At 37.1% G+C, this 144,179-nt stretch overlaps 2 protein-coding genes across 3 annotated transcripts; both read right to left on the bottom strand.

Moving 5' to 3' along the window:
- Positions 1-15,010: 15,010 nt before the first annotated feature.
- Positions 15,011-34,232, bottom strand: POLR1F (RNA polymerase I subunit F). The gene is made up of 4 exons (XM_080818836.1): positions 33,955-34,232; positions 21,500-21,641; positions 17,862-18,070; positions 15,011-16,797 (listed from the first exon to the last, which is right to left on the bottom strand). The coding sequence occupies exons 1-4, from the start codon at positions 34,206-34,208 to the stop codon at positions 16,401-16,403; spliced, it is 1,002 nt and encodes a 333-aa protein (XP_080674962.1). The 5' UTR covers positions 34,209-34,232; the 3' UTR covers positions 15,011-16,400.
- A 15,392-nt stretch (positions 34,233-49,624) lies between these two features.
- Positions 49,625-98,419, bottom strand: TMEM196 (transmembrane protein 196; the record flags this gene model as incomplete). Of its 2 annotated transcripts, none has more annotated exons than XM_080818944.1 (4): positions 49,625-49,684; positions 53,831-54,085; positions 58,203-58,259; positions 98,273-98,419. In XM_080818944.1, the coding sequence occupies 4 exons, from the start codon at positions 98,417-98,419 to the stop codon at positions 49,625-49,627; spliced, it is 519 nt and encodes a 172-aa protein (XP_080675070.1). The 2 variants fall into 2 exon arrangements, with proteins under 2 accessions (XP_080675070.1, XP_080675069.1); XM_080818943.1 differs by having other exon boundaries at positions 98,255-98,419.
- Between the last annotated feature and the right edge of the window lie 45,760 nt (positions 98,420-144,179).

Here is a 144,179-nt window from a genome sequence, read left to right on the forward strand (position 1 = left end):
TGCTCAAAGAGCAGCAGCCGAGCTCTGCCTTGGATCATGGTTTAAGGTAACCCCAAGCTGGGAGCCCACTCCTTGGCTCTGTCTCTGCACCTGGCTTTCCCACCCTGATACCCGGGAACTCTGCCACACTCAGGCACCCCTGGTCTTTTTGTGACCCCGCAGAGACCACACTGTCCCCATGAGGGCTCCCCCACCCCCACCCTGCACTTAGCTTCTGGAGCAACGTCCCTCAGTGGAGTAGACTTCTAAATGTTCTGCTGTTGTGCTCTGTTCTTCTACCACTTGCCGGGAGCTGGCCCCTCCCGCCACAGTCTCTCTTCCTGTTTATCACCTCAGATTCATTTCTCCACAGGTCCTACTTTCCAGAAAGTCGTCAATTTTCTGTTTCTAGAATCGCTGATCATCTTCTCTTCTCTTTGAGTTTGTAGGTGTTCAGAATGCTTTGGTAACTACCTAATTGAACTCTTGGGACTTGATGATATTTAGGTCTCCTATTCCTCTGCCATCTTGCTCCTCCCCCACTCATTCTTCACAGTTCTTAATAGATGCAAGTAAATGAATGAGATTCCAAATATGTAATATACTATTTGTGACAGACAGCAGTATGCATGACATTCAGGATTTTATAACTGAAGGAAACCTTTAGATCATCTAGTTCCCAACTGAATGTTCTCCTTGTACAGTTAAAAGAACACACACTTGAGAGGTTAACAAAATTGTTCAAAGTAACAAATTGATAAGAATCAGTTAAATTCACTGTCAAGTTTGCTTTATTCTACCTGCATTGAGTTAACCCCTGTCATTTAATATGTCAAAGTTAAAAGCAATGAATAAAAAATTTGGTACCAATGTTGGAGAACACTGAGCACTGAGGACTAGTATTCTTTCAGGATTCATACGAATGAGAGCAAATAATTACACAAAGTATGTTTTTTGATGCCTATAAGAATCTTCTTTAACTGGTTATCTGTTCTATAGGCACCCAAATTAGAAAGATATTAGACTGTAACAAAATATGGTAGGATGCAGAATTTCTTTTATGTATTAGACACACTGTGTTTAGATTTCTTTCTTATCTTGTTCATAATCTCATAAATCTCTAGGTCATTTTATTTCCTAACACACTGTAATTGTAAATTCTATATCATGGTCCTTTTTCATGGATCTACTACCTTGTATTTTCAACTATTTACTAAGACAAGAGTTGGCAATGTATTTGATTTGTCCTGGTTTTCCCTTGGTCGTTATGTACCAGAGCACTTTCTATTTATGTCCAATGAACGTGGAACTGGTTACCTACAACTACACAGACTGCAGCTTGTTTGCTGTTGAAATCTTATTTGCAAACTTCTATTTGGTGATTCAGCTTCTATTCTTAATTACTCCAATTTTACAACTTACTAAATATTTGCCTTACTAAAAACTTTCAAATTCAAGACAAGTGACCAAAATCATGTAATTAATAAGTGGAAACAGGTTTACCAGCCTAATATCAGATAAAAGGGATCTGGACTTTAAGATAACCCAATGTACTAAATATTTATGTGAAGGAAGACCAAACAATAACCTGAAGTTATTTACTGCTGCCAGGTCAGAGGTTTGAGAGAGAAAACAGTTTAGACCAAATAGTTGAACATCTTTGTTTTTAGTAGGGAGAGGCAGTGACATACTGAGTTCAACGTTTATTACATTTTCCATGAATTACCCAAAGGAAATGCCAAAAAAAGTCTGATCCCATTCAGAGTTCTCCATTATATTTCAATTTTGTTCTTACTGGATTGTATATTAAAACTATTTTTAAAGTGATTTGTATTACTTTTAAAAAGATAAATTTTCGGGCGCCTGGGTGGCTCAGTGGGTTAAAGCCTCTGCCTTCGGCTCAGGTCATGATCCCAGAGTCCTGGGATCGAGCCCCGCATCGGGCTCTCTGCTCAGCAGGGAGCCTGCTTCCCTTCCTTTCTCTCTGCCTGCTTCTCTACCTACTTGTGATCTCTGTCAAATAAATAAATCAAATCTTTAAAAAAAAAAAAAAAGATAAATTTTCCTTGCAAGTGCCTAAAGAATATTTTTAAAAACTAACCATGAACTGGGATCCAAAGAAAATCTCAATTTCCAAAAGTAGAAATCACAGCTTACCTTTGAAAACCACAATCCAAAAAAAAAAAAAAAAAAAGCTAAAACTTTTTTAAAAGCTAGCAGTAAACATCGTCAACAACAGAGACTTATACATTTTAACAATACCCTTCTAAATAAATTTTAGATCAAGTAGCTCAGAAATATCTAGATGTTAAGAACAATAAGAATAGTACATAGGCATCCTCTTGGATACAAATAAGAGTAAAAATCATAAGATTTTAGGTTCAGATGCTTCCATTAAGAAATGAGAAAGCTTGAAATTAAGTGGGAACTAAGAGTCTAAGAATTTAAGACAAGAAAGTAGATCAAAATACAGGACTTAGTGAAGACAAACAGAAATTGGCAAACCTGGTAAATAAAACTATTAATAATTTAAGAAGGCAAATATCATACACATACACAATACTGGGGCACTTGAGGGTGGCTCAGTCGGTTAAATGTCTGCCTTCAGCTCAGGTCATGGTCCTGGGGTCCTGGGGTCCTGGGATCAAGTCCCCACATCGGGTTCCCTGCTCAGTGGGGAGAACCTGCTTCTCCCTCTTCCTCTGCCACTCCCCCTGCTTGTGCTCACTCACTCACTCACTTTCTGACAAATAAGTAAATTCTTTAAAAAAACACAAAATTTTGGCACATCTGGTCTCACTGAAGGTTAGCATATACAATTATTTTGTATTTTAAATCTTCCGCCAACGTTATATTTTCCTCAATGTCTGGTGAAGTTTTGGTATTGTTCGGATTTTTAAAATTGAAGTATGATTAACATACAGTGTTATACTAGAATGTATTGCTTTAACAATTCTATACATCACTCAGTGCTCATCATGCTAGGTGTATTCTTAATACCCTTTATCTATTTTACCCATCCTCTCAACTACCTCCTCTCTGACAACCACCAGTGTGTTCCCTGTATTTAACTTTTTTCTTTTTTTTTTCCTCTTTGTCATTTTGTTTGCTAAATTCCACATGTGAGCAAAATCATACGGCATTTTTCTTGCTGTCTTATTTCTTCTTTCACTTAGCATCACACCCTCTAGGTCCAACCATGTTGTTAGAAATGGCAAGATTTCATTGTTTTTTTTATGGGTGAGTAATAATCTGTTGCGTGTACATACTACTTCTTTATCCATTCATCTATCAGTGGGTACTTGGGTTGCTTCTGTATATTGGCTACTGTAAATAATGCTGCAGTAAACACAGGGGTGCATATATCTTTTCAAATTAGTGTTTTCTTTGGTTAAATACATAGTAATAGAATTACTGGATCATATGATAATTCTATTTTTAATTTTAGACATTTCCATACTGTTCCCACAGTGGCTGAGCTAGTTTGCATTCCCACAGCAGTGCTCCAGGGTTCTTTTTTTCTCCACATCCTCACCAACATTTGTTTCTTCTGTTTTTGACTGTAACCATTATGACCAGCATGATACCTCATTGTGGTTTGGATTTGCATTACCCTGATGACTAGTGATGTTGAGCATCTTTTCATGTGCCTCTTGCCCAGCCATCTTTATATCTTCTTTGGAAAAATGTTTCTTTATGTCCTCTGCCCATTTTTTAAAATTTAAATTCAATTTAGTTAACATATAGTGTATTAGCAGTTTCAGGGGTAGAATTTAGTGATTCATCAGTTGCATATAATACCCAGTGCTCATTACATCAAGTGCCCTCCTTAATGCCCATCACCCAATTAACCCAATCACCTCCCCCTCCCCTCCAGCAACCTTCAGTTTGTTCCCTATAGTTAAGATCCTCTTAAGGTTTGCCTGCCTGTTTTTATCTTATTTTCTTTTTTCCTTCCCTTCCCATTGTTCATCTGTTCTGTTTCTTAAATTCCACATATGAGTGAAATCATATATTTGTCTTTCTCTGACTGACTTACTTTGCTTAGCATAATATCCTCTAGATTGCATCCACATTGTTGTAAATGGCTAGAGTTCATTCTTTTGGATGACTGAGTAATATTCCATTATATATACACACATTCCATTTTATGCACACACACACACCACTTTATCCAGTCATCTGTTGATGGACTTCTGGGCTCTTTCCAATTTTGACTCTTGCTGCTATGAACACTGGGATACATATGCCCCTTTGAATCCCTGGGTTTTGTCTCCTTTGGGTAAATACTTAGTATTGCAATCGCTGGGTCATAGGGTAGCTCTATTTTTAACTTTTTGAGGAAACTGTTTTCCGGAGTGGCTGTACCACCTTGCATTCCCACCAACAGTGTAAGAGGGTTCCCATTCTCCCTGTCCTCACCAACATCTGCTATTTCTTGATTCGTTAATTTTAGCCATCCTGACTTGTGTGAAGTGGTATCTCATTGTGTTTTGATTGGTATTTCTGTGATGCCGAGTGATATGGAGCATTTTTTCATGTGTCTGTTGGCCATTTGTATGTCTCCTTTGGAGAAATGTCTATTTGTGTCTTCTGCCCATTTCTTGACTGGATTATTTGGGGGTTTTTTGGGGTGTTGAATCTGATAAGTTCTTTATAGATTCTGGATATGAGCCCTTTATCTGATATGTTATTTGCAAATACCTGCTCCCATTCTGTAGATTGCCTTTTTGTTTTTTTGAATGTTTCCTTCACTGTGCAGAAGTTGTTTTTGTTTATTTGTTTGTTTTATCTTACTGTAATGCCAGTGGTTCATTTTTGCTTTTGTTTTCCTTGCCCTTGAAGACCTGTCTAGCAAGAAGTTGCTGTGGCTGGGGTCAAAGAGGTTGCTGCCCATGTCCTCCTCTAGGATTTTGATGGATTCCTGTCTCACATTTAAGTCTTTCATTCATTTTGAGTTTATTTTTGTGTATGGTGTAAGAAAGTGGTCCAGTTTCATTCTTTGTGTGGCAGTCCAATTTTTCCAACACCATTTGAATAAACTTTTTTCCGTTAGATATTATTCTCTGCTTTGTCAAAGATTAGTTGACTATAGAGTTAAGGGTCCATTTCTGAGTTCTGTGCTGTGTTCTATTGATCTGTATGTCTGTTTTTGTGCCAGTACCATATTGTGTTGGCGATTATAGCTTTGTAATAGAACTTGAAGTCTGGAATTGTGATGCCACCAGCTTTGGTTTTCTTTTTTCAACGTTTCTTTCACTATTTGGGGTCTTTTATGGTTCAGTACAAAGTTTAGGATTATTTGTTCCAGTTCTGTGAAAAAAAGTTGATGGTATTTTAATAGGGACTGCATTGAATGTGTAGATTGCTCTAGGTATCATAGACATTTTCACAATTTTTGTCCTTCCGATCCATGAGCATGGGACATTTTTACATTTCTTCATGTCTTCCTCAATTTCTTTCATGAGTATTCTATAGTTTTCTGAGTAGAGATCCTTTCCCTCTTTGGTTAGATTTATTCCTTGGTATTTTATGATCTTGGGTACAATTGTAAATGGGATCAGCTCCTTAATTTCTCTTTCTACTGCTTCATTGTTAGTGAATAGAAATGCGACAGACCTCTGTGCATTGATTTTATATCCTGCAACTTTGATGAGTTCCTGTATCAGTTCTAGCAATTTCTGGGTGGAATCTTTCAGGTATTATACATAGAATATCATGTCTGTGAAGAGTGAAGTCTGACTTCTTTGGTGATTTTGTTACCTTTGACTTCTGTGGTTTGGTTGCTGATGCTAGGACTTCTAGTACTATGTTGAATAACAGTTGTGATAGTGAACATTCCTGCTGTGTTCCTGACATTGGGAGGGGAAACTCTCCGTTGGGGTTGATACTTGCTCTTTCCCGTTGAAGATGATATTTGCTGTGGGTCTTTCATATATAGCTTTTATGATGTTGAGGTGTGTTCCCTCTATCCCTACATTGTGGAGAGTTTTTATCAAGACAGGATGCTGTATTTTGTCAGATGCTTCTTCTGCATCTATTGAGAAAATCATACAGTTCTTACTTTCTTTTATTAGTATGATGTATCAAGTTGATGGATTTGTGATGTTGAACCAGCCCTGCAGCCCAGGAATACATCCCAGTTGGTCATGGTGAATAATCCTTTCAATGTACTGTTGGATCCTATCAGCTAGTATCTTGTCAAGGATTTTTGTATCCATGTTTATCAGAGATACTGGTCTGTAATTCTCCATTTTAGTGGGGTCTTTGTCTCATTTTAGGATCAAGGTAATGCTGGGTTCATAGAATGAGTTTATAGGTTTTCCTCCCATTTTTATTTTTTGGAACAGTTTCAGAACAACAGGTGTTAATTCTTCTTCAGATGTTTGGTAGAATTCCCCCTGGGAAGCCATTTGGCCCTAGATTTCTGTTTGTTGGGAGATTTTTGATTAATGATTCAATTTCTTTGCAGATTATGGGTCTGTTCAGATTTTCTATTTTTGTTTCAGTTTTGGTACTTTACATGTTTCTAGGAATTTATCCATTTCTTCTAGATTGCCTAATTTGTTGGCATATAATTGCTCATAATATGGTCTTATAATTGTATATATTTCTACAGTTTTGGTTGTGATCTCTCCTCTTTCATCCATTATCTTATTTATTTGGGTCCTTTATCTTTTCTTTTTGATAAGTCTGGCTAGGGGTTTATCAATCTTGCTAATTCTTTCAAAGAACTAACACCTAGTTTCATTGATCTGTTTTTTAAAATTTCTATATCATTGATTTGTGCTGTGATCTTTATTACTTCCCTTCTCCTGCTGGATATATAAAGTCTCTAGGCTTTATTTGCTGTTCTTTTCCCAGCTTCTTTAAGTTTAGGTTGTGTATTTGAGACTTGCTTCTTGATGAAGGCCTGTATTGCAAAATACTTCTCTCTTAGGACCACCTTTGCTGTAACCCAAAGATTTTGAACTCTCATATTTTCATTTTCCTTTGTTTCCATGTATTTTTAAAATTCTTCTTTAATTTCCTGGTTGATCCATTTATTCTTTAGTAGAATACTCTTTAACCTCCATGTATTTGTGGTCATTTCAATTTTTTTCTTATGGTTGACTTCAAGTTTCATAACATTGTGGTCTGAACATATGCAAGATATGATCTCAGCCTTGTATTGTTTGAGTTCTGTTTTGTGACCTAGTATTTTATCTATTCTGGAGAATGTTCCATGTGCACCCAAAAAGTATGTGTATTCTGCTGCATTAGAATGAAATGTTCTCAATATATTTGTTAAGTCCGTCTGGTAAAGTGTGTAATTCAAAGCCCTTCTTTCCTTGTTGATCTGCTTAGATGATGTATCCATTGCTGTGAGTTGGGGGTTAAAGTCCCCTACTGTTATTTTATTATTAGCAATGAGTTTCTTTACTCTTGTTATTGATTTATATATTTGGCTGCTCACAGGTTAGGAGCGTAAGTATTTACAGTTTTTAGATCTTGTTGGATAGACCATTTTATTATGCTATAGTGTCCTTCTTCATCTTTTATCACAGTCTTTCATTTAAAATCTAGTTTGTTTGATATAAGGATGGCTATGTAGCTTTCTTTCAATGTCCATTATTAGCATGATAAGTGGTTCTCCATCCCCTCACTTTAAGGCTGGAGGTATCTTTGGATCTAAAGTGAATCTCTTGTAACCTGGGTCTTTGTTTGTTTGTTTGTTTTTTATCCATTCTGATACCCTTTGTCTTTTGATTTAAGCATTGAGTCCATTTACATTCAGAGTAATTATTGATACGAATTTAATAAGATACGAATTTAGTGCTACTGTGTTACCTATAAAGTCACTATTCCTGTAGATTGTCTCTGTGCTTTCTGGTATTAGTTACTTTTGGTCTCCTCTTTAATATTTCTTGCAGAGCTGGCTTACTGTTCATGAATTCCTTTATTTTTTGTTTGTCTTGGAAACTCTTTGTCTCTCTTGCTATTCTGAATGACAGCCTTGGTGGATAACGTATTCTTGGCTGCATAGTTTTCCCATTTAGCATGTTGAATATATCATGCCAGGCCAGATCTCTGTGAACAGTTCTGCTGCTAGCCTTATGTGCCTACCCTTGTTAAGGACCTCTTGTCCCAAGCTGCTCTCAGGATTTTCTCTTAATTTTTATAATTTGCAGGTTACACTATAATATGTCATGGTGTTGACCTATTTTTGTTGATTTTTGAGGGGAGTTCTCTGTGCCTCTTGGACTTGAGTGCCTCTTTCCTTCCCCAGATTAAGGAAGTTCTCTGCTATAATTTATTCAAATAAACTTTCTGCCCCCCCCTTCTGGGATTCCTATAATACAGATATTATTTCTCTTTATGGAATCAGAGAGCTCCTTAAGTCTACCTTCATGATCTAATAGTTTTCTTTCCCTATTCTTTTCAGCTTCAGTATTTTCCATAATTTTATCTTATGTATCAATGATTCACTCTTCTTCATTCATCCTTATTTTTATGGCCTCCATTTAAGACTGCATCTTGATTATAGCATTTTTAATTCTAGCCCGATGAGGTTTTTAATTCTTTTGTCTCTATAGTAAGAGATCCACTAGTGTCCTCTATGCTTTTTTCAAGCCCAGCTAATATCTTTATTACTGTTGTTTTAAATTCTAGTTAAGCATCTTACTTATATCCATTTTGATTAAATCCCTGGCCATGAGTACTACCTCCTGTTCTTTTCAGGTGACTTTTTCCTTCTTGCCATTTTGTCTAGAAAAGAAAGGAAGAAAAAGAAAACAACAACAAAACTTAAGTGTTTCTGGTGTATGCTAGAACACTCTGCTCTTGGGTTTTGCTGCTCTTTCCCATGGGTCCATCCTGTACAGAGTTAGTTCCTCCTTGCTTATAGTGGGGAGTCCTTGGACCTTTAACTAGGTCTGTTTTGTTTTGTTTGTTAAGGTAAGCCTGATCCAACACAAGAAAAAAGGAAAAGGAACAAAAATGCAAACAAATAGGCAAATAAAAAACTATAAGCCTAATTCCAAAGAACAAGAAAGAAGGAAAAAAGTAAAGAAGGAGGAGAAGAAAAAAAAAAAATAAGCCTGATATGAAAAATAAGAGAAGGAAACAAATCAATACATAGACAAAAAATTAAAAGCCTGATACCAAAAAAAGATGAAGAAAAAAATATATATAAAATACCAAAAAAAATTTTAATTAAAAAATAAAAAAGTAAACCTGGTCCTCTTTCCCCCAGAAGCTGCCATTTTGGAGCATTGTTTAACCAGTAGACTTGTTACATGCAGGGGGCCTGTGTTGGTCTTCTGAAGGAGGCCTGCTGGGCTGGCTCACAGGCTGACTTGCCCTTGTAAAGATGCCCCTGCCAGGCACAGGGGGATGGGCTTTAGTATAAGGGACTGCGAGGCATTGTGTTTCTGAAATCCAGCTGTGCTGGTGGGCAGGGTGTGGAGGGCTGGTGGAGGAGGAAGACAACATCACCTGTCCTCTTCCAGGGAGGGCAATTCCAGGACACCTGTTCAGGAAGCCCTCACAGAAAAGCTAACAATCTCCTGTGTCCTGGGCTTTCATCACTTCCCTACCCTTAACCTGTCTGTGTCTGGGCTTTTGGCATGCCAAGAGCCACAGATCTCCTGTATTTTATCTCCGGCCAGTGGCTGCGATTCAAAACTCCGAGTTTTAAAGGGCCTGACAAGATGCAGACCCACTCCTCTCCCCTGAAGGAGAGACTCACAGTGTGCCCACCACCGTCTTGTCCCCACAAAGCTGTCACACAGTATGCACATGGAGGCTAGAACTTACCGCGATGCACAGTAAAAACCTGGAACCAGGTTATCTGCTCTGTATGCAACTCCGTTCTGTCCCAGAAAAGCAGTCGCACAGAGGCTTGAGTCAATTAATGAAGACCATGAAAAGCAGCAACCAGGTTATCTACGGTCTGCCCATGTCTCTCCCTTCTGCTCAGTTCTGTCCTAGAAAAGCAGCTGCTTTGTGTGCATGTGGTGGTTTAAATCTATTGTGGCTCACAGCAAATAGCTACAAGGTTATCTGCCCTCTGCGCCCACCTCTGTCCCTGCTGTTGAGTGCTGCTCAATGGCTCCCAGCTGGCCTTTTGTCCTTAGAGAGGCAAAATATGCTCTTCCACATATACTCCAGGTAGGAGAGCAGTTTCTCCTAATGCTATCCAGAGATCTCCTCACCTCGGCTGATTGTGCAATCCCTACCCACTGCTCTCTTTGCCTCTCTCCCTCTCCCTAACTTTGTTCTGCAGCTTTTCTCTCCCCCAGTTCATGGCTCCAAACCTCGCATCTGCCACATTCTCTCCCTCCAGCTGTGCAGATTGTTTTCTTAAGCCATATTGTATTCCTAGTCGTTCAAATAGATGTCGATCTAACTGTATTAGAGGAATGAGGCAAGCTCAGGGTTACCTGCTTCCCCCTGCTACTCCACCATCTTCCTCTGTTCATTTTTAAACCAGATTATTTGGTGGGTTTTCTTTGTATTGAGTTGTGGAAGTTCTTTATATATTTTGGATATTACCCCTTATTGGATATATCATTTGCAAGTATCTTTTCCCATGCAGTAGCTTGCCTTTTTGTTTTGTTGGCTTCCTTTGCTGTGCAAAAGCCTTTCATTTTCATGTAGTCCCACTAGTTTAATTTTGCTTTTGTTTTCCTTGCTTGAGGAGACATCCCTAGAAAAATATTGCTACGGTCAATGTCAAAAATTAATGATTATGTTTTCTTCCAGGAGTTTCCTGGTTTTAGCTCTTATATTTAGGTCTTTAATCCATCTTGAGTTAATTCTTGTGTATGGTGTAGGAAAGTGGTCTGGTTTCATTCTTTTGTATGTAGTTCTCCAGTTTTCCCAGCACCATTTGTTGAAGAGACTGGTTTTTCCCCCCATTGTACACTCTGGTCTCCTTTAACATAGATTATTGACTCATGTAAGCATGAGGTTACTTCTGGGTTCCCTGCTCTGTTCCGTTGGTATATATGTCTATTTTTATGCCAGTATTATACTGTTGTGATTACTACAGCTTTGTGTATCTTGAAATATGGAATTTTGAGAACTCTAAGTTCTTTCCCGGGATTTCTTTGGCTATACAGAGTCTTCTGTTGTTTGATAGAAAGTTTAGGATTATTTTTTTCTAACTATGGAAAAATGTTGGTGTTTTGGTAGGGAGTGCAATTTGCAGATTACTTTGGGTAGTATGGACATTCTAACAACGTTGGTTCTTCCAATCAGTCCATGAGCATGGAAAATCTTGTGTCATTTTCATTTCTTTTAGCAAAGTTTTAGTTTTTGAAGTAAGCTCTTTTGCCTCCTTGGTTAAGTTTATTTCTTAGATTAGATTATTAGATTATTTTTGGTGCAACTGTAAATGGGATTTTCTTAATTTCTCTTGATGCTACTTCATTGTTGGTGTATAGATCTGCAAATGATTTCTGTATATTAATTTTATATCCTGTGAGTTTACTGAATTCATTTATCAATTCTGGTAGCTTTTTGTTGGAGTATTTATATCGTTTTCTATATAAAGTTTATAGCAGTCCCTTTTAAGTTGATGCTTAAGTTTAAACCCTTTCTCACGGGTTGCATTTTTTACTCATTCCTCACATTTTATGTATATGCCATACTTGACATCCTCTTATTTTGTGAAACTCTTGACTGACTTACATAGATAAAATTTATTTTCCTGCATATGTGCTTTAACCTCCATACCAGTTTTGTTAAGAGAATAATCTACTTTTATTTGCATTTAGCTGTGAAATTTTTTAATTTCATTATTTTCTTACTCCTGATTATGGCTTTTTCTCCCCAAGAATTCTCTTTAACTTTCATTGGTCTGGGGAACCATTTCTACATATATTCTAATAGAGACCTTTGGTGAGTAGTGTGTTCTTGGTTGCATTTTTTCTTTTCAGTACTTTGAATGTATCATGGCACTCCTTTTGGTCTGTAGATTTTGTGCTGAAAACTTATCTGCTAGCTTTATGGGGTTTTGCTTATATGTAACTTTTTTCTTGTAACTTTAAAATTCTCTTTATCAGTACTTTCTGCCATTGTAATTACTATATGCTTTGGTGTAGATCTCCTTGGGTTAGGTTGGTTGGGGTTCTCCATGCCTCCTGGATCTGGATGTCTGCTACCTTCCCCAGGTTAGGAAAGTTTTCAGCTATTACTTCTTCAAATTTTACTGCCTGTCTATCTCTCTCTCTCTTCTCCTTCTGAGATCCCTATAATGCAATTATTGTTATGCTTGATGATGTTGCTGAGATTCCTTAATCAGCTTTTATTATTACTTTTCTCTTTAGCTTGGTTGATTTCCGTTATTCTCTCTTCTACATCACTGATCCATTATGCTTCCTTCAGTCTACTACTAATTCCCTCTAGTGTATTTTTAACTTCAGTTATTGAGTTCTTCATGTTTATTTTTTGTATTTTCTATCTCTTTGCTGAACATTGCACTGAGATCTTACACACTTCTCTCAAGTCCATTGAGTAGCTTTGTGACCATTACTTTAAATTCTCTCAGTTGTATTGCTTGTCTCCGTTTCATTTAGCTCTTTTGCTGTGGTTTTGTGCTGGTCTTTCATTTGGTTTATTCCTTTCATTCAGTCTGTTTGTTTCTAAGTATTAGGGAAGTCAGGTACCTCTCCTGCTCTTGAAGTGGCCTTTGGAAGAAGAGTTCCTCGGGTGCCCTATAGCACAAACCCCCTGTTCAGCAGGACCAGGTGCTTCAGAGCTGTCTCCTATGTGGGTTGTTTGTGCCCTACTGTTGTGAGTGACCCACGTTTGCTTTCAGTTGCAGTCAGTTGCAATAGGCTACTAAGCCTATTGTGGGTATACTGGTTTGGTCCCTGTGCTGTTAAGGGGCTAGTGCAGAGGCCACAATGGCCCTATAGTTGGATGCTGTCAGCAATCAGACGCATGCCTACCCCCCACCTGTCTGCCAGAGTTGTAGTCTCATGGACCTGCAAAGCATTCTGATTTCCTTGTCCCAAGGGACTTCTGCTGGTAGGCCAGGGCCTACAGTCAGGCCCAATGCCTGCTCCCAGCCTGTCTGCTGGGACTGTGGGTACGCAGGTGTGTGTGTGTGTGATCTTCCCCTCTCCTTGAGGTAGGAGTCACTTTGGAGTGGTGCCAGTTCTTGCTGCTGCTTGTAGCGTGTGTTGAGACAGAAGCTACATTGCAGACACCTGCCAAATGGGGTGAGTTGGATGGGTCAGATATGCAGAAGAACATGGGGGTGGAGCATAAAGTCTTAGGCACGATAGATGGAGTATGCTTATCCTACCAAGTGTCTACCTATCTAGCCTGTGGATGGAGGGAAATGGTATCTGTCAAATATTTTGTTCTTGGAGAACTCTTCTGTCCCTTCCCCTCTAGCACAAATAGATATTAGTCAATATTATGTATACCCCAGGCACTTTTCAAATTGCTGCTTCTATGCTATAACTCGGGCAGGTTATAGGCCTTTAAGGGCAGAGAATCAGTTTCCTCATATAGCCCTCAGCTCTCCTGAAGTTAAGTATGTGAATTTTAAGTACTCAGTGTTAGGCCCTGATGATTACAAAACTAACAAAGTTAAGCGCCTTTGGTTTTCAAAGACAAATGTTAAGGGGACTTGTCTTCCTGGTACAGGTCCCCTGTGTCTCAATGAGGGTTTAATTCCCAACCATGTCTCCACCCCCCTCCTACCCTTTTAGCTGTGGCCTCTTATCCACCATGAATTGTGGAAACTCTGTTCTGCTGGTCATTTTCTGAGCTCACTCATGTGACTTATCTCAGTGTGTTCCTTGGAAGAGGTGAGTTCAGGATCTTCCTAACTCCACCATCTTCCCCAAAGTCTTTTGCTGTTCCCCCCCACCACCCCAGAAATGTTTCCATATAGTTTCTATAGTGGCTTCACTAGTTTATATTCCCAACAGTGCAAGAAATTTCCCTTTTTGCCACATCCTCAACACTTGTTCCTTGTCTTGTTTATTCTAACCACTCTGACCTGTGTATCGTGGTATCTCATTGTGGTTTTGATTTGCATATTCCTGATCATTAGTGATGGTGACCAACTTTTCATGTCTGTTGGCCAGCCATCTGTATGTCTTCTTCGGAAAAAGTTGTCTATTCGGGTCCTCTACCCATTTTTAAAAATCAGATTATTTGGGGTTTGCTTTTGGTGTTGAGATGTGTAAGTACTTTATATATAGTGTAGATGTTAACCCTTTATTGGATATATCGTTTGCAAAAACCTCCTATGCAGTAGCTTGCCTTTTTGTTTGTTGGCTTCCTTTGCTGTGCAAAAGCCATTCATTTCCCTGGAGTCCCACTACCTTAATTTGTTTCCTTGCCTGAGAAGATACCCCTAGAAAAATGGTGTGAGAGCCAATGTCAAAAAATTAATGCCTATGTTTTCTTCCAGGAGTTTTTGGTCTTAGTTCTCACTTTTCGGTCTTCAGTTGGTCTTCTGTTTTTGTATGGTGTAAGAAAATGAGGCCCGATTCAGTGCTATGTAGAATATAAGTGGTGAAAGTGGACATCCTTGTCTTGTTCCTGATGTTAGAGGAAAAATTCAGCCTTTCAGTATTGAGTATGAGATTAGCTTTGTGTTTTTTCATAGAGTCTTTGAGTTTTTATTACAAATGGATGTTGTATTTGCCAAGTGATCTTTCTGAATCTATTGAGATCATGTGGTTTTTATCCTTTCTCTCAATGTGATACAGCCTGTGACTGATGGATTTGCAAATACTGAGCCTCAAGTGCAACCCTGGAGTAAATCCCTTGATTGTGGTGAGTGATTTTAATGTATTGCTGTATTTAACGTATTGTATGTATTGTTGGATATCGTTTGCTAATGTTTTGTTGAGGATTAATCTGATACCAAAAAACATATACAAATACTACCAAAAAAAAAACCCCCCCAAAAGCCTACAGGCCATTATCTCTGATGAACCTAAATACAGAAATCCTCAACAAAATACTAATGAGCCTCACATACCATTTTAAATCTTTTACCCACAAAAAGACAAAAACAAAAACTGAATATAAATTTTATTTAACATACTATATACCAAAAATAGAATTTCACCAATATACAAAATTGAGATATTTTACATTATTTGTACATCTTCAGAATCTTGGACTTTATACTGATAGCACATGTTAATTTGTATTAGCCATATTTTAAGGGCTCAATACCCACATTAAATTGTGGGAAAAGAAATTGGTCTGTATCTTTGCATTGTTTGGTCTTACTAATTTACTTGGGGACAAACATGTGAATACTACTCCCCAAATTCTATAGTCTATCATTACAGATTTGGATCAAGATATACTACTAGCAGAATTTAAATATTAAAATTAAACCATGTGAAGCCAGTGCAATATCGGATACTAGAAAAAGGCAACAGAATAGTTGCCATGTGAAGTTCATTTCATCTACCCACCCTCTTAGAGATATTAACACAGCTAACAGTGAGTAGACAGTCTTGTTGTTAGTACTTATCAGAATTACTAATTCTCTGTATTTACTCACGTATGTGTGCACATCTGTATCTCCTCTGACATTCCATAATGGAAGGAACTACATCTTTCCTTAGATGTGTTACACATAGCCATATGGTCAGGTACTGTTAATTCAATGAATGTGGCCATGCTTTGATTATTAGCTTGAAATAGCTTGTCATTTCATTACTCAGTGTTTTCCAGTAGTTAAAAAAAAAAAAAAAAAGTCCACATTTTCTCAATGAAATTTTGTCTTAATCACTAAAAAGTAGTTGAGAAATTCCCGCTAGGACAAATAGCATTTATCATGTCTTAATCAGACTCTACTGCTCCAAACACAGCAAAAGCAGAATAGTATAAGGAAACAGCCTTCTCTATGAGCCTCCATCTGGAAGGCAAGAATAGTCAACTGTTAATAGTGGCATGGTTCTTAAGAGCTCTGGAGACTTCAGGAACTCCTTTGGCAAACCATTCTAACTCGAGCCCAGAAACACGTAGTAGCCATGACCCCCCCACCTAAAAAATCTAAAAATCATGACTAAAGGTCAAACCCATTAAAAAGAAAAAAAACTCCAACTCATTCTTTAATGATATGAATAACACTGTATTATAAAGTCCTTTTGCCAGTCTTCAGAGTATAGAAATAATTTTATTTGAAATGTAAAAACTGGGAAAATGTTAAGACTTGAAAGAGTAACTCTTACCTTTTTATTTTGTAGACAATAAAATGGCTGTTTAGTAATATTGGTGTTTCCCACAGTAATGATCACATTAATAATTTAAGCACCAAAAACTCCTAATCAAATGTTTCCTGTTTTATAGACTACAGGAATACACCAGTATTTCATACCATTCCCACATTTATCCATCTTTTATCTAAATCTTTAAAAAGCTGAATATTTAAAATGCATTAAAGAAAATTACTTTTCCCTTTTCTTTTTAGGTGAGTGTTCCAAAAGTGGGGTAAATTCAGCTCCCTCACTGTGTTTTCTTTTCTTTTTTTTCTTTTTATGGTCACTCTGGTAACCGCTGGAGTCACTGCCTTGGAAAACAGGATCCTGGTCCTGATCTTCCTGGTGCTTTTTCTTCTTCTTCTTCTTTGGCTCATCCTTCCAGAGGTCATTATCAATCTGCAGGTCTGTCTCTTTGTTCATTGTGGCATCTGCATAATCTGCTAGCTCTCTATTACCACTTTCCACTTCATATGACTCTGGGTCTTTCTTCTTTTTCTTTTTCTTCTTGAGAGGTTTTTCAATAATTTCTTCAGGGCCAGTTTCTGTTATTTCTTCAGAAACTCCAGAGCACTTGGTCTGTAAACTGAATTAACAGTTGAAAAAATTTAAAGAGCAATAAACAAAAAGAGTAAAATGAGATCAAGAATATACCAAGTGTTTTTTTTTTTCTAAATGACAGCAGGACAAGATAAAGTATGGCATAAATTCCTAATATTCTGTTATCCCTTAGCCCATTAAAATGTCTGAGAAAGGTTGCAATTTTTTCCAAAGTACTTCTTCCAGACTGTTTTCATACACAGAAATGACAAATTTTATCAAAAGTAGCTTCTAAATTTAGGTTTGGTTTAAAAAAAAATTGGTTACAGTAAACCTCAACATACCATGTGTGGCTTAATAGCCACACATCTGACCAGTGATGAAATATAGTTCCATTATCTATGAAATTAATGGAGTTTATCTACTCTATCAATCCTCATTTCATTTTTTTCTCTTAACAGTGCTTGAAGCGATATTACTTTCAAGGTTATGAGTTAACACTAAAATAAAAACAAGGATCAATGCAGTAGCCCTATGTAGTAATATTAGCTACATATGACTAAGATACTACACAAATACACTACACATTTCTATCACAGAAAGTTCTATTGGGCAACAGTTCTAAAACGTTAACCCATACTTTTAATAATCACGGCAAAATCTAAAAAAAAAAAATTAACACCAGCAATATTCCCACAGCTGTTTTTTCTTCCTCCCTCCATTCTCAAGATGACAATAGTTCTTACAAGAATTTCAATACCAAAAAATTAAATTATCTACCTGGCATAATGACAATCAAATTTTTTGTTTCAGCTGTGTAAAAATAAAAGCCTAAGAGCTATGCAATATGATCAAGCTTTTGGTTAACAAATTAAACTAGAAAATAGTTAAGACCGAGTTAGTAAAATACGGAAGAGTTAGCTAGATGTGTAGAGCTTCAGAATATTCAGTGCTTTGCCACAGCACTTAAAATTCCTATTTACATTGATTTTATGTTTTAGAAGCATGGAAATTCTAATAAAATTTATTTTAAATGAGGGGCTTATGTTATTCAGAATTAAACAGAAATGACTAAGTATCAAAATTAAAATAATCTGATTAGGAACTGACCTAGTGATATTTAATTTTCCCCGAATGCAGAATACTCCAGCAGCATCTGAGTCCAAACGAAATACTTCAAATTCTAGTTCATCACCCACGTTTATCTCCAGGTTCTGCCACTGTTCAGCAGGCATATGCTCAGGTTTAGGGATGGAGGCATTGAAACAACCATGTACTAAACAGCCAATGTGGCTGGAGGACACTTTATTAACCGTACCCTGGGAAGAAAGGAGGAAAAAAAAAATCAAGAAATCCAAAGACTTTAAAAAGTAAGTGAAAACTTCTTAAGCTTCAAACTGATCTTCAAAGAGAAAACATCAAAATATGGTGTAATTTGATATAGGAAAAGTTTTTAAAATTTGCGTTATACTAAACCATCATTTTACAATAGTAGTTTTTAGAAAGCCCAAACTTAGTAAGTAATTGCATATCAATTGCCTAACTGGATAAACAACTACTCTTCCTATCCCTAAAGAAGCAAAAACAAAACAAACTCCTTAGCTCCCACTACAGGATTCCCTGGGGAATAGATTATAACCATACTGAAACTAAGCAGAAAATACTTTGATACAACCTAAATGTGAAAAGACCTCAAAGCAGGAAGCATATGCTTTCTATAACTGGGAGCCATATTATATTTCTATAAACAGTCTGAGTTTCAAAGCTTAAAGAGCCTTCTTTAGCTTCTTCCTTAACTTCAGCGATGTATCAGAAGACAGTTTACCCTTCCTATGTAGATCCTGAGCAAGGCTACTTTGACTGAATCACAATAACATTTTTTAGAAGCTTTAAAATACATGCTATATGATTTTAAGCTCAAAGTTTTTTAAAAAGCCTTAGTTTTCTTCCCCTAAGAATCAACATATGTAACATACATAAATGAACATCTGAAATACTTTTTTAAAATCATCTGTTTTAAACTTTGACTTTAACATGTATACAGCCTTGTTTAATGTTAGCAACATAGAAAATTCTTTGGCTGTCATTATCAAGAGTCTGGTGTTCCCAATGGCACATGCTGGATGGTATGGACAAACTGCAGTGCAGCTATACACTGGAGTACTTATTCAACAGTAAAACAAAACAAAACAAACCTATCAAGCCATGAAAAGAAATGCATACTGCTAAGTCAGAGGCAGCAAGCTGAAAAGGCTACATACAATAGGATTCCAACTATATGAAATTCCAGAGAAGGTAAACTATGGAGACAGTAAAGAAGATCAATAGTTGCCAGCTTTCAAGAGTATGGAAGGAGGGAGAGGGATAAACAGATAAAATACCCAGAATTTTTAGAGCAGTGCCCAATTATTCTATAAACTACAATAACGGGGGACACATGTCATTGTGTTGTACATTCCATGGGTTTTAGGAGGTACAACAGAGAAAACTTCTTTAAAAAGTCTAGAATTAATGTACTGATATCAGCTTAACCGTAACCAATGTATCCCACTAACGTAAGATGTCAGTGATAGGAGTAACTGCGTGCTGGAGTGGGAGAGCGAAGAGAGGTATTATTTTCAACTCACTTTTTCTGTAAAGCTAAAACCGCTGTAAAAGAATAAAGTCTAGCAATAACACAAAAGTAAACTCTTCAATATAGAGTTCTGGAACAACTAAATAACCATATGAATAAGAAAATGGATTTCAAGGGCCTACTTCACACTACACACAAAAATTAACGATGGGTCATAGATCTAAATGGAAAACCTAAAACTAACAAATCCCACAAGGCTTACAGAAACTATCTTCACAATCTAGGAGTAGGCAAGTTTCTTACATAGGATCCAGAAAGCAGTAACCATAAAAATAGGACAAATTGGACCTCATCAATATTAAAAACTTCTGTTTATGAAATGATACCATTACAAGTTAAGAGACAAGTCACAGACTGGGGGAAAATATTCACAATTTATCTGAAGAGGATTTGTAGAAAGACTATAAATAGAACTACTCAACCTCAATAATACAAAAACCCAATTAAAAATGGGCAAATTACTTGAATAGGCCCCTTACTGAAACACATGAAAAAGAGCTCAAAGGAGAAAGCAAATTAAAATCATAATGAGAAACTAGTATGTGCCCATAAGTAAAATTAAAAGACTGACAAAACCAAATGCTGTCAAGGATGCAGAACAACTAGCAGTGCTAAATGGGAAATTAGCTTGTTTTTCATAAAGGTAAAGAAACACCTACCCTCTGACTTAGGAGAAATGAAAACGTACATTCACAGCTTTATTCATAATAGCTTCATACTGGAAATAACCCAAATGTCAATAAAGACGGGCAATTAAATTACGATACAATCCTACAACCAAATACCATGAATAACAAAAAGAAATAAAGTACCAATACACCAAACAGCATGGATGAAATGCAAAAACATGTTGAGCAAAAGAGGTCAGATTTTCAAACACTGTGTAATGAAAATTCCATTAACATGAAATTCAAGAATGAGTAAAACTAATTTTATAATAAATGCATTCAGAACAATGATTGTATCTAGAAGAGAGAGGACTGACCCAGAAAGGGCATGAGGCTCTTTCCAAAATAGAATGGTATATATGCTCTTAACAGAAATGAATGAACTGCACACTCTGATCTGTGCATTTTGTTGTATGTAAATTATACCTCATATTTTAAAAAAAATGAACTGTCCAAATTTATTTAAAGACTGGAACTTATCGTAGGAAATAAACTAAAAGGACTGATTTCTTTTTATTTCATACTTTCTATAGTATTTCCATGTGTACATTTACAGTAACTTACACAAAGCAGGTACATGTGGGAATTCTTAAGTACAAATCTACTGCCAATTTTATTAGAGAAGAAAAGCTGTACTATAGCCATACTACTGTTATGGAGGCTGGTTGTAGGATCCCAGCTGGGCAGGCCCACAATACCACTTTAATTAATAATGAAAAACTTTTTAAAATTAAAAATGTCTTGTAGATTCTGACAGTAAAATTTGACTTGTATTTTAGTAGCAATAAAGGGTTAGTTAATAATTCTTAAATGATTAAGCAATTCCTGTAACATTCATAAAAAAATGAATGTATGTGTATGTAAAAGTGCAAACACACGGAAGTGCTGGTAGACGAGAAAAACAAGTGCAGAGCATAATGGGGTATAGTTCAGTCAACTTCACATCAATCTATATATATTTCCTGCTTCTCCTGAAAAACTAAAAGACCTACCCCACAGGGCCATGGCACATTATAGGTGCCCTGACCTCATCCTTCATTCACTTTTATTACCTGCCTGCTCCTACAACACTCTGAATTTTCAACTCCTCTTTGATACACTACTATATGTTTGAATCCTTTATAAAGAAACTATTTGTGTATAATTAAGAAATAATAAACTTCATTGTTATTTTTTTTTCCACTGCTTAAGATCATTCTGGTGCTATCCAAAGAAGAGAATAAATTCTGAGACACGTTCTCTGTACATTCAAGGAGTTTTAGAAGAATGGAGTTTAAAAACTTAGCAATGTTGAACTGATGGTAAATTTTTTAGGAACCAACAACAGCAATCCCTTTGCTTCCCAAGTCTCTTAAAATTTTTCATATTACACTATTATACACCTATAGAAAGAAAGCTTAGGGAGAAAAAAAAATATATATATATATATATAAATACGTACATACCATAAGCTTTTGTCCCGGTTCAGGACAGAAAATAACAAAATCTGCTTCGATGTTAAGATGAATGTGTCCTTGATCATCATAAATATCTCCCAGTTCACCCACTACTTTGATGTTGTCATATGCAATGGGGACACCTAAAAGGCTATTAAAAAAGAAAAAAAAATTTTAATCTTCTCTTAAATGAGGCCATTATCATACTGACTAAATATACTGAGTCTAAAAATTATATACCTCTTAAACATTACCTCACATGCCAAAACACAACAGCATATGATTAATCCCTAACAACTTGAGTAATTCAATTTCACCAAAGGGTTTCATATATACTGATGAAGTTAAAAATGATTATTCAAGATAGGTACCCAGAAACAAAATGTCCAATTCTACATGAGCAGTAGGTTGATCTATTAGCGATGCATTTGAATTCCAGTCATGCGAGAATGAGAGGAAAAAAAAAAAGACTTGCAAGAAAAATTTCTCTATTTCTGTGTCTAACCGAATCAAGGTAATTTTGGTATTATCTACCATAAATGAATTTCTGCACTAGATGATCCCCAGTAAGAGAAATATTAGAGTCACAAGTGAAGCCCCTGAATATTAAAGCCAATGACTTAAGGGAGAAAAATCCTCAAACTGCAACTGTTGGTATAAATAGAAATGCTAATAAATGAAATACATAGTTTTACTTATTAAGACCTGATTTTGCCACTTTAGTCTACACAGTATGACAGGATTGGGGGCAACTACTATTTCTAAATGTCATTTCCAAGTATTTAAGAAATTTTAACTACTAAGGAGGTACACATGGTGGCTTCACTACCACACCCACTACTTTGTTCAAGAAAACTTCCCAGACTCTCCAAGGCAAGGCTGAAATCACTCCTCCTGTAAAAGACACAGTGGCAGGGTGCCTGGGTGGCTCAGTCATTAGGCGTCTGCCTTCAGCTCAGGTCATGGTCCCAGGGTCCTGGGATGGAGCCTCACTTCGGGCTCCTTGCTCGGCAGGAAGCCTGCTTCTCCCTCTTCCACTCTCTGTGTTCCCTCTCTCCTTATCTCTCTCTGTCAAACAAATAAAATCTTTAAAAGACACAGTGCCACAGCATCATCACTGAACTTAATCTCATTTTATTGACTATTTGTGTATATTTGCATTCCACACACTACTCTAAGATCCTTGAGAGCACAGAACATTTTTGTCGAGCTCTACTAAACTTCTAAAACTACTCACATAGCGTAAGAGAAAGAATTTATCCCTAACAGCTGTTGCTTAAATAAAACAGTCAGAAACCACTGGAAAGGAACTTTAATAACTATCAAATCAAGACCATAAACTCAAGAGACTTACTCCAGAAAGCATTTTTTTCAACTGTTTATTTCAGCATGTGTCTTCCCAAGCAGGAACTACATCACTAGGACAGTCATCAAGGCACAAAAAACCCAGAAGTCTACATGACCTCTGGAAGAGGTAATAAATGGACTTATAAATAGGTGGACACAGAATCTTATTCTAAATACTATGTGTATCTATATATATGTGTGTGTGTATATATATATACATATACACACTTCTTTATTTATATATATACATATATATAAATGTACATGTGTGTAAATACATATATACTTTATATATTTACATAAACACACATGCACACACACATATATAACATATCAGCATCAAGTCATGTTTGCATCATTTCAGTGTACATTAAAATTTCCAGGAAAGAAGTAGCAAATTCAAGGGTAGATTAAATAGGAAACTACTGAGAACTACTCACTACTTCAGAAAAGCATTTCACCAATGGAGAGACTGTATTTGTTCTCTGAGTTGTCAACTCAAAACCCCTGCATCAATCCAATCCACCTTTGTAACAGACACATTCACAATTCCAGAGCTTTGGACACACAAATTTTTTTTTTCAAATAAAATACTGAAAATAATTGATTGCTAAACATAGGTTTGTCTACTTTTGTCTTATTAGAGAAAAAATAAGGATAAATTTGGATCTGTTCATAAACATGTTTTATGCTTATTGAAAGACTGCACCAGAGAGGGGACTGACCCTGGGAGGGAGGAACTCCTTGAGGGCAGAGAGGGGAGAGAAGACCTCACCCCAAGTTGGGGGGCTGCACTGACAAGACAAATCCCTGTAACATTTGGCTTTGAAAACCTGAGGGGCCTGGCTTCTCCATATTGTTTTTTGTTTTGTTTTTAAATAATCAACATGTTATTTTGTTTTTAAATAAATATTGATTTACAAATCAATAGCCTCAATACCTTAAGAGGTAGGAGGGGGATAGATTATTATTATTATTTATTTATTTTTATTTGACATAGAGAGAGAGATCACAAGTAGGCAGAGAGGCAGTCAGAGAGAGGGGGGAAGCAGGCTCCCTGCCAAGCAGACAGCCCGATGTGATGCGGGGCTTGATCCCAGGACCCTGAGACCATGACCTGAGCTGAAGGCTGAGGTTTAACCCACTGAACCACCCAGGCGCCCCAGGAGGGGGATAGAAAACGGAGTCCCTGCCCTTAAAGAGACAGCACAACAAACTGCCCAGCTGAGATACAGCACAGAAGCAGCAGTTTGAAAAATGCCCAGGGTACATAGGAAGGAGATTTATTTAATAATCTCAGAGCATGGGCTGGAAAGGCAGGGAACTTTGGGAGATTTCTTCAAGAACAAAAGAGCTGGTGGGCACCACTTCCCTCCCCAGTACCCACCCCAGCCTGAATACAGGGATAGCTGCAGGACCCAGCACAACATTACAACCTCCACCTAGCTTGCTTTTTAAAGCATGCCCCAGCCACACATTTGTGTGGATCCACTCCCTCCAGTCCTCTGAAGGAGTTTTCCCAGGCTGCTTCATCTCCTCTCCCACAGCAGACCAATGTAGTAGATCTTGCTCACACTGTGTGTAGCACACCCAGCTCCCCTGTTCTCCTTGTAGATCTTGTCTGAAGCCCATCCAAAGTAGTGCTGCAAGCCTTGCACTGTGCATGCAGCCCCAAGAGGGGCCAGCACCACTCTAAAGTGACACCTGCCCCTGGGAGAGGGAAAATTACAGCACACACCAGTGCAACAGCAGCCCCAGCAGTGGACTGGGGACAGACATCTGGTCTAACTGCAGACCCAGCCCACCAACAGAAACTTCAGGTGACCGCACAGGGAAAGCTCTCTTGACTTTGGTGCTAACACAGCTCTGGCAAAAGACTGCTCTGGCTCCATCCAAGCCCAAGGTGGCCCCAGACTAGCCTACTAACAACACAAGGATCAAACCCTGCTCACCCAGGCAAAGAGAGCCATTGTAGGTGACTAGCCTGAAGGAAAACATGGCTCAGCCACAAAAGCAGGGCATACACAACACACATAAAGAGACACCCCTGAAATGCCAGGTTCTGGTGAATAGAAACACTACACTGCAGGGCATTACACGACCTCTTGTTTATTAGGGCATTACTTTCAAGAGCAGATGACTTTCCTAACAAAGAATTAGACAAAATGAGAAGGAATAAGTAATATACCTAATAGAGAAAGTAGTGATCATAAAGATGATCACTGTATGGGAGAAAAGAGTGGAGGATATCAGTGAGATCCTCAGCAAAGAAATACAAAACATAAAAGAAACAATTTAGGGGCGCCTGGGTGGCTCAGTGGGTTAAAGCCTCTGCCCTCGGCTCAGGTCATGATCCCAGGGTCCTGGGATTGAGCCCCGCATAGGGCTCTCTGCTCAGCAGGGAGCCTGTTTCCTCCTCTCTCCGCCTGTCTCTCTGCCTACTTGTGATCTCTGTCTGTCCAATAAATAAATGAAATCTTAAAAAAAAAAAAAAGAAAAAGAAACAATTTAGATATGAAGAACTCAATAAGTGAAATTAAAAATATACTAGAGGGAATAAATCATAGCTGGAGGATGCAGAAGAATGGATCAGCGACCTCAAGGACAGTGTAATGGAAAGCAATCAAGATGAACAGGAGAAAGAAACAGATCGTAAAAAATGAAAATGGATTAAAGGAACTCAGGACACTATCAAGTTTATTAACATTTGCATTATGAGGATCCCAAAAGGAAAAGAGACAAATGGGAGCAGAAAATTTATTTGAAGAAATAACAACTAAAAACTTCCTAAGTCTGGAGAAGGAACTAGACATCTAGATCTAGGAAGCACGGAGGGCTCCAGACAAAAGCAACCCTAAGATGTCCACACCAAGACACACAGTAATTAAAATAGCAAAAAATAATGATAAAAAGAGAATTTTAAAAGCATCAAGAGAAAAGAAAACAGTTACATAAAGGAAACTCCTTAAGGCTTCAGTGGAGTTTTCAGTAGAAAGGAGTGGCTTGATATATTCAAAGAAAAAAAACCATAAGGATACTTTATCCAGCAAGGCTATTATTCAGAATAGGAGAGATAAAGGATTTCTCAGATGAACAAAAGTTAAAGGAACTCATCACTATTAAACATTAATAACAAACAAGGAAGTAATCAACAGTAATGTAATAGTAGAGGACTTTAATACCCCACCTCCATCAATAGAGAGATCATCCAAACAGAAAAATCAACAGTGACTCTGAATGACGCATTGGAACAGATGGATCTAACAGATATACACAGAACATACCACCCTAAAGCATAAAATACATTCTTTTCAAATGCACACAGAATATTCTCCAAATAGATCACAGATTAACAAAATTGATAAATCTTAGCCATACTCATCAAGAGAGAAAACTCAAAATCAGAATTGAAAGAGGAGAAATAACCAGAGAAATACAAAACATTTTAAGACATTATTAAAAATTATATACCAACAAATTAGACAACATAGAAGAATTGGATAATTGCCTAGAAACTTAGAACCACCCAAAACCAAATAAAAAAGAAACAGAAAATTTGAACAGACTGATTACCAGCAATGAAATTGAATAAACAACCTAAAAACGCCCAAAAAACAACAGTCCAGGGCCAAATGACTTCAGAGGTAAATTCTACCACACATTTAAATACTTAATACTTATTTTCAAAGTGTCCTAAAAAACAGAAGAGTTAAAAAAAAAAAAAAAAAAGCTTCCATATTCATTCCGAAGCCAGCATTATTCTGATACCAAAAGAGACACCACAAAAAAGAACCACAGGCCAATATTTCTGATGAACATAGATACTAAATTCCTCAACAAAATAAATCCATCAATATGTTAAATAAATTATCCCCATGAATAAGTAGGATTTCTTTCTGTGAAGCAAGAAAGGTTCAATACTTGCAAATCAATCAATGTGATATACCACCTCAAAAACAGACTAAAAACTATCATTTCAGGGCACCTGGGTGGCTCAGTTGCTTAGGCATATCTGCTTTGGCTCAGGTCATGATCTCAGGGTCCTGGGATGGAGCCCAAGTCGGGCTCCCAACACAGTGGAGTCTGCTTCTCCCTCGCCCTTTGCCCCTTGCTCTGGCTTGTGCATATGTGCATGGTCTCTCTCAATGGATAAATAAAATCTTTTTTTAAAGCAATTAATTAATTAATTTTTGAGAGAGAGAAAGAGCATAAGCAGCAGGCAGACGAAAAGGGAGAAGTAGACTCCCTGCTGAGAAGGGAGCCCCATACAGGACTCAATTCCAGGACCTGGGGTCATGACCTGAGCTGAAGGCAGATGTTTAACTGACTGAGCCACTCAGGCTCCCTGGATAAATAAAATCTTAAAAAAAAAACAAAAAACAAAATAAAAAAACTAATTTCAAATGAGGTAGAAGAGGCATTTAATAAAGTGCTACAGCCATTCAGGATGAAAACCCTCAACAATCTAGGTTAGAGGGAATACCTTAACATAATAAAGGTCATATATGAAAAACCCACAGCTAACATCATACTCGATAGTGAAAAACTGAGAGCTTTTCCCCAAAGAACAGGAACAAAAACAAAGATGTCCACTCTCACCACTTTTATTCAACAGAGTTCTGGAAGTGCCAGCCACAGCAATCATACAATGAAAAGAAACAAAAGGCATCCAAATTGGTGGATGGAAGGAAGAAACAAAAATTTCATTCACTGTACATGACATGATACTATATATAAAAAACCTGAAAGATTTGGGTAGACTGGGCGGCTCAGTTAGTTAAGCATCTGCCTTTGGTTCAGGTCATGATCCCAGGGATCTGTGATCGAGCCCCAAGTCTGGCTCCCTGCTGAGCACGGAGTATGCTTCTTCCCCTCCCACCTCTGCCCGCCCCTCCCCTCTCCTGGTGCTCTCTCTCTCAAATAAATAAAATCTTAAAAAAAAAAAAAAAAGAAAGAAAAGCTGAGAAGACTCCACCAAATAACTACTAGAACTGATACATGAATTTGGTAAGGTCACAGAATACAAAATCAACATACAGAAATCCATTGCACTTTCATACACTAATAATGTAGCAGAAAAAAATTAAGAAAACAATCCCACTTACAAATGCACCAAAAATAGTAAAATGCTAAAGAATGGACTTAACTGGGGGCGCCTGGGTGGCTCAGTTGGTTGGGTGACTGCCTTTGGCTCATGTCAGGATCTTGGAGTCCCACATCAGGCTCCCTGCTCACCAGGGAGCCTGCTTCTTCCTCTGACCTTTCCCCTTTCATGTTCTCTCTCTCATTCTCTCTCTCCCTCAAATAAACAAAATATAATCTTTAAAAAAAAAAAAAAGAATGAACTGAAGTAAGGAGGTGAAATACCCGTACTCTGAAGACTATAAAACACTGATGAAAAATTGAAGACGGGGTGCCTGGGTGGCACAGTTGGTTAAGCATCTGAGTCTTGGTTTTAGTTTAGGTTGTGATCTCAGGGTCATGAGATTGAGCCCCACATCGCACTCCACACTCAGCATGGAGTCTGCTTAAGTTTCTCTCCCCTTCTTCCTCTGGCCCCCACCACCATGTCTCTCTAAAATTTTAAAGAAACTTAAGACAATGCAAACAGATGGAACGATATTCCATGTTCATGAATTGGAAGAACCAATACTGTTAAAATACCCACAGTACACAAAGCAATCTATAAATTTAATGCAATCCCTATCAAAATCCCAACAGAATTTTTCACAGAACCTGAACAAATAATCCTAAAATTTCTAAGGAACCACAAAACACCCTGCATAGCCAAAACAATCTTGAAAAAGAACAAAACCAGAAGTATGACAATCCCAGATTTCAGGTTATACTATAAAGTTATAATAAAAACAATATGGTAGGGGCACAAAATAGACACATAAGATCAATGGAACATAACAGCCCATGAAACAAACCCATGAATACAAGCTCAATTAGTGTGCAAGAAAGGAGCCAAGAATGTCCAATGGGAAAAAGACAGTCTCTTCAACAAATGGTGTTGGGAAAACTGGACAACTACATGTGAAATAATGAAACTGGACCACTTTCTTACCATACACAAAAATAAACTCAAAATGGACTGAAGACCTAACTGTGAGACTTGAAATCATAAAAATCCTAGAAGAGAGCATAGGCAGTGATTTCTCTGACATCAACCCAACAACATTTTTTCTAGCTATGTCTCCCGAGGCAAGAGAAACTAAGAATAACTACCAGGACTACATCACAATTGAAAGCTTCTGCATAGCAAAGAAAACAATCATCAAAACTAAAAGACAACCTACCAAATGGGAGACAATATTTGCAAATGACATATCTGGTAAAGAATTCATATCCAAAAGCTATAAAGAACTTACATAAGCCAACACCAAAAAACCCCCAAATAATCCAATTAAAAAATGGGGGAAAAGCATGAACATTTTTCCAAAGACATACTGATGGCCCACAGATACATGAAAAGATGCTCATCATCACTCATCATCAGCGAAATGCAAATCAAAACCACAATGGGCTATCACCTCACACCTGTCACAATGGTCAAAATCAAAAATACAAGCAACGAGTGTTGGCAAATGTGGAGAAAAGGGAACCCTTTTGCACTTTTGTTGGAAATCAAACAAGTGCAGCAACTGTGAAAAGCAGTATGGAGGTTCTGCCAAAAATTAAAATAGAATTATCATATGATCTAGTAATTCCACTATCAGGTGTTTACCCAAAGAATACAAAAACACTAATTTAAAAAGATATATGCATCCTTATGTTTATTACAGCATTATTTACAACAGCCAGATTTTTAAAAGATTTTATTTATTTATTTGACAGACAGAGATCACAAGTAGGCAGAGAAGCAGGCAGAGAGAGAGGAGGAAGCAGGCGCCCTGCCGAGCAGAGAGCCTGATGCGGGGCTTGATCCCAGGACCCTGGGATCATGACCTGAGCTGAAGGCAGAGGCTTTAACCCACTGAGCCACCCAGGTGCCCCTACAACAGCCAAATTATGCAAGTAGCCTAAGTGTCCATTAACAGATGAAATGATAAAGAAGTGGCATGTCTACATACAATGGAATATTACTTAGCCATAAAAAGAATGAAATCTTGCCATTTACAACAACATGGATAAATGCCGGGTATAACACTAAGTGAAAAGAGCCACTCACAGAAACACAAATATCATACGATTTGGTCAGATGTGGAATTTAGGAAACACCACAAATGAACAAAGAAAAAAGACACAAGCCAAGAAACAGACTCTTAATGAAAAAGAACAAGCTGATAGTTACCAGAGGGGAAGTGGGTGAGGAGATGGGTGAAACAGGTAAAGCGGATTAAGAGTGCACTTATTATGATGAGCACTGAGTAACGTATAGAAATGTCAAATCATTATATTGTACACCTGTAAACAATATTGCTTACTACTTAGGTTTCACTAGAAAGTAAAGTTTCTAAGCATTAAGAATTCTAACAAATGTTGGGTGCCTGGGTGGCTCAGGTCAGGATCCCAGGGTCCTTGGATAGAGTCCCTCATCACTCTCCTTGCGTAGTGGGGAGCCTGCTTCTCCCTCTCCCTCTGCCACCCCCCCCACTTGTGCTCTCTGTCAAAAAGTAAAAAAATCTAAAAAAAAAAAAAACAAAAAGAATTCTAAAAATGTCATTAAGACTACTAGAGGGGCAGCTGGGTGGCTCAGTCAATTAAGCATCCAACTCATGATTTCAGCTCAGGTCGTGATCTCAGGGTCATGGGATTGAGCCCTGAGTTGGGCTCTGCACTCAGAGCTTGGGATTGCTTGGGATTCTCTCTCCCCCTCTCCCTCTGCCCCTCGTTCCAGCACAGGCCTGCTCTCTCTCTCAAAATAAAATAAATTATTTAAAAAGACTAGTGGAAATAATGAGGGAAGCAACTGTGTATGTAATGAAAATAAGATATGTGTTTTTGGTAAGAAAGTATGAGAAATGGGAATACATTTTTGTTGAGGGGGGAAATAGTAATTTGTCCTAAAGTGAGACTCATTTAAAGAGGGGAAAACAGGAGAAAATCTTAATGTAAAAAAAAAATAAATTTTTAAAAGTTGCAGGAATAATGTGAAAAAAGAATAACGTGCAAAAGAATGTGCAGTCACGACAAATATTGGAATTAACAGTCAGGGCACCACTTATGCTAAAATTAACAATTGCTTTGATGGCTGGGTTTGTGGAAAGGATCACTTTTGCTGATGCCTTCAGTTGATGACTCACCTCTGTACCAGGTCATTGAGAAACTATACTATATTTTCTTTTGCCTTATAGGTATATTAACGTCATGTTGCTGTTTATATTACTGCCACACGTATGCAGCCCAACTCCCAGTATCTGACTCTAGGGTCATCACAGAAGAATGGCACATAAACTGTACATGCCATACACACCATACAGGCCATAAAGACGTCGGAGGTAGAGTGCACGAATACTGACCCTATGTTTGGCCCTCCATTGTGTTCATTTCCAAGTGATGACCTCCCTCAGGGGTACAGGTTCCAGGTTCCCTGGAGGTTAAAGTGTCCTGACCAGAATATGGGAAGGTTCCTTCTGATCTTCCCTGAAGTTATTTAGATAACTAGTAGGGGTAACATACTTTCCTCTCCCCTCTTCTGGAGGACATGTGGCCCCATGAAGTCTGTTAAGTGTTAGACATCTGACCTCACTACAATGCCCTCTGCACATCCCTTCCCACTCTATAAATGTGAACTAGGGTCCAGCACTGTGGAGCATAGCTATGTGGCTGCCTGGATCATCACCTGCCCAATCCCCCCCCCCCAAAACTGCTGTAAATTACCCAGAATGAAACTCAGTGTCAACTGTATGGAGTCCCCCACTTTGTTTTCCAATCTCAAAGTGCCTTCTCAGTTTCAGGATACTTTATTGTCCCTCCTCCACCTCCCAACACTCCCTTTTCCTCATTTCTTAAACTGAAGTAAGTCCTCCTGATTCTACAGCATGGCCCCAAAGCTTTACAAAGTCTGTAAACCTACCTATACAGGATAAATGGTTAACTGACATTACATATCTTGATAATGTTCAATGAGTGGTCCCTAATTAGAAATGCATAGTTCGATGTGTGCTGCTTTATTTGCACTAAGTCAGTCTTTACCACACAGGGTTAGTGGGATGCCCAGTGTGGTAACAGGAGTCGGGGGAGAGGAGGGTGCAGAGTGGGCAGTCTCATCTGTTCATAGTGCAACCTGCTCCACATGGCCACACTGTCCCATTCAGTTACAGAAATTATCATTCAATCAGTTCCTTATATCTCTGGTGTAATGGCTCTGACGAGAAATTCCAAGTGGTTTCCCCCTAGCCTGTCAAGCAGAGGCACTGATTGGTTCCAAAGAGGTAAAATACTTCAAACACTGCCTCTTTCCAGATTTTACGACAATTTTTATATCCTTAAATCTCTCAAATCCATACTCTAGTCATCTTCTCTTGGACAACTGTAACAATCCTTAATTGGTCTCCACGTCCCCAGTCTCACTCTCCTTAAGCCACCAGCTAATGCTACCAAGTGTGGTTTCTTAAACTGTATATCTGATTGTTCCAGAGACCACATATGTACTCCTCTCTCCAGAGCACACCAAATTTCAGAGTTGGAGGGCACCAAGAGGATGAAGTGCTAAGCCTGCTTAAGCAAACAAAAAAGGGGGGAAAAAAAAAAAACAAAACCTGGCGGACAGGAAGGAGGAAGAAAAATGTCGACCCTGAGTTGCCACTGCCTCCACCCCTCCACCTGTTTTGCCCTCCTCTCCAACTGCATGCAGTATCTTTCCCCTAACATAAACCTTGCTCCAGTTACATAGTACTTACAATCCTCTGGCCAAAGCGGTCTATTTTATATCTGCTATCCTTTTGTTTATGCCACACTTTTTTGCCTCAAATACTACCATCTCAAAGAACCCTTCTCCTATTAAGTTGTTCTCAAAGGTCTAATATCAAATTCACTACTCTTACTCTTAATGTAATTTACCTTAGATTTCTGTCATATTTTAACACTTTATTGGATTTATCTGGCTTACATTTCTATCTTTATTAGAGCTTACAGTTTCTTGAAACAGGGATTTTGTTTGTTCTTAATCCCAAGACCCTGGTATCCAAAACAGGCACACAACCAGTGTGTTGGTGCTTGGAGTAAGCTGTACATTCTAGACCTGTTTGATTCTTAACCTTCTCAGGATCCCTTGAGAAAGTGAACACTTTGGATACTTTGCCCAAGAAAACAGACTGCAAATTTCCCAGAGGGGAGGGAAGGGGAAGTCATGAAATTCCTGAGAAGCAATAAGAAATCGCTAGAGATTCCACTCGTCCTAGTTTTAGAACCCTTGCTTTTGAGGCAAAGCAGTCTACTGCAGTATTAAAGTACACATGCTCCCTCCGACCCTCCACTTTTGTAACTCCAAGCTTTTTTCTGAATATATTAATTTAAATGGACCACAAAGTTTTTTCACCCTCAAACTCAACAGACAGGCCAGTTAGACTAATTAAACTGTTTTTTAAAACCAAAACAAAACAAAATGTGTACTTTCCTCATCCATGATCAGGTCCAAGACAAAAGAACCCAGCGGAAGTACCAGAGCCAAAATAAACAACAGAAACTCTTTCACGGCTTACAAATAAACGACCGTACTAATGCTTTATGCGCAATTTTCTACAGAATGAGAGACTATTTAAGTACTGTATCCGAAACTTCCAATGTCAAATGGGAGAACACACAGAACTGGGCCTACCGGGTCTCTAGACCCCTGGTCTGTTCTTACCCCTACACGCCAGTTCTACAAGCTTCTTTCTCCACCGGCTCCACCGACACAATCCACGTCACCTTTGCGTTTCCATTCTTGCCTGCAAAATGGACCCCGTACAGATCCCAGCTAGGGAGATATGGGCCTTTTGGGCCGGATGAAGACTCCAGAACGCCTCCAGCCTAAGCTGCAGGTGGCCGGCGCGTTCTTTCCCATTCACCCTTTTTCTGCTACGCCATCAGCACCTCTTCCCGCCACCCCCTCCTGTGCCTGAAAGAAGGGACTGCAGGCTGCTTTACGGCGTTGTCCGCTCGGCGGAGGAAAAGACTGAGACTGGTACCTCTCGGAATAGCGCAGGAGCTCCGCATCTAGCTGTTCCCGGATACCGGTGCGTTTCCGGTTAAGGTAGCGCGGCGACAGTGCGATGTGTCTTCGGTGCGGGCCAGCTACCAGGCAAGAGTAGCGGCTACTCACCAGCGCACAAGCGGCAGCGTAAGTCGGCAGCTCCAGGCAAGGCAAGACGCCGGCCTGTCCCACCACCGGCCCCTCAGAGGCCGCCTTTGGCGGCGGAGCCTCTGAACAACCCGCAGCCATGCGGCTTGTCAGGTTTCCCGCGGCGTGCACAGCTGACGCAGGTATAACTGGCTACCTCAGGACGCCGGCTTTCTACGTCATCCACCAGCTGGCACGCCCCTAGGACATTTCTCTCCTTAAGTTGCATTACGCGCATCTGACCAGCAGAGGGCAGCAACTTTTTCGCACTTGAGAGGACTGGAGGAGCTAGGAGCCTGTGCTTATGTATTGAGCATGCTGGAAGGAAGACCAGCCACCACGTCCTCTCTTTAAGGCGGGCAAGCTTTTATTTTCGCTAACGTCCTCTTTGGATTTAGTACGTGGGTTTAATAGGGGCTTACACTTTGATAATTTCCAGTAGTAAGGTGGTCTGGTAAGTTTTACAAGTGTGGAAAATACAATAATAAACTTTAAAATTTTAGGGAATATATATATTTTCTGCAGGGAATCCAATCCTAAAAAGCAGCTCAGATGCCTCAAATACAACACATCCTAAAATAAACCCTCTTTCCCGTCTGGACTCTCTGCTCATTCTGTAACAACTCATTCAGTAAATCTTAACCACCACTTCCCAAATGGCTCAGTTCAGCTGTTATCCTTGGAGCCTCTCTTGTACTCTCTTGTACCCCAAGGCTTGCGGGGTCCAAAGCGGAGATATTAGTCTATTCAGATACTTACATCTGTCCTCGCTTCCAAAACTACAGAAGTGCCTGTGGAAGTTTAACCCTGTGGTCAAGAGGATCCTCTGGAGCACCTTCTCTGAAATACAAATATAACTATGACTTGTCCACATAGGAACCCCAGTTTCCTCAGGATAGCACAAACTCCTTAATATGGCTCTTAAATTACTTACAAGACCATATTAAGGTCTGCTGCCAGCCCAGCAGTAGTTTCATTCATCACACTCCCCACTTTACATTATCTGTTAGCCCCCCCCCCCACCAACCACCATTGATTTACTTTCATCTTGCTCCCATTTTCACCAGCTCCTGCTACCTGGGAATATAGTGACTTCTCTCAAATGGAAACACTGTACTCATATGTCAAATTTTAGCTTAGATTTTTGCATTCTCTTCCTCTGCAGTGTACTACCATCCTATCCCTCTTCCCCTGTCCCCATCTAATTCAAGATAGGGGATTGTTTCCCCCACTTTTGTACATTACCACCATCAAGCACTTCTTTTTATGTTAATGTTATGTCAGTTGCCTACTTGTCTGACTGTTCCTTCCTAGACTCCAAAGCTCACTTAGGGCAGGGACCATGATAACTGACTTTTTCACCTCTGCAAACCTCTATGACTCAAAATAAAACAAAACAGCCAAATGCATAGGAATGAGTTAATGAATGAAAGAAATTGCAGGCGACAAAAAGCTCAGAGTCTAATGAGGAAATAGGATCTAAACATAAATATACAACAGGATTACACTGTGTAAGTGCCAAGAGAAATGCATAGCATTTAGTGGTGTGACTTCTAACACATCTCCACCTCCCCTAGGTACTGCAAAAGCCTCTAAACCTCTCAATTCACATTTATGCCTGTAAAATGGGGATAAAAATAATGTACCTACCCTGATCACTAAAGAAATGGTAGGAAGTTCAAATAAGATAATTGAAAAACACTCTCTCTAGTATTCTTTGATTTCAAATTCAGCATGAGATATTACTGCAATGAAATTGCTCCCAAAGCCCAGTGATAAACATAAGTCCATGAATAGGAAATTTAACAGCCTTTACTTGGATTTGATTGGAAAGTTCTGCAAGAGCCCTAGGCAGGACCCCTTTGTTTAGTGTTTTCAGCTTTGGCTACACATTAAGATCACCTGAGGAGCTTTAAAATCTGATGATGCCTTTCGTGTGGTGATTAGCACTGGGTGTTACACACAACTAATGAATCCTTGAACACTACATCAAAACCTAGTGATGTACTACTATATGCTGGCTAATTGAAGATAATAATAAAAAAATAAATAACCAACCAACCAAACAAACCAACCAGAATTTGATGCCTTAACAACATCCCCAGACCAGTTAAATCAAAACTTCTCCTTGGAGCCAAGATGCATGTAGATTCTCTGCAGGTGAATTGAATGAAAACAATTTGTCCAAAGCAATGTAGTAAAAACAATAAGCTGGGCATCAGGACAATTGAGCCAAAACAAAACTTACTTAAAATAAACTACCCCAGGGGTCCCTGGGTGGCTCAGTGGGTTAAGCCTCTGACTTCGGCTCAGGTCATGATCTCAGGGTCCTGGGATCGAGCCCCGCATCAGGCTCTCTGCTCAGCAGGGAGCCTGCTTCCGCCTCCCCCTCTGCCTGCCTCTGCCTACTTATAATCTCACTCTCTGTTAAATACATAAATAAAATCTTTTAAAAAAAATAAAAATAAACTACCCCAGCAATGATTTTGCACAAATTTTAAATAATAGGTAGTTTTATAACCCTTTGTGTGCTCTTAAGAAATTGGCTTATTTGGTTTTGAAAATTGTTTTCTACTTTTTAGTTTTTTAAAATTCTGGCTTGACTGTTAGCTGCTATCCACAATCTGCAAGATTTAAAAGAATAAAAGAATACATATAAATGTTCACCATTATGGAGTTAATTTACCAAAGTAACCTGTTTCATCTACTACCCAGAGAAGAAAAAAAAGTACAATGAGATTCCTCCCACCTATCTCCCATCCCACACAAATTCACAAGGTTTATTTGACCACGGGACTATAGTTGGACTGTACTATTTTTTTACTAAAATTTGATCAAAATGGCCCAGGAAGTCAGGCATTGCTGGTCTCTGTCTCATGAAAAGCCCTGTCAAGTCAAAGTCAAGCATGCGCGAAGATAAGCCCTTTTCTATAAGAAAGAAGATTGGATGTGACTTAGTATCCATGTCCACTGACACCCCCCCACCACCACCAAAAAAAAAATACTGATAGAGATATCAGTATTCCTGCAACTCTCTGGATTTTTTTCTCTTTTTACCATCGACCTCCCCCCAACTCCCAACATGCACACATTCACAATATATGATGTTAGTGCGTTTCTATTTCTCACAATCAGCGAATCCCTGGAGCAATGTAAATGTGCAATCATCGGTAGTTTGCTGGAATAAGTTACAAAGTAACTTCTTGCACGTGTTCTGATTTTTATGGAAAATATGCACACGTACATGATTAGAAGAGAATCTGGATGTATAAACACTATGTGTTAATATTACTTATCTCTTAAGGGTGAGTTAATGACTTTTTAAAGTGTGAATTTTCATTGTAATGAGTGTGCATTGTTTTATATTTCTTAAAGGAGAAACTTAATGAGGGAACGGATTCCTATTGCTGGCAATTTGGTTTGTTACAAGATATCGTCAATTCTTAGACAGTTTAATATAGTGTGAGGTGAGGATCCTGGGGCTAAAACTACATTGTGTGAGCCTGAATCCTGGCTCTGCCACTTACTAGGTATGTAACATTATTAGGCAAGTTCTTTCTTTTTACAGAAAAAAAAACAAAAACTGAAATTATTAGACTTTACTGAAAAAATGGAATTAGAAAGATTGATGTAGAAAGGTTTACACAAAATAGTTTTAGATGAAGGACAGTGCAGGTAAAAATGGCATTGCATCAGTTGGGTTTTGCCGCATAACAAACCATCCTCAAATCTGGTGGCTTTAAGAGCAATCACTAATTCAATTTGTGATTCTACGAATACAAATCTGGCCTGGGCCTAGCAGGACTCACTCAAGCATCTGTAGTCAGGTGTGGGCAACTCCATGGGTCTCATTCTCTAGCAGGCTAGAGTAGGTTTGCTTTCCTTACATCCGCGCATGATTTTGATCGAGACTTTTAGGAGTCCATGGTCAACACATCAGTTTTAATATGCCTGTTTTAGCCTGATGAAAGCTGTAAAGCTGAACTTGGGAGCAGGAGCTTATAACTTCCTTGAATGAAGAGCAGAGTCCTGGACCTACGAAGAACATTCATATAAAAGTTTGAATAAACGTTGGAGAATAACTTGGCCCCATCTCTGGGAATGAATTTTTTTTAAGATTTTATTTATTTGACAAACAGCAATCACAAGTAGGCAGGGGGTGGGGGGGGGGAAGCAGGCTCCCCACTGAGCAGAGAGCCCGATGTGGGGCTCGATCCCAGGACCCCAGGATCACAACTCGAGCCGAAGGCAGAGGCTTTAACCCACTGAGCCACCCAGGCGTCCCATCTGGGAATGAATTTTTTGTTTGGTTCTGATGTTACTAATATGATTAATTTCAGCTCCTCTTCAAGGTACTACCCATACAAGCAATTCATATACATAAACATTTGATTCAGCTTAAAACAAAGATTTCAATATAGTATCCTCTTAAAATATTTTATTGATAAAATTCACTCTAGCTGTGAACTGTGTTTACTGAGATAAAAATGTGCAATTTTGATAGTTTTTAAAAAAAGATTTATGTATTTATTTCAGAAAGAACAGGCTAGTGGAGGGAGGGGTAGAGGGTGAGGAAGAAGAGAATCTCAAACAGATTCCAGCTGAGTGTGGACCCCTATGGGAGGTTTGATACCACCACCCTGAGATCATGACCTGTGCCACAATCAAGAGTCTGATGCTTAACTGACTGAGCCACCCATGCACTCCTGAAATTTCATTTGTCAGTAGGGATAGTTAAAGTATCTTCAGTACAAACTAGTTGTTTGAAATAAATATGCTTAGTTTGAGAATAGTTTTGGGGGCGCAGGAAATGGTTTAAAATTTGCCTAATGAGGGGCGCCTGGGTGGCTCTGTGGGTTAAAGCCTCTGCCTTTGGCTCAGGTCATGATCTCAGGGTCCTGGAATGGAGCCCCGCATCAGGATCTCTGCTCAGCAGGGAGCCTGCTTCCTCCCCCCTCTCTCTGCCTGCCTCTCTGCCTACTTGTGATCTGTCATATAAATAAATAAAATATTTTAAAAAAATAAAATTTGCCTAATGAGTTTTGGAAATTACACCAAAAAAAAATCTGAACAGGATACTAATGTATCAAGCAGCTACTGGTTGATGCTAACTACATGTAATTCACAAATATGTCAGCAGATGGCAACTGTGAGCTTTAAGTTTCTAAAGTTTCGCTTTAGCCCAAAGTATTGCGGAGTGGCAAGAATCAAAGCACCTGTATATTGACAGTTTGTTTTTAACTTACAATCCCTCAAAAAAAGGACCTGGCATCAATTTTTAACTCTGAATGTTCTTCCTACGTGCTTATTAGATTGCTGAATTAACAGAAGTGCACCATGCTTACACTAAGGAAAAACAATGAGAGTACATTATATTTTAGCGGATATACAATGTTGCGAACATTTTGCAAACTGTAGCTGTTGCTGAAAATCCATAGAAATGAAGTCATTCAGATGTATCTGTCCGTAAGTTAAAACCCAGCTGCTTTATTTAATAAGGTAATGTTTTATTGGTAGTGAAATCATGCCCCATAGGATTAATGAGGTTGAAACTAGCAGGGGAAAGCTTGTTTTCCAGAGAACGGTTTCCTCCCATTAAGCTATTGTGTCTTTTCAGACTCCACTAACAAACTCAGTAACTGTCTCTGCAGAAGCCTGGACTCCAGGTCAACCGATAAAGCTCCAGCCTATGAACATACAGCACCCTGCATTCCTTACCAGAGATAAGGAGCCCAAGACTCCACCATTTTATACTGGCTCTCGGAGCATGCCCACAGTCCCTTCTCCTTGGCCTAACATAACTTTCTGACCTCAGGGGCTAAATTTCGCCTCACCGGTGTTAAGTCTCCAGCGCAAAGTGAATGTGGGATGTCTGTTATATATACTTTTGCTCAATGCATGTGCTCCATCTTTCTTCATGAATAGTCATCTGTTTTCCTGCCCTTTCCATCAACATGTATATAATCTCAACCCCCATAATTATAAAAACTTGTTCTCAGGGGCGCCTGGGTGGCTTAGTGGGTTAAAGCCTCTGCCTTTGGCTCAGGTCATGATCCTGGGGTCCTGGGATCCAGCCCCGAGTCGGGCTCTCTGCTCAGCAGGGAGTCTGCTCCCCCATCTCTCTGTCCTCAGCCTGCCTCTCAGCCTACTTGTGATCTCTGTCAAATAAATAAATACAATCTTAAAAAAAAAAACAACCGCAAAAAACAACTTGTTCTCTTCCCCTTCAGGCAACTGGATTTGAGATTTGTCCTCTGGTTTCCTGGTTTACTCCCTCTCAAATAGACCTTTTCCTTGCGACATACCTGATGTCCCAGTGACTGGCTTTTACCATGTGTCCATCAGGAAGTCCATCAGGATTTGGGTTTGGGTTTGGTTGCACTCATCCTTAACGTCAGGTCCCTGGTTGTCATCAGCACCACCTGAAATGTGGTTAGAAATGCAAATCCTCAGGCCCCACCCTAGGCTTACTGAATCAGAACTCTGGGAATGGAGCTCAGTAATCTGTTTACCAAACCCTCCAGGTGATTGTTAATACCTGCGAACTTTGGGAACCAGTGCCTCAAAGCAACTTGAAAAGCAGGAGAGAGGTTCTGAACTGATCATTTTTATTCAGGTATAACTGACATAAATGCAGTAGTAATGAACAATGTAGCTGATTATTTCTTCCATGTGATTTAGCAAACACGGTAGAGTTTGCAAAATAAGTAGCATAAAATAGTATACAATTTACATAGACTCAGAGAGGTAGAATGCCAGTGGTTAATTCCCACACATTTTGTAAACTGAATGAAAAACTTCAGTTTATGTACCCTTCTAGATGGTACTGAAAGGGATAACATTATGGTAAGTTGTACGTTGGAACTTAACAAAATTAAGTCAAAATATGGTTATTTCCAAGGAGTACAGAACTATCTTCAGGAAGGAAGGGAAACAATTCAGGTGGTATTCTTATTTGTATTAACATGTGTGCGTATTCCATTCTCTCTCAGGCATCGTTAAATCCTCCTTCAATTCCATTGCTGAAATAGGAGGCACAACCATTTAAATTAACAACAAATAAGCCACATTTTCTTCTGTAAATAAGAGAAGGCATGCAAAAATTCTTTATCGCTGTCATCATTTTATCTTAAACACTGCTTTGCCTCAATTGCCTTCCTACCTGAAAAATGTTTTATTAACTTTTGTTTTAGTTCAGAATTTTTCCAAGAACACATATAAAGCACTGGTTCCCATGAAGAGGCAGTGTTTGCTCAACCACTTCAGTCTAGAGGCAACCTCTTTTATTCGTAATGTATAAATAGTTTTTACAGTGTTAATTATTGTATTTGTAAATCATAGTAGGTACTTATGGGGGAAATAACAAGAGCAAAAGACCACAAATAGTCATTGTATTCTCACTCCCTAACAATGGAATTGTGTCTTTCTCACTTTTGTGGTAACAAAATACAATAATGTTTAAACACCTTGATCTGTGTGCTTGGATTTTATCTCTTGGCTATAGTTTAGATGCTCTGATTATTACCTAGAATATAAAGTCATATTAATTTTCAACTCCACTTACTTGAGGTTGCAAGTATCTATCTAGGTATCAATTATTAACAGAAAGGCAACGACAGAGACCATATACCACATCTTCTTTATCTATTCATCTATTGATGGACACTTGGGTTACTTCCCTAATTTGGCTATTGTAAATAATACTGCTGTTAACATAGGAGGGCATGGATGCCTTTGAATTCGTGCTTTTGTACTTTGGGATAAATACCCAGTAGCACACTTAGGGAAATAAGTCAGTCAGAGAAAGACAAATGCCATATCATTTCATGTGGAATCTAAGAAATAAAACGAATGAGCAAGGGAGAAAGAGAGAGAGATTTGAGAGAGAGAGAAAGAGAAAACAAGAAACAGACTCAACTATAGAGAACAAACTGATGGTTACCAGATAGGAGGTGGGTGGGGGGACGGGGGGGAGGGGAATAGGTGATGGGGTTAGAGAATGCGCTTGTGATGGTGAGCACTGGCTGATGTCTGTGATGTATGGAGTTGTTGCATCACTCGGTTGTAAACCCGAAAATACTTTAACACTGTGTCTTAACTGTACTGGAATGAAATTTTTTTTTAAAACAAAGAAAAAATAGTAAACGTGTGTGTGTGTGTATATAGTCTTGAGAACCACTGTTGGTTGGGGAGGAGTAAAGGAGGTATAAGATGGGTGGCGGGGCTCCTTTCTGAAGCTATGATATCATCTTCATATAATTTACTGTCCTTTGAGGCCTATGGCTGGTATTTCTTCTAAGGCCCTAGTTCCTTTCCAAATGGACTTTTTAAAAAAAAGGATTTTATTTATTTAATTGACACATAGAGAGAGTTAGTGAAAGAGAGAGAGCACAAGCAGGGGGCGCTGCAGACGGAGGGAGAGGGAGAAGCAGACTCTCCACTGAGCAGGGAGCCTGATGCTGGGCTCTATCCCAGAACCCTGGGATCGTGATCTGAGCTGAAGGCAGAGGCTTAACCAAATGAGCCACCCAGGTGTCCCCCAACTAGATTTTACTGCAACAAAGTTTCAACATCTTTCAAAAGGTTTTCAAATCCAAGGAATTAGCCAGTAATATTAACCATGGTGCTTTCAAGAATACCTTTGGACATTCTCATTTAGTTCCATCTGCCTTTAGCTCACTGCAGAACAAAAATAGAAAACCATTTCCTTTTTTTTTTTTTTTTTTTTTTTTTTACCATTACCTTAAAGCTGTAGTTTAATAAACCACCTGCTGCCTGCAGAGTCTGTGTGGGCATGAATTCACAGATCCTTGACACTAAATACATTCCAAAGAATGTGATATGGAAAGTTTGAGGGTGGAAAGTAGATAAAAATGAAAATTAGACACGATGTATTTTGATACACAATTTACTCCCAAGTCATTAAACAAAATGCATATTCATGGATCATATCTAGACTCCCTCTCATGGCCACAGGGGGCTCTTAATACTTCTGCGCTTTGGAAATTATTACAATGATGAATTCATCTTTATCCCGTGGCAAAGGGGACTTTCCCAGTTGTGAAAGAATGCAACACCAAGCAGAACATTACAAGGGAAGGTATTACATAAAAACCACAATTTCTCAATAAAATAAAAATCTAGACCTCCAATATTCACACTTAAAGGAGTGTTCCTAGTTGAGAAGGACCAATGACTAATGAAAACTTCCCTTGTGTCTCACTTTCCCTTGATGTTTCTTGTGATTCCTGCTGTCATGCACATACTGGCTTTAGACAAACACTATATCAAGTGTCAGCTCCCTTGAACAAAACCTCTTCCTCCTATGTTCTTGGCACAGATGAGTAGGCTAAGCTAGAGATTTAAAAGAAGAAAATGACAGATACTACAAGCAATAAACTTACCTGATTAATGAAGGCAAAATTTTGTTCGTGACAAAATTAGTTTTTTCTATAGCTTGCTGATCCCATCCCCCCCAAGAAACCCAGGGGAAAAATAATCTTGCCTCAGTTTCTCACTCACGGCTTCCTGCCTGTCTCCAATGACCTCATAGATTTTCCATCCTCTTTATATTCAAGATATGGAGAGCTCCCGTTTTCTCTTTAGTTGTCTGGGATCCTTCTTTTGCATTCCCGTTTCCAGTTGGAGCACACGCCTGTCTGCTGGTGACTAACATTTTGGTTGAAGCTGCTTTCGTCACTAGCTGCTGCCCGCTTGGTGACCAACGCTGGATTTCACCAGCTAGTTCCGGGGTAGGGAGACCCGTTAAACAAATCCTAGTGCCTAGAGTGAGGTGAGTAGCTGTAGCGGTCAAAACTTGACAACTACATAGATTAAAGTCTCAGGTTCAAATGCAGGCCCCAGAAACTGAAATCAAAGCACTGCCACAGAACCAGAAATTTGGATCTGAAATCAGAAGAAGCTGAACAAATAAAGGGCCATGGTTCCAAGGGGATGGAGTTATGGTTTTATGGACTTGAGGGTATATAAGTTACATGATATGATTGAGTAGCTCTAAGATTCATGGGTACAGCAAGAAAGGACCTTACCTTTCAGGTGAAATATTAATAATGTCTTACCACGTTATCCACATTTCATGTTAAATAAATTGTATTAATATGATTGAGGAATATTCACATTTATAGTTGATGCACATTATCAAAACCCTTGATAAATGGTTTTCACCTGCTGCACTACTGTCCTTTTTATTGATAGATAGCACTAGGCTAGTATTATCACTACTTACTCTGCTGTCTTGGAAACAACATTCTTTCCACAATTTGTTTTATCTTAGAAGACCTAGAACCTTCTTATTAAGTTTAAAATTTTCTTCTCAAAGATCAATGTAAAAGTGTTGATATAATTAGAAGATAAAAAAGACACAGAAGTCCAGATCTCAAAAGATATTTTAGATATTAAGGAGTGAGGTGCACATCTAGACAGCATTTGTACACTTCAAGGACTTATGTATGAGTAAGACTGAGTATCACATCTTTCCTTGGCTGATTGACAATGAGGGACAGGGAGAGGGATGGTAGAGCCCCCCACAAAGGGATCTGTAGCTTTTCTTTCCTGAGCAATGATCTTGAAGAGCCCAAGGGATATCTTCCAGTCCTCCATCAGGATGTTGTGAAATGACATTGGAGGACCCCTGTCTTAGTGAGGAAGGGAGGACAAATATCCTGATTGATTAGTAACAAGGAGCAGTCATGAGTCCTGATTCCTTGAGGTTAGCTAAACACTTTATGCAAATTTGACAAGATTTTAGAATTTTCTGTGAAGCTCCGGCCAAATTCTAGTCTCTCTGGCAATTTTCAGTAGCATAGTATATTTTGGCTTTTGGAGTAGGGCTTCCAATATATTATGTGGCTAAGAGAGTAGAGCCTCTGGGGGTTAATGAAGAAAAAACTTTGAAATCAAAAGTCCCTAGCTGATGTGAAGGAAAGTTTAAAGATGGAACCTAGTTCTTAAGGATTTCTAGTTAAATGAAGGCTACTTATTATAACTTATTATATAACTTATTATATTATAACTCCTTATAACTAGTTAATAAGGACAATGTTGAACCATTAAAATATTGAAATCAATTTGTTTAGATTTAGAGTTTGACTTTTTATAATACATTTCCTGGGAAATACATTCCTAGTAAAAGAATCTTATATTCAGTAAATATTTTTCCTGGCATAAAGAATAATAAAAAAACACTTTTGTATAATTTTACTAGGCATCCACATTTCAAGCAATTTCTGAATTGGTTTCCTCTACTCTGAGTAACTCACAACCTGTGATTTATGGTTTTAGAATAATTGAATTTCTTGGCTGTCACAGACTTTGAGTAAGAAGTATTACATATGTTTCCAGGAAAATGATTTAAGGAGGACAAGAATGAAGTGATGCCAAGTTCTGAAACTTTATTTGGAAACCGTGTTCTAACCAAATGGTACTTAAGATGCTCTATCTAAATTTCTGAAACATGTTTGCTAAATAATCTTTGAAAATGCCACCTTGGACATACGGTTTCTAAACATGCCACTTTTGAGCTTAAGTCAGTGAAAAAAGTAGAGGACCACAGATTGTTGTTCTCACCTTCCCAAGCATAAGAAATGCAGAATTTTTCATTGACGCATGGTAATAGGCTGAGTAAATTTCTTCAAAAATAGAAGTTACACAACATCTCATTTTACCTGTCAAACACAAAATATTTAGTTATTTACTGGAATATTTCTATGAACAGAATTTTTTTTTAAACATGAAAACTCTAGCAACTTTTAGACTTTATTATGGATTTGGCCTACACTGTATTTTTCCTTGTTCTTCTTGGTCTATGGACTTAACTGGTCCATCAACTTCAAATTTCATGGAGAGTTTACCAATTTTTTTACATTTTATTTTAATGATAAAGACTGTGGTTTTGAATAGCATTGACCGATAAGACTTTCTGAGGTGATGTTTACCCTGTGTGGTTATTGAGTACCTGGAATGTGGCTAGCTCTATTCAGCTGAGAAACTGAATACTTAATTTTGTTTTGATTAATTTATATATACATTTAATCACACATGGTTAGGTAGTGGCTACACTATCAGAGAATATAGGTAGACCTTAGAAAAGTGAGTTTATGACCCTGAGCAATTCACGTCTACATTTCTACGTAGCGTTAACATAGGCTGCTTTGGATTGTGTTCTAGGGTTTTCCTCAGTGGCTCTCAATTAGGAGGCAATACTTACCTGCCAAAGAGAGAAGTGAAAATTTGTTAGGACATTTGTGTTTGTCCTGGGGTATCCTCCTGACATTTACTAGATGCGCGACCAGAGATGCTTAATGGCTTAAAATGTAAAAGGCAGTTTGCACAATTACTGTCCACCCCAAAAGCCAGTAGCAACAATTTGACAAGCACCAGGTCAGCAGAGTTCTCTGAATATTGTGATTTTATCTGTGAGATCCCTTGCAACTTCAGTCCTATCTATAGCTAAATCTGTCTCCTACAATGTGTATCTTATCAATGCCTGCCTCCAGGGGACCTCACTTTCTTATGTTCATTTTGTCCTGCATCTTCAACCACTCCTTCTCTACATTTCCCGTCTCAGAAAATACCCTGTCTGAATTCCATATCCACACGCTGGGACTCTCTCTCCTCTTCACTCACGGCACCCTGTCCCCTGCCAATCTAGGGGACAATTCTGTCCCCCCAGAACCTAGTGGGGGAAACTATTTTTTCTATTATGATGAAAAGAGAGTTCACACCATATGCAGTTTCAAAGCACACCATTTTATTACATAGACACATCAATAGAGTCATCATACCATGTTCCACTTCTAAACAACTGTATATGTATGTGTGTGTGTGTTTAGACTAAACACACACACACACGTTTAAGTTTCCAAGCAGAATCCACTTTTATTCTTTTAGGCTTACAATAACTTCACCTTTTTGTAGCTAGTTTCTACAGCATACCACCACACTAGTGTCACATATTTTGTTTCTTCATTTACTTTCCCTTAAGGGTAGGCTCATACTAAAACTATAATGTAGTCACTTAAAGTATTCTAGTTCATAGATCAATTTGTTGTGAAAGTTGAATTTTCAAGTACTTGAACAATGTCTTCCTAATGTCCCCTACTTATCTCAGAAAGAATCACTCTACATCCAAATAAATCCCTCTAAATAACCGAGCCCTGAAAATATTGGGTTAAAAGAACTACATTTAAAGATGTATCTATGTCTGGTTATATACACAGTAGCCTATTTGGGTAACTGTCATGATTGCATCTCTTCTTAACTCTATATTGAAGCAGTGATATGCCTACTTTGTCCTTGGATGGGTGATTTCATAAATTATTTCAAAAGGCATTAAAACATCTTACTGATGCATTAGAACTCTGTATTATACAAATATGTCTACAAAGAAATGCCACCTAGATGTCAGTGGTTATTCCTTCAGTACAAAACTACATCCTTGAGTAAATTCAGTAGAGCCACATATATATAAAATATCTGCATCTATAGTTTAGATTTTCAGTAATGAAAATTATGCCTGTTGATGGCATCAAAAGAACAGTGATAATGTTAATTCGCTATTTGAGGTTGCATTTATGGGCAACTTCTGTAACCTACTGGATATTGAAGTTATTCATATGACTTAGGAGCCTTCAAACACTACAGCAAACAACCATAGCCCAGCTATTTCTTTTGACTATCTACAGCCAGAATTTTTTAATGAGTCAACTTAAATAGGGTAGGTGATGATCACGATACTCTAAAAGTAGAAGACCTTCAGATTTCCATTAACTGGAGTTATTATTTTGTTATCATAATTAAAACCCATATTTTGTTTCTAAATGATTACATGTTCTCATCCTGAGAACTAAAGGTTGAATTTACCTGTGGTTCAATAAGTAACTCATACAAATGACCTGAAAATTGATTAGCTTTGGGGAAAAATGAAAGTATCCAATACAATGAGAACCACATATTTTAAAATATTAGATTTCTTTATCTGTTATCTGAGGTTGTGTTCTCATAAATATTTTTAAAAATCATGCTATTTTCTTGCTTATTCATATTGTCACAGGTGGCTATTTTAACATTTCCCTATGGAAAAGAAGGACTGAATCTAACTACATAAATGTAAGCCCATCTTTGTATTTCCTTCTACAAAGAACTCTTTCAGGTTCTTTGGATATACATATTCTTAAAAATGGTCTGTTTATGTTATTTTACATAAAAAATAAAATTTTAAAAAGATTTAAATTAAATTCTAGCAAAGCTAATTATAACTTTACCTTTTGGGCATACATCATCTGTCCTTTTATATAATTTAATTGGGCTACAAAGTGTTTGAAATGTAAGTATCATGAAAATCACAAGTCATTATGTCTATATTAATAAATGTGGAAGTATGTGATTTAAAGTTTTTATGTTTATAAATCAGTATTAATCATTGTTATTACAGAAATGCCATTAATAGTAAAATAGCCAGATAAATAATCTATCTTTATACTACACTATTCAGATCACTCAACCTCATAAATATCAGTCACAATGATATTTACACACAGCAGACATAATAAAAAGAATAAAAATGAACAAATTTAGTAGAAATCAAACATGTGATTTTGTGGGCATAGAAAAGCCTTGAAAAATTGCTTTTCCATCTCTTCGGGAATAGAATCCTGATAATACCCCAACAGCATTACAGTTTCTTTTTGATTATCTATTTACATTCATGTATGCTATAAATATATGTTGTATATATTTTCTATATTTACAGTATATATACACACACATACACACATGTGTTATTTTATTCTTAGGCTCATTCATGAACATGCAGATCAATCTGCACAGTATAATCAAAACATTTATTTTCCTTAAATGATATTCATTTATAACTTTTCACCCTTGTGCAAAAATGCAAAAATATCATACAGATTAGTATGGTCTCTCTAAAAAATTTTTCTTTTTTATGCTTTAGGGTTTTTTTGTCATTTACAAATAAATTATGAAATATAGTTCATTCACAAATTGGATATAATTTTAATGTTTTTACAACAAGGCATTACTGAGGTTTTGAATTGTGGTATTCTTGAAGCCACTGTCTTTCAAAACAAAGACATAAATAACTTATTGTTATTTCTTGATATTTATACTTTTGATTATTTATATGAAATATGTCATTACAAATTTAATACTCATGCTAGTCAATTAGTGTTTTTGTAGAATATGAATTTTTCTTTCTGTTCATTCCTTTTTTTTTTTCCCTGAAGTCTTTAGAACAATCTGGAATGTGTGTTCAAATTACTGCACCAGAACATTTCTGGAAGGTTCTCACCCAAAAAGAAAAAAGAAAAAAAAAAGCTGAAGAAATAAGTGAGGCAAACTGAGAGAGAATGATTATACTGGGTGCCCATGAGGGAAAACAGCAAATACAAGAACTGCTTTAATTTTATCCCCTACTCCTTTGGTATTTCCTTTCCTCATGAAAATCCTAAAAAATGTTCAGTTCTTTAAAACATTGGTTATACTCTTCCGTTAAATATCAGTTGTGGTCCTCCATTGCTCATGTTGTCTGTCATTTCCTGTTAGGAAAATAAGATGAATTAGTTAAAATTTACTTTCAGAGTAAGATATTGATTTGGTCAATGGGTTTGCAAAACAGAAATTTCAAGCCACTGAAAAACTTCCTGAGTTTTGGGGAAGGACAAGGATTGATACTGTTGTTGCATTTGAGAAAATGAAATTTCATGGCAACTTGGAGCACATGAAAATGCTGAAATGATAGTCTGTTAGATCAAAGTCTTCTTCTTCTTCTTCTTTTTTTTTTTTTTAAGATTTTGTTTGACAGAGAGAGATCAGAAGTAGGCAGAGCAGCAGGGAGAGAGATGGGGGGGAAGCAGGCTCCCCACTGAGCAGAGAGCCTGATGCAGGACTTGATCTCAGGACCCTGAGATCATGACACGAGCTGAAGGCAGAGGCTTAACCCACTGAGCCACCCAGGCACCCCTAGACCAAAGTCTTCTATGCACAAAAACACTTCAGTCTGTCCCCAGTGCCCTGAGTCTCTCCTTTTCTTTCTCAACTTTATTTTGGAAAAGACCTCACCTAGAAAGAAGAAGATGGTTAAATGCCTACACTTACCCCTTGGATTGGCTTCTCTGCTGAGCATATCAGCAAAGTGCCCACATAGCCTAGGGGTTACCTCATTCTATAGAAAAATGTGTGGCTTTTTTGCAAAGAACTGAAATAGGTCCACAAGGGGATTATTGCTTATATGCAACGATGGATCACAGTGGGGAAGATTGGTTTTCATGACACTATCATTCATACAGTAAAAAAAAAAAAAAAAAAAAAAAAAGCCCACCCAAACAAATAGTAAAACCTCTTAATATGTTTCTTAAGGGATCAATTACGAGGATGCTAATAAGGAAAACTACATGGAAGGCAAATGAAAACTTAGATAGAAAGGATGAACTAACGTTAAGTTCCATTTGCAATTTGAGAAAATTTTAAATTAAGAAAAATTTAGATGTTTTGAATTCATACTTATCATTGAACATTAAACTCCTCCCTAAACATGAGAAGGTAATGAGATGTGAAGCCCATTCACATTTACAATGGTTAGTGTGCCATATTACAAAAGATATTTAAGCAAAAATATCTAAAAATCTTTCCACATGTGAACAAGCCTATTTGCAAAAGTGTAGTAAGGAAAATTCAAATCCAAATTCTTGTTCATTTACCTTAAGCCTATCAGTTTATATTTGATTGACATTTGGGAGAATTAGAAATGTGTGCTTTTGTAAACTTTAGAAATTCTTCCCAATATTTATTTGAAAAATGAAAAGGTATCCATGCCCTATTTTGACTCTCTTCTCTTAGAAAATTCAATATAGGAGATGAAATAGAATAAAGATACTTGCTTCTTGCTTTGGCTGGTTTGGAAAGTTGCTCAGGGAGAGGACCTGTGAGGGACTGGAAGGTAGAAATTGGCCTGGCTTTTGAACTTTGCTTTTGAAAACTTTGTTGTTTTGAAAGATGTGGTGGAACTTCTTCCAAGAAAATTGGGAGAAAGGAGACAAGAGGCACTGGGGACATGTCCTACTATCACATCAAGCTCTGTCTCTCCAGGCAAAGTGCCTGGCCTCTTCCAGGTCCTAAGGAGTAGTCTCATACCTGGCTGGCTATCCACTATATCTCCCTGGTAAGGTGCCAAGAAAATACAAGAAAAAAGCCGAGAAACTCAAACTCTTTTAGGATGAAGACTCTGACAGAAAATGAAGAAGGTTTTTTGGCGCCAGCAGCCTGCTTCTGTGGCCTGGTGATGGTTCAGTGACTGGCTCGCTGGGCATGCAGATGGTAAAAGTAGGCGTGGAAACACAGTGGGGTTGTTGGGCTGAGATTAAGTTCATCAGCAGGAAACCTGATTTGAGGCTTCATTCAAAAACTCACTGTGGGTGGAAAGTTAAATAGAAGCGATTCTTCAAAAATGATCTTTAACAAAATTTACTCATATGGCTTTTTCTATTCCTCATACGAGTACAAAAACAATTTCCTAATGAACTGATAAAAGTAAGATTCTTAGGTGCTTCTTCTTCTCACTAGATGAATTTGCACTCAAAATAGCTTAGAAACCATAAAAACTAATCTAATGTAGAATATTTAATTGCAGCATTAAGAAAAAAATCCAGTTTTTAAAAGGCTTAAAAATGAAAAGCGTTTTCCTAAATAAATTCATACTAATGTGGACACTGTAAAATCAAGAGAAGGAGAAAAGAGCAAAAATTGGGTTTTAAACGCATTAGCATTTTTAGTTTATTTGCAAATAGGCATGTCCAATTTGGCAAGAAGAATATGTTCTAAATTTGGGCAGAACCAAATGTGACAATTTGCAAGTGGATATACTTTCCACCATTGGGCCATAGTATCAATGAGACTTTCTGGATTTCCAATTATATCATTTAATCAATGCAAGGATGACGACTATTCATTTTTAGCAACGAAAGTATAGGAAATAAATGTGAAATGCACCACATGAGATAATTTTGTCAAAAGACAGGTCTCACACAGCATTTTTACTGTATTAGTGTCAAACTTATGTCATTTGCTCATGCAACTTTGGCATGAAGGAGATACTGTTTGTCTTTATCAGACACACCTATTATTAAAAACAGAACTCGGGTCTGTGAATGATGGTATTGAGTCAGAATCATGATGTAGCAGAAAATAAAGGAGTCATGAATCATCCAAACAGGAGTGTGTTTGGATGCTTATAGGAGGCTGAGTATTTTAAATACTCAACCAACTTTCAAGCTGCAAGACTCTGCCATGTAGGTTTCTGTTGGGTCCTCAAAGTAGTTCTTGTGACAGTGATACTTTGAGGAGCAACAAACATCGCAGCATCAGTCCAGACTGATCTGCTGACATCATGGCTTCCTAGAAAGAGGCATCGCTTCCTGCGGTGACATTACAACATGGTAACTCCCTAGAAATCAGCGTACCTTGTAGGTAACTCTGGTGTCGGGGGCACCACCGGGCAGCTGGGCAAGTCGGTTATTTCAATAGCCCTCAATCTCTAATATAAATATAACAATCATACAATAAATATTGTACAAACATACACACACACAAAGACTAAATCACAGCAGTATAAAAATAGAGCACAAATGAGCTACTATCCAAATACTTAATGGTAATCTATTTTTAACAACCCATTTCTTTAAATTATCAATCCTGCTAATTATACCATAATTTTTTTTTAAGAACATGTGTACATCAGTTCCAAATCGCTTTTTTCATGGAGCAATTTAAGAATATCTACTCTCTTTATTTGAATGTATTGATTGCATACAAAATAGAAATACTTAAAACTATGGAATACATATTTTTTTCTTCAGAATCACATTACGAAGGAATATGCGGTAGTAACTCTTGCTTACTCTGTCTTCTATTCTGCGGTTTTATTTCCATGATATCAAGTGAAATATTATCTTAGCCAGTTTAGTTTACAGATGTTTTATCTTTTCCTTCGTAGATCCAGTAACAGGAACTGAATTAAGAAATATGTGCAAAATGCAACAGAAACACAGACAGCTCACTATATCATCTGTCCTTCAAGCAATAAATGTTACTTCCTGTTTGAATGAGTTTTATGAAACAATTAGGCAAGAATATTATTTAAAATATAGGAAAAGCTACCCAAATATGCATGAAGTTTAGATGAGAATTTAATGAAGCTTTATGTGGACTGTACTATCTGCACTGGTAGGCAAGGCTTTTTGTTGCCTTATTAAAAGGTCCTTTTATGCTTCAAAATCTAATTTACATAATCAGATGCATCTACTTACAAGCACAAGAGGTGAGCTAGAAAGGGGAATTCATTAGATTTCTAAAACTGGCATTGTTGAGAGGGTATTTAGTTTTATGTGTTTTTCCTCAGTATAATACATAAAAATCCATATTTATAAGGCATTCACTATTTTATGAAATGCTATTTTAGGAACTGTGTTTTGGTATAGATAGAGAGCTATGAAACTGTTGAAAACAGGTGTGCCCAAAATAGCAGAGAAAAAAAATAATACAAAATTTCTATTCTTAGCCCAATAGGGCCAAAGTTGTAGAAAATCCAATTCCTCAAATTCTTGTCTAAAGCTGCCAGTTGACTGACCAAGATTTGACTGCAGTCTTTGTCACATGCTAGCGGTGAGCAGAAGAGGTACAAAACTTACTTTCTCAGCCATTTCATGGGAGTGGTGCAGCGAGTGCTCCCTCTCTGAGAACATCCTCCTCTGTTCGTAGCTGGCTAGTCGACAAGTTAGCCACGAAGAGAGGGTGCAGCCGCCGATCCCGATGCACGCAAGGGACATGGAGGCAAGATGCAGAGGATAGAGGGAAGAGGTCTTCTTTGTCACTGCCCGAAGGAACTGAACATTCAGGATGCCCCCAATGAGTCCACAGATGCAGCAGGCAGAGAAAAGGATCATCTGGGAAGAAAAAAGAAAGGGAGTGTCAAAGTTGAGGGAGCCAGGCTGACCCGGAACACAGTGCCTTGTCTTGCTGCACCTCAAGGATGTCTGAGCTACAGTAAAGGGAAGGGGCTTTGGTGCTTCTCAGAGGACAGGCGCTCTCCTTTCACCAAGTTTCTGTGCAAGCAGACTCAGTGGAGAGAGCACAGACCGCAGTGTTTCAGAACAGCTGACTGTATAAAGGCTAAGGATACAACTTTTGAAAACCCTGAAGTAAGCAAAATTTGTCTTCCAGGTAGATTCAGACTTAAATCATATTTACTTACTATGCACTTACTATGCTAGGAACCTGAACAGATACTATTAAATTAACCCACCCAGCAAACCTCTGAGAGAAATCGTTAATATACATTTTGGACAATGAATGGTAAGCAGGTAACACTCAAGTTTAGGGACTGAATCCCGATTTTCTGACTCTAATCCCAGTTTCACTATGTTAATCACCCTAAAATATATAAATATCTTCTCATTGAACTGTCATGAGACCCACCAAACTTCAGATCTTGATACTTCTCTAGCTATGTGGGTGTGGGGAGTTTGCTTCCTTCTCTTTTTCATTCCTGGGAGTTTTATCGTGTATCTGTTTCCCCAAATGATAGTTTAGGGACTCCCTGTGAACTGGCCCTTAATATTACAATTTTTTTGTTACTCTGTGGCACCACAGCGAAGAATATACAATAGACATTCCAAAAATACCGTCTGGTTGTTTGGGGGGAAACACAGGATGGGGCTTTGCTTTTGATCCTATTACTGGTTTGATCTGGGTCTCTGTTAAGAGACCTTGGGGATTTTATTCTACCTCAATATCATAAATTTAACTGAATATTCCAAAAGCTTTAATGATTTTATTTTATATTTGCATTTAGTTCAAATTCCCCCCATGGGCTTTCCTTATACTTTATAGTGTGATACTAATTTAATTATCCACATTTATTTCCATTTTTCTCCAGAACATGGTCTTCACTCCAGTCCTCTGTCTTGCCAATCCTACAGCTTGTTCATTCCCACCTCAATGACATTTTCCATTTCCTGAAAATGATGTCGCTTCTTTCTTGGACTCCTAGATGGAAGACCCAAAGGCAGTCCTAACTTCTTCAGAAAGCCTTCCTGGATTTGCTGCTCTCCTCCTTTGGCAAAATTCCATTGGGCAAACAGGTATGTAACATAATATAGCATTTAATTTTACAGTATCAGGAATTATTTGCTGTTGATGTGAGCTGAGTTTAAAATGCATTTATTGAGCACCTAGCATCTTTTAGGTCCTGAGTGAGGCAGGTGCTGGCATTATTAAAAAAAAGAATAACTCATAGTTATTGCCCTTGAGTATGCTGGGGTCTTATGTGAGACAGATCCAACATTTCAACCTGGCATGGCAAATATTAAGAAAGAGGGATGAACTGGTTGCCCTTGGAATAAGGAGGAGGAGAACATAGCCCAACCAGGAGCTTCAGACAAAGCTTCCCTGATAACATGTCATCTAAACTAAGGGCATGCAGTTCCCAGTAAAGGGTAAGACCCCAGATATCTGAAATAGCTTAGTGAAATAGCATGACGGGCAGAAAGAATTATAAGCACTTTGTAACTTGTAACTCTAACTTAATTCAGCATCCTTATTGTGTCTGTTTTGCAGTATCTATCTCCAAGACTGCAAATCCAATGATGGATGAGTATATTTTTATGGTGGATTAAATGTAATACTGAGTATCAATGACCAAACAATTGAATCATCCCAAGTGGGAACCTGTTGCTCCCAGTTTCATATAGAATCAATATACTATCTTTAAAGTATATTCAGACAGTATGCAGTTTCTTGGGAAATACTTTGGTGTTGGCTCATTCTCAGAAAATACGGGAAGATATTACATTCTAGCCTTCAAATAATGAATACTGTTAATTAAGAAAGTAAATGACAAATTATTTGACTATTATAAGAAAACATGTAATCTCTCCCGCTATTAGTCTCATTCAGTCTTGAAAGTCATGACATTTCATTAACACGTGCCAACAGAACATTCTCACCTAGGAATTAAAATGTTAACATCTATACCTACATTTATAACCACACATGATTTTCAGATCTCACCAGACTAGAGAATTTAGACTCCAGAGATATTTGGAGTGGAGAATTTATCATGCAGTTTGATTGAAGGGTAGAGAACCCTTGAAAGCTAAATGTCATCTATGGGAATATCAAAGAGTAAAAGAGATTAAAGTGAATGGTAGTTTATAAAAAGTTCAGCTCTAATGAATTTTTTATAACTCTTAAGAGAATTTAGAAAGACAGAAAAAAGACACTAGTGCCTTTTTAAAAATTCCTTCTTTTCCCTTCTCCTATGAACTGAGTATTTGTGTCCCTCTAAATTCAACTGTTGAAGCCTAATCCGTAATACTATAGTATTTGAAGGTGGGAAGATAATTTGGTCAGGAAGATAATTTTGCAAGATAATTAGGTCAGGAAGGTGGAGTCCTCCTAATTAAGGTCAGTGTCTTTATAAAAGAGATTCTAGAGAGTTCTCTTTCCCCTTTTGCCAAAGGAGGACACAGTCAAACATTTGCAACCTGGAAGAGAACCTTACCAGAACCCAACTACACTAATCTGGGTCCCTAATCTGGGTCCAGCCTCCAGCCCCGTGAGAAGGAGATTTCTGTTGTTTATAAGCCACCCAGGCTACAGTTCTTTGTTAAAACAGCCCAAATAGATGAAGACATCTCTCCTCCCTTTCCTTCCCCTGTTTCTTCTCCTCTGCCTCGCCCTATTTTTCCTCTCCCTTCCTCATTCTGTCTTTGCCCTTTTCTTCCTTTCTCTCCCCCTTTCTTTTCTTTCCTTCCTTCCTTCCTTCCTTCCTCTCTCTCTCCCTCTCTCTTCCTTCCTTCCACCATTTCTCCCTCCCTCCTTTCCTTCCTTCTCTCTTTCCTCTCCTTCTCTCTCTCCCTTTTTCTCTTTCTTTCTTCTAAATCCCAAGAAGTTGTTATTATATAGCCATAAAGACTCCGGTAAAATAAAAGTAGGAAGAGAATGAAGGTCGTGTTTAAAAAGTGATGGAAGATTCATAGATGCAAACTACAAGCCTCCAAAAATTTGTATCTAACACTTTCCGTTTAGGTAATTTTTAAAAATTACATCTCCAATGGCTAAAGCAATAGGTGCTTCATTTTTTTGGTCACAAGAGGTATCCTCACACACACACACAAAATATGTGATTTGAAAAAGTAGTTAAACAAAAATAACTAACACTCCCATCCCTGCCCTCCTGAGATAACTGGCCTCCCCCTGGAAACCTCCTTTTAGGATCAAAGACCACTTTCTAGGGTCCAAGTGTAGTATTAATTTTGCTAACTTACAACGGTCTCTGATCTTTCCTATCACACACAAAAAAATAAAAAATGCTTTTTCCCTCTTTTGAACTCTCCAAAAAAACATCATGGAGGGAAGTGGGGAATCCCCACTTCAGCATACAGAAGTTCCCCTCCAGCCATTATCAGAGTTAACTGGGAGCATGTTCCATACCCTGGAAACCCATGATAGTACTGTAAAACATCTGAAAACACTTATGTTTGCACTCACAGTAATAAAATAAAATTAAATTAAAAAAATCATTGGGAATTAACTGTAACTACGACAACACAGCTGTTTTGCTGCACTGCAAAATTGACTTCACAGTCAAAGCCAGTAATTCGTAGGCCCAGTTCCACATTTAAACAGTTAAATTTCCCATGAACTCAAGCCATGTCTTTTTTAGCTTATTGAAGGATTCGTGTATCTGAGTGTCTAGGCTTCTATAAACTGGAAAAGTGGAGACTGTCAACCACAGCAGTCATTATGGGTTACATATTCATGCATTTAAAGAGTATCTCAAAGCTTTTCTTTCTTTTTCTTTTGTCATAGTCTCTAATATTCTTGATGGGTTTTTTTTTTTTTTTTGAAAATGAAAAAGCCACTATTTATTTGTCAGTCCTCTTTTTATCCTAAATGAGTAATATTCAGTATGTGAAAGTTGGCTTGTCATCATTTCCATTTTCGGGTTCCTACATTTCAAATACTTCAATGCAAAATACAAACAAGGCAGAAACTTACGACAAGTCCAGATTTTTTTTTGGCGCACAATATTCCACATATGCCACAAAGAAGGAACTAGAAGGGAAAAGAACAAAAATTATTCTTTATTCAGAGATAAGAAAACCTCTTTTTTTTTTTTTTTTTTTTAGCTTATAGCTCACTCATGACACTTGCTCCAGGGAAGAACGAAAATTTTACATTCCCATCAAAAGCTGGAAAGGAAAATACCTCATTCTAGAAGAGTAAGAGATAAAAACGCTAACTTTAGTGAGAATTTGTTCTTTGCAAGGTTGATATAGGTAATCCTGGTACATAAGCAAAACCGGAGTCAGTTTTATATCAGGCAAAATTATGAAGTAAATAAATTCAGAGTTTTGTCCCTCCTATTTTCTTTCACTGTCTTCTTATCCCTTTCTACTTTCTTAGGGAGAAAAGTGGGGTGATACATTCATTCATAATTGATTTCTAAGCAACTAGAAATCAATGGGCTCTACTACAGGTAGTGAATCTCACACAAACAAAAAGAGAAGGCATCAGAAAGGGAGATGTCCTTTAGGGACATTCTTTGTACCTCTCAAACTATGTCAGATATAATGGTGACCTCATTCTACCAGAAATTTGGTCCTTGTGGATACGTTGGAAGAACTCAAGAAGATGAAGCTGTTGATGGCATGTCATTTCTTGTAAGTAAGCACACTGGCGACATAATTGTTTTGCAAAGAAGAAGCATCAAATAGTCTATCAATGACACACTATTAGATACTTTGATATCGGAAAATGGTAAATCATTTAACTTGGTTAGAACCATTTAGAGCCATTTTAGTGTGCATTTATACATACATCTGGCTGGAAGCAAACAATATAAATAAAATAATACAGTCATTAATAAATAATAAGCCCACTAAGGGCTTTCAGACTAGCAAATAAAGCTTTCAGTGCAGTTAAGTTTTTCCTTTTGATTTTCTTTTAAATTGTGCTATCTCAAGTCAGAACTAATAATGTAAGTGATTTTAACTGGGTTTCACACATCAGTAGACCTTATAAATATATACATTAAAATATTCTAAGAATTATCTAAAATAAATAAAATGCTTGTGAGAAACATCACCAAAATTGGAAAAAGAAATAATAAGTTACTGAAGTTTCCCTTTGCAGGGATCTTTCCATATAAGGGAACAAAATAATTATAAAGCAGGCAATGATGCAGCAAGACAGATCAGAGCACAAGGATATATAAGGATTTGCTTAAAACATAGATGATCTTTCAAACTAATGGCAAAAAGATCAAGATCCAATGGAATTAGGGCAGTTTACAAACTTTCCCTAACATAATACACCAAAATATCTATGAAACAGTTTGAATATGTAAGTGTATAAAAAAAACAAGTATAGTAACATTCAGCAAAGTTAAATATTAATGTAATTTTAGAGGAGTGAGAAGGATTTATATAACATAACAGCAAAGTCACAGACCAAAATGGAAAGTACTTATAAATACTAATACATAAAAATATACTTTTGATAGTAAAAAATAACATACCTCTCAAAAGCAAAAAATAAATTGGGATCATATTTAGAAAGCCTATGACAAATAAGGGTTAACATACTACTAATCTAATAAAGTAATTTTAATACCTTAAACCATGAGAACATAAAAATTCAGAACTTTATAAAACTTGACTACTCTTATAGTTTTCAGAAGTTTTAAAAAGCTACTTCTAAGTAACCATTTGTCACCCCCCACCTTTGTGTCCTGGGTCCAAATGAACTTGTCCGTAAGAGTCCTTAGGACTCTTCCTTACCGATCCTGTCTCATGTCTGTTAAGGCTGTGCTCAAGCCATTCCACTTTGTACCCCTCGGTGCTTCCAAGCTTCAGATCAAACCCTCAGCATGCCCTTGTCCTTGTTTGCCTGACTAACCCATTACTCACCCTGAAAGTCCACTCACCCAGAACTCATTCCTGAAGTAATTTGAAAGCAATGTAGTTTAGTGTTCCTTGGATCTCTTCTGAAATCTGTAAACATTGCCATTATTTATTCACAGCCAAGCTCGAGGGGACCTCAGGAGTTTAGGCCCAGTTTTCCTTCCCAGCCACTTGGTTAGAACATCTAAGTGGCAATAAAATGACTTCCTTCTATGGTCCACTAAGAAAGGAAGGTCAGGAGGGCTTGGGGGTGTGGGGGAGGTAGAATATAAGGGGAATCAAACAATATGTTTCTACTCCCAGTCAGGCCTGGAGAATAACTACTTCTTGATAGTTACTTCTGTCAGGGTATCCAAAATCTGCATTCCCTGGAGAAAACTTGTAATCTGAGAAAACATCTACACATGTAATGGGCGGTATATAAAATCGTGAAATTTATGAGGAGGCTTTAAGGGATGTTAGCTGAAATTTAGCCATCACAGTTTATAGAGAAGTGTAAAAACAGCACAAGAAAGCAGTAAATGATCTTTCAATTTCATGGGCAGTCTGTAACCCCAAATCAGAACGCTGGAATGGATCTTAAAAGATGACTTAACTCAGTCCTTGCAGTTTGCACATGGGGAAGTACAGGTCCACACAGGCTTGGTGACTTGCTGAAGGTCACTCATCAAGGTCACAAATCACCCATGTAATCTAAGGCTTTTTTAAGTGTCTGAGTTAATTTATTTCTAATAATGTAATGAAATGCTCTTCAAAAGGATTTTTCAGTGCTAGTACAGGGCATCATACTAGCAAATTCAACCAGAAGTGTTCAATGAACACTTGGTCATCTATAATTGCTCTCTTGCCCTTCCTGTTGTTAATTTTTGTTGTAATAAGAATGATTATAAGATCAATCATAAAACAGTCTACAATTAAGCGAACTTTATTATATAAGGAATTTGTTATATTTCAAAATACTTTTTTTTTTTTTTGCTCAATATGACTTTATCAAGGGTGCAAAGCGCTCACACCGCATTATGAAACAAGTGAAAAACAGATCTGTTTAAAAAAGTAAAATTGACGGGGGCGCCTGGGTGGCTCAGTGGGTTAAAGCCTCTGCCTTCGGCTCAGGTCATGATCCCAGGGTCCTGGGATCGAGCCCCGCATTGGGCTCTCTGCTTAGCAGGGAAGCCTGCTTCTTCCTCTCGCTCTCTCTGCCTGCCTCTCTGCCTACTTGTGATCTCTGTCTGTAAAATAAATAAATAAAATCATTAAAAAAAAAAAGTAAAATTGACGGCTGGAAACATGTATATCTGAATTAGAGACACACTTTTACATGAGACAAATAATTGTATTTCTGAAAAAATGGGCTATGTAAACCCATTTACTATTTACTATAAAGTTATATAAATGAAGTCATCTAATGACAGGGAGTGCAACTATGTAATGAAGCTAGTTAGCCCTCCAAGTGGAATTCATCTGATTCTAACTTAGATTAAATTCAATAGATGGGGGCGCCTGGGTGGCTCAGTGGGTTAAGGCCTCTCTCTGCCTTTGGCTCAGGTCACGTCTCAGGGTTCTGGGATGGAGCCCTGAATCAGGCTCTCTGCTCAGCAGGGAGCCTGCTTCCTCCTCTCTCTCTGCCTGCCTCTCTGCCTGCTTGTGACCTCTGTCTGTCAAATAAATAAATAAAATAAATTAATATATAAAAATTAAAAAAATAAATTCAATAGATGACTAAGGTTGTGATTCATTGTAGGATGAAATGGAGCTGTAATGGAAATAGTATTCTGTATTTTGAGTGGATGCTCTTCATGCACAGAGCCTTCTGCTTTTGCTTAAGATGGAAAAAGAACAAAGATGTCATTCCCACATAAACAATAAGAAAAAGCCAAAAAACAAAGACAGGGGTAACTTTGAGAGCCCATCAGAATGCTGAAGTCCAAGGCAATGAAATACCTGCAATTCAAAGAAGAATAAGGCCCTGGAAGGAAATTCTGGACACACACTGTGTCTTTTGTTGCAGAGACAAGAGAAGGGGATGTGGGTTGTCGCATAAGTGGGTGTTGGGGGGGGGGAGGCGGAGCAAAGCTCTGCTCTGTCCTTAGGCTTTCTTTGTTATGAAGCAAATGCTTTAAGCCCCTGGCAAAGGGGTAGCAAATCTTATCATTTCCAGGATTTATGCAAACACAGATTGCAACTCTAACTAGAGGAATTATAGAAAAAGATAAATGCACCAAAGATAATCACTGTAATAGCACAATCAGTTCCTAACTAGAATGACTGCCTTTTGCACTAACAGCCTAAGAGAATATATGAAGAAAAAATATGGACAAGATTCTGAAATAAAAAAAGTACATTTGAACTTTCGACATCCAGTAAAATTCTCATTCACACAAGAGATTACAAAAAATACAGGATCATTTGGGCAAAAGCACTGTGGTGGGCTGAATTATGGCTCTTCCAAGAGATGTATGTCCTAATCCCCCAGAATCCATGAATGTTACCTTATACAACAACAACAACAAAGCCTTTGCAGATATGATTAAGAATCTCAAAATGAGATTTTTGTGGATTGTCCAGGTAGGCCCTAAATATCATCACAAGGGTCCTTTAAGAGGAAGAGAAGAAAGCGGACAGAGACAGAAGGTTCCAAGAAGACACAGAGAGACACAGAGGAGATGTGAAGAGTCCGCACTGCTGGCTGTGAGGGGGAGGAGAACTGTGAGGCCCAGGATGTAGGCAGCCTCTGTGAGCTGGAAATGGATTCTTTCCTGCGGCCTCCAGAAGGAATCTAGCCCCACAGACCTATTTTAGATTTCTGGCCCCCAGAACTGCGAGAAACTACATTTCTGTTGTTTTAAGCCACTAAGTTTGTGGCAGTTTGTTCCAGCCAGAATAGGCTAATACAGGCTCCAAAACATTGTACATGACACACTCTACAAGAATTACTAGAAGTTGCTAAGGAAAACAAGCAGGGAAAACCATGAGATAAGAAAGAAATGCAGGAGAAAAACACAAAAGAAAACAAAACAATAAATCTTTTACATTCAGAAGTATTGATTGGAAAAATTAGTATCTGTTTAGAATGGATATCACAGGCGATTTTGGCCTGAGAGAGGGTGAGGTGCGGGTAAAGAGGATGTAAAGAGAGTTCGAAGACTCTTATCATTGAGCAGAATAACATAATAATTATAATATGTAATAATAACTAGAATAGCTAACTAGTTCTAGATATTGACGGAAAGTACAACTTTAAATTTGTGCCTTAAAATACAGAGACTGAGAAAATAAAAATAAAGAGAAAAATACAATTTGATAGTAAAGACTGAGCCGACAGATGTCAGGGAAGTTTAAAAGAGTGAAAGGAAATAAAGTGAAACTATAAAATAAGCTGGAATAAGTAATTCAGTAGTGTAAGCGATCAGACTAAATGTGAATGCATTCAGTTTCCCTCATAAGAGGGAAAATAGAAGGGAAAAAACCGTCCACTAGGTAAAGAACGAAAGGGATTTGCTAAAAGATCCCTAAAATGAACAAATGAATGAAAACTTCGTCTTTCCTTCTGCCTTTCTCTCTGTCTCTGTCTGCCTCTCTGTTTCGTATCTCTCTGACCTAGATGCTCGTTAATGAATACTTTATGGAGTATTTCTTTCTGTCCAAGAAAAGTTTATTCTGGGAAAAGACTACAAGTAAAAAAAGGGATCTTGTAGAATTTCTCAATTTTAAATTATATAATGGAAAATGTTGAAACCCTGGTTGTAATGGAAGCAGATAAAAACAGGGACCAGAAGAACAAGGAAGTGTTAGGTGAAGGGATTATGAAAGATGGTGGGCCAATCTTGTTTTAAGAGAGCTTATTAAAATTTTTGCCACATCACACTGAACCATCTCGGATGAAACAATCTTCACTGAAACTCACTGCCCATTACACAAGATACACATACTAGAAAGTAGAAACAATGCTACTCCCCCCCCCCCAAGATAATGAGCTGAACCACAAATTGAACTTAATACTTTGATAAGCTTTGGGACACCTGGATGGCTCAGTGGGTTAAAGCCTCTGCCTTTGGCTCAGGTCATGATCTCAGGGTCCTGGGATCGAGCCCTGAGTCGGGCTCTCTGCTCAGCGGGAAGCCTGCTTCGCCCCTCTCTCTCTCTGCCTGCCTCTCTGCCTACATGTGATCTGTCTGTCTAATAAATAAAATCTTAAAAAAATACTTTGATAAGCTTTAATGATTTATATAATTTTGTCAAAATTAATGGTTTCTTTAAAATACAGAGAAAAATGATCAAGAAAACAAATATTAAATGTTGGGAGACTGATTGAAAAGAAATCTATTTCTGGTTAAACTGTGTATCTCTCCTTGTACATGGATCGAAAGTTTGATGATTTACTTTGCTACCACCCGTTCTTAGGTATTTTTATTCTACTTCAATCACCTGTTCAAGAATGATAACTGGAGTCTCTTAAAGAATTATTTCGTAGTTTAACACATAAAACGATACTGTGCTAATGTAGTTGATATTTTCCCTGATATTGTGCTGATGTGATAGTGATTTTCTGGCTGTTCTCATCAGGATGAGTAGTTTTATTATCAGTTAAGTATAATGAATCATAAGCCACTGCATAAAGTAGATGTAGCTTCCATGACCACCATATTTCATTTTTACTTGGAAAGTTTTTTTTTTAGTTCAACATAGTCATAGTAGTGGCTGAAATACAATATTTATGTTGCAAAGCATTTTGATTGTCTCTCAGTTCTCTAGGGAAAAAAATGTATTGAAAAAGGGAATTTTCTTTCATAATGGGCAAGTGAGTGAAGAAAAGAAATTATGGAGCAAAGAAACAGTTTTGAACCTCATGCTACATAAAAGTGCAATTGAATGTGTTATTTCATTTGCCATTACTGGTACTGTTAGGGTGAGAGATCATCTATTTTTATATCCAACTTTGCCACAGCTATGCTGTTGAAAAGAAGTTTCTAGATAACACGATGGAATTTCAAACTGAATGAATGAATCGGTAGATGGGTGGATGAATGTATCACAGGATGCATGGGGAGGGGCAGGAACTAATCAGATTTAGCCCATTTCAGATACATAACTGGGTGCAATTATTCTTTTCATTGAATCAAATCCCATTAACTTCTTTTTTGTTTTCCTGAAACACTCATGATTGGTCAGATTAGGTTAATTCTCTTCTCAATGGTGGCATTTGAAAATAATTTGGATGGTATTGACCTTTTAAATGTCACAATCCTAGCTTTGTGGGTTTCAAAAGTTTCCTTCCCAAACCTCAGATGTCCTTGAGACGTCAGCATGAGTAGAACTTTCTATTTAAAAAAAAAATTGCTGAAAAAAATATTACCTTGACACTGAATGGTAACTGCCAGAAGATCCTTTTTAAATGTGAGTAACTTCCCAAACTAAAAAAGGCTGTAATCTTTTAAAAGTCTTTATTGATGTATAATTGACATATAACATTATATTAGTTTGTATTCTTAATTATGTGAGACAGAAAATGGCTTGGGAAAGGGCCCTATAATTATATGTCCCAGCTGTTGATTTATTTTCTCTCAATAGACAAAGCATAGGTATTTCCCCTTGGTGTAACTAGAAATTGGGCAGTGTCTCAACACTCTCAACTGAATGCTGTTACTTACTATCACCTAGTCTGTTCTGTAAACAGCTCTGATTAGAATTCAATCTCCCCTTTAAATGTCCTTTATACAGACACTGTCCCTTGATGCACACACTATCCCAGTCACATTCAGAAACTTGCTCCTGGAAGAAATCAGATACTTGTCATTTAGTCAAGATCAAATAATGTAAAAAACAGTCAACAGGTATCACCAAAAGCTTCAGGACATTAAAAAAATCAGAATATAATTTGTTAAAACGTGAGATCGATTGGTCTGTTACTCGGGTTCTTTCAAGCCCTTGGGTACCACGGCTGGCAAGCCTTTCTGCCTGAAAGCAGAGATTCTAAAGGAAAAAGAAGAGTTCCTCATTTTATAATTATAAGCAATGGCCTGTTCCCGGATGGACCATAACTAAAGGCAGGTAACTACCATCTATATGTGTTCCCTCTGAGGAAAAAGAGAATAGTATGGTAGGCAGAGTAGGGTCCCTAAAAACAACTTCATCAAACTTTAGAGCTTATGTCACAATTAAAACAATCCAGACCACATGAATCCTCCTTGAAATTCTTTGTAAGATCTCAAAGTGAAGGGATCTCTTCCCAGTTGAGGACAGATGTCTCATACAGTAATTCCATCTGAATATTTATCTATCCAGTTCCAAGTACCAAGATTTCCCTCAACACTCTTGAGATTTAGGCAGGTTATAAAAGCTGCCCATGCTACCTCCTTTTTTGTTCTACCAGATAATCTGAGAAAACACTTTTGGCTGCTTTAATGATTAGACCCAATTCGGGTTATATGACCTCAGTTACGAAGCCTTGACAAGAATTTTTCAAATAATTGCCTCTGTGAACCATTTTTATCAGAATGACATGGGGATATTTGTTATAAATGCACAGTCATGGGCCCCCACTGAATCAAATTTTGGTGGCGTGGGGTCCAAGAATCTGCATCTTGGATAAATTCTGCGGTAACTGTGATGCTCCTTAGAGTAGAAGAACCTTAGGTATAGAATCGCAGGACTGATTTATTTCTCCAGTTTGGCTTAGGTGAGCTGGCGCCACCTGGAGCTGGCCACATGTGGGACCTACCATGGGAGTAGAAGGCCTGAAGGGAGCAGCGATGGATGGATGTCTAATACCAGACTCCAGAGACTCCCTAGGCTTATATGATGAACGAAGGTTCTTCTCTTTCCTGAAGGATTTAATGGAGAATATTTGTCTCTTCATTCCCAGGGGCAAAGACAGTTATCAGAAGCACCCCAGGAGAAGTAAGGGTGTTTTGCTCATTCATATTTCTATCAACCATGATTAGGAGGGTAGGGAAGGAAATTGATGCTGTCTTCTCTGGATCCTACTGTAGACATTTTATGCACTTGCATGGCAAGTTTTACGTGGCTTCTCTTTGACAGTTTCACTTCCCCCATCAAAGAATTGTGGCTTTTAAGGTCTTTATGCTTTTTTCTCCTCCCCTACCCCATTTCCCCAATGATAAATCCCTTCTGGTGATCAGAACACCTAGACTGAAGCCTCTAAGACGTAAGAGAACTGGTTCTCTTACAAAGGACATTAACAAAGAAGTTTTCTTGCCCAACTTTTTCTCTTTATTTGTTGTCTGTCTCCTCTCTCTTTTAAGAGAGTCTGGAACAGGTGATTAGAGTCTTGCAAAAGTTAACACAGAGAAGAATTTTACTCCCACTCTGTGGTTCAGCTTTATAGTTTATATGACTTAGCCAAGTTTCTATGTCTGCTACAGTTCTCATAATGAATATTTTGGATCAGGAAGGAAATAATAGTTTTCTTCCTGAATGTATTTATGCCAGAGACCCTCAGCATACATAATTGGACTGTGAAAACCATTAGGTTGGAAAGAGTAAGTGTTTCCAAACTCCATGGGTAATCAGAGTTGCAGAGCACGATTTTTAACACACCTGAAATTTACTAGCAGTGCAAGTGTCCTTTCTCTCCACTTCCCTATTTAGTTAACTTCAAACTGATTTTAAATAATGGCAAACATGCATGACATCTTTCCTGTAACCTCATTCAATCTGATTGCCAGAGAGCCTTCAAGCAAGGTAAATAGGGAAACTTGTAAATCAATCCTCAAAAGAGGTCAGTGGGAAATTAATAAAACTGAGAGCTGATTAAAAATTCCTCATTGCCTTAAAAGATCTAAAATAATATCTCTTATGAACACAAATTAGGCTGTTAACACTAACAGATTCTGGGAAGCGACTCTGGAGAGTAAGCCTTTTGAGGACTAAATTTTGGAAGGAATCATTTAATTGAAGTACAATAATGGTGCAGGAGATTTATAAACTTAAGTCAATAAAGGACCCAGGGAACATGCTGAGTTTCTGAATTGTTTCAGAACAGTTCTGAATGGTGGGTTCTGATGTGATGGCTTTCAGCTTTCTCTGGATAAAGAGGACCATCATAAAATAATTTTGAGCCCTCCTTCCAACCTTCCACTGATTTATTTCTTTATTATTCAGCAACTGTATTATCCCAGTGAAGTTGCATGGGCAGTCTTCATAGTATTAAAAGGTGATACTACAGTGAATAAGAAAATGGTACGTCATAGAGCCAGACATTAGGTACTGGCTCTTAAAGGGGCAAAAAGATTAAGCCTGACAGATTTTCTATTTCCTAGAGTTAAGAAGTGCTTTTACCGAAAACCCCACAAAGATTCTAGGAAGAAATAATAAAGTAGAAAAAAGAAATAATTTTGGAGCATTAAAAAACACACGGGTAATGGGCTCTGGCGAAAATATTAAATGCTGCACTCTCCAGCAAGATCGTTCGGCACAAAGATTATTTGCCTTATTGGAATAAAGTTTACAAGATATCTTAGCAGATGGACCTTTACCCTCATCTTCCAGTCCTTTTAGTTTGATTCCTGTTAAAGGACCCCAAATGGAAACATTTTCTCAAGTATTCTGTTGGGATAAATTCTCAAATTTCCAAAGTTTACTTTTTCAGAAGTTCACAACACTTACTATTTGGGTTCTCTCTCCCAGTATTTCTGGGAAGGCTAACACAACCACTCTACTATTTCCACTTTGTGGGGAGAGGAATTAAGAAGCCAAAAAAATCATACAGTAAGTCAGTGGCAGAAGTTCAATGAGACCAGAACATGGGGGTTCCCAAATTATTACTTATTGTGCATTATACCCCATTTCATGTTAGCTCTAAGTAAATTAGAAACACCTTGTCAAAAAATATGCTTTTTAATAGACAAATCATAAAATGTTCCTAATGGAAAGCTTGTGAGAGAAATCTCTCTGGTGGGAAGGACGGCTATACAAGAATGACTATCACCGTGCTGTGAAGTATGTAAACCCGGCGATTCACAGACCTGTACCCTTTGGGGCGAACAATACATTATATATTAATTAAAAAATTTAAAAAAAAATGAATGACTATCACCTTAGTTTTAAACTTCCTCTGGAATTTGTGTTCTCTTTTTCCTCACAGTCACTATCATTCTTGTCCTCGGGTTCCCAGTTGTATCTCTAGCCCAGCTGTGGATAAAACTTAAAGTAAGATAAGTCCCTGTCTATCACCTTACCACAACTAAAATAAGCCGATATTTTCAAAAGAACTTGATAAAAAAACCAAAGAGGGTACAAGAGCAACATTAAGGAAGGAATTGTAAGACACACAGCAGTGGTCCCCTTCCTGATGCATAGCTTGTCAGCTCTGAAGCCCTGGGCCATCCCACGTCCCATCTGAAGGACCCAGGACCGATGATTTCAAGAGGATACCAAACTTCTGGAGACAAAGTGTCAGGGGCCACTTTCGGGGTCAACTCCACCCAATTAAAATTATTCTTTTGAGGATTCTATGAGATAATTTGATTAAAATGGTGATTTTTTTTTTTTTGCATTTCATTCTGATTTCTTTTTTTTTAAGATTTTATTTATTTATTTGACAGAGAGAGATCACAAGTAGGCCGAGAGGCAGGCAGAGAGAGAGGAGGAAGCAGGCTCCCTGCCAAGCAGAGAGCCCGATGCGGAACTCGATTCCAGGACCCTGAGATCACAACCTGAGCCGAAGGCAGAGGCTTTAACCCACTGAGCCACCCAGGTGCCCTTCATTCTGATTTCTATCCAGATTTCATGAAATAACTCTGAGGACCTTTATTTTTATTCATTTTAAAGTACCGAGACCATAAAAATGCCTATCCATGAGATTACCTGATTGAGGAAAGATAAATCATAAAGAACAGGTACATTTGGTCCTGTAGGACATGCATATTCATAGGTTGGAACAGGACTATCAAAAATTCTGTTCACTGGAGTATCTGGGAAATGGGGTTGTTTTAAAGTGTTGCCTATAATTTCTGGATTTAAATGTTGTAATCAAGAATAATGGCTAGGAGTTAGGTAGAGGGAGATTTCCACTCCTTACCAGGAGCATTTTTCTTATGAACAGACCTGTCCACAATGTAGCCTGGGCTTCCTCAGAACAGGAATGAGGTCCCTCTGGGAATGTTTGGAGAGTGACTGAATGGCCACCTCTTAGGGTGCAGAGTACAATTCTGACAAGAGATTGAAGTAGGATTCTATGAAATATACTGACATTCTGATTGAGATTTACCACATGGCTACAAGATCCATTTTCAAAGAAGTGGAGTGTAGTGACCAGAAGTGGCACTGCAATCTACCTCTGATGCAATAGAAGACATTTCAGGCTCCTCAGCGTCTTGGGCTATTTGTTGTCGTGACCACAAATTAGCCAGGACAATGTATACAGGTATGGTTAATTGACACTCCCGAATATAGAAAGCCAGGTAACAATTTACTGTAAGTGCGGAAACAGCCGTGCTATTTTTACCTTTCTTTTTATTTAAGGTTAATAATAGATGACTCTTTACGGTTCCTAGTGTATAAAATTATAACTGGCATCCACAGACAGATTTTATAGTTTAGGCCACTTGCCAAAACATTAGTTAATTTATATTCTTTATAGGGCTGTGGGAGTTGGGGGACTTTAATACTTTGCCTAGAACCTCAGCAGGAAGGAACTACAGCCAGATCTAGATTTAGAACTTAGGGTGACGTGATCAAGATGGTGATGTAGATTGTTCCTGACTTTGCTCCCCCTCCTGAGAAGAACTAATAGCTATTCAAGAAGACCCCACTAAAAGAACCCTGGAACACAGGGGTGAGACTGAAGCACCCCACAGCCCCGCAGAGACCAAGACAGGCTGTATTTGTAGGGTAAGAAAGGCAGCAACATATTGACCACATTGCCCCTTCCCCAGACCACGCATCACCGTGCAGCAAAGTCTTGCATGAGCCTCTGGTTCCTCCAGCGAGAAAAAAGAGAACCCAGGAGGGATAACCAATCCTACTGGCACTGTGGGTCATTCTGTGGGAGCCCCTACTCTGACCTCATACCATGGGGATGATAGGGGAATCTATGGGATTTAACCAATCAGGAATGTGACTGTGATAGAGAAGCAGGGGAGAGGTTTGCAACCACCAGCACACAGATCTCAGTAGACTGAGTTTGTACCTGAGCGGGTATTGCCCAAAGGAACCCCAACCAGCATCTCTGTCCACCTGTAGAACCAGGTCAGGGGTACACACAAACTAACCAGGGAACTCAACAGGGTGCAGATATGCCCGATTCAGATACCCAGTGAGGAGTTCTGCCGACCCTAGAGCCCGATTTGCCCATGCCCAGGCAGAGAGCTGACTCACAGCCTTCCCTGCTGTGGGGAGTGTTTTCTGGGCCCATCTGACCAGAACAGCTGGCAACAAGCCCTGAAGCTGTATGGCCCAGTGGCACTCAAGCAGAGAGCAGGAAGGCAGAGCTGAATGCCCCCAGAGCAAAGGTAGTACCAGATGTGGAGCCCAAAGTCAGCAGAAGAAAGGATATAATAGAGATCAGAGCAGAAACAAATGCAGGAGAGAACGGAAAAGCAATAGAAAAGATGAACCAAACTAAGAATTGGTTCTTTGAAAAGATAAACAAAATAGATAAACCCTTACTTAGACTAATCAAGGAAAAAAGAGAAAGGACCCAATAAACAAATTATAATGAAAAAAAAAAAAGAGACATTATAACTGATACCTAAAAAGCCTCCAAATAGCCAAACAAATCCTGAGAAAAAAAGGACAAAGCAGGAGGCATCACACTTCCTGAATTCTGCGTGTACTATAAAGCGATAGTCATCAAAACAGTATGGTCCTGGCATTAAAACAGAAAAAACAGAACAATAGAATAGACTCATGAGCCCAGAAATAAGCTGAAGCATATATGCTCAACTAATATTTGACAAGGGAACCAAGATGCTCAACAGAGAAATAAATGGTGCTGAGATAATTGGATATTCACATGTAAAAGAATGAAACTATCTTACACCACTCACAAAAATTAACTCAAAATGCATTAAAGACTTCAATGTAAAACCTAAAACCATGAAACTCCTAGAAGAAAGCATAGGAAGAAAGCTGCTTAACATGGATCTTGATAATGATTTTTTGAGTACGACACTTAAAGCACCTATAACAAAATAAAAAATAAACACATGGCACTAAATCAAACTAAAAAGGCATCTGCACAGCAAAAGAAACTGTCAACAAGTGAAAAGACAACCTATAGAATGGGAAAACAAAATATTTGCAATCATATATCTGATAAGGGATTAATATCCAGAATATCTAAATATATATCCAAAATATGTTAAAAAACACATACAATTCAATATATTAAAAAGTTTAAAAAAAAACAATTAAAAAACAGGCAAAGGACCTGAATCAACATTTCTATAAGGACAACATGTACGTGAAAAGATGCTCATCATTACTAGTCATTAAGGAAATGCAAATCAAAACCATAATGAGATATTACCTCATGCTCATTAGGATGGCCATTATCAAAAAGATAAGAGATAACATTTGTTGAGCACTTGCTAGATATCAGGCTCTGGGCTAGACATTTTAAACACATCACCTAATTCAATTCACATATTCAGTTGAGAAAATTGATCCTCAGACAAATTTTTCATACCATACCGTTGACATTTGGTATAAGTGGTATTCAAACACTGGCCTTTCTAACTCTAGCGGATGAACTAATTTAGGATTTTCTAATAATAATTTCACCCCAACTCTTTGTTAGGGTAGTGATGCAATGGGAACAGATGAAGTAAGTTCAGGTCCACAGATAAATTACTAAATTGTGGTAAGGGAACTTTTCCCCCTAAAGGCTACTGGATCCTAGTCTTTAAGGAAGTATCTTCCTACCACTTGGTGGCAGTAGCTACCAATTAATTCACAGCCCTGTTTTTCAATATAGCTTAAGTCGTGGTCTGTCTTCTATATGGGAGCAGTTCTTTAAAAAATTTTCTCCTTTCAATTAATTAACCTTTTCATGTTTAAGTTTATTTCCAATAAATAAATATATTTATTATTACTATTATTAATTATTTTCTTGGACATCATTCAGTTCTGTGGATTTCCCTTTAGAATAAAGGTTACAGGTAAAGACTAATAGAACAGTTTGCAGTTTCCTCCATTCAACCTTACAGCTTCAGAGGTGTTCGCTGTGTGGCTGACCAAAATCGGATAATGACAGAGCTTGGAAAGAACAGACAGGACAGCTTATCAAACCGTAAATAGAAGGGAACTTATAATCAAGAAGTATTAGCGTGGGATTATAATAATCAAGAAACTTCAAGCATGTTTTCTCAATCCACATGTACAGTCCATTTCACAGAAGAATAAGCGAAGGTCCAGAGAAGTCTAAGTGATCTAATAGAAGAGACCCCGGGAGTATACAGCTAAGAAATGGCAGAAGCAGAATTCAAATCCTGATCACTCTGACGCCCAAGTGTGTGCACTCTTCCCTGTCTCATCCTACCTTTCTGACAATGGTATTATTATTCTAAGGAAGAAAGCAGTCACAAAAGATTTCTAATTTTCAGGATCGAAAGGGAATATTAAAATTCTAAGGATGTTTAACTCTCCAATATAGAGACAAGAAAAAGAAATGAGTTTATGGTCATAAAGAATATATTTAGTTTAGCTTTAAAGTCAGGTAGAAAGTTAGAATAGTCTACCAAAATGAGCTAAGGCAAACCTTTTTTGGGGAGGTGCAGGTAATAGTCGTCTTAAATAATTGTATGGAACTATGTGAAAGCAGAAGACTGAACTAAGGTACTAAAATTTAGGACTTGAAATCATGGTATTTTTCTTTTTTTAGAATATGTTAGGCCATGATGAAATGCTATAACACCATTTTAACAAAACAGCAGACTACAAAACTAGGCACATTTTGTTCTTATGTTGCAAAAATTATTATTTTCATACATGCAAAGCCAGGGCAATAATATCACAATGTAAACAGTGACTTTCTCTGAGTGGTGGGATCACTGGTCATTTTAATGTCATTTTGGCTCTTTTATATTTTCCCAGTTCTCTAATGTAAAGTTTTATAAAATAATAGGACGTTTCATTTAATCTTTCCAGAACTTTGTTCTGATCACATGACGCCATGTTGGATCTATGGCGTTAGCATTTAAGAATTAATGAACGTAACAAGACAGGAAAAAAGCCAGCAGAGGCAACTTTCTTTAAAGTGAGAGAGAACCTCCTCATAAAGTATGCTTTGGAAAGAGCTCATCAAAATATTTTCCTTGATGGCTTTTAAGTTCCCACCATGTGAATGATTTATCTGAATTAAGTCACAGCATCCCCAAAGGGCATCCATTTAAAATCCATCCTATAACTTGGGTGGGTTTCACACACAAAAAATTAGTATCCATGTGGGAAAAACACCATTTTCCTGCTTTATGTGTGAGAACTCTCTATAATAATCCAGAGCAGTGCTAAATGTCCTGGAGAGTCCTGGTTTCAGGGGAAGGGAAGATAAAGGCTTTTGGTGAGTTTGCCTTGTATTCATTAACAGCTCCTCCAGATTCCCCTCCTCCCTCAATCCTCTTTCTTCCAAATAAACAACTTTCACAAACAATTCTGCTTACTGAGGCTAAGCTCCATCTGTCGCGTTGGAAACTAGAATGCCAGTGAATCGTAAGGTGTCCGACGTCAATATATTATTTGCAATTCTGACTCGACAAGAGTCTTTTCAGTTTAGGATCGATCTCTTTCACTAAGGGAGGCAGGATTTTTCAACTTAAAGTCATTCTGATCGTCAGAAAGTTCTTTCTTTCGTTAAGCCTGAAGCCTTTTTTTTTTTTTATTAAATTTTTTATTTATTTTCAGCGTAACAGTATTCATTGTTTTTTCACCACACCCAGTGCTCCATGCAATCTGTGCCCTCCCTAATACCCACCACCTGGTTCCCCCACCCTCCCACCCCGCCCCTTCAAAACCCTCAGGTTGTTTTTCAGAGTCCATAGTCTCTCATGGTTCACCTCCCCTTCCAATTTCCCTCAACTCCCTTCTCCTCTCCATCTACCCTTGTCCTCTATATTATTTGTTATGCTCCACCAATAAGTGAAACCATATGATACTTGACTTTCTCTGTTTGACTTATTTCACTCAGCATAATCTCTTCCAGTCCCGTCCATGTTGCTACAAAAGTTGGGTATTCGTCCTTTCTGATGGAGGCATAATACTCCATAGTGTATATGGACCACATCTTCCTTATCCATTCATCCATTGAAGGGCATCTTGGTTCTTTCCACAGTTTGGCGACCGTGGCCATTGCTGCTATAAACCTCCAAAAGCCTGAAGCCTTTATGCCTGTGATATCCACCCATTGCCCCCAGTGTATGACAAATACACCATTTAACCCTGTGTTTTCTCTAGGGCAAGCATACCTCGGTTTCTCAGCCATCTTCATGACCGTTCTTTCTTAAACCTTCTGTCGTCTCTCTCTCTCTCCCTTTCTCTCTATCGCTTTTTATTTTTTTAAGTAGGTTCCACACCCAGCATGGAGCCCGGTGCGGGCCTTAAACTCACAACCCTGAGATCTAGACCTGAGCTGCAATCAAAAGTCGGACACTTAACTGTCTTGAGCCACCCCAGTACCCCACTCTCTCTGTGTCTCTTTAAGAAAAAAATGCCAGCCACGGAATTGCCTGGTAAGCAAATCAATAAATTGGCAGACCTTCTTCTTTTAGCCAGGAGATTTCTTTCTAACAAATTTCCAGCTCTTTGATGTTCCTAATCATTATTACTTCTGGCCCATAACATTTGCCCTCCCTGCTGGTATCTTCATCTCACGAGATACAACACGCATCAGCCTTTACCTACCAAGATTGGCTGTTGAGTGGGAGACGCTTTTAAGCGTTGGCCCTCTGGTGTTCTATACCAATTGCCGGCCATTTTGTACTCTCGGAAAGCACAACACAGATTAAAATATACTGGGTCTACAACATTTAGAAGTCTGTAAACAAACACCATCCACTATCCATTTCCTTTCCTTTATGAGTAGTTCTGTAATTTACAGAACCCAACAGAAATGACATCATTCCCTCAGAAATAAAGTGAGGCTTGCACAATTTGTAACCAAAATACAGCTTCAGGATCTGTGAAGGAGGAACAATCATGTACTATGTCTTTCCAAATATTTGTTTTAAAGATTACAATTTCATAATGCTCGTTTCCGTGAATAGTGTTTTGTTCCCGAAGGTGTCTGTGAAGAGTAACTACAGTGGCTGGAACCAGCTGAAGGGACTGGTTAAAATATAACGTGATTTTAAGATTTACTCTGATTTCAGGGGGAAACAGTAAGAAGAACATCCGATTAGATAAATGGGATATTATGGTTATTTTGGGTTTTAGTGCAGAAGTAGGAAGAAGGGGGTTGGCATGATTTTTCTGACAAATAGCATGAAGAGGAAACACATATATTGGGAGAGAAAATAACCCCTTTGCCCTGACAAGATAGATAGTGTGATGGTTATGCATCAGCTGGCAGAATGAGATTACAAGTAGGAAAAAGGCATTTGTGATGGCTTTTCATATTGAATTTGCTGGGTACTCTGGAGCATTAGAGGAGTCATATGTAGGCCCCAGAACATTTCTCAATCTGGGGATAGATTAGTTGGTGGGTGCTGTCGACTAGGTCTGGGATTTAGAATCAGTACTGTTCTTTATGGGCAGAGCTTAAAAGATATTGCATATCTTTATATATGTAGCATGATGGTTAGGAGTACAGACTTTGGAGTAAGGAAAACATGGGCTTAGATTTGGCTATGCCACACAAATTAGTGGGACTTCCAGCATCTACTTAAACTCTCTGAATCTCAACTTCCCCATCTGTAAAATAGGCACACTGCTACAAGTATCTTAAAACTTACCTTGCAGTGCTATTAAAAGGATTAATGAGAGAATGTTTATGATGTTTATGATACACTTGGTATAATTTCTACTACCCAATAAACCACAAATAAATGAAGTTATTAAAATTATTTAAAAAATATATATATAGTTTCTGATAAGTATAGACCAGTATCTGAATTCCTGACAGGAATTATAAAAAAATATTTTAGATATTCATTCTTTGTTTTGTTTTGTTTTTTTCTCATTCACAGAATCTTGCCATGGGCCAAAAACTGTGTGTAATTTTGCTCTTGTTCCCTCCCTCATGGAGGTGGGTTGTTCCATATCAAATGAGTATGTACCCACTAATGTACGCACTATTATTTTCTCTAATTTCCAGCAGTGATATGATGAGCAGCAATTAACAAGATTTTAAGGCTTACAAGTGGAGTATCTTTTAGAAAGTAAATATCAGATGTATTAATTTCTATTTGATGTAGAGAAAGTCTTCTAGGTGTTCCCAATAATATTTGCCGCTGAACGTGGTATTTCAAAGCAAAATGTCACGTCTAAAGTGGGTCCGTGTTCCAAGAGACCAGAGAATAACACAGGATGTTGGTCACCATGAAAGCTTCATCTATTTTTAGCTCAGCCTACAATCATTCTACAGCTCAGTGTGCTCACAGCCAGATGCATGGGAGTCAACAAAAGAGATCCAGCAGGGAGATTACGCTCACAAAATAGGAGTTTCAAATTTGCTTCCCCTCATTCCTCTCTTGTTTCTATCACTCTTACAACTATTTTCACAAAACTCAGAGGTACTTTTGATTCCCTCCCTTTCTGTATCATTTCTACCAATCCAGTAACTGTGTGCCATGAATTCCACACCCACAGTGGACCTCTTATTTCATTCAGGCCCTCGCCAGCCAGATAATCCCCTAGATTATCTAAGAGCTTTCTAGAGAGCCTCTCTGCCTCTCTTTCTGGAACATCATCTGAAGTCCATTCTAAGCATGATTTTTAGTACCTCACTCCTTCATACAATTTTTTTTTAATGACTCATCAAATGTCTTGGCTTGTTATCAGAGCCTGGATGGATAGTTCCAATCCAGTTTGCAAACTGGTCCCCTGCTGATAGCCTACAGCCAAACGGAACTTAATAATCTTTGTACATATTCACTGTATCATCTTTGCTTATATCCACTTTTCCACTTACAAAATTTTGTTCTTATTCTTACCTATTCTCCAGGGCCCATTTCAAGTTTTCTGACCAGATGTGATTCCATCTTTTTTTCTGATTTCTCATAGTATCTCGTGTGCATCTTTTTGGACCTTGTTACATTTTAACTCGGTTATTTTCATGTTTATTACCTGTATCACTAGACATTAAGCTCCTTGAGAGATGTTTTTCATATTTATGACTACCACCAAGACCCTGCTCCCAAACAGAATACTTAGAATGGTCCCTGCTGTATAGTTACACACTTAGGAAATTGTTGGAATGGAAGAGGAAGGTCTTTGGTCATGGTGCTTATCAAGCAGTAGGTCCTCAATAATTGTTTGTTGAATAAAGTAATACATATAGTTTTTATTCCTACCTTCAGTGAAATTGCTCATTCCAAGATTATCAATGATACTCCACTGGCTATTCTTTTATTTTTGGAATAGTCTTTGCACAGGATTCCATTCCACACCCTGGCTGCCCTCCTTCTTTTCTGTCCTTCACTCATTAGTCCCAATGTTGGGTTCATTTTCTCCTACCCTTACTCTCTGCTGGTATTGCTGAAGGGTCAGTTCTCACTCTGTACTCTTTGCAGCTTTCACTACTACTTCTCTGCCAAAAACTCACATCTATACATCAAGTACTGGCCTCCATCTGAACTCAGAAACAGAGTTCTAACTGTATTTTTCACAAGGATGCCCTCCCCAAATGTCAAACTACACATTTTTATCTTTTTTTATTCACTTCTACTGCTTCAGTTATTACATTTGGTGGCAGAAAGCCATTATTTTGGCCTTTATAATTTATTTACCCATTTTCTGGCAATCCTACCTCTTTTTTTTCTGCTGAGGAAGTCACTGTCCCTCACTTTCAGTCATGTGTTTCCTACCTCCCACAGCCCTGTGAACCAACTTTAATGAATTGGATGTTCTGTCCTCCTTGTCACGGTGATTGCTTCAGAGATGACCACAAGATACAAGTAAGGCCAACCAGAGGGAATGAGAATAAATTCGAGAAATTTTATTTCATCATTCAGGGAGGCAGACTATCTTTTCCACTGGCTTAGGCACGGTGATGGTGTGATCCAAGAACTGCTAGTCAACCAGAAAAAATCAGGCACTGAGGTGCCTCACAAAAATACTTGGCACTCAGAACATCCTAATCATTTCTTGAAGATACTGAGAAAATATTCTCCTGAAAATACTGTCATCATCCCCCTGAAGATATTATCCTCCTCCAAAACTTCTCACTTCTGGGAATAGCATAGCCATCCACTGAGTTCTCACTCTTGACATCTGGGACTCCTTACTGACACCTCATTCAAACTCTCATGTATGTCAGTGAACCACACGGTATTCTTTTTGTCTTCAAAATATAGCTGAAATATATCTGCTTCTGTTCACTCCCATTGCTTCCACTCTGTTCCAAACCACTATCATCTCTCAACCATATTATAGCAAAAGCTTCCAAATTTGTTTTTTCCATCCTTGCCTTCATCAAACCCACTTTTCTCTGAACTTGTTACTTCCACATTTCAAATATTTCAATTTTATTCCATTGCCTCTAAGAAAAAACTCAAAATCTTTACATGGTCTATGAAGTGTTTCATAATCTGCTTTCTTCTACAGCCTCAGTCTTCATTGATTTCTCTCTTAACTTCTTGGAACTCATCAAATTCCTTCTCCCTCAAAGACTTGACATCTGATGTTTTCATAGCCTGAAATACTACTATTCATCTCTGGCTGGCTAACTATTATTCCAATTTAAATATTACCTAAATATTACTTCTTCATAGAAGACCCCCTCTTAACTGTCTGGACTGAGTTCCCATTTTAAGCTCTTACAGCACTCTGACTTTTTCCCTTTGTAGCATCATGATTAAATACTTGCTTGTATATTTATTTGTTTAATGTTTGCATCCCTACCACAGACTGTGTCTTGAAGGCAGGAACATTATCTTCTTGTTCTTATAGTAACTCTAGAATATAACATAAGGTCTATTATAAATTGATGGATGAATATTTCATGAATAAATGAATCAAAGAGGCACAACTTGTCTAAACTTAATTTGTTTTCTTGCCCTACAAACCTGCCCCTGTTTTTGTTTTTCTGAGCACAGTATACTCTCATTCTCTTTAACCAGGGCAGAGAGTCAGCCTTAATTTCCAATCTCTTCAACTCTCATTTTTCATAGCTGTTTCCCACCAAGTCTTCTTGAATCTGCCTCCACAAAATTTCTCATGTATGCCCTTTTTATTTCCATTCCCACTAAAGTAAGCTTCCTTCTGATTCTAAATTCTGAAATGTACATCTTCTGAAAGATGTACATAATCCCCCAGCTCTAATTCTTCACACTGCTGCCTAGGTGATTATTCCTAAAATACATGTTGACTCATGTTACTCCTATCCTCAGAACCTTTAAAACATTCTTAGAACCATCCATTTCTTTAAAAGTATGCAATTCAAATTCCATAGTATACTCTATATTCCTCAAGTTCCTCACAGTTAGGTCAAGCCTACCTCTCTATGCTCTCTTCTTTCTGCACATTGTATGTTCTGAAACCAACATGCTCTTTACCATTCTCAAGCTCTCTGTGCATCACGTCTCCGCCAGTCTGGAATGCCTTTCCTTCTTCCTTTCCCAATAAGCCCTCACTACTTTATTTTTTCAGACGTGCTACCAAAGGCACATCCTCCATGAAGTCTTCTGTCTCTCTTTACTTTCCTTTGTGTATCCACAGGATGTTCCTACACTGCATTCTGTATTTAACCATATTTATTTGGATTTAGTAGGAGACAATATAGTTTAGTGATAAGAATGGCTTCTCTAAGTCAAATGGGCTGAGATTGAATCATGGTTTTATCATTTTCAATCTGTGTGACTTTGAGGAATTTTCTTAAATTATGTGCCACAGTTTTCTCTTTAATTGAATGCGTAAGAGAACATACTTCATAGAACTGCTGTAAATAATTAGATGAAACAATTGGGGCAAAGCCCTTAGAAAAATTTAAGTGTTCAATATCTGTTTCTTTGTTTTGTTTTGTTTTGTTTGCATACGTCTGTGCTACCGGCTATAAAGCTCCTGGATCCAGAGTACAGACAATTATCTCTATCTCCAAATTATCAACAAAGTGCTTCATTTAAAGTAACACCAGTAATTGTCAAATTGATTAATTGGGAAGCTCTAGGGTCCTGTATATCTTGAGGCTTTGTATTACCACAACTGCCCCAAGAAGATCCTGTTAAAGGTCTTGTTAAAGGAGCAACTATTTAGGAAAGCAAGGAAAGGTGAAGAAGAATTATTAGAATTTTTAAGAAGGGGAGATGATGTCAAAACATTATCAAAAATATTGTAATTGCAACTCTAAACAGGAGAATACACAAAGGAATCTTATATAAAGAAGCTGAAGACTTACAGTAAATGATAGTAGGGCTTGGTAGTGTTGTTACCAAAGTGCATCTTTTGATGGAACTCTTCTTTGTAATCCCCAGGCTGAGAGGCTATGATCAGGCATTCTTGAGAAAAATCTGTACTTTAGAACAGAACCCTATGCTCCCATTCAGTCTTCCTTTGTCATTTTAACTGCATTAGGCAACTCAACTGAATTCTCCTGGGCTTAACCTTTAAAGTGAGGGAGTTGCATTAGATGGGATTCCTGCATTCCTTCTTGCTCTGACACTCTCTGATCACTAATCTAAGTGGCCCTGTTTTCTCCCCCCACTCATTTTTAGCAGACATTTCTCTAGTATTTATGAGGTATTTCTTAAGTATCTACCATGACACTATCACAGCTCTCTGACACAGAATATGCCATTTGTAATGAAATGATATTCTCCATTCCCTTTACAGAAATGAGGAGACTAATACTAATATCATATGGTTATGGATTAAAAGAAACAATCCAGGTGAAAGTGCTCTTCCTATGGTACATGGTGGGTGCCGATAAAAGTTTATATTCTCCCTCTAATTGGAAATTTTTTTCTTAAACATCAAGATCCTGTAAATATATTAAGTTGGTCTGTGAAGCCTTTTCAACCCCTCCATGCACTCCTAGTCAGAACCTAACAAAATATATTATATTCAAGTCTGTTGTAATACTGATGTACTGATCATATTTTATGGTAATTATTCACTACCCATCTGTCATTCCAAACGGTTCTGAACTGTTAGTCAGGTGTTTCATATTTGTAATCTTTAAAACTTTAGCACTAACACAGGACCTCACGTGTACAAAAAGTTCAATGAATGCTTGCTGATGAATGGATGAATGAATGATTGAATTTCCAGTTAGTAGGAGAAGTGGGAAAAGGCTCTCTTCTCTCAAAACACTTTTGGTACTTTGCAAATGATACCTGTAATCCTCTTAATGAACAGTCACCCGTAGACTTGGATTTCACCATTTCAACAAGAAAGACTGAAACACTTTGTCATGGGGGCAAGTAACTTGGGTGTCCATTTTGGGAAATACCAATGGAAAACTTAACAGTTTCTGCTGTCTCTACCAGTCAACTAAGCCAATTTAGCCTTCCAGTTCACTAATAACTCAAATTGTCTTGAAGGCTTTCCTCATCCATCTTAGATAAACAAAGCATGAAGATTTTCTGACTAGATAATTACTTCTCTTCATAGGAAAAATGTATCTAGATGAGAGAAATTAGAAATCTAACACAAGCCAAAGATTTGAGTCTCTTATACAATTTCGCAGTTTCTTACAGTTACCTTAAAAAAGAAAAAGATAAAAAATAATATATTTTATTCAACTCAATATATTCAAGTTATTACCATTTCTCCATGGACTCAACATTAAACAACTGAAATATTTAATAGTTCTTTTTTCCATACTCAATCTTTGAAATCCAAGTGTGCATTTTATACTTACAGGACATCTCAACTTAGATCAGCTACGTTTAAAGTGGTCAACAGATACATGTGGCTAATGGCTACTCTATTTGTGCAAATCTAAATGATACCTAATTCTAGTTATGGTCACAAGTTGAAGAAGACAGTTTCCACCCCAAATATCTCTTTCTTTCTTTCTTTCTTTCTTTAAGAGAGAGAGAGGGAGAGAGCAAGTGAGCGAGCCTGTGAACAGAGGAATGGGGAGAGGGAGATAGAGAACCTTCAAGCAAATTCTTCATTCACTGAGCATAGAGGCTGACATGGGGCTCGATCCCAGGGCCTTGAAATCATGATCTGAACCAAAATCAAGAGTCTGAGGCTTAACCAACTGAGCTACTCAGGCACCCCTCCCTCCCAAATATCTAATCACCCAGAAGACAGGAAGCCTTCCTAAATTGGTTAATTTCAGTTATGTGTGAGCTCCAGAGGCAACTTACTTTCAAGGGCCTGGCTTTCCTGATAACGCATTGGGGGATGTCTGCCAAAGTTCTATCTTTTAACTCATCTAATACTTTTACCTTGATACTTCCTCAACTCCTCATATATCCCTCTAAAACTATTTTGCATGTCTGGGTCCCTAAGATGTTTGGTGAAACCCCCAGCTACAGCTGAAAAGACATTAGCAAAATCATGAGTTAAAGTTATATTTCTTTCTCAAAAACACTGTCCCTTTGAGAAAATCATTTACTTTATAAGTGATTACGGTATAAAGGTGGTAAATACTGATTTTCTTTCATAAGAAAGAAAATGTCTTAATGTCACAATAGAAAATTCAGCTTACCCTATCACTAGTAAATACACTCTGCTATAACTATAGTCAAGGATGCATTTATGGAAAAGTGTACCTTTTTTAATATGGCCTTTTTAATTAACATATAATGTATTATTTGCTTCAGGGGTACAGGTTAATACAGCCTTTTAAAAGTCATCTATTTGGGGGGGCGCCTGAGTGGCTCAGTGGTTTAAAGCCTCTGCCTTTGGCTCAGGTCCTGATCTCGGGGTCCTGGGATCGAGCTCCGCGGTGGGCTCTCTGCTCAGCAGGGAGCCTGCTTCCTCCTCTCTCCCTCTCTGCCTGCCTCTCTGCCTACTTGTGGTCTCTGTCTGTCAAATAAATAAATAAAATCTTTAAAAAAAATAAAAGTCATCTATTTTTATAAAATATTTTGACAATTTTTAAAAACAGTATTGGATGAAGGCATACTACACACACACACACATTTGTTCCTACTTGCTTCAGGCAAATTATGTACTAAATCTGATTGTTAATTAGGATTTCTGTATGTTCGAATTAAAAAGAAAACCTTCAGACAGAAAATATTCAGAACAACAGGACCTTGACATTCCCTGTCCCAGCTCTTCAAATGTGTATAGTTTGATAAATGAGCTTTGGAATCTCTTTCTTAAAGGCTTCTTGAGCACAGTTTGCTTGCTTACCTAATTGATGACTAGCTCTTGTGGGTTTAGAAATACTAGCTAACCTTTAAAAATTACCTTCAATTTCCCTGTTGCTTTGGAAAAGCACCATGGAGAACATGCCAAAGTTTCTGAAGAAAACTGTTTCCTTGAAACTCCCAAATGGGAGGAGTCCCTTAAAATTTGTTAAAATCCTTATATCCTCATGATAGTTGAGCAGTGCCAATAATTTGAGATCATTCCTGTTCAGTGTGAGGCAATGACTGAATAACTGCATTTTCCGTTTGGTTGAGCATTTATCTTAGGGATTACTTAATATTTTGAGGCATCTGTGAGAACTGTGTTGGACTAAGAATTAGATGACTTGCCCTATTGTCCTGGTTCTACAGTCAGACAGCAGGGCTAACTCTCTGAGCTTTAGTTTACTTATCTGTAAAAGGATGAATTATTTCTATGTTTCCATCCAGTTTATACTGTGTGACTTAATTATAATTCTCAACTGAATGAGGAAACATTTTAATGGTGTTCTCTTCTTTACCCTTAGCTATGCTAGACCTCAGATCAGATAGAAAACACAAGAGCCATCAGACACTCCACTCACTGTTTGCCATCAAGTGTGACAAACTGTATCTTCAGTTTTGGTCATCTTGCTTTCTTTTCTTAATATACAAAAATAAAATTTATCAACACAAAACCTGCACTTCATCTCTAAATTCAATCACTCTTCATCTACTCAGATTTTCTCCTCCATTATTGACGTCAGCAAGGAAAAGTGTTCCAAAATCCCCCTTCAAAACAAAAACCTTCCTTGACTCTAAATCCTTTCACATCAATTGCTCTGTTCACACAGACCCTTCACCACCTTACTTACTGTTTCCATATTCTTACTTCTCATTCTTTCTTTAGCAGACTTCGCCGTGGAGTATATACCCATTACTTCAACTGCTTTCGCTAAGATCTGCAATGACTTCCACATTACAGCCCTCATCTTACGCGGAAGCTCTCTCCTTTGGACTTCTCTGACACCACAGTCTCCTGGTTTTCCACACATTTCTCTGATCACAACTTCTCAGTCTCTCTTTTCTATCTCCTCATCAAGATCCAGCTTCTGAATTTTATATTACTTAAAGGTTTTGTTTTGGGTGGTTTCAACCAGTAACATGGCTTTAAAAAATATCTTTAAATGTGCTCAATGTATTAATAAACTACTCCCTTGTTTAGCTTTCTAGCAGTCTTGTGTTCTGGACTGTAGACCCATCTGATAGTTCACAGCATGTCTCCAATCTCACAGGTGACTCTAACTTAAGAGATCTCAAGTAGATTCTTGATCTCTACCCACCCTTCCACCCTACACAACTGTATCCTACACAGACACACAGATGCATCAACACACACACACACACACACACACACACGCACGCACACACAGTTTTCCTTTTCTAATCATCTAATTCTCCAAAGAATACATGGGATCCTATCAGTTGCTTAGTTCCCAAATCTGAGACTCATTCTTTTTTTTATTATTATTTTTCCTAAAGATTTTATTTATTTGTCAGAGAGAGAGAGTGAGCACGCATAAGCAGGGAGAGTGGCAGGCAGGGGGAGAAGCATCCTGATGTGGGATTTGATCCCAGGACCCCAGGATCATGACCTGATCTGAAGGCAGATGCTTAATTGACTGAGCCGCCCAGGCAGCTGAGACTTATGCAGTCCCAAGTGAGCTTCTTTAGGTGCCAATATAATCTTGTCACTTTTCTGCCTAAATTGTATTACTTTTAATAGGTTCCTGTTACAATTAAGGGGGAATCAAAACACTGTAGCTTGTATATAAAGCCTTAAGTGATTTCTCCCCCTATTTGTCTCTTCACCTCAGTGAGGACCTTCCGTCTCCTCCTGTTCATTTGCCATAAACCAGTCACCCTGGCCTTCTTTCAGATCTTCAAACACATCAAACCTTTCTTGTCTGAGGGTCTCTACCCATGCTATTCCCTCCAGTTTGAACAATATTTCCCCCCAGCTTCATCTGGGTAGTACCTCAATATCCTTTATAAGATTTTGCTTCTTCAGCGATGATTTTGCTGATTCACCCATTATTTTTTTTATTCTCCCATTATTAATAAGTTATATTCTTCACAAGCCTACATTTCTCCTGTTTAACATGTCACAACCTGTAATTGTTAATCTGTGCATTATTTGTTCATTGTCTATATATTTTTCAAGATTAAGCTTTAGAAGGTCAGGGATCATGATTATTTTATTCCTAGGTAGATCCTCAAAACCTTACTCAGACTGTAAAATGCTGTAGCTGTAGAATCAGTATTTGTTGACTAAATCTTATAGGAAAGAGAACTAAGGAGAATGAGCGTCTGACTCATGAGAATTGAATTAGGAACCTGACTCTTCTGATTTACTGTGGCACTTCCTTCACACTACATTGTCATTCCTCTTCTTGACTTATCCCAACCCAGCGCAGACCGTGTTGCTCAGGCCCATTAAGTGTCTTTACCACCGATCTCAACATCTCCATAAGCCTAACCCCTAGGGACCCCAGGCCCTGAGCTATGCTATCCCACAACACAGCTCCCTGAGATTTCTCTGCCTTTTTTAGATTTAAAGATCTCAATGGCCTTCGAGCTCCCCTCTCCCAATTCTTTTGCATTTTTAGCATAGTGCTCATCTTTTAACGAAGTCACTTTTCCACTTCCCTATTTATATTTCTTTCTTTTCTTAGTCCATGGAAAACCCTGCTAATTATGCAGTGTTATTTTTTTCCCTTAAGCTAGAACTAATTTCTTATTTGCCACCCCAAAACGGAGCACTGAAAAAAGCAAGGCACATAGATCTATATACCATATTTCCTCCACTGCAGAAAATGTTGAAATGTTCAATATTTCAAAAATTCAACTGGAAAAGGGTAAATGTACATTTTTATCAATAAAGCCATGACCTCTCACAAATATGATTACTGTCTCAATTAAAAAAATAATATCAAGAGGCTAAGATGTACAACAGATATACTGTTGTGATAAGCATCAGGCCATCTTGGTGGCTTAACAGATAGCATGGGATAAGAGGCAACCACAGTGAATAAAGGAATCAAACCAAAAGCACTCAGGGGGGAGATGGAAAGAAAAACCCCACAGTGGTAAATGGGAATGCACAGCAGGTAGTGAGAGAAACCTTTTTCAGATACTGTAAAGCAACTGAATTAAACCAACAATCCCGAGAATGAATCCCAGAAGAAATCATCAAACATAGTATGTAGCTGATTGGCATGTCAAACTCTTCTACATGAATCGAAGTTCAAAAACCTAAGAAACTTCCCACAGCCCCAGTACCCAATTCTTTCAGTGTACAAGAAAAAAAAAAAAAAAAAAAGCCTTGATTCTCAGAATGCCATTCCTTCACATCTCTCTTTCAGTGTTTGTGAAATGCAGTCTCTCTTGTATTTAATGCATTGTACATTGTGTTCTATTCACCTCTGCTTTGTGATAGTCTTTCCTTTTAAAAAAATAATTTGTTGACTATTTTGAGTATGCTGGGTAAATAAGGCTTTTTAATGTTAGAGCTGTTTCTGCTCCAAAAATAGGAGGAAATTTTAACTAAAGGGAAATTTATCTAAACTTGTGAATTTGGGGTAAGAAGGACTTTGAATCTGCAGTACATTTAAGTGTCAATTGTCCAAATAATTTTTATGTATAGTCATTACTCATGCTAATCTTTAAAATGAGACAAAATAAAACCATCTCATAGATTTCAGTAACAAAATCAGAGGAGTTTGTTTCCTGAGCCCAGATTTCTGTTATTTTAGCCAATTATGATAAATAAATGAATTTTAAAATTAAAACTAATAAAAAATTTAAGAAATGATTACTTCTGAAGGGAAGCAAAAGAAGATGCAATCAATATTGAACACCCAACTATGGAAATATTGTTAATAATATTCTGTTTATTAAGACAACTTTATATATATACATATATAAAATATGTATATAATATATATTATACACATATACTTTATATATATATACATTTAGTTTATATATATTATATAGGACCTCTGTATGATCTATTTCGTGGTAATAATGTAGTAAGTACTTGTATATGGCTTGAGGTAATTTAACCTAATGTGGGTTATACCAATTTGCATTATTTCTGTTTATATGCTTAAGAATTCTTATCTCTTTTGAGTAAAATTAATGTAGATTCTGTATTATATTTGGACAATACTCCAAATATAACACCCACAACTTGATACATGTGGAAAACACAACAAAGTTTATAATGTAGAAGATGAATTTGGTGAGGATGAAACCAAAATAAATATTCCCTTGGGTATGTGCCAGCTTTGAGTCTATGATTTCTGACCTGTTCTCACAGAATTGAAAACAGCCAGGGACTCCAGGGGACTAGAGGGTAGAAGTTATGCTCTTCCCAAGAATTGTCAACACCACAGAAGAATGTCCATCCAACATGCCTGGCAGTTTCTGAAAGCCAGCCAGTAATGGAAATAAGTTGTAACTCATAGAGGATCACAACATCTTGAACTTGTGCCCAAATCAGGAAACAGCCTACATGCAGCATACGTTGCATATCAGTGACAATTACCAACTTCCTTGTATGAATTTCTTATCTCTTCATCTCCCCTGCACACACATAAGAGCACATGCATGTGCACACACACATACACACATACACACATGAGTACATTCTTTCTGCAGGTGATTTTGATTGCTAAATCCTAAATCCTTTAGGTTCTCATCCCTTAAGTGAAGAAACTCATCTGCTGAGATAAATGGTACAACAAAGCAGTTAGAATTCTTAAGTGAGGTAGTAAATTGTAAATATATACTGCCATTGTTACTTTTATTAATATCATTATTATCATTATTATTTTAATTCCTCAGTGTAAACGATATACAAAAATAGTTGGTGGGAAACAAGTAGAAAGAACTAGGAATTCCAACAGCCCAGCCAAAAATAATGATAAAATCAAATACACATCTCCATTTGGTAGAACAAAAAAAAGTGTACCTCTTTATCCCAATATTGACCTAGAAAATATTCCTAGGACCCTGGGACATGCACACTAAATCACAACTATTAATGTTCAAAATTGGTTATGAAAAGTACATATTTCCTAAGACAGGGTATATGACTTCACTGTTACCAAGCCTTAAGTCCAAGATCAATCTCATCAATGGCCTTACAAGAAGCTCTCCCTCAGAAATGTATAAAAATAAAATTTCTATTAATATACAAATAGAAACCACATACAGAAAATTGATTTTCCAGAAATACAGCACTAGCATGTAGTCATTGCTGTAGGCTAGTCATGGTTATTAAACACTTAATATGTATAAAACCTTTTATGTAAATATTACTTTTTAAATTTTTGAACTCCATGAGATAGATAGTAGTATGGCTATTTTACAGATAAGTTAGCTAATTGCTCAGGGAGGTAATGTAACTCACTCAAACTTAAAACAACTATCAAATGCTAGAGTTAGAATTTGAACCCAAGTCTTAATACTTTCAAAATCTATTTTCATTTCTTAATATCATGCTGATATCTCCAATTAAATAAATACATTATTTTTATATGTCAGGCAGCTGTAAGAATAATTCAACACAAGGAAATTATGATCTTACAAATGCACCATCAACAGGAAAGTCACTTGAAATGGTGTTAGGATTGTGATGGTAGATTTACACTTCCCTCAAGTCCCAAGATTTCCAAGTCTTTCCTTTGAAAGAAGACACACATTGTGGAATCATGGGCTGGTGTTTTGCCTTGAATTTGAGCAGCAATGCCTAGCCCAACTGCATTGGCCTCCTGATCACCAAGTTCCACCCTGCAGAGGTCACCAAGTTTAGTTAGGAATCAAGGGCAGAAGAGGTCACCAAGTTTAGTTAGGAATCAAGGGTAGAAGAGTCTTACTCTTTTAGGACATTTTAAAAACTGGTCCCATTGCATTTAGATGAATTAGATCTTTACTCGCCAGTTATTATGTGAATGTATCTTTGCTTTAACAAGTCCAGTCTCAATACTCCACAAATTCTCCATGTTATTATTCCTTCCATGATTTTACACATGTTAATAGCTCTGATTAGTACATCTTCTCTCCTCTGCCCACTGGAAAGCTGCCCAATCGCCAAGGCCTGGATAAAGATCTCCCTCCATATGCAAATCAACCCTTGTCCCTCAAGGATAACTCTCATTTTGAGCTATGTTTAAATATGTTGTTTTATGTCTTCCTGACTTGCTCTCATAATATTTGATGATCACTTGAGATGCATAATTTTGTTTTACTTTTTAAGGTTAAGGCCTAAGCTCTAAAGGTAGGAACATTTAGTCTAATATTTCACACTCTTCGGGAATATGGAGGTTGTGCTTGTTGATCAGCTGACTATGCCATTCTCTTCTGGGAAATAGAGACAAACAGTGATGGGGATTGGTCTTTATGCCATTTTGCCTGATTCATATATTCAGGGGTGAAAGCAAATAATGAGGTCAGACCTCAGTGAATGAATTTTTTCATGACAATTTCTCTTGTTCCACACAATGCAATAGAAAAAGTATAGATTAAAATAAGACTGTCAGCTTTAAATACTAACTCAGCTGATTAAACAATAGTGGGTTCTAGGTAAATCCCTTTCCCTTCATAAATTTTATAAAATACTACATTCTTCATAGAGTTATTAAGACTGGAAAAATAATGTATATAAAAGCATCTGGAACACAGTTAACTGATAATAAATCACATCTTGTATTGTTTCTACAGGAGAAATAGCTCAAGGCACTCTGTCTCCCATGGTGGTCTTCTTAACCACTAATATTTTCTTTTGTCTTGACCACATAATTTTGTTCAGTATTTAATAATAGATCATGAACTAACAGAACTTATAATTTCTGATACTGATGCTAAAAACCATGAGCACTAATTAATGTTATAAGAACTATTGTTGAAATCTAGATATTTCATTGATGCATCTATTAATAATACAACACATAATAAACATTGCTTCAAAAGTACTTGGATAGTTTAAGCAAAACTTAGAAGTCTCCAAGATATTAAGTATCTTTATTAAAAGTATTAATTTGTGCTTTTATTTTGACTAATGACAAGAGCTCCTATAGTTTAAATGTTTTCAAGGACTTTTTTTGTGGCATAAATAGTGGTTCCTATATCCCCACTTTTTGACTTGCCTAACTTAGGTAATTGTCTAATTTATCTCATTATTGAATATTCTTAGTGTCTTATGGCAGCAGCTGTTTCCCCATTCAGTTTTAAGCTGAATATTTTACATGACCTCTCCAGTGTTGATATTTTGGTGTATTTTTGTAGTTGCTAACATATATACATGAATTAAATCAAAAGCAAATGACACATACTATGAGGAGTTAAAAAGATGAGTTAGAGTAGAGTTGATTGAGGGTGCTAGAGAAATGTTGAGAACCAGTACTAGTGTGGTCTAGGTCCCAGGCAGACATAGGACAACACGAGGACAGTAGAGAGAAGGAGCAACAAATGCTCACTAAACACTGTGTGCCAGGCTTGGTACTGAGAGTAACCCATGAAACTGGTACTTGTGTTTCTCTCCTTGACTTCATGAGGAAACATAAGTGATCCAGTACCACAGTTATATGGAGTGAGATATATGAATCCAATCTGTCATTCAATTTGAATAAAGTATATATAGATTAGATCTGCATTCATGAGAAGAATTGAATAGTATCCTATATCACAGAGGAAAGCAGTCATACAATTTCCTCTCTTTCTCTCTCTCCTAGAAATATGCTGAATGAGAGTCTTTATATACTATCATCCATTTATTCTGGAATTGTCCACTTGGCATGTTGAAATAAACATCTATCTGCAGAGTGACCACCTGGTAATTTTACTAAATTACCAAAACAGTAAAGTCAAATATATTTGAAGACTCTGAGCTTAGTTATGTATACATCAAAATGCCATTTAAATGAATAAGATTATATAAAGATATATATATAGTACAGTAGTAGAATGAAATTTTGTTTAATTCACAAGTAAATGATCCAACATCATTTGGACATAAAATCATTGGGGTTTACTCCCCTCCAGTGGGTGTATACACACATATTCACCAAACTCTATTCTAGTTTTTATGGAATTTTGAGGATAAGCATTTCCGTTTGGATAGCTGGGCTATGCTTCCCATCTACCCACAGAATTAAATATTATCTGAGGGCTAAGTGAATATACAAAAAGCTAAATTTCTTGGCCATATTTGAAACATGCATTGGATGATCTGGTTAATAATCATGTCAATATTTAAAGCCAACGTGAGTGTTTTAAGCAAAATCATCCAATAAAGGGATTTGACTATTAAGATCATGTTTCTATCAAGCAAATTGTCAACAACTGGGTGACCAAGCAATTATTATCAATTATTCCCTAATAGTTCTACGCCAAAGTCTTCAAGATCAGTTATACCCTTGAATACCAGCCAAAATCCTGAGACAGAATTTGTCATAGGCTCTAGACAGAAATTCAAACACATGTCACTTATACGTGGAAGAAATACAGACTAAAACAAAACATCTTATCAGATAATGGCAAAAGTGACCATTTTTCTTCTTTTATAGCATTCCCAATCAATACCAGATATAGACATTTTACGTGTATTTCTTTGGCACACAATATAGTTCCTTGAATAATAACTACACTTCCTAGTAGTTTGGCTTGTCTAACTGATTTAATTGCCAAGTATCTAACAGCCTTAACCCCAGTAGATAAAAGTGGCACTTAAGAATAACAGTATGAATCAGATAAGGAAGATTCTTTATCTGGAGTCTACAGAGTCCACAAATGGGCTTTAATATATCCAAGAACTTAAAACTGATCTGTATGTTCAAATGATACTATTTCTATGTGGGGAAGTATCTGTGTGATTATACACTAAATTTATAATGATGACTAATTTTGATGAGGTGGTAGAGAGCTTTAGTTTTGATTCTTTTTAGTTTTGATTCTTATTTACCCTTTGAAATGAGTATTTGTGCATGAATAACATATGACTAAAACTAACTCCAAAATTGGTTATAAATGTATATTTGTAATATTTTATGAAGATGGGGCAATGATTTCATCTCACGCTAGGAAATATGAACCTTTTATGTTATATATTTTGAATCTGGAAAAAAGTGATACATCATCTGATTAGAGACATATTAACTTCAAATTTTATATATTTGAAGTAATGTCAAATGTTTGAGAGGTTTCTTTGACCTTGTTGTGTCTGTTATTCCTTAAATGAATTGGACTAGATTTACTCATTAAAATTAATACTTTGAGGCAGCTCTCATTTATATATAGCACCTCTCTTGTATTGCTATAGTATGGATCAGAATGTACAGTAGATGGATTTCAACACAAACCTACAAATGGCTGGGTTGCTGCCATGGTGAACCAGAGTCCACATAACAGGTGGCCTTGATTATGCTATAAATTTCACTCACCTAAAGTATCAGATTTATTAAGTGGAGAAAGCTATAATATACAAATAAAGCATTGTCTAGAAAAATAAGCAGTAAGAATCATTCAAACTTTGTACAATTTAGGTATAATTTTTTTGATTATTTAAGAAGACTGTGTTTACATGTGGGGTAAACAAGGCTTAGAAAAGTTCCTTTGAGGGGCACCTGGGTGGCTCAGTCGGTTAAGTGTCTGCCTTCAGCTCAGGTCATGATCTCAGAGTCCTGGGATCGAGTCCTGCATTGGGCAACTTGCTCATCAAGGAGCCTGTTTCTCCCTCTGCCTGTTGCTCCCCCTGCTTGTGGTCTCTCTCTCTCTGACAAGTAAATAAATAAAATCTTTAAGAGAACACTTCCTTTTAACACATTTAATTTATAGAATAATTACTAGATATAGATGGATGGAATTTGGGATGGTAGATATCAAATACAACTTAGCACCAGATGTTGTTCTGGACACAACAATCTGAGTCTCTACATTTCTAAGTGCCAATCTAGAACAACAACAACAAAAATCCTCTTGGAACCATTAATCTGTGTACCACTAAATACAGTCCATTTCCATTAGAGATGATGCACTGGAGACGGAGAAAAGTGACTATTGCATAGTAACTTGGAAACAGCCCTGTCTAACTCTGTCAATAAATCTTACACATCAGTTATATTTTACATGATACATGACTGACTTTTCCAAAGCAGTTGACCCAATGGTTCCCTCATTGTTATCTAAAAGTATTGTCTTCCTTTAGGCTTTCAACAAGTGACTCTATTAGCTATAACAGGTGACTAAGAAGAAGCTAAAACCCTGTAAGGCATTCACAGCTTTCTTTCTCTATAAAATTACAGTGAAATAATTTTTTTCCTAATTGTCCACACCTTTAAACTGATCACAGGAAGCACCCTTGCCTGACTATGAAATAGTGACTGGAAATATAAGCATCCATCCCATGGATTTTTAAGATCTTTATTTTATTTTACTATTTTATTTTTAAGCCACATTTTAAAAAATGCGTGTATTTGGGTTCAAAGATCAAAATAGTTGCCTGAATTCTTAGTGCTCTTGACCTAGATAGAAAGCTTATGATGTCAGAATACATACATAAAAATAATACCTTCATAGTACACTTTTATTTGACTTCAAAAATTTAACTCAAAGATCTTGCAATAATGACAATAATATGTTGAAAAAAACTTCATGACACCAATCAAAACACACTGATTATAGACTGTGGTTATCATGACAGGTTAATTATTATAAAATCCCATCTAGTGTTCATAAATAATACAGATTTTTAAATTCCTAAAATACCAAAGAGATTAATAATGTTGATCTAGTTTTCCTTTGCATTTCCTTGAATCTTTTCGGGAAGTGAGAACTGGCATTATTATTATTATTATTATTATTATTATTATTATTATAAGTCTGAGGAAATAAATCTGTTGCCTCCAACTGGCACACAGCCTCTCGTGGTCTGGCCCCAACCATTCTTTCCATCCTTATCTTCCCCTCACACATAAGCACCAGAAAAATAGAGGAGCCTATTCCATCTCGAATATAACCCATACCATCCCAGTTTGTGCTTTCATCCAGGATACCTGAAAGGCTCTCATTTCTCATGCCCTTCACTGTCAGTCTGTGCACCCAGTATTAGTGGCTTGCATTTATTCAATGCTCACTACACACAATGCATTTACTAAGAGCATTATTTCGTTTGTGCCTTTTAACAACCCTATTTTACAGAATATGAGAAACTTTGGTAGTCATCCAGATAGTAAATGACAGATCTGGGATCTGCACCCAGGTAGACTCCAGATTTCACTCTGTGATGCATTAACTTAACACTGTGATACATAAATTACAAGTCCCAGTAAACTGTCAAGGTCTAGAGAAAACAATTGTTCTCCCATGGATATTTCATTGACTTCCCCAACTTCTCTCCACTATATCTGCCCCTGTATCTCTCTGAGGTCAAACCTTAATTTCTCACCACTGATAAAGTTAGTGATGTACTCCTCTCATTTCCTCTGCTAGGTATTCTGATTCATCTTAATAGTCTTTGTGTCAAAGAGTAAATGTGCAATGGTAAGCTCTCCATTGATAATGGTTAAGTGAATTCATCATTGACAGATATGAGATAATTCAGACTATATCACAAATGACCTCTGAAAAACAATTTAAAAAATCAATTTAGCACATCTATAATGTAATAAGTAATGATCAAGACTGAGTATTTCTTCACAAATTCGATTTTTTAACTTGTTTATAAGAATGATCAAAGAAGTGATCCATTTGGGCATCCTAGTTTCAAATTCATTCATTCAATTACATACATTAAAAAAAATTTTTTAAACAGGATTCAAAACATTGTTCAAGGATTCTAGGGGAATTCTGGTTACTCTAAAGAACCAGTTGAAAATGGAACTAATTCTTCATGATAATGACTATATATATACAGTTATTACCACGACTTGCTTTTGTTTTTTATTGAGCTGATTCAAAAATTTATTTTTTTACTTGCTTTTTATTGAGCTGATTCAAAAATTTATTTTTTCTTGTACAAATACATATGTTGACTCATTTAGATAATGGTAAATTGTCTGGGAAGAAAAAAAATAATTGTTTTTCTTACATATGCCAAGCAAATATAACCACTTTTTTAATTCTTGAAGGTAAAATGGATACTTTAATACCATTTAGAGACAACCTATGTTTATTCACCCAATTTCTCACATTTAAGAGGGGAAGTGATTTGAAGAGTTATTTGTGTCTCCTCTCTTGTAAGCCATCAAAAGGTTACTTTTTCTCACCTTTGTTTTAAATTTTGGCATTCTATTTTATTTTGACAATTGTCTCACAGAAGTTTTCAAGTCTATTTCTGTTTAAATAATAATAATAACACATAAGATACAGAATGACCAAATTTAAGGTTTGCCTTTTAGCCTTTCATATTTAAATTTGAAGTGTATATTGATAAAAATTACATAATAAAGAAAAGGGTAATTATTTGCAGGTTGATAGTAACTTACTGAATTCATAACAAGGATTCTTAGGAAAAACTCAGTGTTAAAAATGAGCACCACCTTTACTTTTCCTTTTAACTTTTGCAATTTAAAAACATTTGCCTCATTTTGAAAAATTAAAATTAAAAAAACTATTTTTCCACAGCACAATTGTACCAGTTTTTAAAATGCTAGAACTTCCTTCAAGAATGAATTACTTTAAAAGGATTTTCTTAAACTTAGTCATTTTTCCCCCTCAGTGACTCAAAGCACAAATAACCAAACCATGATTGTTAATTACACCTATTGATCATCAGTGACAGAATAGGATCCTATTAAATTATCTTGGAAAATGGAATCAAGCTAGAAACCAAGAAACCAGCTATAGAACTTAAAGGAGAAGAAAAAATTATTTTCACTACTAGGCCCACACTACGAATAGGGCAGTTATTTTATTGATCGTTGGTGGAAGAAGTGGGTCTCTGAGTCTTTCCTGGAGATTCACCCAAAGCAAACAAGAAGGTCATTGGGTCTGACATCTGACCTAGGGGAAATTAATGACCTTTTCTCTGAGCATTAGGTACTCTTTAAGCTGAGTTATTCTCCAATTAGAATGTTGTTACATATCATAGCATTCATTGTTCAACTTACTGGCTAGAACTTACAAAAGAGTTTTTAGATGTGAAGTATCAGAAAGCTAGCAAAGAGAGATTAAGAGCAATGTTTTCTGGGATAAAATACTCCTTTTACACTCACACATTTTTGTTCTATCAGTGTTGCCTTTAGTGTACCCTGGACACTGTTGCCCAGAAATAAATGCATATATCTACCCTTGCTTGTTTCTGATACAAGAAAATGATGTAACGCTTTCATTTTTGTTTTTTCTTGTAAAAGAAACAGGCTAAGTGAGTCTGCCCTTGACAGGTGTGACTCCCTAATCAGCATCACTAGGCAGCCTTATGCAGCTTCAGCTAGTGGAAACTCCCCTCCCCCATCCCCAACTTTAAACAAAGCCATTTAATTTGGTCTTAAGCCAAGGTAAGAGAAAAAAATACCAATTAGTAAATAAAAGGACAACATAAAGAGGCAGAGTCTGCCAACAAGAACCCACATGCAAGCCAGAGGAGATTTATGATTTTCTTCCCCAGGGAGGGAGTGACTAACGCACGCACACTGACCATCACCGTAAAGAGGTAAAGAGAGAGTGAAATGGCTCAACGTACACACACCCCGCTCCATACCGGGGACGAGTCTCCGAGCTGCGGCTTGTGCTCTCGGAGGGCCAGGCTGAAGCTGACCGCCCCCACGGCCACGCTGGATACCCCCAGCCCTATCTCCAGCACAGAGAGCACCAAGAGGCTCCCAATAATCTGGCCGCTGGTGCACATCCTTCCACGGTCATCATTCCTTCCAGATCAGAGAGGGAAACCAACCATCCACCTTCTTCCTTCCACTATCCTCCTTACCCCTTCCGCCCCCTACCAGACCCCAAAACTTTTCTTTCTTCACCAGCGAAGCATTATCCACAAGGACTAGATTTCCAGAACCGGAGACCCTCTTCCCGGACTGGGCCAGAGCAAAAGAGTCGTTCCACCCCCTGGCACGTTCAGGCAGGAATCGTAGAATATTCCTGGGTTCGGTGGTCGGAGTCCAGGAGAAGAGAGTGCACCGGTAGAAGGGCTTTCAAGAGGCAGCCAGAAACCTGGAGAAGCCAGGAGCAAGGAGCCCCGCTCGCGAGGCGCTGTCCAGAGTTCTGCCGCTTCCCAAGTCTCCGCAGGAAACCTGCTCCCTTCTAACCTCCCAGACCCTTCAGGCTCCCCTTTCTTTCCTGGCGGAGGAGATGAACCTTGCTTCCCGGAGATCCAAAGCGGAACTGCTCAGAGCTTCTCTCTCTCTCTCTCCCTTTCTCTCTCCTTCTCGTCTCCTCTCCTTTGTTTTCGTGGTAACACAAAGTGCTTCTGCGAGTCCTTCGGTCCCCAGACTGAGCGGGCGGATATATTCAGTACCACGCTCCTCGCTGTTGCTGTGTCGCCAGAAAAAGCGACCTTGTCTGATGGCCTTTTTCCGTCTGGGCTTCTTCCCCCTCGTCGTCGTCCTCTTCCTCCCCCTCTCTCTTGGTCTGATTCTCTTTCATTTCAGTGACCTCATTGGGATTTGAGAGGTTGATGGAGGAAGGAAAAGCTGATGTGGGTCTACTCTTGGCTGGCTCCTGACCAGCCCAGCCTCGGGACCCTGACCACAGTGATCCAAAGGATCCCTACCTCTTCATCTCCCCTACTCGCTCCCTTCCGGGCTTTTATCCAGATGGAAGGGGAAGGATGCCTACGTCAACGTGGGGCTCCTTCTGTGTGAAACTTTCTTCTGCGTGCACACGGGGTAGGGTGGGGGCGCACTGGGCAAAGAAAGGCAGAAAGAGCAGAGGGGTGGAGAATGGCCAGACTCCTAAATTCCCTAGGACTCCGAAGGACTCTCACCCAGGAACACCTCTTTCTAAAGAGCGAGACTCAAGCCTGTTCCTAAGGAGCGCCAACTCTCCGTTGTCACGACCTGTCCCTTGTGTGTCAGTGGCAGGATGGTGTGGAGACACAACTGGAGGGACAGTCTTCTGTGGGGATATTGGTCGCTGTTCCTCTCCAACCTGCAGACCCTTACTCTTACCCAGCAGCAATGCTACACGTTTGGGATACATTATCAGACTGAGCACAACTGGGACCCTGTGTTCTCGAATTCAAGAGATGTATACATTTAAGTATTTCATTGGAAAGGGCATTATTAAAAACAAAAATCTGGCTCATTGAACAACTGACAGTCACTCAGAATCATTAGGGCAGGAGCCAACACTAGCTTGGGTGTTTTGTGTTGTAGTCTGATGCATATGGGACTCCAGAAGTCTAGGAATTGCTGTGTCTGGACCCCATTTTCATGTCCCTGGTTTTACCTCATGAAAAATCACAAGGTAGTTCATCAGGGAGACTCAGGAAGTAGGGAGATGAGAAGGTGTTTTGGGGGTATGAGCCATCTTTCTCAAAAACTGGGTTTCACAGTTGGAGATAAATTGAAGGAAAATAGAAAGGACGGTTGAGTTAAGAAACATTATACAAAACCAGGACATCTTGACCTCTGAATACATGCAAACTAGTGAAATGCAGGCATCTCTCTGATTAGAAGTTTCTTTTTTTAAAGCCTCAATGCTGAGATCACTAAAGCTGAGTGATATACAATCTATACAGCATAAGCACCAATTTCAGTTTTTTAAAATTTGGTTCAGGGCTTGTTTAATAGTTTAAATTCAATTCTACACTATAATATACTTTCTTTATATTTATACTCTATGTTTTAAAAAACTTGAGTCCTCTCTTTTCTTAAAAATATAAAAGCAGGAAGAATTATAACTTATTAGGCCTTAAAGAGTCTTCAGTTTTTGTGAAATTTGGGGAACAACTTAAACATTTATGCTAATTAGTGAATTCATTTTCCATATCTTGAAAACTCAGTCTGCCAGACAGCCAATTGTTAGGATCCTTCAAATATTTTTTGGGTTTTAATGAAGCACAGTTGATTTTATTTAAATCTTGTAGAAGTCATCTAAATGGTCCAATTTATATGTAGAAATAATGAAGTCTCTAGGTTGCCTAATTTTGGTCTGTCTTTAGTTACATTTTTCCTTTTTTTTTCTTTTAATTCTTCTCCATTTGAAAGAGAATAACAAGCTACAGTAATTACTAAAACAGATTGGTTAATGCAGACATTTGGGAGGAGTGTAACTTATAGGAAGGGAAATTAATTTTATAGGAAACATACAGGTAGTGTTAACAATAGGTGGATTTCAAAGAGAGAAAGAAATGAGTAAGTCACATATTATGTTTGAATTATCCCTGAATGTGATGGCTAGAAATATGTTTACTTAAATACCCCGAAGCCTAATCATATGCCTGAATATAACTAACCTTGAGTGATCCTGGGTCATTAATGCAAAGCTCAAACCTTATGAAAATCAAAAATATATGGAAAAAACTATAGCCATCTTCACTTACTAATAATTACAAGCGAGTCACACTTAAACAGAAACATTTATAGGAATAAAATGAAAAATAATAATTATCCATAGGAAATTATGTTTTATGTTTAAAAACATGGGGATCGATACTTTTAGTCTTTCAAGAGAATATTACCTGTTCTGGGAAAAATAGTCTATTTTGCATACCCTTTTAAATGATATAAAAGTAAACAAAAGGATCACTAAAATTTACTCATAATCATGGAAACCATAACAAAAATGGATTCAAACTGGCATTTTATATCTTGCAAAACTATTTGTTAGAGAAAGAATTATAGGATAAAACAGCAAATCAAATTAAAACTAAATAAATATATGCATAAATAGGGTACATTGTTATGCAAATACCAAAGGCTCTACAATAAAAGGGCTTCATTTTTTTTATGTCATGTTACACCAAAAGAGTTATTCATGAGATCCAGCGATACAAGGCTCAACACTTGCACATTTTCAATAAAAGCCATAGTTTAAAAAATCTCAAGTTTGCCACCTGCTGGCTTGTTTATGATACAGTGAACATGAATGTGTAGGTAACTTAAAATAATTCTTATTAAACTTATTAGCTAATCAGAAAAAAATCCTTCATAATCACCCTCTTTAAGGACCTACGTTCTGCCAATAAGTATTTAAGAGTTCTGAGAAACTCGTGCCTTCACCTTCCCAAATAAGACCTATAGAAATTTTAATATATGGATAACGGAAATTATAAGAGTTGGTAAAAAAAAAAATACCACCTGTCTTAATATAATGAATTAAGTGGATGAAATAAGCAACTCAATCACTGATACAGATTTAGTAACTGAAAGGTTAAAATTTTAAACTGATCAGTTTTGGAATCTGATTTAAAGTGTTCAAGCTTTTATAAACTAAATTTATATGGTGACCCAAGCACTAGACTGAATGACTAATGAAGTCTAAAGATTAAGGAAAAGAAAAAAAATCACAAAATCATTACAAACAATTTAGCAGTTTTTAAGTGTTACAAGTCTATATCTTAATACTCTTGAATCAACGTGGTTAGAAATGATTGTATCTAAAGACTTAGGATTTGATAAAAAGACTGCTAAAAAGGGGAAAAAGAAAACAATATTTTGAAGATACTTTTTCTTATTCAAATATTAAGAAGCAGAGATAATTAAAAGTGAATTTGTCTTTTTTTTTCTTCTAGTGATAGTAGATCTTAGAAGTCATTATCTAATAGTATTGTCAGTGCTTACAAAAATTAGAGAAAGCACAGTAGTACTTAGTACTGTATTTATCACAATTTCCCATTTATGTCTGAAATATTCTTTGATTACTAACAACTGTTATCATGAAAAAAAAAAAGCCCAAATGATGTATTTTACAGTATTTCTACTCTTAGTAAAGTATGGGTGGGTATTTCTACTCCTGGCCATTATAGGGTAAATGGGATTGGACTTACTTCCCTACTATATACAATGTATTCCAATAAACTGTTCAGATACTATATGACAAGCAGTGCAGCACTGTAATCTCCAGGAAAGGAGAAATAAGCAAGGTTTTCTGTTCTGGTCTTTCTATGAGAAAAGGAGTACCAAGCAGAACATGGTGTTCTTACTGAATTTCCTAGGCATATAGCAGAGTTTCTGGAGGCTATTTCCAGGACAAAGTATTAGAAAGGAGGGTATTTCATGGAGAAATAGATCTCCATAGGGATCACTTGAGTCCGCTGTTAAATTCTTAGCCACACAGTCACGGGATACAACTCCATAAGCCCTCAAGCAGAATGATTAGAGAACTAAAATCTGAAGCTTACAAGATGTCACAGGACGTTAAGATTCATAGCAGCCAACAAGACTCTTCGTTGAACACTCAGCCTTCAGTGGAACTCAGGTGGGGCACACATAGGCAATAGGGCTAACCTACACCTGGAGTAAAGGCAACTCTATATCTGATCTGAAAATACTTCAAGATTTTATTTATTTATTTGAGAGAGAGAGAATGAGAGAAAGAGAGAGAGCATGAGAAGTGGGAGGGTCAAAGGGAGAAGCAGACTCCCTGCCGAGCAGGGAGCCCGATGCGGGACTCGATCTCGGGACTCCAGGATCATGACCTGAGCCGAAGGCAGTCGCGCAACCAACTGAGCCACCCAGGTGTCCCTGACCTGAAAATACTTCAAAACAGGCCTCTAAAGTATTAGTCTATTCTGTAAGTAACTTAATAAAGCTTAACACATCTTAAAGAAAATGATAAACCATCACTCAACAGTGTAAAAGTCAGAGTATACACTATCCAGTTATCTGAAATACAAGAAAAGCTGGAAAATGTGATCCATAACTGAGATATCAAAGATGATGAAATTAGATAACACTTTAAAATCTCTATTATAAATACTAGAAATATGTTCAAAGATGAAGAGGAAAACATTAATGTGATACTATATAAATTGAAGATATAACAACAAAGTACAACTTCTACAGATGAAAAATTGTATATCTGAAATTAAAAAAAGTACATTTGAAAGTACATTTGAAAGTAATAGCAGATTAGACACTAAAGAAGAAAAGATTAGTGAACATTAAGATACAAGAATAGAAATTAGAATTATAGCAAAAAAACCCCCAAAACAACAAAAACCCCCAAACCCACAATATAAATTAATCACTGAAAAACTAAAAGTGAAAGAGAGAGAAAGAGGGAGACTCATTAACATGTAGGGGAATTTAAGAAGTGAGGCATAGATGTAATATAAATTCTAGAAGAAGAGGCAAGTAAAAATACTTGAAGTAATACTGGCTTTTTATTTTCCAAATGTGGTGAAAACTACAAACTCACATATCCAAGTAGCTCAATAAACCACAAGTAGGACAAACACAACAGGGCATATTACAATCAAATTGCTGGAAACCAGTGATAAGGATTAAAAACTAGAAGCAGCCAGAGGAAAAAGGACAAATATGTACAGAGGAAAAGATGTAGGAATTCCAGACTTCTCATCTAAAATTATTCAATCCAGAGGACAAATGAATGACATTTTAAAGTACTGAAATTAAAAAACAAACAAAAAACCTCTATTAACCCGGAATTGTATACACAGAAAAATGCTTTAAAAATGAAAGGAAAACAGACTCATTCAGACCAAATGCTGAAAGAATTTACCTAGTAAATATATTTAATAAAGACATAAGATATTCACCATAAGAAATATTAAAAGAAATATTCTTCAAGCAGAATTATAAAGTATGCCAGAAGGAAACTTGGGTCTATACAAAGGAATACTGAGCATCATAATGGTGGATATGTTGGTAACCAGAAGCAATGTTTTTGCATTGCTTCTGCAATCAAGACCAGAGATGCCATGCAAGATACAGTTTCCAATTCTAGCACAGCCAGGAAAATTAATAGCTAAAACAAAGGAGAAGGCCCAAATTCTTGCAGCCAGAAAGACGCAGGTTGCACATCACGTCCTTTCTTTTATATTTTTATTTTGTTGAGTTTTCATTTAAATTCCAGTTAGTTACAATATAGGGTAATATTAGTTTCAGGTGTACAATATAGTGATTCAACACTTCCACACAACACCTGGTGCTTATGATAACAAGTGCCCTCTTTAATTCTCATTCCCTATTTCACCCATCCCTCCACCCTCTTTCCCTCTGGTAACCAGCAGTTTGTTCTCTACAGTTAAAAAACTGTTTGTTTGTTTGTTTCTCTCCTTTTCCCCCGCCTTTGCTCATTTGTTTTGTTTCTTAAGTTCTACATATGATGAAATGATATGAAATTTATCTTTCCTTGACTTATTCCACTTAGCATAATACTCTCTAGCTCCATTCTTGTCATTGCAAATGGCAAAATTTCATTCTTTTTTATTGGCTCAGTAATATTATATTTTCTCTAAATATACCACTTCTTCCTTATCTGTTCATCTATTGATGGACACTTGGGCTGTTTCCATACTTTGGCTATTGTTGATAATGCCGCTATAAATATTGGGATGCATGTATCCCTTTGAATTAGTATTTTTGTATTTGTTGGGTAAATACTCACTAGTACAATTGGCTGGATTATAGGGTATTTCTATTCTTGACTTTTTAAGGGAATGCCATATTGTTTTCCAGAGTGGCTGCACCAATTGGCATTCCTACCAACAATGCAAGAGGTTTTGCCTTTCTCCACATCCTTGCTAATACTTGTTTTCTGTGTTGTTAATTTTAGCCAGTCTGACAGGTGTGAGGTAACATCTCATGTAGATTTGATTTGTATTTCCCTGATGATGAGTGATGTTGAGCATCTTTTCATGTGTCTATTGGCCATCTGGATGTCTTTGGAGAAATGTGTGTTCATGTCCTCTGCCCATTTTTTAATTGGGTTATTTGATTTTGGGGGTGTTGAGCTTTATTAGTTCTTTATAAATAAACAACCTAACCTTACACCTAAAGGAGATAGAAAAAGAACAAATAGAACCTAAAGCCAACAGAAGGAACGAAATAATAAAGATTAGAGTAGAGTTAAATGATACAGACACTAAAAACAATAGAACAAATCAATGAAATCAGGAGCTGGTTTTTTTGAAAAAATTAATACAATTGATAAGCCTTTAGCCAGACTTATTTTTTTTTTAAGATTTTATTTTTATTTATTTGACAGACAGAGATCACAAGCAGGCAGAGAGGTAGACAGAGAGAGAAGAGGAAGCAGGCTCCCCACTGAGCAGAGAGCCTGATGTGGGGCTCCATCCCAGGACCCTGGGATCATGACCTGAGCCGAAGGCAGAGGCTGTAACCCACTGAGCCACCCAGGCGCCCCCGTTAGCCAGACTTATTAAAAAGAAAGGAGAAAGGACCCAAATAAATAAAATCACAAATGAGAGAGGAGAAATCATAACTCACACCATAGAAATACAATTACAAGAGAATATTATGAAACACTACTATGTATGTCAGCAAATCAGAAAACCTGGAAGAAATGGATGAATTCCTATAAACATATAAACCACCAAAACTGAAACAGGAAGAATAGAAAACTTGAACAGTGATAATCAGTAATGAAACTGAATCAGTACACAAGAAACTTACAGCAAATAAAAGTTCAGGATCGGATGGCTTCACAGGGGAATTCTACCAAACATTGAAGGAAGAGTTAATATCGATTCTTCTCAACCTACACCCATTTCTAATTTCTGATAATCTTATATTTAAAAAAATGAGTGCTAAGATATAATACTTTTGTTATATATATCTCAACTGGGGGCCATTTATATAATTACTTCAGGGGCAAAGAAATTGATAAGAACAAGCTCTTAGGTTGCATTAATAAAAACAAAAGTACATTAGCACAGAATGGTAGAAGTGATAGAACCTTGAGAAACCCTCTTGTTCGACTTCATTCTATATTTAGATCCTTTCTACCACATTCCTGACTTCTTCCTCAACTCTTCCAGTCACCAGGAATAGATTACATTTTAAAAATTCTGCATATTAAACCAACATTTACATTTTTGTGAATTCCATCCACTGCACTCAATTCTATCTTCTGAAATAACAAAAAACAACTAAACACTATTTTTATTGTCATAATCATGCAAATATCTTGCAATTTTCATGATTGTGTCACATCCAGTGTTTACAGGAGAAATTTCCAAATCCCTTCAAGATCATTAAGAAATGACCCAGACCACTGATAATAGGGAGTTTTAACTTGTCCTTGTTTCTCTAAAGTAAAAATACATATAACTATTTGAAGTATAACGTGTGCATACCATCCAATAAGAACCAAGTAGTGGAGGATAATTTTCTCAGCAGTTCTATATTTTTGTAAATGTGCCCTCTGAACCACTGATTCAGGGCAAATTTTCAACCAATTAAAACTCCAGATTATTTTTCCAGTGGACTGTCCTGTTTCCCCAATCTTGCACTCAGACAGCTGATTTTCTTTTTTTTAACCTAAGGGCAGCTTCATTCATTTATCACTATCTAATTTCATCTTGTTGGCTTTGGCCCATAAATTTTTCCTGCTGGGATCTTTTTGAGGGCTCTTTCTGTCATGGCATGCACTAGCTTGTCCTTCCAGAATTATATGTCATATGCCCCAAACAGTGGGCCTCTTCTGGCCTCATTCTTCTTGTTCTGAACATTTCTAAAAATGTCATTTTTGTTGTCTTTGGCATTTTTAACAAGCTTCTGCTCATTTACGCTTTGCTTTGCTCTTTATTTCCAGATTTCGGCTACTCTAGGGTTTATCATCATGTATACATCCCAACTTTCAGCTTTTCATATTCCCCTCAAATATATGCTTATCTGAATAGTTCTTGGACAGGTTCAAGATTTAATTATTTTTACCCTTTTCTTGTCCCTTAAATGGGGAGTTATAGTTATAATCAGATTGGTTTTAAGAGATTCCTGTCCAGTTCAGCTATCAGATAGCTGAAGTATCTGGCTAGGGGCTCTTCTTACAAAATGTAGAAATTTGGGTATATATATATTTCCCCTATCTTGAGTTGACACTAGCTTAGAAACTCACTGAATAAATACTTAACAAATATCTGTTGAGCAAATACGTGAAAAACAAAAATAAAAAAAGAATGATTGAAAACAGAAAGATGTTATTTTTCCAGGACTTTATCCACAACTTCAACTACTTATATTTATTACGAAAAATCAAATCAACACGGTTATCCCTCTACTTGCTTCCTTCACTGACTCATTTAAAAATAAAATGTAAAAGGCGAATAATGACCTGGAAAAAAGTGAGAAACAATTATGACAGTTTTATTCTTCACATATAAATAGCTATTTCCAGCCAAAAAGAAAGCAACTTGATTGAAAATGTCACAATGTATGAACAAGCCCAATGTATGAACAAACCATGTTCATACTCAAACAAATATAACAAATGGCTAGTTATTTATTTTGAAATGATAATTAGTGTCGTTGGGGTGAAGTTAAATGGCTATTTTCATAAATACTGTAGAGATCTAAATAGGTACAATATTTTAAAAAGATATTTAGTAATATATTTAATATATTTATACATTTTATCTATTTTAAAAGATATTTAGTAATATATATCAGGACTTGGTAATTTGACTTATGCATTTTTATTCTAGTAAACTATTGATAATCAAAAGGATTACATATAAAAATGTTTATAACAGTATCATTTGAAGAAAAAAGTTAAAACCAGCTTAATGTTCCAGTTAAAGACTAAAACTAAAGAACTGTAAAGTTATAAAATAGGATAATTTAGTCATTAAAATTATATTTTAAAATCATATATTATCTAGCAATAAATGACTTGAAACTGCACTTTAAAAATCATGTAAGTAAACAAAACAATCCTAATTTTCTTTACAAGTATGAATATAAAGAACACTGCAAGGAATTACACATTTTATTAGTGCTCTAGGTGGTGATTATAGATGTTTTTGTTCTCTCCTTTATACTTTCTGCACTTTTCAATTTGTGAACAAAAACTTGTATTAATTTTTAATCAGAAAAAGTTATACAATGAGAAACAGGAACTAAAAAGCACAGCAGTCTGGGGTTGCTTAATGTGGGTGGGAAAATATCTATGAATCTCAATACCTCCACAGAATGTCATTATATGTAAATTTAATTTAAAATTCTAAGGTAATGATAATGTTTGAAAATTAAAGTTATATTATATTAAATATTCCCAGCTTAAGAAGCTAGGGTAAGAAATCGGAAGTTTAAAAATAATTTTTTTAATCAGAAATCTTAAAATTAAAATAAATATACATTCTTCTGCCCTTAAGGAATAATAAGGGAATAGGGAAATTACAATGAGAAGAAAGAGTTTATTCTTCCAGTGATAGGCCATAACTGTGGTAGATCATATGCCATAAGGACTGAGTAAGCATAAGGTTTCTGAGATTTCAAAGCAAACACTTCTTATTCAGCTGACGCTCTATCCTCTCAGCTTGTATGCCAGTTGCTGGGAATAAGTAAGAAACATCATTAGTTCGGTTCACTTTCTGAGGTCACTGAGACACAAATAAAATTAGTACTTTATTTTACTTCCTGCTTCTTCAGTTAGTAAGATCTTGAAGAATAAAAGCAGCTTTTACATTTCATTGATAACTTAGGAGTGTTCTTTGTTCAGAACTCTGTACATAGCAAATGGCAGTTAAAAATTTTAGGTTTACCAATTGACTGGACAGTTGCATTGCCCATTACAGTAGAAGATTGAAAGAAGCAGGTCAACCTCTCTTTTGAAGGGCTTCGGAAGTTAGGAAGAACACAATTATGTAATATCAAAAACAAGTTAGATTAAATTAATTTTTCTTCTCAATTATTGTAATTAGTTTACCCACACCCCCACACACAGATCTTGACTGTGTATGGGCTCAGATCCTGGAAACATTTTCTGAGCAGGATAGGGCAATACTGATTCATGAGAAAATACTGACGATGAATAATAGTTAATATCATGGAATGCCTACTGTGCACCAGACACTGTTCTAGCTACTGGGGATAGACCATAAATACGACAGAATATCTGCCCTAAAGAGTTTACACTCTGTGGGAGATTCATACAACGAACAAGTCAGTAAGTGATTATGTGACATAATTTCAGATGGTGAAGTAAATTGTTAAGGTATGGGAAGGAAGTGATGGATGGGTATTTTTGATAGTGTCCAGTAGATGACACATGATCAGAGAAACCTGAATGCAGTGAGCGTGAGAACCTGACGAAGAGCTGGAGAAAAAGCATAGCAAGCAAAGGGCAGAAATGGGCACTGAATGTTTCTGTAATTGCTGAGCCTATTGAGTTAGGCAGAAAATAGCTGGAAATGAGGTTAAAGAGGTAGCCAGGGATTAGATTACTTAAGGCAGGTCGACCATGGTAATATTTGGTATTTAATTCTAAGTTGATAAATTAGAAGGTGAGTGACATAAGATGATTTATATTTTAATAAAATTCTATTTCTGAATCTGTTAACTCCAGATACAATCCACTGAGGGATGGGGTGGGAATAGAAGAAGTATGAATCTACTATATTATAAATGAAGGCTGAAACTAGAGAGGTAGTGCTGTAGGTGGCGAAAAGGACATTTTGACAATATTGTGCAAGGGAGAAAATATGAATTAAAAAAATAAATACAGCATTCAAGGGGGCACCTGTTTGGCTCAGCTGGTGGAGCATGTAACTCTTGATCTTAGCGTTGAGTTCAAGCCCCATGTTGCGTGTAGAGATTATTTTTAAGTAAAATCTTAAAAAAAAGAGCATTCAACTGTAATCTTATTTTACAGCGCCCTTTCTCCTTACCTTCATTGGTGACATGCCCACCAATGGATTTGTCTCACAGCTGGATGAATTTGCGATCACTATAGGCAGAAGAGTATTCAATATCCTTCAGTACTTGCTGGTATGATATGTGATACTGAACATTGCCAAGGAGATACTTTCTCTTTGGGGCACTTACTTCAGTAGTCAGGTACAAACATTTTCCATGGATTAAGTGGCTAAAGAGATGACCCAAAGGATTACTGGTGCCTGAGGATCACTGAAGCAGCACAAGGTGACAGAGTCAGGGGATGGGGGATAGGTGGCCAGATAGAGAGCACAGCCTTAGGTAGTAGTGTCTTTATTTTATATTGGAAAAAATTATTTTTGTAAAGATTTTTAAATTTATTTATTTGAGACAGAGAGAGCATGGGGAAGGGCAGAGAGTGACAGAACAGCAGACACCCCACTGAGCAGGGAGCCTGAAGGCGGCTCCATCCTAGGACCCTGGTATCATGACCTGAGCCAGAGGCAGATGCCTAACTGACTAAGCCACTGAGGTGCTCTGAAAAAAATTTTTTTGAAAGATTTATTTATTTATTTGAGAGACAGAGGGAACAGAGGGGAGGGCCAGAGGGAGAGAACCTCCAGCAGACTTCCAACTGAGAACAGAGCCCAAAGTGGGGCTCCATGTGGGGTTCCACGAGGGACTCCACATGGGGGTTGATGAAGGGCTTGATCCCAGACTCTAAGATCATGATTCTGAGATCATGACCTGAGCTGAAATCAAAAGTTGGATGCTTAACCAACTGAGACACCCAGTGTCCCACTGGAAAAAAAGTTTTAAGACTCTTGTGCCTTTTTAGTTCCACGTAGGTCAGTTGCAAGCAGTCTTGCAATTATAGATGGTTATTAGGACGCACTTGATATAAAAATATCTCCTTGAATTTGAGGAATATTCATGTTACTATAACAAATTTCACAAGTATATGTGTAAATTACAGAAAAGAAAGTGTTACAATTTTTACATTTCAAATATTATTTATGATGATTTATAGTAATGACTTAAATTATTATCAACTACTGATCCAAATATAGTTTCTTGTCAAGAATTTGAAAAGATTATTTTGACAAAGTTTTGATTAGGGATGATGTATGGGAGAAAAAACTTGATATAATCTTATTTTCATAATTTTATGATATTATATTTGGAAATTTTATATAAATTCAAGATGTAATATTTTCTCTAATACTTTATATGATTTTAATCATAATTATACCATCTAAAGAAAATGTAATGATTTATCAAACCCCAAATTCCCACCAATTTTCCCCAGTAGGCCATGTATCTTCCATCATCTTCTCTATGTGCCTTGATTTGAGGAAGGTCAGGAAACTCACTTAATACTGTACCTCAGGAAGGAACAGTTAAGAACCTGGAAATAATTCAGATGCTCATGTCTAAATAAACTGAGAACTTATCTTGCCCTACTGCTTTTTAGGCTCTTTCAGAAAGAACAGGAGTAATATCTTTTCTTTCAAAAGAGCAAACTCATCTAGAGACTTGCTTTGCTTCAAGAGAAAGCCAAAAGCTTTGTTTTAGTAGAAGGAAAAGAATTGGAGGCCTCTTGGTAGGGTTGAAAGAAAAGATAGGGAAGACTGAATTTCCCAGGATTCAGGGACAATCAGAGGAAGTAATTTCCCTGTGAATGATAAAATCTGGTCCCTGTGCTCATGCAGGATTTTGGGAGGTGGAAGGACATCTGATGGAGCTATTATATCTGATTCTTGGTACAGGAAGGATCCTTGGAGATGTCAAAAAGTCCCACTAGCTGAGAGGAGATGAATGGGTACTCTAAGTCATCAAGGAATAGGCCTAAAATGGATCACATATAGATTAGGCCACCCTTTCCCAACCAAGGTTCTGCAAAAAAAAAAAAAAAATTAACAGGAAATGAATATTTTGTCAATTTTAGCAAGGATGGTTTGTAGGTAGTACTATTTTAAGAACATAGGAGAAAAGATAATTCATTATATATAATGAATACCTTAGGACCGTAGGGCTTAACTCTTATGGAACCCCTGGTTGAGAAGGGCTGAGTTGGACAATAACCCTCTCAGAACAGACCATGATGGATCCAGGACAAAATTATTCTTCAACTTTTTGGATTGTGTATGATCTCTTGAGCTCTTATACAACAATTCGTGAGTGGAGAAAATATCTCCCCGGCCCTCCATCATGCTGACTTTTATGAGAAACTCTGAAAATAGTATAAATTTGAATTAAAAAACAATGTGATCTTTCATATAATATATGTTTTCAGGAGAATGTTTATGCCAATTTTATGTAATAAACACTTATAAATCAGAAGACAGCAGAAGAGTGAACAAATGCTGCTTTCATGAGAATTTAATCATCCCAAGAGGTACGGCTTAGTCTAAGATTCTTATCATTATATTTTGCATTACATGTTTAACACTTAGAGAAGATTGAGAAAAATCTGGCAAAACAGGTTTCCTCTGTGAGGAAAAGTGGTATCCCAGCAAAACAGTAACCTGTCCATTTCATCAAGTATGGTTTTGTTTAATGTTCTATATGATCAATGATACAAAAGATTTGGTAAGTAGAGTTTGGTGGATTCAGAAATTCTTATTGTAACTTCATTGTAATACTGTACTACTCTTTGAACTTCGAAGAGTTTTAAGGGATAAGAAAATATAAAATGATTGATTTCTAAATATACAAGGATTGAACTTATTCCATAGCACTTAAATACCCTAATAGAATCTGGATTCAATATGGTGCCAATAATTGGATTTGGCATAGCATAATAATTTGTCCATTTTATATATAAATACTAAGCCAAATTTGGGTATGGACATTTTCCTTTGAGTTCAATCTTTTTATTATTTATTCAAAAATATATTTACTGCCTGCCTACAAAGAACTGTTTCATGAGCTGAGAATGGAAAAATCTATTCTTTTTTTTTGCTCAAAAAATTTAAAATATCATTAGTTTTAATGAAATTACAGACACATTAATATATTTTATAAAACAGATCTTTTATCTTTCTTATCCACCCACTCAGAGACAAACAATTGGTAACAAGAAAAGCTAAAAACAAAGAAAAAGATATGCATCTGAAGTTAGTTAACTCTTAGTATATTTTGAGACTCAGTATATATGGAGACCAATTTTCATATTTTGGATGCTAAACAAAACCAAATCTTGTCAGTAAAGCATTACTCCCATAACTCACCCTCTGGATGCTCAGACTGCTTTTGTTTGCACTGTATTGAGAAATGGAGCTCGCATTGCCTCTCTGAAATGAGTATTCCATAGCTCAATAGTTATTACTCTCAGGAGACTTTTCTTTCGTGTTTAACCTAAATTGTGTTTTAAACAATGATGTCTACTACTCATAGATACACCTTCTTACACTCAACTATAGTCATTTATCCTTCTCTTATTTTAGAATTTACACCTTTCTCCTATCTAGGAGCTATTATGTTCATTCTCACTGACAAAGCAAAACAACGTGCATTTTTAACCTAACATCTTTTGTTTTTCTTTTTTTTTTTTTTTAAGATTTATGTATTTATTCGACAGAGAGAGAGATAGCGAGAGGTGGAACACAAACTGGGGGAGTGGGTGAGGGAGAAGCAGGGCTCCCACTGAGCAGGGAGCCCGATGCAGGGCTCGAACCTAGGACTCATGACCTGAGCCAAAGGCAGATGCTTAACAACTAAGCCACCCAGTGCCCCTCGTTTTTCCTTTTCTTACAGGCATAGAACTTCATGGGTTCTTTGTACCACTTTCTAGGCTCCCCACCACTTGGTCTACTGGTGGAGGCTCTTGAGCAGCCAAACATTAAAAAAATCATTTTCCAGGTGCAAACTTAACACAGTCATATGGAAAGTGATAATAATCCTCTCACCATGATACACTGCCCAAAATAGCCATTGGCATACTTTGACACTGTGAGGAAGCAAATTTTGCATTATCTTATTTCACTTTATATCCATTTGGCACTCATGCCATGTGACACAAGCTCATATAGGACCCCCTTGATGACTGAGCTTGAGGTAATCATACTCTAGATAAAGAATACACAAAGTAACTGAAAATGAGGAGTACATCACTCATTTCCCCTTCATTGATACTGACAATCCAGTAGTCTGAAACCCATTACATAAGTTAAGTACGGTCAATACTTGTTAAGTTCTTTTGTGATGATTTTACATACTTTGATTTTACTTACTCCTCACGGTAACCCTCTGATACACTGTAATTGGGCAAACTCAGTTTCAGAGGTTAAGTAACTCAGGCTCTTATAGCTAATTACAGACAGCTTCCATAAGTTCAATGAACTTTATGTGATGTTTTTTGTTTTTGTTTTTTTACTGTGAACAGCACCAGCTGCATTGCAGCCTTGATTTATTTTTGAGTAGGGAAAAGAAGTTGGAAAAACTGGTAAGAGGTGCAGAAAGGAAATGAAAACAAAAAACAAAACCACATGTGGTGTCTACACACACAGGTTTACTTCAGAGTTTTTGCTTTTGAGAGGACGTGTAATAAAGAAACAAATAAGTGCATGAAGTGTATAGATTTATGGGGTTTTGCAAATTAAACACATGTAACTAGCACCCGACCATGAGTCTTACACACTCCCCATGCCCACTTTTAGTAACTATCCAGCCCACCAAACTCCAAGATTAACCAGAATCCTGACTTTAACAACATATATTTTTGCCTGCTTTTCCATCAGTGGAATTATATGTTATACTCTCTTTTATATTTATCTTCTTTAATAATATTATGCTTGTGCAATTCATCCATATTTTTGCATGTAGTTCTATATTATTCTTCTAATTGCTGTTTGGTATTCCACAAATTGTAAATATACCACAATTTATTTATCCACTCTACTGCTGATGGGCATTTAGATATTACAAACAGTACTATTATAAATATTCTAGGGTATGCCATTTGGTGAAATAAGTGCATATTTCAAATACACACACACATATACACACATACATGCACACACACACACCTCTTTTGTGAATGAGATTGCTGAGACATAGGTTATACAAATATTCAACTTTGGCAGATACTGTCCAACAGGTATCCAAAATGGTTCGACCAGTGCCTTTTATTATTATTAAATAATTACTATTACTGATTATTTCTTGAGTTAGACTCCTACCATTATCATTAGTCTTTGAATAATGAGAATGAGTCAGGTACTATGCTAAGCACTATATATATATATATATATATATATATACACACACACACACACACACACACACACACACACATATACACACACACACATCATATATATGTATATATAATATTTACATGATATATAATAAACATATATAACATATGTGATGAAATATAAATGCATATAAATATAAACAATGCAATATGTAAATACCATATATGTATGTACATACATATATACATATAATACACACATCTATAGCAATAATAATGATATACTTCTTGAAGTTGGAGTATATACTCTTCTTTGAAGGTGGCTTACCTTAATAAATAAATTATTCTGCATAGAAGACTGGTCTTTTCCCCCTATTTATCCATTCATTCAGTCATTCGTTTATATCAGTATAACCTTATCGATATTTATTTTATACTTGGGTGATAATACAATATGACTTAATTTGCTCAAATCGTTCTCCCTTTGGCCAGTAAGAGCTCTTTCACTGATTCCAGCCCAGCAAATCAGCCATTTATCCAAGGATGTATGGAGCATGGTATGGTATTAGAGTATAGTATTAGAAACCAAGTTCTGGGGGAGCCTGGGTGGCTCAGTGGGTTGAAGCCTCTGCCTTCAGCTCGGGTCATGATCCCAGGGTCCTGGGATCGAGCCCCACATGGGGCTCTCTGCTCAGCGGGGAGCCTGCTTCCCCCTCTCTCTCTGCCTGCCTCTCTGCCTGTTTGTGATCTCTCTCTCTGTCAAATAAATAAATAAAAATTAGAGAGTTTAAAAAAAAAAAAAAGAAACCAAGTTCTGGATATTTGGTGTCTGGCTGCTACTGGAATGTCATTGCTCGTAGGCCCTCTTAGCTGACAGAAAAAAAATGGTGTTTATACCAACAAGTTTATATTCACATTTATAAATATTTCTATATGTAGACTTCAATGTCAATATTAATCTAAACATGAGTTCATACTAATATTTAACTCTAATCTATTCACACATAAATCTTTCTAGGCTTCTCCCTATCCTTATTCATAAATTCCTAAGAAAAACATGACTCTCACCATCCATTTTTCTACTTACTAAATTGTTCAGTTCCAGTATATATGTATAGCAGTATCAGAAATGTTAACCAATACTCCTGTGGGAATTAATTTTATCAACAAAAGTACAGTGATTATTTACAGTTCCTTTTGCCCTTATTCTTAGAGAAGCCACTTACTTTGAAATTACTTAGGTCAGCACTTTATCCCCACTCCCTTGAGTAAAGTTGTTTCCTATTTTTGTAATACAGTTAGATTTTCTTGTCACAACTGGCATTCCTTCTTGGATTACCATATAACCTAAATGATTTTTATAATGTTTACAAACATTGTTAACTCTTTTTCCTATAAAGTTCTGTGGGTTTCTACCAATTCACGATGTTACATATCTACCATCAGAGTATCATACAGAATATGTTTACTGCTCCCAACAAACTCTCATGTTTCATTTATTCAATCCTCCCCTTCCCCAAACCTATAGCTACCACTGACCTATTAACTGCCTCTATAGTTTGCCTTTTCCATGTCATATAATTGTAATCATTTAATAATATAATCATAAAACTTCTCAGTCTTCTTATATTTAGCAATATGCATTTAAAATCCAACCATGTCTTTTTATGGATTGACAGCTCACTTCTTTTATCACTGAATAACATTCCATTACATAAATGTCCCTGTTTGTTCATACATTCACCTATTGGAGGTTGCATCTATCTTTTGCCACTCATAAACAACACCGTTATAAACATGCATGTGCAAGTTTTTGTGTGGACCTAAGATTCTGAATCACTTGAATCTTCAGATTGATCGAGTCTTTCAGCCCATGTCCATGCACTATCTCTTCATCTATTCAAATCTGTTATTTTTAAAATCAGAGTTGTACGGGTTTCTGCAGCTCTGGTCGCAAGTAGATCTAGGAACTTAGCAATGACTTCAGGAAAATATCTGTTCCTCCATATTTGACTTCTGTGTTTTCTGTATTGGATCTATTCTCAAGTTAGCTCTCTCGAAGAAATGACCTTGGAAAATTCACTTATTTTCAAGAAGTTTAGCAACCTCAGGAGAGATGCCTTTTCCAATAGTGAAAGTTTAGGGTGGGACTTTGGAACCCAAGCTGTATCCCATGTTCATTCTGAACCAGTCACTGTTACCCTAACTGGTCAATGAAGCTAGGAGATGAGGTCAATCCAATTACAATTACAAAGACTGAGAGTGGGAGAAGATTGGTTCTCTAAAGGAAAACTGAAGTTCCAGAAATAGAGTAGGGATTACTAACACTAGCCAAGCAAGAGTCTGCTACCGTAAGGAGGTCTGACATCTAGTCCAAATCTAATCATGTATGGTTTTGATAGTGAAGAGATTTGGGTTGTGCCCATGTAAAGCAGAAATAAGTGGGTGAAAGCAGTTACTATGGTGGCTGACAAAAAACAACTAGTTTGGCAGATTTCTATTCTTAATTGATTCAATTACCACTGTAAAATACAGTCTTAGATTTCTATCTGTTCATGATTAATTTTTGATTCATAACCCAGCTTTCCTGACGATTTGCCTTTAGAAATTTTCCAATAGAAATGAACTTGAGAAATGAGTATTAGCTAATTCAAAGAGCTTGGAGCCCAAATGAAGGAAATAGAGCCAATTTATATAAAGAGGATCTAACTCATCCAACTATAAAAGACTATACAAAATTTGGGCTCTTGAAGAATATGCTTTAGATATGTCATTTGCAAATATCTTCTCCCATTCTGAAGAGTGGCTTTTGGTTCTGTTGATTGTTTCCTTTGCTGTGCAGAAGGCTTTTATCTTGATTATTTCCAATAGTTTATTTTTGCTTTTGTTTCCCTTGCCTCAGGAGACAAATCTAGTAAGAAGTTGCTATTGCTGATGTCAAAGAGTTTGCTGCCTATGTTCTCCTTTAGGATTTTGATGGTTTCCTGTCTCACATTTAGGTCTTTCATCCAGTTTGAGTTTACTTTTGTGTATTGTTTAAGCTCAGTTTCATTCTTTTGCATGTTGTTGTGCAATTTTCCCAGCACCATTTGTTGAAGAGACTTTTTTCCACTGGATATTCTTTCCTGCTTTGATGAAGATTAGTTGACCATATAGTAGTGGATCCATTTCTGGATTTCCTATTCTGTTCAGTTGATCTATGTGTCTGTTTTTGTGCCAGTGCCATACTGTCTTGATCATTACAGCATTATAATATAATTTGAAGCCAGAATTGTGATAACTATAGCTTTGCTTTCCTTTTTCAAGACTGCTCTGGCTATTCAGAGTTTTTGCGGTTCCATATGCATTTTAGGATTGTTTGTTCTAGGTCTGTGAAAAATGCTGGTGGTATTTTGATGGGGATTGCATTAAGTGTGTAGACTGCTTTGGGTAGTACAGACATTTTAAGAGTATTTTTTCTTCCAATCCATGAGCATGGAATGTTTTCCCATTTCATCTTCAATTTCTTTCATAAGTGTTTTATAGTTTTCAGAGTACAGATCTTGCAAATGACATATCTGATAAAGGGTTAGCATCCAAAGTATACATGGAACTACTATAACTCAACACCCAAACAACAACTAATCCAGTTTAAAAAATGGGCAAAAGACATGAATAGACATTTTTCCAAAGAAAACATCCAGATGGCTGACACATGATAAGATGCTCAACATCACACATCGTCAGGAAAATATAAATCAAAACTACAATGAGATGTTATCTCAAAGCTGTCAGATTGGTTAAAATTAACAACACAGGAAACAACAGGTGTTGGTGAGGATGTGGAGAAAGGCAAAATCTCTTGTATTGTTGGTAGAAATGCCAACTGGTGCAGCCACTCTGGAAAACAGTATGGCATTCCCTCAAAAAGGTGAAAATAGAACTACCCTACCACCTAGCAATTGTACTAGTAGTTATTTACCCAAAGGATACAAAAATATTGATTTGAAGGGACACATGTACCCCAGTGTTTATAGCAGAATTATCAACAACATCCAAATTACTGAAAGAGCCCAGATGTTCATCAACTGATGAAGACAAAGAAACTATGGTACACGCGTGCGTGCGCGCGCACACACACACACACACACACACACACACACACACAGAGGAATATTACTCAGACATGAAAAAGAATGAAACCTTGCCATTTCCAATGATGTGGATGGAGGTAGGCAGTATTACACTAAGAGAAATAAGTCAGTCAAAGACAAATACTGTATGATTTCACTCACATGTGGAACTTAAACAAAACAGATGAACATAGGGGAGAAGGAAAAGAGAACCAAACCACAAAACTGTAGAGAACAAACCAAGGGTTGCTGGATGGGAGGTAGGCAGACGGATGGGTTAAATGGATAATGGGAATTAAGGAGAGCAATTGTGATAAGCACTGGGTGTTGTATGTATGTGACAAATCATTAAATTCTACATCCGAAACTAATACTACACTGTATGTTAACTAACTGGAATTTAAATAAAAACTTGAAACTACCAAAAAAAAAAAAAAGAGTATCATTTAGGCCTAGATTTCGCAGTAAACATCCACATTTATATTCATTATTATAAATTATTATTCTTACAGAGCAGGTAAGGTCAGAGGGTTTTTTTAGTTGCAATATAATTGACATATAACATTGTACAACACAGTGATTCGATATTTGCATATACTGTGAAATGACTACTACAATAAGTTTAGTTAACATCCATCACCACACGTAGTTATAATTTTTTTTCTTGTGATGAGAACATCTAAGTCTACCCTCTTGGCAACTTCCAAATATACAATACAGTATTGTTAACTATAGTAATCATGCTATACATTACATCCCCAGGACTGATTTATGTTATAACTGGAAATTTATATCTTTTGACCACCGTCACCCATTTTGCCGACCCCCAACCCCCAGCCTCCACCTCTTGCAACCACCAATCTGCATCTGCATCTGTTTTGTTTTAAGATTCTACAGGTAAGTGAGATTATATAGTATTTGTGTTTCTCTGGCTTACTTATTTCACTATACATATTTTTAAAAACAAACTTTGCTTAGTCTATTTTTCCTTTAGAGGAAGCATAGATGGGAAATATCTCTCCTTCCATGAGCAATCATAAAGCTCCTATGTGTAGTAGGAGAAAGAGCAGCTTTCTCAAATATCTAATACTTTGATATCTAATCAAAGTAGTGTTGCTATATATTAAGAGAGCAGATATGGATGAATTAGAAATACTCTATCAAGTGAATGAACAAGTTCATTTTAGAAATATCAATACAAATGTTTTCTGTGTGTGGCAGACTCCCTGGAGCATGGGCAAAGTCAATAGAGAAGGAGACACATTTAAAAATAGCTGTCATAAAATGTGAATTAGTCAAGAGAAGAAACATCACATTATTTGTTGAGCTGAACTTTGCATGGTAAACATTTCATCTCTCATTCTATTCCCTTCACTCTCACTGAACCCCTCCAGTATCCTTAGGAGGGAGAACACATTGAGTGTGCTATTTTTATAACAGTCCAGAAAGCAATAAGCAGGTTACAGAGCAGTTTACAAATCAGCAGTGATCTGAAATGGAACACACACATTATTTGTTCCCTTGGCATTATTTCAACGCTTTGTCCACACTGATACTTCATATATAGAAACATAATTATAATATATCCTGACAGGTACAAAGAATGGAAAAGTGATTCTTTTAACTCATTAAATATTCCTTCCTGGATTTAGGCTTGAGCCTTATGCTTGGGCAGATAATAACCTTACCCTGTTGTGACTATTAACAATGTAGCTTCTTTCCATTGTCTGGAATGCCATGTTTCTAGGAGGCTGTTACTGTGGGATCTACAGAGGCTATGGCCTTCTTCTCAGCTACTTGCTGACTATGCTACCTTTCAGGAATAGATCCAGGACACATCACAGGGGAGAGAGTCCACTAAAAATAACCCGTTTAGGGGACACCTGGGTGACACGGTTAAGTGTCCAACTCTAGGTTTTAGCTCAGGTCATGATCTCAGGGTCATGGGATCCAGTCCTGCACCAGGCTTCACGCTCAGTGCAGAGTCTGCTTGGGACTCTCTCTCTCTCCTTCTGCTCCTCTCTACATCCATGCACTCTTTCTCTCTCTCAAATAAATAGATACCTAAAACAAAAACAAAAACAAAAAAACAACCATTTAGGGAAGAGTTTGGATACTGAAATGGAGTATTTCTCTCTTTCCCAAACCAGGTGGTGTTTCAAGGTATATTTCAGCTCACCGTTCTTGACTCTTCCTCAAAGAAACATGAGTCATTAAATCTTTGTTTCACTCCATTTATGGATGCTTGAAAATGCAGCAAAATGGATTATTAATAATTTACAATTTACTTTTAAACACCTGAAGTGGAAAGTTTGTATGTATGTTTCTCAAGGGAGATTATTAATCATATCAAGTCACTTTAACCTCACCATTCACTCCATCACACCGTTTTAATTCAGTGAACATTTACTAATCATGGACCAAGTGGAAGGCACTCTGCTGAGATAAATGACACATGGTTCTTTTACTTACAATCTGGAGAATAAAAAAGATAGACATACATACCACTAATTCTAACATAAGATAGAACAGAATGCTGCCCAATTTTTATTTATCTGTCCAGTCTGGGCCTCACAAAAGAATCATTTAAGTACATAACCCAGTCCTTTACCTTGATTTTTCCATTTTCTCCATGAGAACAGGGACCAAGCCCATCTTTGTCTCTGATTTTGGAACATATTTGCTATTCAGTGTATACACATTGAATAACTGAATGAATGAATATGTAAGTGATTCAATAAAGGAGAAAAAGGGCAGGTTTATCTGGGAATAGATGTGGTGAGAAACAGTGGAATCTTGTGTGGTTCCCAGGTTTCTGATTTCGGTAACTAGATGGATATTAAAAGTAGGATTTGGGGGAGGGGTGATATACAGTTTTGGAAATGTTTAATGGGAGGGGAAACAATTTTGTTGAGATATTCAGGATGAAATAAACAGTAAAGAGAAACACGGGTATGGATCTCAGAAGACAGCATGGTGCAAATGTAGATTTGGGATATACTCCTTACAGTTATGGGTGTGAATTAAGAGTATGAAGCAAGAAAAGAAGATGGTTAAGAACAGATCCTTTAAGAATGATCCTATAAGAGCCAGGTATTATGAAAATAAAAGGTTTTTCAATGGAATTCCACTGCAGGTTTAACTTTTAAGGCTGAAGGTCCTGACTGTTACCTAAAGATGTTTTGACCTGACTTTTCCTGAGGTATCAAGATACGTAAGAGTAATGAAAATCAGCCACAAATGCAAAATTTAGAGAAGGAGAGCAGAAAACAGGATTTAGAAGGCGTTAATAGAAAATAATTTACAAAGAAAAATATATTGCTCATCTGTTCATTTTGGAACAGAGATTTTCTTTTTACTCTGTACCATTTCTTTAGATCAGTCCATTCATGAAGCAGAGGGTGGAGAAAGAGTAGGAAGAGAACCAATGTAGGGGCCATGAGGAGTGAAGGACAGTATCCAGGATCATGTTTTCTCTGTGTCAGCAGCTACGAGGCCCTAGACACACATTAATTTAGTCCTGATAAGTGTCTGAATAATAGGTGTTGTGACCACTGTTTCCACAGGAGAAAACAGACTGAAAGGTAAGGGATTACTTGAGAGCGAGGGCATGTAGCTTTAAGCAAGGAGCATGAAGCACAGATTTCTTCAAATTTGGCCCACTACTCCTTGAATGAATACTTCAAGAGTCAGAATTTGTTATGACAATTATGTACATAAAAGACGAGCGATGTCATCAACCAGGAATGTGTTTGGATGACAATACGGTTTATCAATTCCAGTGAGGTATTGACAAGAAGTATATTTCAGTTGGCCTGTATCAGAGCTGCCATTTTCTTTGTTTATGACTGAGCCTGATTTATTGGTGGTCTCTTCTTATTGGCTGCTGCTCTGTCGTATTAGTTATTAAGTATTTTGAATATTTCCTGTGGGAACGATGAATATCATGTAAGGTACTGTCTGCGATAATTAATCATGGTAAATATAGAAAAGAGTCATGTTATATGCAGAGGGAAAAAAAAGGAGAGGAGAAATTTTGTCTGAGATCTCTATTATGGAAATTCAAATGACAGAACTGATTGATGTAATCTATACTAATAAAATCTATAGGGTTTTTATTCAAGAAACACCAGAGGTAGAACTTACTGCATTTTCAATTATTATCATAGTGGTAGACTATGCTTATTTTGGAGTCAAAGAATCTGTGTTCAAATCTTATCTTTCTTAACACAGCAGTTATAAGATAATGAAAGTGATTTTGTCTCTCAGATCCTCTGTTTCATTACATGTAAAATTAGTTCAATAATACTGTAACTGTAGACTTGTTATGAGAATCAAATGATATATTTTAATAGGCTTGTCATAGTGTCTGGAATATTACAGACACTCTATGAATCATACTTTTATTATCATATTATTAATAGATGAAATTATTTTTTTGAAAGACAAATTTTGGCTTGGCCATATAAACAAATTCCTCTTACAGGAGAAGAAATGTCAAATAATTGGAGGTGATACATTCTTGTTTTAGTAAACTGAGAAACAGGAAATGAAAGCAAAAGGTTATATGCAAATATCCCAGGTCCTTTCCAATGCTGGCTTGAAAAGCATTCATCTTTGGAGTCCTTTTGAAGAGGACTATTACGTCTTTAACCCAGAACTGTCCTTTATCCTGATCTGTGATATTGTATTCTCACACACTCTTAAAAGTAGTTCTCAATCAAATTCATTATGTGATTTAAATTTTAGCCAATGTTTCAGAATAGAAGAACTACATTTACCATGCTATTCAAAGTCCTCTAAAGATTGGAGCCAATCTGTATTTCCAAATGTTGTCTCCTATTGCATTTCAGTCATTCTATGCTCTAAATCTACTGAACTATTTGCTCTTCACTATCCACATCCCACACTTTCCCACTTGATTCTTTGCACGTTGCTTAAGTTGTTGCTTTTCCCTGACCTAACTTCCTCATACTCTGTCTGTATCTACATCCACCCAAGCTGACAGGCCGGGCTCCTGAGCCCTGATCTAGAGAGACTTCCTGCAAGCAGAAGCAATCCTTCCTGCTCTAAATTATTCTAATACTTTGTCTTTAATCCCTCTGATGACGTTTGTCACTTTCTTCATTAGATTATATTTAGGAATTTTTAGCTTCTCTGTGAGACATTTTTAGCACCTAGAAAAGAAGAACTGTAGCTGATTCACTTTTGTCCTCCCACAATGCCTGACATAGTGCCTGCATACAATACAGGAAATAAACAAAAACTTGGAGAAATACTTTATCTAGGTTTCATTGTGCATACTGTACCCATTGCCATTTTAAGTTTATTTCTAGGACTTTGAGGTCACCTCTTTCCCTCAGGATATGCAATAAGTGTGGACTCTGTCTTTTTGGAGAGTGTATGCCATTTCTATGCCATAGAATCTTAAAGAGGCATCTTTACTTTTCAACTATCACCTGAGTTAAACAGATATTGAAGAATTTTCAAGCCCTTGATACTTTGGCTATTGCCTATGTTCTCTGAGTTTTCTGTTTTATAATGTTAGGAGTTAAGACTTTTTTTGGTATTACAAGAAATAACTTACAAACAATTCTGTAGATTCTAAGTTCCTTAATATTTTTTCTTTCAAGCATTAAAACTTCCTGTACTGCCGTCTCTTCCTCACACCTATTTTCAGTATTCTTTGATAAAAATCAGATGTTTGAAAATGTTATAAATGTGTTTAAAGACGAATCCTATGTATTTTAAGTAGACTAGTGGTGCATTACCCTTCTGAGACAAGTAAATTACACTTTTACAATTGACATGTTGATCTGAAAATCTACGAAGATTATAAAAATAGAATACTCATACAAGCACATACTTTACATTGAATAAAGTCACATATTTTCATTTATTTAGTAGTCTCAAGTCTTATTTAAAACAGGACTGTATTTGCTGCTATTTATAAGTTGAGTGTATGACGTATAGGAAGATTTTATAAAATGTAAAATGAAACTTAAGATGAACTATTCCACTACACACCCATCAGAATGTCCAAAATCCAGAGCACTAACAATACCAAATGCTGGAAAGAATGTAGAGCATCAGGAACTCTGGCAGTTTGGCAGTTGCTTGCAAGACTATACATACTCATGCCACATGATCCAGCAATTGTGCTTCTTGGTATTTACCCAAAGGAGAGGAAAACTTTTGTCCACATAAAAGCCCATGTATGATGCCTCTAGTACCTTTATTCATAATTGCTGAAACATGAAAGCAGCCAAAATGTCCTTCAGTAGGTGAACAGATACATAAACTTTAGTATATGCAACAATGAGAAACATTCTGCACTAAATGGAAAAGAGCAATCAAGCCCTGGACGGACCTTGAAGGCATCATGCTAAGTGAAAAAAGTTAGACAAAGAAAGATACTGTAAGGTCTCACTTACATGTGGAATCTAGACAAACAAACAAATAAAAAAAAACTAAACTTAGAGTGGAATAGTGGTTACTGGGAGCTGGGGATGGGGGTTGGGGGTTGGGAGATGTTGATCAAAGGGTACAAACTTCAAGCTGAAGAATGAAGTCGTTCTGGGGGTCTAATCTATAGCATGGTGACTCTAGTTAACTGTATTATATAGTTCAAAGTTGCTAGGAGAGTCAATATTACATATTCTCATCACAAAAAATTGTAATTATGTGAGATGATGGACATGTTAACGAATGTTACTGTATAATCATTTTGCAATATATACATATATTAAAACATCATGTTGTACACCTTAAACTAATAGAAAAGTATAAGTCAGTCATATCTCAATAAAGCTGGAAAAAAATTTTAAATAAATACAAGTAGGTGTTTGGATGGCTCAGTTGGTTAAGCGGCTGCCTTCGCCTCCTGGGATCGAGTCCCACATCGGGCCTTGCGCCGCGGGGAGCCTGCTTCTCCCTCCGCCTCTGCCAGCCATTCTGCCTGCCTGTGCTCTCTTTCTCTCTCACTCTAACAAATAAATAATAAAATCTTTTTAAAAAAATACAAGTAGGAAGTAAAGATACACAAGGCTAGAGAATTAAGCAGGAGTGAGATCATAAAGGCTCTTAGGCCTCAGTACTTTATTCAAAGTTGGTTAAAGTGGTCCAAGAGCAAGAGTGACAGGATGTGATTTCCACTCGGAGAGTTTGCTGGGATTGTAGCATAATTTTGAAAGATTATATTGGGTGCAGGGGCTTCTTTAGAAGGATACTATGGAAACCCTGGACTAAGAGAATATCACTGAGAACAGAAAGGGGGAATAGATGTTTATGTTTAAGAGTTAGAATCAATGTATTTTGGAAATTGTTGAAGTGTGGGTTGAAGGAGAAGAAAGAATTAAATACAATGCCTATGGGGCGCCTCGGTGGCTCAGTGAGTTAAGCCTCTGCCTTTGGCTCAGGTCATGATCTCAGGGTCTTGGCATCGAGCCCCGCGTCGGACTCTCTGCTCAGCAGGGAGCCTGCTTCCCCCCACTCTCTACCTGCTTCTTTGCCTACTTGTGATCTCTCTCTGTGTGAAATAAATAAAAATCTTTAAAATAAATAAATAAATAAATACAATGCCTATGTCAGTGCCCTGAGCACTATAAATTTGAGTACAGGACTGACTGGTTGGTATATGTGGATTTTGAGTTGCTATGGAACAATCCAGTAAGTGGATTAATGGAGAGCTGGGTGGATAGACCTATATTTGGAGGTGGGGGTGGGGATTTTGATTTGGGCATAACTGAAGGCTAAGAAACTGAAGGCTAAGGGTGAAATGTCCAATAAAAGAAGAAGGCCCTAGATAGAAAGAACCCAGAGAATTGCCAATACGCAATGGACTGGCAGAGGAAGCACTGTCTACAGTGAAGACTGAGCAGTAGAAGCCAGGAACCTAAGGAAAGGAAAACCGAGAGGATATGATGGGATTCAAGGAAAGATAAAAAAGTACCTCAGAAGGATGCAGTGGGCATCAGTTAATTATTGAAAGGTTAAATAAAATACATTATTCAAGGGATATATTATATGTGGTTTATTTATTAAACTCTATTTATTAAGCTGTATTATTTATTTATTTATTTATTTATTTATTTACTAAACACTATTACCAGTAAGAAAAGGTGTTTATAATGGTACATTCTACTTCTTTATAAAAACACTCTTTATAATTTAAATATAAATATAAATATAAAAAAACTCTTTATAATTTAACTAAAATTGACAATCATGCAGACCTCAAAATACAAGCAGTAATATTCAGTTAATTATCTGATAATCTGAAGATGCCTATGGTGACACTTAAATTTTAAAATATCAAATAGTGTTGTTCTATAATTTAAGTTTAGCTAGCTGATGTTCTTAGGATGTATTATATTGTCTGTATAGTGATTTATTTTAAAATGCTTCAGAATAAACATGCTGGTCTACTTGAATCTAAACCCAAGGAGTAGTGTTTAGTATCCAAATTACCCTAATTAGGAGTCAATACTCTGGAGGTGGCTCTTTAAACTATAAATAAAATTAGGAAAAATGTTATCAGGAGTGTGTTAATTAGCAGAAAGGATGCTAGAAAAAATTCAGTATGTGTTGTTACCTGTGAAATTGAATATGAATGAAATATAAAAGCTTTATTTTTAAACTAAGGAATGCAATAAGCTGATATAATTTTGCAACATACAAAGCTGATATTCTAAACACTTCTAGAAATAAACAAACATGCTTATTTTCTGTATAAACAAAAACACAAATATTTTTAGAGGTTGTTGACTAAATATTCTTTAGAGGGAAGAATTAAAAATCAATTTCAGATTATGACTTTGTTGAGTTCAGTGATATAAATCAAAATGATAAATTAATTTATCCATTTGTACATATACATGTCCCAAAAATGTACATTAAAAAGTATAAACATTCTGGCTTGAATGAAGGGCTGTTTACATTTTAGGGTGTTCCTGAAGATCAACAGGGATGTCTGATAAAATCTTGGATTTTAGAAACCACAATCCTTTACCTTCTCTCTCTCATTCTTTACTGTCATACTTAAGGGACCTACAGATGTTTAGCTTTTAGAGATAAGTTAAAGAAGTCCAGGTGGAGAGATGAGTCCCAATGGATAAAGGGAAATAAGTAGAAGAAAACATAACTCTCACAACCCTAATTATCTTTCTGACTTCCAGCAGAATTTCATGTTAACCATCCTAGAAACTTCCAGAGAAAGCTATTACACATCAACTTTTTAGTGTCAAGATTTTTTTTTTCTACATCTAATGCAAATGCTTGACTGACAAAATCCTTAGAACTACTTCCTTTTCTTCTACTTCCAGGCAACATGCTATATTTAGGAGGTGACATGTACTGGAAGATTATTATTTAGTTGCTCCCCTGCTTGTTATTCAAAGGATGGTGACCATTGTTCATGGCAATCTAACTCACACTAGTTTGGAAACTCCAAATCAGGGATGGAGAATAATCCATCATTCCTGTGGAGCTAAGGAAGAAGGCTGGACAGAGAGCAGAAAGCAAAAATCACAGACGACAGCAGTCCATATAGGGACGACAAGCCAAGTGTGGAAGTTTTCTGGCAGAGAGGAAAAAGGCAACCAGAAGCTAGCCAGAAATAGCATACCCCAGAATATAACATAAGTGATAACACTGTGGATTTCTTAGAAAGATAAACTTGTAACAGTTTATAGATTTAAGCAAATTTTGCCTTTGAAGGTTGTTAAGAAGGGAGACCATGCATGTATTGGAATGTCGTTGTGATTACCCAAAACCATTTTGGAATTTTTTTGCAAAAGCCTTCAGAACCTTTGGTATGTCCATTTAGCTCTCCTCAATGGAAGGAGATTCCAATCCATTAATGGAATATTTTTTTAAAAAAGATTTTATTTATCTATTCGACAGAGAGAGATCACAAGTAGGCAGAGAGGCAGGCAGAGAGAGTGAGAGTGAAGCAGGCTCCCTGCCGAGCAGAGAGCCCGATGCGGGACTCGATCCCAGGACCCTAAGATCATGACCTGAGCCGAAGGCAGCGGCTTAAACCACTGAGCCACCCAGGTGCCCCTGGAATATTTTCATCAAAATATATGGTTCCCCATAAACTGTCTCAGAATCATCTAATATGGCTAGATAAATAAAAATTTCTCAGGTTAGGGTCCAGGGGTTGCAGTTTTGGAGGCTTTTCAGGTTCTCAATAAACTACTGCATTAAAAGATGATTTGGGTGGTACCTGGGTGGCTCAGTTAGTTAAGCATCTGACTCTTGATTTCAGCTCAGGTCAAGATCTCAACGTTGTGAGGTCCAGCTCCATGGGCTCCATGATGGGAATGGAGCCTTCTTGAGATTCTGTCTCTTTCCCTCTCCTTCTCCCCCTGCTTGCACTCTCGTCATAAATAAGTAAGTAGGTAGGTAGGTAAGTAAGTAAGTAAGTAAATAAATAAAATCTTTAAAAAGATACATGATTTGGTAAACATATAGAATTCTGTGGGGCCAAATGTGGGCCCAATTCTGGTGGCTATGCACAGTTATACAAATACGGAACAAAGGTACATATGATTATAAATTAAAGCAATGGATTTTCTTGTGTTGCTTGTCAGTTACATTAGACTTTTCCCAAAGAAAATTTCCAAATGTTTTGAGCAACACTGTAATAATAACATTTAGGTCATAGTTCTTTGAAAACTTTGAAGGTTTTTGAAAATGCATAAAATGTGATATGTCTATTTTTAAAAGGTGCCATTTAAAAACAGTCATACCTTGCAGTAAATTATTTTAAGCCTTTTTAAGCCCTTGTCTGTATATTATGATAATATAAAAATACCCTGTTTCTCCCCCCCAGGAGATTTTGAAGTATCCCCTTGTGAAGGCAATAGGGTATGTTTTGTTAAGAATTACTATTTGTTTCCACTCAAAAGAACAAGAGTTATTTTTTCCAAAATTATAATAATTTAATTGGAATGAATAATTTAATTGAATAGGCTATATGTGTTTCCCTTCAAGGTTCTGATGCTTCCCTGAAGGGAATCATTTTTCGCAGTTGAAAAGATTGTCATAGAGAGGATGTGGGAGTGAAACTGGAAAGTAAACCCTTATTTACATACATTCTTTTTTTTTTGCTGGGCAAGTGTTGTTAGTAAACTTAAACACCCGTTAGGTTCCATGTTCCGACCGAGCCCTTTGGAGGTGCTGTTTAGCCAGAGTTTTTCATATCTACTATGATTGAATTCGTAAGATGATTATTTAATTTTCTTTTCACTTTATTAAAGACTTCATATATTGAAAACACTGGTAGAACCTACTTCCTCCTACTAAATTAAAGGTGTTCTCAGTTAAGTAGTGGCCACAGGCAGGTGTTTTGTGAGAAGACAGTGGCGAAAAGTCAGTGAACACAATTTCCAAAAATTATCTTTACAGCAGTGTTGTCCCAGGTGGCTGCTAAATCTTGAAATGTCCACGTTCAGCTCAGGTTGCATCTTGGCATAAACAATGACATGAAATTTAATGACACCGAGGTGTGGAGATGGCTGGTACTCTCCTGGGAGTTTGAGACCTTCTTGGACAGTCTTAAAATTAGTTTCTGCATTCCACATATTTGCATTTCCCCCTTTCTGTTCAGCACAATAGTTCTGCTGTGCTAAGGAAACTTTGCTAACATTTCATTTAAGAAGAGTTGGTGAATGATATTCACAGAATGAGCAAGAAAAAAACATGAAATCTTAATGGTCTAGCAGCAGATCTCAGAGCGAAGTTTTGCTGAAGACTCCAAATTTCCTCGTTTGGACTTGGATGCTTAGGCTTGGACATTTGGGGAAAACTCACACAGCATGAGCGTGCTAACTCTGGAATCCCCTGTGTGTCATCAGGAGCTGGCTAACTTAGCTGCATTTGGGGGGCATATTATAATGAGAATTTTAAATAGTCAGTTTAGTCTTTGGTATTATAGCTGTTTGTATTGACTGATTTTCAATTTTCTCTAGAACACGTCATAATACTGAGCTTCTTACAGCAGTTTCTAGTTAAGGCAGTACTTTCTCATAAGCTATTTTTTTGGTGGGTTTAATAATTAAATTATATATAATGGCAGAAAGCATTCTAGTAATGCATGAAGTGCTTTATTCCATTGTTGTTTCAAAAAAGAACACCTCTCCCCTACTTGCCCCATAAAAAAGAGAAACATAAGCCAGGAATGAAGGTGTCATTGCTATCTACCCACAAGGTTTCAGCTCTAAGTCAGAAAACCTGTCTCTAAATAATGCAATGACTAGTGTTATGGAGTTGGTTTGCATTTCATAAGGAAAAGGTGGAGAATAGGGAATGAATAAGAGCTATCTAGTTTCTAACTGTGTTATAGTTTATACTATAGTAATGATATTCTTGTTTTCTCAGATGGGGCAGTGAAAGTATGGAAATTATCACCTCATTAGTTCTAGAGGATGGGAAGTCTAGGTAGATACTGAGCAAAGATACTTTCCATTCTGTTTCCAATAATCTAAATGTAAAACCTTTAAGGATATTGAGAGGGAAGAAGGACTGTCTTCATTTAGGACAGTAAGAGGTCTAGGCCCCGTCCCTCCAGAGGCACTGCAAAATCCTACACCCTGAGACTGTTTATATCTATCTATCTATATATATGTCTCTCTCTATATATACGTGTATATATATATACACGTATCTATCTATCTATCTATCTATCTATCTATGTATATAGATAGATAGATAGATACATATGTGTATATATATGTAATTGGTTTGCCTGTGTGTCTGAAAGTGAGTTATGACTCTTATTCTTTGCACAGGCAGGGAATGGAGATGGTAAAGAAAGTTTGTGTCTTGTTGGAAATGTATTTCTTCATAGTGGTTCTGAAGCTTCCCAAATTATTCTTATTGCATTATTTCCTGAGAGTAGGGAAAGATCAAAATGTATTTAAGGCTTAAAGTGAGACTCTAAGGCTTTCTTTCTCACAGCGGGTGGTTTTTTGTTGTTGTTGTTGTTGTTGTTTTTAGAGAGAGAGAGTGAGAGCGAGAGTGAGAGCGAGAGAGAGTGAGAGAGAGCGCATGAACATGAGTAGGGAGAGGGAGGGGCAGAGGAAGAGGGAGGGGCAGAGGAAGAGGGAAAGAGAGAATTTCAAGCAGGCTCCATGGCCAGTGTGGAGTCCACAGTGTAGATCTAACAACTTTGAGATTATGACCTGAGTCAGAATCAAGGGTTGAGGCTTAACAGACTGAGCCACCCAGGCACCCGTCTCACTGAAGTATTTAAGATGTTGCATTTAAAACTCATCACCAGGATTTTCACCAATATAACATCCAAATGACTTCTCTATGTATCTGAATAGAACATGATCCTGAATCAACAGAAAAGGCCATTTTCTTCTCCTCCAGGGCCAATAGACCATAACCTCCTTCCCCTACTAAAGTACCTGACTGCTTGGCCCGGAATCATTCTCCTCTAGGCACTTTGTGGGTTAACAACATTGTAAGGATGGGGTGGCTGGGTGACGGATATTGGGGAAGGTATGTGCTATGGTGAGGCCTGTGAATTGTGTAAGACTGATGAATCACAGACTTGTACCCCTGAAACAATTAATATATTATATGTTAATTTAAAAAAAAGAGTAAAAAAAATTGTAAATCATGGGTGGTGCAGCTGGTTGACTGTCTGATTCTTGGTTTCAAGTCCGGTCATGATTTCAGGGCCATGAGATCCAGCCCAGCATTGGGTTCTGTGCTGAGAGCAGAGTTTGCTTGAGATTCTCTTTCTTTCTTCCTTTGATGTTTCCTCCCCCACCCTCTCTCTCTCAACTAAGTAAAAAAAAAAAAAACATTTAAAAAAAGTTTGCAAACCATATCTGATAAACAAATAACCTAGTTAAAGATATAAATAAATATCTCATCAAAGGAGATAGATGTGTATATATATAATTAGCAGACAGAAGATAGAATTATATTTCCTTCTAATAAGTTATATATGACTTATTATATGATCATATACATATAATCATATATTATAAGGTACTGATTGGTACATGTGATTATAGAGTCTGAGAAATCCCAAGACCTGTAGTAGGCAAGCTGGAGACTCAGGAAAGTCAAACTTTATGTGAAGTCGGAGTCCAAAGGCCTGAGAACTGAGAGAACAAGTGGTGTGAGTTCCCGTCTGACAGCGGGCAGGCTCAAGACCAAAGAAGAGCTGTGCATTAAAGGGATGTGGTTCCCGATGACTGCATTCTGGATTCCAGCAGAAGTCTATCAGTAAGCTGCTAGAAAAACGTATTGTGTGTGATACTGTAGGGGTGGCTACAGGATATTGGACATCTGTCAAAACTCATAGAACTTCATAGCAAAAAAAAGTGTACCTTGGTTCAAAAATTTTGCTTTAGATAATATGTAGGACATCAAAGGATCTCAGGATGGAATGCAGATGTGATTTTTAGAATCTAATTTTAGGACAGTGTAAGGGAGAGTAGAAAAGTTGTTGACTTAAGTACCTTTGGAAATGAGTGAAGACTGTAAGACTTCACTTTATATCATCCATATAAACTGTGTACAAGCACTGGGCTCCAGTAGTTAAAAGTCATTTCCCACGGATGATACAGGTTACTGAATATAAAACAATTCAGAAACAACCCACATATTCCAGTCTCCCTTATATCTGCTCTTCTTTTTGTTTTATTTTTTTCTGGTAACACAATCTTCTAGAACACTGCATCATCTATTTATTTATTATGCTAACTTCCCATTGTTTCCCATTATTTGAATATGAGCTCTACAGAATTGGGCATGTAGGGTCTAGATCATTGTAGATTCTCAATAAATTTTCTTGAGTCATTTTGAATTGAACTGAACACGCTTGGTTAAATATCAATATAATGTCCCGTGGAGACACCACTGCAAAGAAAGCTTTAATGTGGAGACTCCAGAGCCAGTTCACCTAGAAATGAATCCTATCTTCAGCACAAACTTGCTCTATGACCCTTAAAATTCAACTAGGGAAACTGCCATGGCATGTGGTTAAAAATCAGGTTCAAATATATCTTAATTCTCCCACCTATATGCTTAAATTTCATTTCCTTTGGGGAGTAAAAATGGAATTTTCTTCTCTATCAGTAATTTCAGTGCTTTTAAAGGCAACATTGAAGCAGATAAGAAAAAGACCTTTATCGTAGATTTCAAAGATGTGTATCTCTAAAGACTTTTCAAGAATCTTCTTTAACTTATAATAAAAAGTACACAGAAGTCCTTGAAGGTGAAAGGAATAATGTTTTAGTTGACTGTCTACATCAGGGTTCATTCATGGTAGTATTTCTACAAGGACCGTGTGATGAATAGACCAATTAGCAAGATTATTTGTTACATAAGCTTTCAAATTGAAATTTTTAGTTGTCTGATTTACCATAGATACAAAGCACCAATAGCATTGTGGAAATAATAGATTATTCTAAAAATTGGGCCAATCTGGTAGTGATTATCACAGATTAGAATGAAGGAAATCAAATACCCAATTCTAATGAGTAAAGTGTTAGGAGAAAATGATTGATTCTCAATTAACCACAGAATTCTGAAGACTGAATGCCAAAGTTTTTATTTAATGTACTCAAAATACCTTATTTCTCTTGAAATAATAATAAAAAATATGTTTGAGAAAGGTACTATAACTAGTTCAAAAGAGTAGGATAGTTTTGGGGCACCTGGGTGGCTCAGTGGGTTAAGCCTCTGCCTTCGGCTCGGGTCGTGATCCCAGGGTCCTGGGATCGAGCCCCACATCGGGCTCTCTGCTCAGCCGGGAGCCTGCTTCTCCCTTCCTATCTGCCTGCCTCTCTGCCTACTTGTGATTTCTCTCTCTGTCAAAAAAAAAAAAAAAAAAAAAAAAAAGAGTAGGATAGTTTTAAGTGTTTTTCAAACATCTAAGACATTTGAGCATCTTAAGTATTAAGAGTAGCTAAGTTGCTGAGTTTTAAAAAATAGAAATAATATTATCTACTGCCTGAGCCTGAATAATAAAACAATACAACAAAATGATACAGAGAATAAATAAGCATATGAAAACAGGAGCTAATGATAAATTCTCTGTAATGAAACTTGACAGAAAGAGAATTTCAGGAAAATACTAATTCATAATCAAATTGTTGTTTCCTTGCAAAGGTGACTCAATGTTGTTGGCTATCCTCATAGCACCAAAACGGTCTTGACATCATTTGCACTTACCTGTTTTTCTTCTAACTTCCCAAGACCCGTGCCCTCCCTGACCAGCCCAACTATAACAGTAGCTTAGTACAAGGTAATTCCAAAGTCCATTTAATGTAGATAATAATTATGAATGATTTTGGCTTCAATTAGGGTGACCCAGGATGCCATCATCTCTTGGGGGGTTATTAATTAACAGTATCCCAAAGAGGAGACACACTCAATCCAAATTCGTCAAATATTTCCTAAGTGACCTGTATAATTTTTTCCCAGATGCTGACACAGGATCTGGAGGTACGAAAATGAACAATACATTCTATCTGCCCTTAGGATGTCCATAGTTATGTAAAGGAAACCGACTGTTCACGGTCTTAGAAAAGAAAAGAAAATACAAGGTGATATATACCAACAATATTATGTGCAACGAATTTTACAGAGACTGTATTTAGCAAGTCAGAAAGTCAAGAAATCTTCAAAGAAAAACTTAAATATGTTTTTAATTGATAACTGACAAATAAAAGTTTTATAGCCATCAGTCTGAGCATAGGCATGCCAGAGCATTGACAAGGCCCCGAAGGGTATTCAGGGACCTACCAGTGTTTTGATATTTCTAATGCACAGGGGCTGAAGGCCCATCTCAAGATTCATTTTTTTTTTTTTTTTTTTTGGCACACTAAAAACATTACCTGGTTGGAAATTAGTCATTGAAGGTATGTGACCTTGACAGGGAGAAGAGAGGACTGTGATCGGATAATCCTTTCAGAGAGCACACCCAGGCAGCAGTGTAGATGAAAAGACCTTAGGAAGGGAGGGAGAATGAAAGCAGATGAGTTAGCATCTGCTGCAATGCTAAGGTGACAGCTGACCAGTGTTTGAACTAAAGCAATGAAAGTGCAGAAGAAGAGAGCAGAAAATTTGAAATCAATTTAAGAAATTAAAGTGACAGGACTTGGTGATTAATTGGCTATTGGGGTAGATTATAAAGGGAAGAGAAATTCTAGAGGGACTCTTGGGTATTTTCTATACAGCATTAAGTGAGGAATTGCCTTCTACTGCTAGAAACAAAACACCAGAAATAACAGTGGCTAAAATAAGTAGCAGCTCGTTTCTCTCTTCAGTGAGGCTGGTGTGAAGGTAAGCACCCTAGGACTAGACAGTGGCAACACAGGGCAGGTGGAGACCTAGGCTCCTTTGATCTGCTGCTCTACCACCTGTTGTTGTTCTTCTCCATTAGATGTTCCATTGTCCAAAGAATCGATAGAGCGCGATTATTATTTTCCTATGCCAGGCAGAGAGCAGGAAGTGAAAGGATTAAAATGAGCACAGCTTAGCCTTTTCCCTCCCTTTTAAAAGTCCCACAGAATTCCTACCTAACAACTTGAGTATATATCCCTTTGACCAGAACTTAGCAACATGGTCACATCCCCACAGCATGAAGTGTTGTATTTTATCTGAGCACTCAGCCACTCTGAATACTTAGTGCTGGGCTACTAAACAGGAAACAGATATTGGATAGACAACCAGTCTTTTATGAGCATCTTGTAACCAACAAGAAAACGCATAGTGAAAGAAAATTAGGTGTGAGATAGAGAATAGGGAACAGGAGCTAATGCGTTTACTTTCGGATATTTTGAATATAGTACACTGTTGGTCTTAAGGAGCATACAGTCAATATCAGTCAGGTGTTCCAAGTGTCCAATGGAAAACCCAACTCTCAGTTTAAAAGGAGAAGCAGAGTTAGCTATATTGTCTTCAGAGTCATCTATAGTATGAAAATACTAAACAAAAGTCAAGAATTCCTGCTCTCATCAAGAGTATTAAAGCTGAAGACAGACATAAATCGTGATAATGGAGTCGGGTATAATAACCACATTCGAGTACATTATTACACCTCCCCAGAAGATTTTTTTTCTTAATTTGAAGTGTCATAAGGAATATGTAAAATATTCTCATACAAACTGGGCTGAGGTCAGTCATGGCTTCTGTTCTTAGGAAGGTATCATAACCATGATCTTGAGTGAAACAGGATGACTCTGGATCTTTTTTAAGTTGCACTATTGCTCTAGATTAATGAGAAACAGATACTCTCTCTATGTTGTCTTATCTAAGTAGAAATCTCTGAAGTGCTTCCTACCAAGCTCTAGGCAATGGACTGAAGAAAAGTAAGGTCTAAAAGGATCTATGTTATCTGATAAATATGACTCAACTCATGTCCTTTCATCAATCATCATGGAAATGAAAATAAATAGCCTATTACCTTGACATCCACATTCTTGTCAGAAACTTTTTCAAATCTATGGCAGGTAACAACAAAGCAGAGTTCTGTCCCTGGGATGTGTGGGAATTCCTGGGTTTTTAAATATCCTACCATTTCAAAGAGTCAAAGCACTCTTTCTTTTAAGTTGCATAGATGAATATGTTATATATTTACCTTTGTATCTTATGAAAGACCAAGCCTAGAACTATAGAGATGATATTTCCAGTGCAAACTTTAAGACATGTGCCTAAAAACAGGTTAGTTGGGTGTGTTCTTTATGGCATATTAAGCTTTGTATTATTTGAAAATTTTATAATAAAAATGATTTCATGTATTACATGTTAATTGTTTTGATAAACAATTTCATTAGACTAAATACAGTTTTGTTCCTTTTATAATAAGCCCTAATTTTCAAGTACATTTTTTATACCTTGCTTATTTTCTATAAACAATACTGGTATAATGGGTCTCAGATATAAAGGTCAACACTTGTTTAGGCTGGTTCCTAGATTAACATCATTTAGTTTCTTAAAAAGGTTTGGATTTTTCTGCAAGCTAAGTTGGTCTTGGCTTATCACATTTTGGAACTATAAGGAATGTTAATTTTAAAGTATTTTGTTTCTCCAGAAATGATACCTCTCTGTGTTAGGATTAAAATTCAGTAGTGTTAAGTTATTGACCCTAGGCCTAGTGCTAATTTTCAGTCATCATTTAACTAGTGTCTGTGGATGAGTCAGTAAAAGAATATGTGTGTGTGTGTGTGTGTGTGTGTGTGTGTGTGTGTGTGTGTGTGTGTTTAAATCCTGTAACTGGGGAATTCAGAACATAATGACACTTTTCCAGTTATAAAAGATAAATGTATTCCTTGCTTACTTTCTATTCCGTTTACTGTTGACTTTAATAATACTGAACAAACTGGTTATCCTTTAAAACATCAGTATAATCCTCTCATACTGGTAACTGGGTTTCATCAATCTTTTTAATAATATAATCTCTTTGGTAACATCATACTCTAAGCCTTAACGATGCATTATTTAAAGAATTAAATAGAATCCCTCTGTAAAATCCCCGATATAATGTGTAACAGTAGTGTGCTCTAATCACTATATAATTTCCCCCGTAAGTAAATTCTTTCTAATCCTCAGGACCACATTTCTAAATCCTTAGAACTGTGCCTTCGGGAAAGGGATACTTTATTCCTTATTAAAAAGCTTTTCAAGAGCTTTTCCTCAAACAGATGATCAAGCTAAATAAAACAGAAAAGGTTAAAAGAAAAATATTTTAGTATACTCATCAGCTATGAGTTCATGTGTTTTTCCTTTAGAAAATTTCGGTTGAAAAATTTTTTTCACATTCTCAAGTACATAGTTATCTTCACAAAATTTATTAAAAATAAGCCTAGATGATAATACAATAAGTCTCAAAGTTCAGTACAATTTTAAAGCTCAACTTAATAGAGTGCTTAGTTTAACTGTGTTGATTAATTCCATGCCCCCTTTGGGTTCAAACCTTGTGATTAAAATTATTTATCAGACATTTTACTGCTCTCTTTTCATATAAAGAAAAATAAAATATTAAACATAATTGTTTTTCTTAACTGATTAAGGACTTCATTGTATCACTACGCTATAGCTCGTGTGGTCACTTTCCTGGGGTAGCACTCCACACACGTAGATGAAGAAGATGCAAAAAAGAGACAGGTAAACTGTCATTTCATCTATAAAAGCCTGTAATTCTTTTTTAAAATAAATTCTTGTGTGAATTTGTTCCTTTTACTTTTGTCCCTTTGACCTAAAATTAAAGCTAAAAACATTTTCATAGAGTTCCTTGGTCACGGAGTTTGAGGACATTGATGTATATGACTGCAAATGAAATAATGGCTTAGACTTTCTCTATCTACAGTTTCAGAGAAATCACATGCCTGGATTAAAGGGAACATGTCTGTTCATCTTCTGCTGAGTTTTATCTTAATGATTGCTTGTTGGCTTCACTAGGATTGAATGTTAATGAGATTTGTTGCCATATTTCTGCATTATTTCCGCCGCTATTTAAGATTCATCACCCTTCAGGTAGCTGTACCTGTGGTTTCTATATTTCAAGCCTTTAATGAAGTTATCAGAAAGATAACAGCTAACCACTTGATTTTGAATGTCCAGAGTTCTGTCCTGCCATATGGAAAAGAGTCAAGGAGAAATTCGCTGGTCACATGTAATAACATACTATACTGCAGATAAGGGAAAAATCCGTCTGCTAAATCCAAAACCTTTACACAAAAGATAGCTCCAGGAAGGTCTCATTTGCTAAATGAGAAAGCAACCCAAGAACAACTGAGAGCTGAGCATAGCCCTTGGATTTCACTGCAACATTTTTTTATACTGTCTGTGCTACTATAACTGGAAGTGAGAACTATCAGGGTTTAGAATTCTCCCCGACAGATGCCTTTCTGACATCCATGTTCATACCACCTGATCTACACACTTCTGCTTCTGTTGCTGCAATCCTTACAAACAGCTTTCAAACAATCTTTCACCAGGCCTCAAATATGGTGTCTTAAAATATTTTGAACAAAAAAAGGCATCATGTTTTACTTTTATTTTCATTTGAAAATAAAGCATCATTTTGGAGTCATTTGGGGTAAATGGTTCCAGGGTCTTTTTGTTTCTTTAGTTATATATAGGTATATATGTATATATATATGTGTGTGTGTGTGTGTGTGTGTGTATACACACACACACATATATATTTTTATATATTTTTATTTTATATTTTATATATATATTTTTTTTTTTTCCAGAGACTTCCAGTTCTTTTCAATCAATTACTCCTCCAATTATGAGCTTCCTCATTACAAGATCATCACAAGGGAAAACTATCTGACCCTGTTAGGGTCCACGAATTCAAGATAGGGAACACCATATCAAGTAAATAAAAGATGATGTGTCAGGCTATTTTTCATGCATAAGGAGTACAAATTTTAAGACTTTTCTGAATGAAACCATAGACATGAGAAGATGAAATCAGTTTCCTTTCTGAGCCGAGTCAGTAATCATGTAATCAAGCAGTTTTCATATTGTTAATTCATGCCTGAAAGAAAACAACGCCTTGGCAGAACACTGTGCGTTGGGTATACAGTGAGACTGTGCAGACGTTTTCTGACAGCTAATCAAAAGAGCAAATCTAAGGCTTTTTAGGTATTAAACATTTCTAACTTCTCTCCCAGGGCATTGAAAGAAGAAAGTAGAGTCATTAAACAACAAATATTTGAAGTTAGAGTTGATGAAAATGTCAAGGATTTTAAGTGGCTTCTGATGTGTTTTTCAAGTTGGGATTTTAATTTTATTTAACACTGAACTTTCCCCCTTCCTAAATCTTCAATGACTGACTAAATAAATTTGAAATAAAAGAATAATTACCATATTTGAAAATGTAAAAGACTGTTAATTAAAACTCTGAAGGTCTGTAATAAGGCAAGATATTAATTATAAGCAAGCTTAATATTAAAATATAATTGCAATAAACTAGCAAATTGTGAATGTAAATACAAAATACAAATCTCTTTTCATGCAAAGGCTTGATCTAATCAGTCATGTTTTTAAGATGGATATTTGCTGTGAATGGCCCTACAGTTGTATAATGACTTTCCTTTACTTACTAATAAACATTTAGAATGTTTCTGTTATCTCAGAAAGTAACAAGAGTGGAGTTACAGATTTTATTTTTTCAAACATGGTTTTTTAAATTTTATTTTTTAATTTTTTATATGGCTCTCTGCGGGACCCAGGCTCTGAGATCTGTAGAATTGATATAATCCTGGGTCATCTCAAATATAATGCTGTACTTACAGGCTAAGGATGGAAACAAGACAACAGAAGAGATTTATATACCTTTGACCCCCGTTATTTAATGGAATTGATTGGACTGCAGTGCGATGGGAAGAGGCAAGAGTGAAATGACACTAGAGAATATTTTGTAATACTGAGGCTTTAAAAATCTTTCCCTGCTTTTCCTTCATGGAATAGAAATTAACATGTAGTCAAGGAAAACTCTGAAGAGTCTTCAAACCTCCTTGACCTTTTCTGGTCTATAATATCTTGCAACTCCAAGCAGCCATAGCTACATGGGAGATGACCCCATACAGAGAAGCGAAAACAGCAAGAGACAGAAATTATGAGCAATTATTGCAAGATGTCCCGGAGACAATCTTGACCCCACCTATTATCGTGGGGGTTGTCTAAGAGGAATGCCCAACTACCTCAGGGGCATTACCTGAATAGTCAGGCATGCTTGTCAGAGAAAATGAGAGTTTTCAGGATACCATAACAAATATCTTCCTACTTCTTAGTTGCCCCAACTAGATACTCCCTCTCTACACCCCTCTAGCAAAACAAGCCACCAAATAAAACTAGAGAAAGGATACACTTCCTTTTCCTCTTTTGAAAAGAATGATACTTTCACAGAAACCCCCATAATATTTAACAGGTACTTACGTGACACTAACAGAACTGCAGAATTTTCTTTGTGAAAAGATTAAAGATTAAAAAAGGAGTAGGGAAAAAAAGGCTGAACCTATCACCTTAAACTGACCAGATCCATCTGGCTGCTCAACAGTTGGTAGCCCCTCGAGACTGGAGTTGAGAGTACACACCGTCTAGCATCTGGTTATCAGGTGGTCTGTTAAAATGAAGAGTAAGTTCACACAAAATTTGCCAAATGAACCACATATCCCAACAGAAAGATACAAAAACAGCCAAACAACACATTTTTGCACACTTGGGAGATGAATGTATTCTCTGTCCTCTGGCCCCCTGATGAGGCCCTTGGCTGAGAAATTCATTCAAAGGTGAGAGCAAATCCATCTGACAGAAAAATCAGTCTGGTTTTTAGCTGAATTTGACCACACAGTCCTGTTTGTAACACAGACCCTGGACTACGTAGAGTTCTAGACATCGCGTGCTACTCTAAAGGTGTTCCGCACCTGGGCATACGGGATATTTACATATTGTTCATGCCAGGGTTGTGCTGCCATTCTGGCAAACCCCCTATCTTGAGTGTCACTAAAATTCACCAATTTCCAACTGTCTTTATGTTGATGTTCCCTCTGGTGCATATTTAGTTATTTGAAACCCCTTGATGGTGAAGCCATGTGCTTCAGTGCTTCAAACACTACCTCAAGTGTGAATTAGAGTCAATTTAACCCACACATTATTCTACTTTTTTGCCACAGTACCTTAAAACAAGTTACCAGTATAATATTTATGCCAAGATTCCATAGTACAGAAGAAGGGAAACTTATTCTGAGGAATCAAATGAAATAAATCAAAAGAAGGAAGAAAATTTATAATATGCAACATATAATATCAGGGATATTCAAGGGTAAATTAAATCTATCAAAGAGAATAATCTGAGATCAAGAAAGAGTGCCTCAGGGGTGCCTGGGTGGCTCAGTGGGTTAAAGCCTCTGCCTTCGGCTCAGGTCATGATCTCAGGGTCGTGGGATCGAGCCCCACATCGGGCTCTCTGCTCAGCGGGGAGCCTGCTTCCTCCTCTCTATCTGCCTGCTTCTCTGCCTACTTGCGATCTCTGTCTGTCAAATAAATAAATAAAATCTTTAAAAAAAAAAAAAAAGAAAGAGTGCCTCATTAAAAAATAAAATTATTGAATTTAAATGCACAATGGAGACCATGAAAAACGGATAATATGGAAAATTAAGCCCATGAATTAGAAGGACAATTGAAAGAAAACTCCCAGAACACAGCAGAAAAGGGGAAGAGATAAATAAAAGGGAAAAAAAGAAATAAAAGACCTGAGGGATTCAAAATACCTGTAACATAAAATTCAGAACACGAGAACAGAGTAGTTTTTACTATTTAGGAAATCCAAAATTGCCAACTGAATATTTGCTCAACAACTATTCATGCTTATAATTAAACTCAAGAAGTCTAATTTTAATGCAGAATTTTGGGCACCTGGATGGCTCAGTCAGTTGAGTGTCCAACTTTTGATTTGGCTCAGGTCATGACTGTGAGATTGAGACCCTCGAGGGGCTCTGTGAAGTGGGGAGTCTCTTGGGTACTCTCTCTCCCTCTCCCGCTACCCCTCCCCTG

The sequence above is a fragment of the Martes martes genome, assembly GCF_963455335.1.
Source record: "Martes martes genome assembly, chromosome: 11".
Classification (NCBI taxonomy): domain Eukaryota; kingdom Metazoa; phylum Chordata; class Mammalia; order Carnivora; family Mustelidae; genus Martes; species Martes martes.

Coding starts and splice junctions, on each gene's coding strand:
- POLR1F (XM_080818836.1), bottom strand. CDS start 34,208: ATGGCTGCGGGTTGTTCAGAGGCTCCGCCGCCAAAGGCGGCCTCTGAG. Junction 21,642..33,954: donor CTCCTGCGCTATTCCGAGAG/GTACCAGTCTCA, acceptor CTTTTTTAATAG/CCTTTTAGGTGTCCCCATTG. Junction 18,071..21,499: donor AACCGGGACAAAAGCTTATG/GTATGTACGTAT, acceptor CTTTCTTCCCAG/GGTACGGTTAATAAAGTGTC.